General features: G+C 49.2%; 3 protein-coding genes across 4 annotated transcripts in view; 1 reads left to right on the top strand and 2 right to left on the bottom strand.

Moving 5' to 3' along the window:
- The first annotated feature begins 9,405 nt into the window (after positions 1–9,405).
- SEC31B (SEC31 homolog B, COPII coat complex component) lies at positions 9,406–41,263 on the top strand. Of its 2 annotated transcripts, XM_014956341.1 has the most exons (26): positions 9,406–9,505; positions 11,039–11,162; positions 11,965–12,160; positions 12,489–12,584; positions 14,140–14,280; positions 14,759–14,901; positions 15,230–15,329; positions 17,868–18,029; positions 19,860–20,012; positions 20,847–21,077; positions 22,910–22,984; positions 23,587–23,670; positions 24,451–24,562; positions 25,316–25,494; positions 26,140–26,266; positions 27,515–27,660; positions 28,877–29,050; positions 29,636–29,824; positions 30,266–30,479; positions 31,099–31,425; positions 32,471–32,509; positions 35,353–35,408; positions 36,608–36,754; positions 37,167–37,283; positions 38,580–38,651; positions 39,388–41,263. In XM_014956341.1, exons 1-26 carry the CDS (start codon positions 9,427–9,429, stop codon positions 39,565–39,567), a joined length of 3,663 nt encoding a protein of 1,220 aa, XP_014811827.1. In that variant the 5' UTR covers positions 9,406–9,426; the 3' UTR covers positions 39,568–41,263. The 2 variants fall into 2 exon arrangements, with proteins under 2 accessions (XP_014811827.1, XP_014811828.1); XM_014956342.1 differs by lacking the exon at positions 32,471–32,509 and having other exon boundaries at positions 39,388–39,649.
- Positions 41,264–46,263: 5,000 nt separating this feature from the next.
- Positions 46,264–63,088, bottom strand: WNT8B (wingless-type MMTV integration site family member 8B). Its single transcript, XM_014956163.1, has 7 exons — positions 62,997–63,088; positions 61,858–61,956; positions 54,858–54,891; positions 53,411–53,549; positions 49,695–49,820; positions 47,426–47,568; positions 46,264–46,899 (listed from the first exon to the last, which is right to left on the bottom strand). Exons 1-7 carry the CDS (start codon positions 63,086–63,088, stop codon positions 46,339–46,341), a joined length of 1,194 nt encoding a protein of 397 aa, XP_014811649.1. The 3' UTR covers positions 46,264–46,338.
- Positions 63,089–91,809: 28,721 nt separating this feature from the next.
- The window catches only part of SCD (stearoyl-CoA desaturase (delta-9-desaturase)), a 22,191-nt gene continuing 1,500 nt past the window's right edge, over positions 91,810–112,500 (bottom strand). Inside the window, exons 2-6 of the mRNA XM_014956355.1 lie at positions 109,476–109,764; positions 101,118–101,248; positions 97,212–97,417; positions 95,283–95,515; positions 91,810–94,079 (exon numbers count right to left, since the gene is read on the bottom strand). Coding sequence (XP_014811841.1) covers positions 93,880–94,079; positions 95,283–95,515; positions 97,212–97,417; positions 101,118–101,248; positions 109,476–109,764 — 1,059 coding nt within the window. The 3' untranslated portion in view covers positions 91,810–93,879. The remainder of the gene's footprint in view (positions 94,080–95,282; positions 95,516–97,211; positions 97,418–101,117; positions 101,249–109,475; positions 109,765–112,500) is intronic.

Here is a 112,500-nt window from a genome sequence, read left to right on the forward strand (position 1 = left end):
CCGCCTCCTCCTCCTCTTCTTCTCTCCTTCCCCGGGCCGTGACGCCCCTCCGCCCCGCTACCGGAGGGGCAGGGGCTTGGGAGACGCCCCCCGGGGCCGGCCCAGCCCAACCCCGAAGGTTGGCCGGGCCCCCTCCTTCTTGAGGCGGGCCGGGTCCCCCCCCCGCTTCCTGAGGCAGGCCGGCCCCGGTGTGGCAGTGCCAGCTCCGGCCACAGCTCCCGTGGCTCTGTCCCTGCCCCTCTGCCCCGGAGCCCGCTTCCCCTTGGCCTGAGGGATTGGGGGGGCGGCTTCTGGGCAGCGGCCGGGGGCGGGGGGAGCCGGGCCGATTGACCTGGGTCTCCTGGGGGGTGGCCCAGAGCCTGTTTGGTGACACTTGGTGGCCGAGGTCGGTGCTTTCTTGGGCCTCCTGGGGGGTGGCCCAGAGCCTGTTTGGTGACACTTGGTGGCCGAGGTCGGTGCTTTCTTCCTAGAGCTTCCCTCTTGGTTTTTTGGCTCCATGAGGAGACATTCGGACCCCACCTGGACACCTTCCTGTGGGACCTGCTCTGGGTGACCCTGCTCTGGCAGGGGGTTGGAGTAGATGATCTCCAAGAGGTCCCTTCCGACCTCATATCATTCCGTGTCCCTCCCCTCCCTGCTCCCGTCTGCTCCGTGGCACTTTGGGGTGGCTTTTGGAAGCGCTGGGAGCCCAAAAAGTTTCTTTATATGCTGGGGGGGTGGAGGGGGAGCTTCCAGGGAGGAATGTGCTGAGCCCTGCCCTGCCACCGGCCCCGCCTTGCCCAACACCGAGGATTAGCCCAGATTAGCGTCTCCCTGCCTTCTGTAATCGGGGTTTATCATAAGCATTTAGGAGAACAGCCTGGCTATAGGCTCTTTTTTTGGGGGGGGCTGCAAAAGGAGAGTGTCAGAGGGATGTGAAGGGAAGGGGCAGTACAGAAATTTTTCGTTGGATGCCGGGATGTGGAGGCTGCAGGACAACTTTTGGTTTAACCATTGTTTCAAGGCTGAGAGGCTTTTTTTTTTGAGTTCTTAGGGTGGCTGCTTGTCACATGGGTGACCTTGGACAAGTCTTTTCTGTTCTGCCCAAGTTTCACAGAATGATACGGAGTTGGAAGGAACCTCTGGACATCATCTAGTCCAAACCCCCTGCCAGAGCAGGTCCAACCTAGAGCAGGTTGCACAGGAACGTGTCCAGGCAGGGTTTGGAATGTCTCCAGAGAAGGAGACCTTTCACCTTTGGCAATTGGCAACTGGCTGTGCCGTGCTGGGAGTCCAGGAACTCTTCAAAGAGGAATGGTTGGGAGAGGAGGAGGATTGGGAAAGTCAGGAGGAGGGGATTTCTGATTGACAGTGTTTGGGTGGCGCAAGAGAGAGAGTGAAGGCCTGACTAGAGCGATACCGGGGATCATTATCCTTATCAACAACAACCACAGTTCTTCTAGGATGTACTCTAAAGCCAGGAGTATTTCAAGTTTGCATATTTGAGTGAGGAATTTGTGCCTCTGCCAGCATTATTTGCCTGGTCCTTCAGGATTTGAGAAACATACGTGGTTTTTTTTCTTATTTTACCCCGTTCAGCTGGGTGCTCTCCAGTTCCCAGTGGTGGGGAGCGCTCTGACCTGCTGGGTTTTGCTCTTGTGGGTGGTTGTTGCCTTTTAAGGACACTTTGCAGGAAACCATGGCCAGGGGGAGGTGGTGGAGAAACACTGCTTCTGTCCTGGGGCTCCTGTGGGGGCTGAGGCTCGTTAATACGTTAGATCTATAATCGGATGTCTATAGGAGAAGGAGGAGGAATTGTCATGATTAATTAATTAGAGGTCCTGAGAAAAGCATGAGCTTTCTGAGAAGTCTTAGATGCTATTTTGGGAGATGACAGCAGGTGGCAATATCTCCCTAAAAATTCTCATGTGGAAGAGTCTGATGCTTGTGATTTTTATTTTTTTTTTTTCTCAGGCAGCCACAAGAGGTAGCTAAAGAAGGATTTTTCCTGCTTTAAGGATCGTGTGTCCCGTCCTGGATACAGACAAGCACAGTGTATAGAAAGACCGCTTTTTTAAAATAGGGTGGGGTTTTTTGCCTTCCAAACTCTGAGCCCACTGGAGGAGATGCTGGAGCTGGGGTGATAGGAGGTGCTTAAGAGATGGTGGGATCTTGGCTTCTTACCCATTTCTTTTGGGCCTTCCCAAATCTGGTGGCATTGCTGCTGCTTTGCCTTGAGTACCAGGGACACGATGTACCTGTTCTACACCTATGAGCCACCACTTCTACAGGGGTTTTTATTGATACTGAGCTACTCTAAATGGTGCCTTTTTTGCTTTCCTATGTCTGGGTGAGTCATCACGGGCAAGACACTTTAACTTCACATTCTGTCCTGACTTAAGCTTGTGAAAAGAGACCAGTAACGCTGACTTTCTGATGCAAAATGCTCTTTGGGCAAGAAAAGCTGGACGATTGATCAATATTGTTCTGCACATATATTTTTTTTTTGTGGCTTGTCTTTGTTAGCGTGTTAAATCCCAATTGTGCTGTCAGTCCAGCACAGAGGGGTAAGGAGTGGGGGCTTGTACCATTCACCTGGCCAGGTCTCTGATGGTTGTGCTCTTCACTGCTCCCTTACCAGCTCATTTATTAGAGGAAAAAGGTCTCTTGGCCATTGTCTAATCGTGTTTGCAGGGGACTTGTCCTCTCAGAAGCCAAGAAGCAGCAAGTTCTGCTTGTACAGCCCCCTCCCATAACTGATGGGTTGTAACTGGAGGAGGAAGGGGCAAGAAAGGGACTGGTAAGGGACATACCAGCTCTTCTGCTTCTACACATCAGTGGTGCTTTGTACAGTAGGCTGTTGCTGGCAGGTTCATCTGGCTTCTCTTAGGGGCATTTTCATTGAAGGGAGGACACCTGGATGGTGTTCCCACACTAGTAGGTGAGACAGATGAGTAGGCAGTGGAACTTCTTGGCAGAAAGAAAGTGATGGAGCCCTAATGGGTACTCTGCAAAGCACGAGCTGGAAGACACCAGACTAAGCTTTAGAGGACTGTTATGGTGATGAGGAGGAGATGACCTTCCCACCTCTTTATCTCCTGCATGAGGAAATAGTTGTGCTTGTCTTATTGAACAAGAGTTCTGGGCCTCGGCTAAGTTGGGGTAAGGTTAATGTGAGAATAGCAATAGGCGTTTTGGGAGATGTTACTGCAGACTAAAGCTAAAAAGCATTAAAGAAATTCTAATCAAACAGCATATCCTGATAGCGTGTGGGGGAGAGAGAGGACATCCTCATCTTCTGCCTGATGGTGGAGAAGAAACCCTAAAAAGAGAGTGGAGTCATCAGTCAGGAAGTCTAAGCCAAAGAAGCAATTCTGACCAGATTTCCTTTCCTGTGGGCTTGAGAAGGCCATAGCTTCATATAAGCCACAAAATGATGTAAAGTTTTTTCAAAACTGGGTGGATTTTTTTTGGGTTTTTTTGGGTGGTTTGGCCATCTGACCCTTGTAGCCTTGCATCTGAAGAGAAGGCCACGTGAGGACTCTGGTGTAACCATCAGCCCGGTTAACACAAACAGTGTACTCTAAAGCCAGGAGTATTTCAAGTTTGCATATTTGAGTGAGGAATTTGTGCCTCTGCCAGCATTATTTGCCTGGTCCTTCAGGATTTGAGAAACATACGTGGTTTTTTTTCTTATTTTACCCCGTTCAGCTGGGTGCTCTCCAGTTCCCAGTGGTGGGGAGCGCTCTGACCTGCTGGGTTTTGCTCTTGTGGGTGGTTGTTGCCTTTTAAGGACACTTTGCAGGAAACCATGGCCAGGGGGAGGTGGTGGAGAAACACTGCTTCTGTCCTGGGGCTCCTGTGGGGGCTGAGGCTCGTTAATACGTTAGATCTATAATCGGATGTCTATAGGAGAAGGAGGAGGAATTGTCATGATTAATTAATTAGAGGTCCTGAGAAAAGCATGAGCTTTCTGAGAAGTCTTAGATGCTATTTTGGGAGATGACAGCAGGTGGCAATATCTCCCTAAAAATTCTCATGTGGAAGAGTCTGATGCTTGTGATTTTTATTTTTTTTTTTCTCAGGCAGCCACAAGAGGTAGCTAAAGAAGGATTTTTCCTGCTTTAAGGATCGTGTGTCCCGTCCTGGATACAGACAAGCACAGTGTATAGAAAGACCGCTTTTTTAAAATTAAGACTCTAATTAGGGTGGGGTTTTTTGCCTTCCAAACTCTGAGCCCACTGGAGGAGATGCTGGAGCTGGGGTGATAGGAGGTGCTTAAGAGATGGTGGGATCTTGGCTTCTTACCCATTTCTTTTGGGCCTTCCCAAATCTGGTGGCATTGCTGCTGCTTTGCCTTGAGTACCAGGGACACGATGTACCTGTTCTACACCTATGAGCCACCACTTCTACAGGGGTTTTTATTGATACTGAGCTACTCTAAATGGTGCCTTTTTTGCTTTCCTATGTCTGGGTGAGTCATCACGGGCAAGACACTTTAACTTCACATTCTGTCCTGACTTAAGCTTGTGAAAAGAGACCAGTAACGCTGACTTTCTGATGCAAAATGCTCTTTGGGCAAGAAAAGCTGGACGATTGATCAATATTGTTCTGCACATATATTTTTTTTTTGTGGCTTGTCTTTGTTAGCGTGTTAAATCCCAATTGTGCTGTCAGTCCAGCACAGAGGGGTAAGGAGTGGGGGCTTGTACCATTCACCTGGCCAGGTCTCTGATGGTTGTGCTTTTCACTGCTCCCTTACCAGTTAATTTATTAGAGGAAGAAGGTCTCTTGGCCATTGTCTAATCGTGTTTGCAGGAGAATTGTCCTCTCAGAAGCCAAGAAGCAGCAAGTTCTGCGTGTACAGCCCCCTCCCATAACTGATGGGTTGTAACTGGAGGAGGAAGGGGCAAGAAAGGGACTGGTAAGGGACATACCAGCTCTCCTGCACATCACTGGTGCTTTGTACAGTAGGCTGTTGCTGGCAGGTTCATCTGGCTTCTCTTAGGGGCATTTTCATTGAAGTTGCAGGGGACTTGTCCTCTCAGAAGCCAAGAAGCAGCAAGTTCTGCGTGTACAGCCCCCTCCCATAACTGATGGGTTGTAACTGGAGGAGGAAGGGGCAAGAAAGGGACTGGTAAGGGACATACCAGCTCTTCTGCTTCTACACATCAGTGGTGCTTTGTACAGTAGGCTGTTGCTGGCAGGTTCATCTGGCTTCTCTTAGGGGCATTTTCATTGAAGGGAGGACACCTGGATGGTGTTCCCACACTAGTAGGTGAGACAGATGAGTAGGCAGTGGAACTTCTTGGCAGAAAGAAAGTGATGGAGCCCTAATGGGTACTCTGCAAAGCACGAGCTGGAAGACACCAGACTAAGCTTTAGAGAGCTGTTATGGTGATGAGGAGGAGATGACCTTCCCACCTCTTTATCTCCTGCATGAGGAAATAGTTGTGCTTGTCTTATTGAACAAGAGTTCTGGGCCTCGGCTAAGTTGGGGTAAGGTTAATGTGAGAATAGCAATAGGCGTTTTGGGAGATGTTACTGCAGACTAAAGCTAAAAAGCATTAAAGAAATTCTAATCAAACAGCATATCCTGATAGCGTGTGGGGGAGAGAGAGGACATCCTCATCTTCTGCCTGATGGTGGAGAAGAAACCCTAAAAAGAGAGTGGAGTCATCAGTCAGGAAGTCTAAGCCAAAGAAGCAATTCTGACCAGATTTCCTTTCCTGTGGGCTTGAGAAGGCCATAGCTTCATATAAGCCACAAAATGATGTAAAGTTTTTTCAAAACTGGGTGGATTTTTTTGGGGTTTTTTTGGGTGGTTTGGCCATCTGACCCTTGTAGCCTTGCATCTGAAGAGAAGGCCACGTGAGGACTCTGGTGTAACCATCAGCCCGGTTAACACAAACAGTGTCGGGGAACAGGAGAAGTTTAATCACAGCGAGCAGGTGCATCACAACAAGATACAGAGTGTTTTGCTTTATTTTGTGTTTATTTTAATTTTATTTTACTTTACTTTATTCAGCATGGTATCACCTGCGTGCATGGTTAGCAGTTCTGTTTAGCTAAAGCTAAAAGCTGAGCTTGAAAGGTTTAGGAGCTGCTCGTGAGAGTGGCCCTGCTGGCCCGTGGACGATGTGTCCACACGTTATTTATATTATTGAGACTTCTGGAAGGGCCTGGGCAGGGTCTGGGATGGAGAACTGCTGAGTGCTTTCTCCTCAGCAAGAACGGGATCCTGCACGCCACAGTAATTTGTATTTATATTCAATTTGGCAACCTCCTGGCCGCCTGCTGTTGTTTGACTTCCAATTATCCTGCTACGTTATTGCCCAAGTCATCTCTCTCCAGTGACACGGGGAAGTTGTGTTCCCGTTTTGCAGGTGTCAATTGATCTATCCAGAGTAAATAAAAAGAACTGTGGTCGGAGCTGAGATTGAATCCCCATAGTTACTTCTGGATCGCTTCTCCTCGCCTTCTGCTGTTCACAAACTCAAGCAGAAATCCAGATGTAATTTTTTCCTTTTGCTTCTCGGCATAACGAGAACAAAGTACATTAACTGAATTGGCGTCTGATAGCACTGCACTTTGTTTTTCTGTTGCCACGTCGCTTTTCTGCTTGGAATTTAGCCTGCCCTGAGATTCCTTCCGCTCCCTTTTTGCCTATGTATATACCCACATCAGCGTGTTCAGAGAAAGCAACTGGTGCTTTGCAAATACATATTTTTTTTTTTAAAAAATTAATTTCTGCAGCTGATTTAAACCAGCCTGGACTGAAGACTTGCGTATGTTGTTTCATTTAGATCCCCTTCTTTTTACTGAAGCTCTCCTGTAGTAGGAGTATATGAAAAAGAGAGCTATATATGAAAGAAAATCTGGGATCAGACAGCTGGGATTGTTTAGGTTTTTATTTTCGTGAATTCTAAAATGCCCTAATTCATTCCGGTGAAACTGCGTTCACGGTCTCAGGGAGAAACAAGTAACTTCTCTCTGTTGAGAACAATTTGTTTGTGTGGTACCTTTGTAAGGGGCATATTTTATTACTGGTGTGATTATTTTCATGTTGACTTTATCCCGCTGTTCTAACCACCGTGTGAAATCTCTTCTAGAGCCTAGAAAATGAAGCTAAAGGAAATTGAGCGAACGGCTGTCCAGGCATGGAGTCCAGCAAACAACCACCCCATTTATCTAGCAACAGGTAAAAATTCTTGACAATTTGTGAAAATTAAAGGATGAATCACAGAGGGATTTGATGTAGAGTTGTATTGCCTTTATCTTTCAACAATTCCCACCTTAATAATCTCTGGGAAATTTACAAACAATACACCGAAAATATTACAGCCCTAATTGTGTTTTAAAGTGACCTGTAGAGGATTATTTGTTTGCCCAGCTTTGACACCTTAAAGGCTGGTGATTTTTTTCAAAGGGTGAATACATGGCTTTTTTAATTCTAATTTCTAATTAAGTCTGTATGAAATCTAACACCTGCCTGCTGTTAAAATTAAAACCAAATAAGGTTACTTATTTGGTATGTCTGGGGAAAAAAAGTTCATTCTAATCATGTTCATTTAAGCTTACTTTAGCTGTGTTGGTCTTCAGACATTATCATGTGGTTTGACAATCAAAGAGTAGAAATCTCTTCTCCCTAAATCATTCAATTTTCGATATTTCTGTAAAACCTTAAGTTTGTGTTTTGTTGATATTATTCATTATTCGCTATGGCTATAAAAATTCTGTTTCCCGAAGCACAACTCTTCACGGAGTTGGCGGTGGGTGAGTTTAGTGTCTGTGTAGAACCAGGAGCTTGGGTTGTCTTCCCAACATGAGACCAGCTCAGATCCATCTCCTGCCCGGGCTGTGCAGCGCTGCCATGTTGTTTCGTTGGGTGTGTTTTTTTCAGGGTTGAGTGCCAAAAGAAAGTGACAAAAGTTCAGCTGTTGCCTTAAAAGCGACATTACCATTTTTGGGGGTAGATGGTCTACTTTGTATTGTAGCATAGAATCATAGAATTGTTTGGGTTGGAAGGGAACGTAAAGATCATCCAGTTCCACCCCCTGCCCTGGGCAGGGACACCTCCCACCAGACCATAGAATGGTTTGGGTTGGAAGGGACCTTAAAGATCATCCAGTTCCAACCCCCTGCCCTGGGCAGGGACACCTCCCACCAGACCAGGTAGCTCCAAGCCCCACCCAGCCTGGCCTTGAACCCCTCCAGGGATGGGGCAGCCACAGCTTCTCTGGGCAACCTGTTCCAGTGTCTCACCACCCTCACAGGAAAGAATTTCTTCCTGATATTTAGTCTAAATCTCCCCTTTTTCAGTTAAAACCAATGGCCCTCATCCTATTGCTCAACTCCCTGATCAAGAGTCCCTCCCCATCTCTCCTGCAGCCCCTTTAGGGACTGGAAGGGGCTCTAAAGTCTCCCTGGAGCCTTTTCTTCTCCAGGCTGAACACCCCCAACTCTCTCAGCCTGTCCTCACAGAGGTGCTCCAGCCCTCTGAGCATCATTTCATCGTTTTTCAGGTGATAATGCCCCATTACCGTTTTCCAGGTGATTCCTAGAAAAATTCCCCACAGAAATTTGACTGTCCACTGTAAGTAAAGGACGTCCCATGCTCCCCAGTTTTTCTGGTCAGTGCTGCTGTTTCCAGGTGGTTGATCAATGATTGAAGAGAGGCATCTCTATATCCTCAAATCCCTTAGTTAAGCTACTAACGGAATCGTGTGGTTAGCGTTCCCTCGAGGTGGATGGAAACGATGGAAAAATGGCTTTTCATATCTTTGCAGCCTCATGAAGTCGCCTTCTGCTGTTCACAAACTCAAGCAGAAATCCAGATGTAATTTTTTCCTTTTGCTTCTCGGAGGAACAAGAACAAAGTACATTAACTGAATTGGCGTCTGATAGCACTGCACTTTGTTTTTCTGTTGCCACGTCGCTTTTCTGCTTGGAATTTAGCCTGCCCTGAGATTCCTTCCGCTCCCTTTTTGCCTATGTATATACCCACATCAGCGTGTTCAGAGAAAGCAACTGGTGCTTTGCAAATACATATTTTTTTTTTTTAAAAATTAATTTCTGCAGCTGATTTAAACCAGCCTGGACTGAAGACTTGCGTATGTTGTTTCATTTAGATCCCCTTCTTTTTACTGAAGCTCTCCTGTAGTAGGAGTATATGAAAAAGAGAGCTATATATGAAAGAAAATCTGGGATCAGACAGCTGGGATTGTTTAGGTTTTTATTTTCGTGAATTCTAAAATGCCCTAATTCATTCCAGTGAAACTGCGTTCACGGTCTCAGGGAGAAACAAGTAACTTCTCTCTGTTGAGAACAATTTGTTTGTGTGGTACCTTTGTAAGGGGCATATTTTATTACTGGTGTGATTATTTTCATGTTGACTTTATCCCGCTGTTCTAACCACCGTGTGAAATCTCTTCTAGAGCCTAGAAAATGAAGCTAAAGGAAATTGAGCGAACGGCTGTCCAGGCATGGAGTCCAGCAAACAACCACCCCATTTATCTAGCAACAGGTAAAAATTCTTGACAATTTGTGAAAATTAAAGGATGAATCACAGAGGGATTTGATGTAGAGTTGTATTGCCTTTATCTTTCAACAATTCCCACCTTAATAATCTCTGGGAAATTTACAAACAATACACCGAAAATATTACAGCCCTAATTGTGTTTTAAAGTGACCTGTAGAGGATTATTTGTTTGCCCAGCTTTGACACCTTAAAGGCTGGTGATTTTTTTCAAAGGGTGAATACATGGCTTTTTTAATTCTAATTTCTAATTAAGTCTGTATGAAATCTAACACCTGCCTGCTGTTAAAATTAAAACCAAATAAGGTTACTTATTTGGTATGTCTGGGGAAAAAAAGTTCATTCTAATCATGTTCATTTAAGCTTACTTTAGCTGTGTTGGTCTTCAGACATTATCATGTGGTTTGACAATCAAAGAGTAGAAATCTCTTCTCCCTAAATCATTCAATTTTCGATATTTCTGTAAAACCTTAAGTTTGTGTTTTGTTGATATTATTCACTATGGCTATAAAAATTCTATTTCCCGAAGCACAACTCTTCACGGAGTTGGCGGTGGGTGAGTTTAGTGTCTGTGTAGAACCAGGAGCTTGGGTTGTCTTCCCAACATGAGACCAGCTCAGATCCATCTCCTGCCCGGGTTGTGCAGCGCTGCCATGTTGTTTCGTTGGGTGTGTTTTTTTCAGGGTTGAGTGCCAAAAGAAAGTGACAAAAGTTCAGCTGTTGCCTTAAAAGCGACATTACCATTTTTGGGGGTAGATGGTCTACTTTGTATTTCTCCAATTAGGACAGATTTTTTTGATTGGACCAAAGGTCTTGGCTTCGGTCTGCTTTAGAGCAGAAACTGCATAGTTTCATAATTTTTACTGCTTTTTAGGAGTCTCTCGGGCACTTTCCATGTCATAGGCAGTTACAAAGCACCTCTGTGGTAACTGGGTGACCATTTGCTTGGCATTGTCCCATTAGGCAATGTTAAATCTATATTTAGCTTTTATTCTCTGAGCTAGGGAGAAGGAAGGAAGCCACCCCTGTGTGATTGGTAGCTCTCTGTGGGTTGTTGGAGAGTGTTTGGTTGGCTAAGGTTGGAGAACTTTTGCTGTAGACCAGGTTTAGGAGGTTTGATCAAGACACAGGGTCATGGTTGAGGAGCAGCGTACAGAAGTTTGGGATCATACTTGTAGCAGGTTTTCATGATGCAACTGCATTTGTAATTTAGATAAGGACTTAATATCACAAGCTTGGGTGGCTTGGAAGAGAGTATATGAATTATATTTATCCCAAGAAATGAAAAGTATTTGTGCAACAGTGACTGGTGCCCAGAATTTCTTGAAGAAGTTCTATTTTCAGAGTCTGTGTCATAATTGTTGGTTCCTCTTTCTGAGTTATCCAAACACCTCCTCTCTTTGAACAGTCACAACCAAGGTTGCATTGCTGATGAAGAACAGGTTTCCAGTTCCTTGCTCTTCTTGTATCCTGTGCTCTTGAAAAAAACACCCACTTGTTTTGCCCTTGTACTTCTGCTAGGAACATCTGCCCAGCAGCTGGATGCATCCTTCAGTACAAATGCCACCTTGGAGATATTCGAGGTTGACTTTAGGGATCCCTCCCTGGACATGAAGCAGAAGGGAACACTTCCTGCCTCAAACAGGTACTGGAGGCTTTTACTGACATATCCATTGGTGGAACTCTCAAGGGTGTTTCTGGTACAAGAAGGGAGAGGAGGAGATCATGTTCTTGGGATAAAAAGTGATCTTTTGGATCAAGTGACCTCTGTCTTCAAGAACTGAATGTTTTTTGTTGGCAAAAATCAACGTTGGATGTAAAAGTATAGCAGCTGGACCATTGGAGAGGTCTGAAAGAACTTACGTGGTGGCCAGTGAGGAGAGTCATTCTGCATCATGTAAATTTTCTGGGGCTAGTGATTTGTAATGAAGAGACTAGAGGCAGAGTGAAACTTGTCTTCCAGCTTTCTAAGACAAGGTGATTTCTTAGGCTCATCAGTGCGAGTGACATTTACACCCAGTGTAAAACCCAGCCTTGATTTCTAACTAGCAGTTTTTACAGTGGATAAAGGTATTTTTCAGATAATAGCTCTAGAAAAGAATACATGTAGTTCTATAATCTAATTTTATGTATAGTGTAGGTTAGAGGAGTTCACCTACCAAATCCCATATGAAGTCCTAAACATTTTAAGGAGGGGGGGAAGAAGAAAAGACCAACTAGCTCTTCCTTTGTGAGTTCCCTGTAAAAGTCTTTGGAAGGAAACTAATTTACTTTTTGCCAGGTAAAAGCCACAGATACCTTCAAAGGGAAATATTTATTTAAGGTGCAGACCGATGATTGTGTTTGATAGATCAGAACGTGGATGAGGTTTTTAGTAATAGAGAGGTTGTCTTGACTTCCACCAAATACTGTGGCCTACGCCAGCTTTATTTTCTTCTTTTTTCTAGGTTTCATAAGCTGATCTGGGGTAACTTTGGAAACGGGTCCCCGGAGTCCTCCGGGGTGATTGTTGGTGGAGGAGATAACGGTGTGCTGACAATGTACAGCGTGCACCGGATCTTGACTTCGAAAAGTGAGCCCGTAATTGGGCAAACAGAGAAGCACTCAGGTCCTGTTCGAGCTCTTGACTTCAACCCTTTCCAGGTATGCGACGTTAAGAAGTGAAAGTTAACCCTCATATTCCAAAAAATATAGTTTTCCTTCCCGTATAGAGATTTATAAACTGAAGGGTCAGTTTTGAACCTGAAAGAGACGTGGTAGTTGTGACGTAAGAGTGGTTGGGGACTCACATTTGGGTTCTGTTCACAGCTTTGCCACTGAATTCCCTTGTGACCTTATCTTTCTGCTTACCAGTGGCAGCTCTCATCTGACTTCAGAAGCTTTTGTGGTGTTTTTTTACTTACATTTATTTTGAAGAAATCTGTCCTTTTTCCCTGTGAAACCCACCTGAGCTTTTCTTTTTTTTCTACAGAGTAACCTCTTGGCTTCTGGAGCCAACGATTCTGAAATTTTCATCTGGGACTTGAATAACTTCAGTGTGCCTATGACTCCAGGGGCTAAATCACAGGTAAAAGAGTTTTCCTCTGGGTAACACCCTTGCAGTTTTGTATCCCAGTAGGCAAAAAGGTGTGAGTGTGCGGAATCATCCTGGTCTAGTCAGTCTGTGAAGGTGAGGGGAATGATCTTGATGTCCACCAGGAGAAAGATGAATCAGAACTTACTGATCATCTTCCTGTTGCGGAGGTGGAAAGAGTGTTATAAGGGCAGGGAAGGTGGGCTGGCAAGCCCTGGAAGGATGCACTTTGTCGTGGATGGGTAAGCTCTTTGTGGATTTGAATCAAGTAACTGACCAGTTTATCTTGTGATCCAGCTGGGGCATGTGTCGTGGATTACAAAGGCTTATTGGACCTTCTCTGAGGAATGACTTTACTTCAGGCTTCAGCTGAAGCTTTTTGTATCTCACGAAAGTAATATCCCTAGCAGAGCCAATGAACCATTTAATGCATCTTGGCTATTACTCATGGATAATGTTTCCTGGGTTTGAAGAGCAAGAAGCATCTGATATTGATAATGTTATTCAGGGCGATCAACTCCTAAAAGTGAAAAAATCATAGTAAACTTGCCTAAAAGCAGGCCAAGTTTTTCCTCCAATAAGCCTGCCATTTGTCTTCTTGCCTATCTCCTGCATTGCAGTAGATACTGTAACGGCAATTAGCCTTGAAAGCTTCATCATCTTCCATCCCACTGCACTCCTGAGATCTTGCACAAGGTCATCTTTCCATTTAAGTTCATCCCAGAAGTCAGGGTAGAAGCCTTGATGTTCTCTCAGCTGCAGTTCGCTCTGCGCTGATTTAGGGCACATTTGGCCAATGCAGAATCCAATACCTGCTCCCAAAATGCAAATGTGCTTTGTGTAGCATAGAATCATAGAATTGTTTGGGTTGGAAGGGAACGTAAAGATCATCAAGTTCCAACCCCCTGCTCTAAGGAGGGACACCTCCCACCAGACCAGGTTGCTCAAAGCCCCATCCAGCCTGGCCTTGAACCCCTCCAGGGATGGGGCAGCCACAGCTTCTCTGGGCAACCTGTTCCAGTGTCTCACCACCCTCACAGGAAAGAATTTCTTCCTGATATTTAGTCTAAATCTCCCCTTTTTCAGTTAAAACCAATGGCCCTCATCCTATTGCTCAACTCCCTGATCAAGAGTCCCTCCCCATCTCTCCTGCAGCCCCTTTAGGGACTGGAAGGGGCTCTAAAGTCTCCCTGGAGCCTTTTCTTCTCCAGGCTGAACACCCCCAACTCTCTCAGCCTGTCCTCACAGAGGTGCTCCAGCCCTCTGAGCATCATTTCATCGTTTTTCAGGTGATAATGCCCCATTACCGTTTTCCAGGTGATTCCTAGAAAAATTCCCCACAGAAATTTGACTGTCCACTGTAAGTAAAGGACGTCCCATGCTCCCCAGTTTTTCTGGTCAGTGCTGCTGTTTCCAGGTGGTTGATCAATGATTGAAGAGAGGCATCTCTATATCCTCAAATCCCTTAGTTAAGCTACTAACGGAATTGTGTGGTTAGTGTTCCCTCAAGGTGGGAATGATGGAAAAGTGGCTTTTCATATCTTTGCAGCCTCATGAAGACATCAGTGCAGTCTCCTGGAATCGCCAGGTGCAGCACATCCTCTCCTCCGCTCACCCCAGCGGCAAGGCTGTGGTTTGGGACCTCAGGAAGAACGAGCCCATCATCAAAGTCAGCGACCACAGCAACAGAGTGAGTGGAGAGGAAAGACTCTGGGATTAGCTCACAACATGGGACTGCAAAGAAATGGCACAGGCTCTTGGGATCAAGCTTTAGTTTATTATGGGAGCTGGTTGGGTTCGTTCTCTTGGAGCTGTAGCATCAAAACACCTCTCTCTCTTTTCCCCTAAGGAAATGGAGGCTTGTTCCTAAAAGTAGGACACCCTTGCATTCAGTTTCTAAGTTCACAGCTCATCTATGAGAATCCTCCTGCATTTTAATCCCAGCTGTCTTCCTGCATCAACTTTGAACTAGTCCTTTGACTGTATGGTTAGTGGGTTTTTTTGCTGTGTAGGGGAAGGTAGAAATTCTTGCTTCCCACAGCAAAACATTGCCAGGCTTGCTTTATGTCAAAAATTCCAGGCGAGTTAAGCCCAGAATGCTGTGGAGCTGGGCCATTTGTGCTGTTGCCAGCTTGCTTTGCTGAATTTTTGGCTATTTTTGTCCTTAGATGCATTGCTCAGGAATGGCCTGGCATCCAGAAGTTGCAACCCAGCTAGTCCTTTCCTCCGAGGATGACCGCTTGCCAGTGATCCAAATATGGGACTTACGTTTCGCTACCTCTCCTTTGAGCCAGCTGGAAGGGCACACGAGGTGAGGGCCTGCTCCTTGTGTTGCCTTTTCAAACATCTTTAAAAGCTCCACATCTGGGAAACTAGACTTATCAAAAAAAAATCATAGTTCTCCTAGGCCTGTTTTTTTTCAAGCATCTCCATCTTTAAAAGCTCCACATCTGGGAGACTGGACTTAACAAATAAAAAAAATCATAGTTCTCCTAGGCCTGTTTTGTTTCACAGATGAATCTGGTTGAGGGTAGAGATGAGAACTAGCATTTCTGAGCTTAAGCAGCATTTCTACTGCTTTCTTGGTGACAGGGTATAAAATATGACTGATCTTTTTGGGTTTTTTCTATCTATTTTAGGGGAGTTCTTTCTGTCTCCTGGTGCCAGGCTGACCCTGAACTGCTGTTGAGTAGCGCCAAAGACAACCGGATCTTGTGTTGGAACCCAAGTATGGGGGAGGTACATAATCACAGCTATAAGTACACATGCTCTGCTTTATAGAGAGTTTTGTGCCTACGTTTGTGTCCCTTCTCTGTATCCTCGGGGAGTGCCAATGTGATTTCCTCCAGCATGTTTTCTGCACTCCTCCTTTCTAGAGTCAATGAGAGTGTTGTCTATAACCAGACCATAAACAACAGAGACAGGCAGAGATTTTTTTCTCTGATATATCCATGTCCAGAGATCGTAGAGGGAAGAAAGCTTTAATTAAAAGTTTCAGCTAATTATGATTACTCTTGCTATGTTCACACATTTAGTGTTCTCAGTGCCCATTTGTTTCTTCTTCCTTCTCCTGGGGTAGGAAATTTTTAGGCACGAAGCTTGACAGAAAATGAGGAGCATTTGTTAGGGTCATTAAGAGGGGAATGATGTAATTAAATATGTGTGTAAACTTTATTCATAGTACAGTGGTTTCACGTGTGTGTGCTTATCTAGTCATGTATCTCAAAATTCCCATCTTTGATATATTTTGGTATCACCTGAATTAAAATAGGACTGTACAGAACCAATTTTTCTACACACCTACTTGTTCAATGCTGAATTTCTGGATAAAACTGAATTTTGAACTTTGAACAACTTTAATGCAGCTGACCTTGATGATAGCATGGGGAAAAGTACTCTAACGATACTGAACAAAGTCCAGCTGGGAGCCCCAGCCTGGATTCATTTCATGGGACAATTTCACTTGCCTGACCAACTTTGCCTTGGAAATGTGGGAAAAAAAAATTAATCTATTTTCATAAAATGCATGAAATGCTGCTATTGTGGTTTCATGGGATTTGATGCTCGCTCTGTACAGATGCCTAGTGGTTAGAAGAGAATTAGGCTTTGAAACATTCCTGAAGTCTTAATTTTTACTAAGGTCTTTTCACTGCATTTTAGCAGCAAAAAAAATTAAACAGTTTTAATGCAGCTGGCTCATCTTTGTGCATGATGCTGTAGATTTGCAGAGTCTTTTTTTCATGATAAAAAAATTGGGAAGGTTTTCAATAGTAAGGACAGTGCAGTTATACAGAATGGCTGATCTGGTGAGTTTGGGCTTTTTTTTCACATGATACACAAATGGGGAATGTTTTCAATAGTAAGGACAGTGCAATTATACAGAATGGCTGATCTGGTGAGTTTGGGGCAAGGCTTGGTTTCTTTGGTTTTGGGGGATATTTGAGGTTTTTTTGGTCATTTGTGTTGCCTTTTTTGGTTTTTTGTTTGTGTGTGTGTTTTGTTTTGTGTTTTTTTAATGTAGCAATGAATTTTTTAGTATAAATAAATGCAAGGCTTTATACCTGGGAGCAGAAAACGCCGATTGTGTTCCCCCAGAGGAGGAAGCTGTGATTCTCTGTGCTTTGTGCCTGTCAGGCAGAAAGGAAATCTCTCCCTTTTACAAACTGGAGGCTCAAAGTCAAGGTTGTGTTAGTGAGTTGCCCAACATCAGGCAGGAAGCCTGTGACTGGGCCATGAACTGAACTTTGGATTTCTGAGTGCTGGACCAGAAGCTTGTTGGCTGCAATATCCTTCATAGTTCATCTGCAGCAATTACAGGCCTCTTTTGTTGTTCTGCTTTTTCCTGTAGGCTTTTATTTTCCTTGTGAAATTTGTTATTCCAGACTATCCTTTCTGCTTACATGTTCTTGCTCATGACACCTTGCCTTTTGGTTTTCTGGTGTTGTTTTGTGGTGTGTCTCCCCCTTGGTTAACTGCAGGTGTGACAGCACTTGTTACTTTTGCATTTTGGTAAAAAAACAGAATACTGTAGTATAAAAGCTTTCTGCTGTTTGGGCTCAATGTGCAATAGCAGAGGGCTTCTACCCTCCTGCTCCACTCTGGTGAGACCCCACCTGGAGCACTGCGTCCAGTCTTTTTGGAGTCCTTAGCACAGGAAGGACATGGACCTGTTGGAATGGGTCCAGCAGAGGGCCAAGATGCTCAGAGGGCTGGAGCCCCTCTGCTGTGAGGACAGGCTGAGAGATTTGGGGTTGTTCAGCCTCAAGAAGAAAAGGCTCCAGGGAGACCTTAGAGCCCCTTCCAGTCCCTAAAGGGGCTCCAGGAGAGATGGGGAGGGACTCTTGATCAGGGAGTGGAGCCATAGGATGAGGGGGAATGGTTTTCAACTGGAAGAGGGGAGATATAGATGAGATATGAGGAAGAAATTCATTCCTGTGAGATACTGGAACGGCTTGGCCAAAGATGCTATGGCTGCCCCATCCCTGGAGGTGTTCAGGGCCAGACTGGATGGGGCTTTGAGCAACCTGGTCTGGTGGGAGGTGTCCCTGCCCAGGGCAGGGGTGTTGGAACTGGATGATCTTGAAGGTCCCTTCCAACCCAAACCATTCTATGATTATATAACTCACTTGCAATGTGTCCTTCAAGAAGCAAAACTAAGAGACTTGTGTAGAACGGTGATAGGTAAATAAAGTGTGACACACTTGCTGTGGGCAAGTAATTTGGGGAGAGTGGGGAACTCTTCATGTCCTGCTTCTGCTTTCTCTCTTTCTGTGATAGGTGGTTTACGAGTTGCCCATCCGGAGCCAGTGGTGCTTTGATGTCCAGTGGTGTCCAAGGAATCCTTCAGTCTTCTCTGCTGCCACTTTTGATGGGTGGATCAACGTTTATTCTGTGATGGGGGGGAACTTAGAAGCTCAGCAGAAGACACAGGCTGACAAGGTAAAGTCCTGGGAACATGTTACAGCTCGACAGGTTGGCAATTGCTCACCTGACTTCTGAGACCATTAGAATACATGTGTAACAGGGTGATTTTTAAGTGTTGCAGTCTGTCCCACCCCCAAGGATGTTCAGCTGGATGGTGTGGGACCCAGAAGCTACCTGTGTGGGGACTTAATAGCCACCAAGTCCCAGAGGGACTATGTTGCCCCTTGATAAAGGTGTTATTTCAATATTTCTTGTTAAAATTCATTAAAATGTGTAAAAAGAACCAAGATCAAGTGCAGTTTTGGAGATACATATATTTTAGTACTACTAGACTACCAATAAAGCAGCACACCTGTTAGAGCACCAAGCTTGTCTGGTCATTAAGTTAAAATTAAATACATTGATATTGATTAATGCAACATGTTATTCTTCATTAGTTCAGAAAAGAATTTTAAAATGGTGCTTATAAGCCACTATTAGTGATTTTCCTCACTTGACTATAACTTGGTGCATGTTTATGTTTTGATACTGAAACCCATTACTTGGCTGATGAATAGAGGGGCAAACTCTGAACAGATTAAATGGCAGTAGTGTCTAAAATTCTAATTTTAATCTGGTGTCTAGTCTTTTCATTCCCTTCCTCTCTCCAAGCTTTACAATAAAGGTTTTAAGAGAATACATACGAGCTGGCTTAAGTGTTATTTATATAGTCATTTATAACTGACCGAGTTCAGTTTCGTAGGATTTGCAAAAGAAGAAAATAACTTTATTGAGCAACAGCTGTAGGAGATTAAGGATTTATTTAACCCAGGGAGAATTTTCTTTATGTCCATTCTTAGTGTGCACGTGCCGCACTTCCACTCTTCAAAACTGGAGAATGGTGGGGTAGAGTGATTCCTCGATAAATAGAACAGCAAGTAAGAACAAAAATAGGAGGAGATAATTACAGTGATGGAGGCGGGGAGTTCATGACCAAAAGAACTCTTTTCTGTGGATTCCACAGACAGAAACTCTGTTGAAGACCTGGTGGTTGATGTTACCTGTATCCTGGTAGCATGTGTTTATTTTTTGAAGGTTTAGGGTGATGGATCTGTTTTCTCCCAGGAAAGGCTGGAAAAACAAAAGATGTAGTTCTTTCCTGTGATTTTTTGTTTGGCAACTTTAGCTTGATGAGCCTCGTGTTGCTTCTTTTCAGGTATGCTGTGTTTTGGAGCTCTGCCCTATGATCCAGTCAAACTTGAACAGGGTTATCTCTAAGCAAACAACACATCTATGCCAACGATGTTAAAAATTAAGAATGCTTATGAACAGCACTGTGTGTGTGTGCCCTCACTGGCTTCCTAAATGTCAGAAATCCAGATCAGAGGCCCCTTTTGACACACTCTCGTCTAAGCAAGAAAGTCTGGAGAGATTATTTCACCAGCCTCCTCTAAGCTATAAAAACTCAAGACAGTCCTTAAAACTGACCCCTTTGAAAGACCCCAGCGACAGAAGGGGAGTCAGCATTCCTCTGTGAGCACAACAAGGAATAAGTTGTACAACTTTCCACCATATGTTGTCACTGTCTTGCATAAAACGAGTTGTTTTGTAACTCTTGTGTTTATGAGCTGGGTGCTAGGCCAGGCAGTGTTTGTTGGGGAGTTTGCATCTTGCTAAGGGAAAATTACTTGAAAAAAAACTCTCAAGGTGAAGCTTTCTTGAGAAATAATTTCTGGAACTGTTTGGAAATGCCGTTTGTCTCACATAGAGGCTTGGTGGTGTTCCAGGAAGAGGTGCTGTCATAGCCTTTTTCTTCATCAGCAGGAAAAGTAACTAATTCAGAAAGCAATTTCCATCTGATTCTAGATCTCTTCCTCCTTCAACAACCTGGATCCCTTTGGCACCGGGCAGATCCTTCCTCCCCTGCAGGTGCCAGAACAAGTAGCTCAGACCACCTTGATTCCACCATTGAAGAGGCCACCCAAGTGGATTCGCAGACCTGTGGGGGTTTCCTTTGCAGTAAGTGAACGGAGCTTCTTTAATTTAAAATGTGATAGATGTGGTGTCTTGTGACACAGTCCTTGTCTTTGACTAGAGAAACCTTTTAATCTTCCTGTTGGTAGTTTTTTTTAAATGCCTGTTTAAGGTGCAGTGTGGTGTCCCATGGAGCAAAGCTCTTTTGCTTAACGTTCATATATATTTCCAACAATGGAGATCCTGTAACAGAGAATGGGAGGTTATAAGTATGAAGCTCTTTTCCTTAACGTTCATATATATTTCCAACAAGAGAGAGTCCTGTAACAGAGAATGGGAGGTTATAAGTAAGAATTAACAAAGCTAAGGAAGACTCATAAATGCATGTCACACAAAAGGGTGTGTCATGCATTCCCTTTCTCCGCTGTCTCTCCTTCCTATCCAGGTATTTAATTTTCTTCACCTCCTTGCTCCTAAATCGAAAGGCTGAACTGTTCTTTTAGCCTGTGGCTTGACTTGTTATCTGTCTGTCCAGTGCCTGCCATTCACAGGATAGTTTTTATCACTGCAGCCTGCCTCTCTGTGTCTGAAAAGAACAGAGAGTTCCAAATGGTGCTTTTTCCTCTGTTCCTGTCTGGCATTTGCAATCGGCGAGGCCTGATAACTGTGACACTTATGTGCTATCAGCCTTCAGCTGAAGGACTTGTGACGTGGACTCCCTTGGTGTCCCTACCACCCATACACATTAAACAGTGTAGGTTCCTTGTGACCACACCTGGAGCTTGAGTCCACCTTGCTGAATGAAGAGCAAAGTGAGTTGCTGTTACTTTGGTTGACAAGAATGCTCACTGTCTTAATGTCTCCCTCTCTCTTTCTCAGTTTGGAGGAAAACTCATTTCCTTTGGACTTACCAAAGCTCCTGGACAGCAAATGCAGCAGGCTTACCCACACCAGGTCTTCATCAGTCAAGTCACCACTGAAACTGAATTCCTGCTCCGATCCAGAGAACTGCAGATGGCCTTGCAGTCAGGGAACCTCCTCGATTACTGCCAGGGCAAGATCCAGACAGCCAAGTTGCCATTTGATGAGAACCTTTGGAACTTTTTGAAGGTAGGATGTCTGTGGTGAAACACAGAGGTCAGTTCTTTTATGGTCCTGGGATGGAATGTGTGCATTATGGTCCTCTCTAGCCCTTCATATTCCTGTTCTTTAAGATATAAAATGGAATGGAATAGGCTAGTTAGTTATTTGTCTAAAGAAAAGGTTTTGCAGTTGAGGTCTTGGAGGTTGCCTCATTTTTCAGTAGGAATGGCCTTTTTCGTGGACTCATTTGGACTTCCTAGCAAGGAATTTCTCATCTCAACCCACAGCGAAGTTACCTGTGGCGCTTTACTGTTATTATTTCTCAAAACAAAGTCCAAGTGCATAATGAGATTCCCCAGTAAAGTGGTGGCATGAGGACTGACTGTAGCCCTACAGGGGAAGATGGTTTCATTCACAATTTGGTAGTATGAAGGAGTTCAGTAATGAGGAGTGGCCACCTTTCTGGAGGGGCAGGCTTAGCCTTGGTGGTGTTTTACGGATACTGACAGGCAGACTCTGTGTGGGGCAAAATATTTGGGATCTTGTTTGTATTTTCAGACAGTCCAGTGACAGGACAAAGGGCAACAGGCACAAACTTTGAATATAGGAAGTTCCGCCTAAACATGAGGAGGAACTTCTTTCCTGTGAGGGTGGCAGAGCCCTGGAAGAGGCTGCCCAGAGAGGTGGTGGAGTCTCCTCTGGAGACGTTCCAAACCCACCTGGACACGTTCCTGTGCAACCTGCTCTGGGTGACCCTGCTCTGGCAGGGGGTTGGAGTGGATGATCTCCAGAGGTTCCTTCCAACCCCATATCATTCTGTGATTGGATTTGCATGGGGAATCATCTCTTTTGAACAGGATGGCCAGGTCTTGTCTAGGTGGTGACAGGTCTCCATTGGATTTGCACGGGGAGTCATCTCTCTTGAACAGGATGGCCATGTCTTGTCTAGGTGGTGACAGGTCTCCATTTCAAGAGTCATTGTAGCAGTGTCTTCAGCTGCGTTGGATGAGATATGCCAAACTGTCCTTCTAGTGAATTTTCATAATCCAGCTGGCCCATGGTCCTGTGAGACCACTCCAGCACATACAAGTTCTGTTACTATTGATTGTCTTGAACTACAAAATAAGTTCCTGTACAAAAGACTGTCCTGCACAACCACTTCTGCATCTGCAAGAGCAGTTTCTAGTGACTGTTTACAAGTATCTTATCCACGTACAGTTTGATCAGTTCTGTCGTAAGAACAGCCTGGGACTTCCTGAGACAGATCCTCCTCGCAGAATGTTAATCATGATTAAAGCATACAAATAACACCTGTCAGTTAGGCGGTGTGGAAATCTCTGGGACTGTCTGAAATCTCCACCCAGGGAGCTTCTGCAACAATTAGTTAACTAATTTTTGCGAAGCCAGCTAGGAGTTCAAGGCAGACACCTCGTCTCCGTTTTGTCCGGACTCAAATCAGTTCATCTCTCTATGCAGAGATTAATTTGGCAATTCGTGGACCATCCAGGAGATTAATGACTGAGTACACCAAGTATGTGTACAGTCATAGCCCTGATATGCAGTTGTACCTCAGTTGTAACTATGTGACAAACTTAAATTTCACCCTTTTATCGTGACTTTTATCACAACTTAAATTCCATAGATTTTCCCAGTCGTCACTAGGTGGACTTGTCATAGTTGAGATTTAAATTCCTTCGATTTTCCCACAGTCGTCACTAGGTGGACTTGTCATAGTTGAGCTCCTTATCTATAAACTGAGTCTAAACTAAGCTTTGCAGAAGCAGCCAACCCTTGGCAGGATGTAGATGTCTAGGATTTTACATGTTTTCATGTCTTTTTCAATATCCTTTGGGACTCAGGTGAATCTGGAGCAGGAGTCCAGGACTAAACTCCTCAAGCTGCTGGGCTACAATAAGGAGGATCTGCAAAAGAAGGTAAGGGGTCTTTCCAGTAGAGAAAAACCTTTACAAGGTTTTTGAGACTAAAGCTCCTGCAGGAGAGTTCTAGGCTCCCTGCTGGAAATGAGTGAGTGATCTCACAGCACACAAAATACCAAACTATGACATTTCAGCGAAGAGGCACCTTGAGTATCCCCCATTAAAAAGCAAATGTGGGCATTTTTTAAGGGTATAACTGTAGCTGTACTGCATGAAACCCAAAAGGAGCCCAGTTATCTTGTTTTGAGGTGTTGGTGCTCTGGGAAGCATATAACAACAGTGCAATTGTGAGAGCTTCTCCCTGGCATCCAGCTCTCTGCATCTCAGGGGATTCCTCAGCCAGAAAGAAGGTGACAGATGAAGACAGTCTGGCCATAGCAGTGATGGAGCTGCAGGGGAGGAAACTCTTGCAGCAGCATGGACAATCCTCTGAGAAGGATAACTAACCTCTGACAGGCAGCCAGCCAGGAATAGGGAGAGGTGTGGAACTTTTCCAAACAGGTGAAAGAGCTGGGGGAATTGTGTCCGGGGTTTGCCAGTCACTTGGTGGCTTGTAACTTTGAGAGGGGCTTCGCTCTGAATGTCTGTTACTTTCCTAGATTGCCTCGTGTCTGAGTAATGGGATCCCAGATAAACAGCCCCTTCCTGAGGGAGATGAGACAAACGCTGCGCAGCCGGATCAGGTATGTCCCGGACATCCTGCCAATCTGGGAGAGCAGGGAAGGAACGGGAAGGTTTCATTCAGACCCTCACAGGGTCAGACCAAACGGTCCCTTCTGGCTTTAAAACAAATCAGGGAGTGATGAAGAGGGAGTCCTGGCTGTTAACACTGCGAGGAGGCTTTGCTTCACCAGCGCTGATTTCTTCAGCGGTACAATTAGCCTCACCCCAGCTTAACTTCATGCTCCAGTTCTGGATTTCCTCTCTGAAGCTTCTGCTGTGGTATTTCTTTTGCATTTCTTTCCCTTTCACTTCTATCCTTTGAAACGTGTTCTCATGGAATTTGGGGATGTCCCTCTTCGGATGCCTCCCAAGGCCTGATTCACCACATGCTGTAAATTTTGCTCTTCTAAGGTATCTAAAACTGCTACGCTCAAATCAATAATCTTCTTCACAAACCTTAAACACTCGCTGAGATATTCTAGGGATAGCAGTTGTGTCCTGCATTTCAGTAGAGCACCGAGCATGGCTGTGATCCCACCTCTTAATTCCAGATATCACTTGTTGGGCTTGTCTCTGTTCCATCCATAATTATTCAGCTTTGCTCAAGAGCTGGCAGTTGAGTTGATGAACACTGGCCACCAACACTGTTGACGTTGCATGGTGGATTTCCAAGTTGAAATCAGATTTGTATAAGCAACCTGATGGAGAGGAGCCCCATCCCACCCTCTAGTCCATTAAACCATTTTGGGCAGGATCTGTGTGTTCAATGAATTAATTGACTTCTTGCACTCTTTGCACAGCTTTTGGTAAATTCCAGTGATGATGATGTAGCTGCTGTTTCCTCCTCTTCAGCCTTTTTCGACAACCTCGTCCCACAGAATATGAGCACGTTGGAGATTCCTGTCACAGAAGGTATGTTGCATGAAATATGTTTCTGCGCTCTTAGGAAAAGGAGAGAGGAGGGAAAACCAGAAAATCGGAGAGATCAAGGAGAATCTGGTCCACTTCAGCAGATGGATACTTCTAAAAGACATGACCTATCCCAGTGTCATGTGGCATCTCTCAGCATCATGCAAAGAAATACTCTTTGCAGATAAGAGACCCGTTAAAAATATAAACACATCTTCTAGATGATGGAAGACTTCATGTCAAGTCAGAGGATTTTTTTTAAAGTGCAAAACCTGATTTGACTTTCTAAATCTTCTTTTAGCTGGGCTTCCCTGTTTTTTTACTGCTTAGTTTTTAAAACGAGCAACCTGAGCGCACCTGGGTGATGCCCCTGTGGGTTGACTCTGCTTCTCACCCCTGTAGATACGGACGGACTCATCAGCCAGAGAGACCAAGGAGAATCTGGTGCACTCCAGCAGATGGATACTTCTAAAAGACATGACCTATCCCAGTGTCACGTGGCATCTCTCGGCATCATGCAAAGAAATACTCTTTGCAGATAAGAGACCCGTTAAAAATATAAACACATCTTCTAGATGATGGAAGACTTCATGTCAAGCCAGAGGAGTTTTTTTAAAGTGCAAAACCTGATTTGACTTTCTAAATCTTCTTTTAGCTGGGCTTCCTTGTTTTTTTACTGCCTAGTTTTTAAAGTGAGCGGCTTCAGCGCACCTGGGTGATGTCCCTGTGGGTTGACTCTGCTTCTTACCCCTGTAGATACGGACGGACTCATCAGCCAAGCCCTGCTTTTGGGGAATTTTGAGAGTGCTGTGGAGCTGTGCATGCGGGCAGAGCGCTTTGCTGATGCCATCATCTTGGCTATAGCTGGTGGGGAGAACCTCCTGAAGGAGACCCAGAAGCGCTACTTTGCCAAGCGTAAGACCAAGCTCTCCCTGGTAAGTGACAGTTTTGTGCACCCTCTGAGCAGGGGAAGGTGTGTGATATCTTGGCAGGTGTTTGAATGTGTGTGGAAATACTTTGGCAGAAAGTAGAATGTTAGCAGAGTCTGTGCATCTCCTCTTGGCTAGACATTTACTCTCATTTCTTGGTATTTTTATGACAACTTCATGTTGCCCATCTAGCACGCCTGTGTTTTCTGTTCCTGTCTTTTAATCTTCTGCTTCAGCTCCCGATGCTTGTAACCTTTGACATGTATTACCCTTTCACAGCTCTGCTCAGAAGGTCCTACTTTATTAATAAACAAATGAGGTAGCGTAACAGGGGTCGGGGTATCAACACTATATTCCCACTATAATAGCTGCTCTGTAACAGGGTGTGTGTTAGATCTTTAGTCTTGCCTAGTGTGCCTGTTTCCATATTCTTTTAAGTGCTTTGTTGGGCTTTTTTACTTTCTTTAGCAGAACTTAGTTCCAATTACTGTTAATATTGGGGTGCTGAGATTAAGGGACCTCAATGTACAGTGAGGTCATTGCTGCAGAGGGGGAAGTGTGCCTTGAAAGTGAGCTCTCCCTCTGGGTGCCCTTAAACATTCAGCTTATCTTTGTCCTCAGTGACCAACAGGCCTTCTCCTTCCTTTACAGCTGCTTTCCTCCATCGTGCAGCAGAACTGGCAAGACATCGTTTGCACGTGTGATCTACAGAGCTGGAAGGAGGCACTGGCCATCTTGTTAACATACTCCAAGCACGAGGACTACACTCAACTCTGTGGTATGCAGCCTACTACGTTCTGATACGTATGATTTGGGGGTAGATTTAGACTAGATATAAGGAAGAAAGTTTTCATAATGAGGGTGGTGAAACACTGGAACAGGTTACCCAGAGAGGTGGTAGATGCCCCATCCCTGGAAACATTCAAGGTCAGGTTGGATGGGGCTCTCAGCAACCTGATCTAGTTGAAGATATTCCTGCAGATATTTCTAGGTGACTTCTAAAGGTCCCTTCCAATTCAAACTGTTCTGTGATTGATCCAGTTTCCCTCAGGGGAGGGCAAGGGGATATTTATTGTTTTATTCTGGGGAGAAAGGAATTTCCTTGGCAGTAAAAGGTCAGGTGGCTTCACTCCATCTGAAAGAGTTTTACCATTCTGGCACATTCCCCTCCCTGTTAAGCTCAGAAACGGGGGTTAATGAATGTTTGATGGGTTCAGTGGTTTCCTCAGTCCTGTTAATAGTCCAGCATGATTGTTATGAGAGTCAGAGTTAGCCAACGATCTAGTGACTGAACCTGCTGAAGTTACTCACGTTCCTTAGCTGGGAACTAGTTCCTGGCTGATGGGAGCAGCTCTGTGCTGTTGGAGAAATGCCAGCATTTTAAACAAGTAAAGTGACACAACTTGAAATGCCAGAAAACATGACATCTTTTACAGAGCACGTTGTAAGGGTGGAAAGTGGCAGTGGTGATAGTGAGACAGCTCCAGCTCACCTTTATCTCCAAGCATTTGCTAAACATTGACAACTACCAGATTAATAACTGTTCCTGATTCTGGACACTGCTGTTGCCTGGAGATTCCCACACCTCTTTGGGAAAAAAAAAAAGTGTTGGATTTTTTAATCTGCCATTTTTAAGAGTTTTTCTTTTTTGTAGGTCTGGGCAGATATAAAAAAAAAAAGGCAGGTATATATAAAAATTACTTCTTTTTTCAACCAAGTTGGCTTTGGGATTCCTCAATGATGCCCATTTCTCTGTGTTACCCAAAAATTAGGTGCAGATCCAAAGCTGTCACATAAAAAAATTAGCAGGTATATATAAAAATTCCTTCTTTTTTCAACCAAGTTGGCTTTGAAATTCCTTAATGATGCCCATTTCTTTGTGTTTTCCAAAAATTAGGTGCAGATCCAAAGCTGTCAACACCTTTTCACGCCAAGTTGGAGTAGGATTGCTAAGAGATGAGCACTGGGGTTAATGAGCTCCTCAAAAGCAGTGTGTTAAGTGTTGGCTGTATTTCTTTCCCTCTAGACATGCTGGGTGCCCGCCTGGAGTCGGAGGGAGATGCAGCCCTGTCTGATGATGCCTGCCTCTGCTATATCTCATCGGGCAACGTGGAGAGGCTGGTGGAGTGCTGGGTGAAGAACCACGAGACCTCATCACCCCTTGCCCTGCAGGTACAGATGCTATAATGTTGGTTTTTAACTTCTCTTTAGCCCAGATCTGTTTGCTTTAGCCCATCAAACACGGTATCTGGCTTCCAGCAGACAGTGGAGACCTGTTTGTAGTCACCAACCTGTCTCTTTTTAGCATAGATGAGGGGCTAAGGGAGACTTGCACCCTTAAATGTTAAGGGTTTGTGTGTTTAGAGAGTACTTACTACATTGCACAGCAATGGACAGGAGTTACAGCCTACCTGCTTGTCCTTGTATACTTATGTCATCTCTGAGCTTCATTTTAGTCCCAGAAGTTCAGCCTCTACCTGTTTTCTTACTGGGAGTTGCCTGGGAGTAGATTTGCTGCTGTGCTTCTCATGTCTAACTGTAATCTGGCTGTACCTTCTAGAGTAAGAACCTTCAGAACAGCCTCTGGCAAAATAAAATAAAGTCTATACTATTCCCCCTGCAAGGAGAATGATTCCACACGGGAAATCATAGCTTGCAGATGAATCAGGGCTTCTAAGTCAGTTTTGTTACCTGCCTGTTTCACTCAAACCAGTCCAGGCTGAGTCACTAAAGCCTGTTGATTTCTCCAGTTGCTAGAATGAACCAGACAGGTCTTCCACTTGGATATCTGCAGATAATGCCATCTGCTAAAGAGTTCCCTGGTTTTGTAGCCCCACTAGTGAGTAACAGCAGCAAAGAAGCATCTTCAGCATTCCTGGTTATGTTTGAAACTGGCTTCCTCCCAGATATCAGCCAATGATGCATAAACCATTCTACAGATATAAGCGTTGCTTTGATTTCTAGGAGTTGAAGGAGCTTTGAGTAACTAAAATCCTGGTCTGTTTCTCAGCAGTAGTAGTTTTTCCCTAGTGAATTTCTCCTGGTATAATTTTCATCCTTTCTCTTCCAAGCTGAAAGCTTAGAACTCCCAGAGTTAGTAACTTCCTAGTAAAAAGATCACAGTTGATTGGAAAGTCCTTGTGGCTTCTGATTTTCTTTTTTTTCCCTTACTGTAAAAGTAGCAGCATCAGGGTTTGCTTCCTGGTTTTTCTCCACAAAATGCAGCTGAGGAAATGGTGACCAGTGGTAGGATCTGGCCTAGAGTGGAGTAACTTCTGTTTGTGCTGGACCCATTATCAGACCTTGTGGTGTCTCAGGGTGAGACGGACCAGGAAAGCAATTCAGATTCTGAAAGGTCTAATTTCTTCCCTCCTCCTGGTTTATTCAGGACCTCATAGAGAAGGTGATGGTGCTGAGCAGGTCCATCGAGATGCTCCGAGGCACAGCAGGACCGGCACCGGGCCCTGTCTTGGCAGAACGAATCACCCAATATGCCAGTCTCCTGGCATCACAGGGATGCTTGGCAGCTGCCATGAATTACCTGCCCAGCAGCTCCAAAGAGGTGAGTGGGAAATGGGTTGTTGTGGGAAAGAGTAAAAATGGGGAAAAAATGATACTTTGTACGAGAGAGTGCTTGGGTTTTCACGTGCATCAGGACTTAAGGTTTCACCTTAATTATGATAACTTGAGAGCAGAGGTCTGGGTGGTTTTTTTTCTAGGACACAGCTTTTATCTTAGTTTAGTTTTTCTTTGTATTGCCTTTGATTCAGGGAAAAGGAAGGGAGCTGTAGAACTGTAAAACAGTTCCTGGAGAACAACAGTGGGAAGCAGCTCTCTGGGGGGAAGCTGCTTCTATTTCTAAAACTACCTGGTAGAGGAAAGGAATGGGGAGGTCACCTTGTAGTTTAAAACAATCTAGTGCCCAAATGTGGTCAGAGGCTGGGGAGGGAAAAATCTAAAGATTTGGGGAAGGATCAGTGCAACTTCATCGGCCTGGGAATGTGGCAGGTGACATCCCAGATTGTCACTAACTGTTGGTTTTTTCCTGGTGGCTGTTGGGGAAATGATTAGTTTTAGATGTTGATGCTCAGTTTACCTTCCATTCGAGGCTCTCAAGGCACATCTCCTAAAGCCTAGTTTGTTTCAGCTCCTGATTGAACAGCTTCGAGACCGTCTTTTCCATGCTCAAGGAGAAAATGTGGGTGACCAGCAGCCACCCCCTTTTCCCTACACTCGTGTCAACGTAGGTGGTGTTAAACACGCAACTCCAGCAGCCAAGGGTGGTTCCACCCCTGAAGGAGCAGCCCACAAAACAGGACCCAGACACCCAGAGAAGGTAGGTCTTATGCTCAGGTGTTCATGGCTTGGGGAGAGGGAGGAAGGTTGCTGGGTTGTGGAAGGCATATGAAGTAACGTGAGATGATGCAGGTTGCAGGCATTGAGGAACCCTCAGTGATGTCCTTCACTGGAGCCAACGCAACCTCTGTGATAATCCAAAAGTAGGTTGTCTGGCATCTTTTCACAAGGAGTCACTGGCTCCTGAGGACTAATCCTTGTGAGAGCTGGAGAATATCCTGAAGAGTGTGGTGCCCAGCTTGTTGGGCAGGTGATGTGGTGGGAAAGGCCTTTAACCTGATCCACCCAGGGCACTGAGAGCTGCAGCATCTTCTCTTGCCTGAGAAGTGACAGGGGTAGAAACAGTCTCTGCCTGTATGTGCATGGACATGACTGTGTCGGCCATTTGCAATTTTTTTGTTGTTTTTTTTTTTAATTGCAGCCCAACTATCAGACATCATTCACCCCTTCAGCACCTTCTCAGCCTTCAGTGCCTTCCCTCTTCCCACCTCAGCCAGTGCCAGCGGTGTCCATGGCTCCTCACCACGTTACCCCTCCCCAGGCCAGCACGGGTCCACAAACAAGCATCTATTCCAGAGGGCCACCATACCCACCCTACAACCTGGGCTTGGTTCCAGCAACCATCTCAGCGCCAGGTGAGCATTGTCTGATGGTCATATCTGTTCTCCAGGTTTTCTTAGGCTAAAGCCTTCAGCGTGGATGGCTGCTCTACTTTCTTCCTCACAGGCCTGTTGTACTTGCAAAGAGCAACTCAGCTGCCTGAAGGACTTCTCAGTTCTTCTGGCACGTCTAGTTCTAGCAACTCTTGCTGTGCATCCACTGACATTAAGATTATATAGGGGTAGAGAAGCCACAGCTAACTTTGTGGCAGAGTTTGACTCATGTAGCCTGGGTTACAGAATCACAGAATGATATGGGGTTGGAAGGGACCTCTGGAGATCATCTAGTCCAACCCCCTGCCAGAGCAGGGTCATCCAGAGCAGGTTGCACAGGAATGTGTCCAGGTGGGTTTGGAATGTGTCCAGAGAAGGAGACTCCACCACCTCTCTGGGCAGCCTCTTCCAGGGCTCTGCCACCCTCAAAGGAAGGAAGATCCTCCTCATGTTCAGATGAAACTTCTTATGCTATGGAGGATACGCCTGGCGTGGATATTCTAGGGTATGGATTGGAGAAGGGCATAGATATGAAGGAGAGCATCAGGAGTAGTTTGCACAGAAACAAGTGATGCAGATGTGCTCTCTTTCTCATTTGTAGCCATGCCACAGCCTCAGCCGTTTGGACCAGCGGGAGTCAGACCTGTTGGTCCTGCTCCCTTCCCCAGCCAACCTTCTCTGCCAGGACAGTCCATGCCCATGACATCTCCTGCTATTCCACCACCCGGACCTGCCCTCTTCGCTCCAGCCTCAGTCCCATCATCTCAGCTTCCTGCAGCTTGTCCTCTCCCTGTGGCAAGCCAGTCTCCTCTAGGTTTCTCATCAGCACCTTTTAACTCTCCCATGAACATGGGTTACCCTCAAGGAGGTCCTGGAGCTCCATCTACTAAGCCCCTGCCAGCAGTGAGCATTCCTCCTCCTCCCACAGGTAAGTACTGCTTGTGTGGCTTGTGTCTCCAGGACACTCCTGGATGGACATGGACCTGCTGAGGTCTGGTTTGTCCCCATAAAGGCTGAATGTGGTGCTGAGGAACATTGTGCTGAGCCTTGCTGTAGTGGTGAAACACAGCAACGATGACAGTTTTGTTCAGCCTGTCCAGCTGCTCTGTCCCCCAGGTTGTGGTTATAAGGTGCTGCGTCTCTTCAGCTCCCCAGTGCACCCTGAGAAGTCACCCACTCCAGAAGCATCTGCTCTGGATCATCTGGTGGTGGTTCCCAGGGGATGCCTGGGGGAATCCTTGCTGATCTCGCCCCTGCTTAGTGTGACTTAGACAAGAAATGCATTTGAAATGCTGGGCGAGCGGGATCCTGCTTCTCTGTCCATGAGATACCCCTTGCTTAGCCTCAGGATAAAATTCCTCTGTCTGCTCTGCTCTAGTTCTCCCCCTCTTTTCCTGTTGGCATGAAGTCCCTGCCAGGGGATCACTCCTGGATTCCCTGTGTGCAGTGATCCGGACCTGGAACCTTTCTCCTCTGGGTCTGTAGCTTGAATCCAGCCCAGCTTGAGAGTACTGTGAAGTCCTTAATAGCGTGATGAAGAAAAAGAGTGGTGTTGGACCCAGTTCCCAATGGATGGGCATTCCCTCTTTCTGTTTCCCACAACATCACCACATCTGGAACTTTTTAATTCTTTATTTGTCGTCTCAGTGGACGGGTTTAGCCAGGCTGTGGAGATCCCTAACAACAAGGCTGACAATCCTTAGATATATATTTTTTTTTGAGCAGAAGCTTCTCCAAGCGTATTCTGAGGGTGAAGGAACTGAGGCTTTGAGGTTTTGTCTCCACCTGGAATCCTTTGCTGAGCTGTGTTTAACCAAGGATAGCAAATCCCACTGTGTGAAGCCTGTGGGGACTAAACATACAGGCTCTAAGATAAGGCTGGACAAATTCCTTCTGAAAAGCTTTGAGGGACATTACTCACTGTGTAAAAGCTGTTGGTGATGATGACTCTCCCAACTTGCCTTGATTTTCAGGTTTCTTCCCTTGGCTAGATCCCCACGTGGATCATGCAGGTAGTACCCAGAGAAGCCTCCAGACCTGTGGGGCAGGCAATGTTTGCTGCTTCCAGTGAAATGTGGGGCAATGTTGCTGCTTCCAGTGAAATGGGGGGTGTGTGTGTGCACGTTTTGCTATGTGTGCATGTGTGCATGATCATCGCTCTCTGTTGTTTCCTTGCATGCCTGGGGGAGCTTTACAGCTGGGGTAGGGGACGTAATTGTTCTGAGGGGTTGTTGAAAGTAAAATGACAGCACTGTACTCTTACTGATGAGTTTTTTTGGTACAGAAAGCAGGGCCTCCAGCTTTTTCCTTCACTACTTTCTTCCAGTCCTGGAGGAATTAGAGCATTCTCAGTCTCTGTGTCCCTTCAGGCAGCTGCTGGGCCAACAGGGACAGGGAAGCAGCGCCTTTTCCTTTCTTGGCTCTCTAGGCAAGAAACAGGCTGGTGGTTGAAATTCATCTCTTGTTTTCTCCCTGTTACACCCCCAGCCTTAAGCACGGCTTTACTCGTGCTTTTGCTTTCCCCAGGTGGTTTGGAAGAGGTGGGTCTCAGCATGGGCAGTGGTGAAGTAGAGCTTCCCAAGGAGACTTTGGGGAACTGAGAAGCCCTTTTGGCTTCAGTCAGAGGGCAAGGTTTGGCTTTGAATCCCAGTCCATCTGCTGGGGAAAACTCGGACTGTGGAGCTTTTCTGACTGATGCTTTGTACTGATTTCTCCCCTTGGGGTTCACTGATGATGGAGTGAAGGCTACATTGTCAGTGGGGTGAGGCTTGATGTCTTGGTTGGCCATCTCTGCACGGTGACTGCTACTTGCACCAAAGCCCATCTCCCCAGGCACAAAATATTATCTAGAGTCTCACCTTTATTTCGAAAATCTGAGTACTTGGGAGCCACTTACACCACCAAGCAAACCTTGCTGTGTGGAGTGGGACTTTGAAAAGCGGGTTGTCCCTTCAGCAGAGACACGAAAGATCCCGATGTTTCCCTGTTAAAAGAAAGATCCCTTGGAAGTTCCCTTCTCCTGGCAGCATTTACTCCCAATTTTAACAGCAGCATAAGGCATGCCCAGGTCAGCGGTGCAAACTGGCTTCCTGGAGAGGGCTTTCTTGCCTGCTATTATTGTTCTGGTTTTGCTGGGTGCTTTTCTTTAGCCTGGAAAGGGACTGTATAAGATCACTCAGTTTGACTGGCCAAACTTGCTCGTTTTGGAAATTCCCCAATGTGATCCGAACAGTGCCATGAGCACATTTTCACTAGAGCAATGAAGAGAGATCTCCACTTGTAGAAGTCCCACGCCCCCGGGGAGTGTCAGGGGCAGGGTGAAGGACAGAAACCTGTCCTGATCTCCTTTCTGCTTGGGATAATCCCTGGCTCCAGCCTGTGACTGTCTTAGTTTTTTTCTAGGACAGGCATTGCTGGAGACTGCTGTCGTGGGGTGGTGAGAAATTCTCTTTCACGAGTAGCATAGGAAAAAAAAAAAAAAAAAAATTCCAAGTTTCATCCCAGCAAAATGCAGCAGGGTCCTCTTGTCTCCTGTCTGGTGATGAAGTGCCTGCCTTACATTCTGGCTGTTTCCTGCGAGGATTCCAAGTGCCACTGGGTTGGGAAAGTGCCAGGCACTGCTAGGCCACGGGCTCGGGGGGGGCCAGCGGAGTTCTAGGGCACAGAATCCCCAAGCTAGAAAGAAGTGCCAACTTAATTAAACTGCTGATCCAAACTCATCAGAGAGCGAGTCTCGAAATCATGGGAAAAGGGAGGGCGAAAAGAGGCTGCCAGAATTTTAATAATAAAGGTAATTAAAGTAATGAAGCACCTTTTGCATCTTTCCCCTGTGATTTTTAAAGCTCGGTTCAGGATCAGTGGCTCATTAAGTGTGTCACTGAGCTCCAGCAATTCTGATATTGCCCCTTAGAATTATGCCACTTTCTCACAGATTATTCCTGTCTCACGGGCGTGAGGTTATTAACACCGGGGTGACAAAAACAGCCCAGTCTGAAGATGCAGGTATCCCTACAGGACAGCAGCAGACAAGGTTGTTGGAATTTGACCTTTGCAGAATGAAGTGTGGCCGCAAGTCTTTTGATGTCACGTTGCCTGATGGATTTTTAATTACCTGGGGTGAGGTTAGAGGCCAGGTGCCACAGAAGTGCCTACTGAGACACTCCTGTGCTCCCAAGGTATTTACTAGTTAAGTCTATTCCCTTCTAGTTGGGAAGCCAGTGAGTTTTGCTAAGCTCTGGTTCTGAACGTGATTTTAGAAGGGGAAAACTTCAACCAACCCCTAAATTTCTCTCCACTTTATCACAGCAGCCTGCATTGCTGTGGTTGCCACCATGAGGCACTCCAGTGAGCACTGATAAGAAACCATTTCTCACCCATAACAGAGCCTTCACTGTGTACACCAGCACCAAATTCTCTGTTTGGGGAGCCCCAGGAGCTCCCTGAACCCTTCTGTGCACACACACAAGCAGGTCCCAACCCAGGTTCATGCCTGACACTGATTTCTGCAGCCTCTGCAGGATGTGAAAAGATTCAGGTAGTTGCGAAAAAGCTTTCTGTGTGGGAGTGGGTGTGCGAAAGCTCCATCTGATCAGACATCACCTCCTGAAGCCTGTGCATGTACTGGGATGCTAAGAATGTAATTAAGAAACAGAAAGGGAAGCAAGAGCAGTTCTCGGCCCCTTGAGCCGGGCCTGAAATTCCTTGGTTGAAATGGTCCCCATCTGCAACGATGAGGGAATTGGAGCCACGGGCCATTTTGTTGAGGGAAGTTCCAAACCGTGCACGCAGCCATGAATTGTTGCTGTGGCCACCTTCCCAGTGTCTGACATCTGTGTCTTGTTCTCTCTCCTGACAGCTCAGGAATCCTGGACAGATCCCTCTGGTGTAAGAGGAGGCCCTCAAAAGAAAAAGGTAAGCTTTCAGCCGCGGCGTGTGGCGGTTGGTTTTTAGTCAGGGAGCTCCATGCAACGGTTGTGTTCTTATGAATGCTCCCCGTCACACTCAGCAGGTCTGGGTCTGTCTCCTTGGGCATTCCGTGTCTAACTAGGGCTGGAGTCTTCAGTCATCTTGGCCCTTTGCCATCCAGGCTCGCGTGCCGTTCTCCAGGGTGGCCATCATCTGACGTGTTTATCATCTCCAGTGCTGCATCCCCTGGTGCCGCTTCCCAGGCTGACTGCAGCTCCCTCCTTGCTAGAAATAGGGATTTCATTTTATCCCCTTGCCCACACGGGTGGGGTTTTTTTATTTTTTTTGTTGTTTTTTTGTGATAGTCTGGGGAGATCCTGCTCATCCACACCTGACAGTTGAGGGCAGCATTTCCCCTCACCAGATGCTTGTCAGAAGGCTGATAAGGCATTTCTGCTGAAAGAAAGGCGTAGCTGTGAGCTGCTTGCCATGCACTGGTTGCACTGGAGGACCTGTGAGCTGAGCATTTTTGCAACAAATGCTCTCAGTACCCCATTTCTATCACCGCTGCCCCCCGGCAGGTGTGATGAGAAGCTCCTTTGGCACCATTCCCACCCCCCCTGCTCCTCTTCTTTTAGCTTGGAACAGACTTCTCGCCCTTTTTTTTTTCTGGCAGCGTAGCTGGGAACCTGCTTCAGGCTGTGCTCACTACAACAGGATTAGCCTCTTGTTAAAGCCATCTCCTTTTGATCTAGCCCCGTCGGAGCGAATCTATCCTGACTCTCTGGCTTAGCAGGGGCACGGTGAAGTGTTTGCAAGAGGATTCTCCCCCCATGTCGTGGGATTTTCCCCAACACTTGCTCTGTTGGACACTTTACTGCTGCTAATCTCTACATTCAGGACTCGTGCCGTCGCAGAGCCGAGGCGGCTTTCTGAGGACCGCTGCTTTCAGGGGCAACGGATCTGTTTGATTGAACAATTCCTGAGGAGTTTTCTTGCTGTCTCTTTGACTGTTCATCTGGGATGCAAAAGGAAGGGCCCCATGTGGGTCAGGGGGCTGAAAGAACAAGGATGTGTTACACAGCATCTTGAGAACTGGGTGCTGTGCAATTTAGAAAGGAAGGGGAATCTGACTTTCTTTCCTTAGACTTGGTTTGCTTGATTATTTATTTACTTTTTTTCCTTTTCTTTCTTTTTGCTGACAGCTGCCTGATAAATTTACTCCTCCAGCCCCCATCACGGCTCCAGTAATGAGCCTGCCTGCTGAGACCCAGGGGATCCATCCTCAACTGTCCCGGGTGCAGGAATCTGGCCAGTCACCCCCAGGAGCACCCAAGGAAGGCAGCCTGCAGGTACCCGGAGAAAATGGGGCGTTCCACAGCCACCACCTCCTTCTCAAGTAGAAAAACAGCTAAACTTTTGAGATTCTCATTACTTGGCAGCTGCAGGGCTTGTGTTGCTCCCTAGCCCTTATAAGACATCTCTGCTTGAGTGTTAGAGGAGTTGCCAGGGTGGAAAATGATACCTGGGTACAGATGGGAGAGAGGGAGGGGGGCTGTCAGCCTGCTGGGAGTTCACAGAGGCCTGAAGCTCTACCAAGGTGTGAAGGTGATAATCTAACTCCGTGCTTCCAGGTGTTCTCTGGGTTTGCCAAGGGGTGAAATTATTTCCGTTCATAGTCGCAGGAGGGAAATCAACCTGCTCCAGCCTTTCATGCCCCTGTTACGTTCATTCAGCTGCTTCTCTCTCTTCTTCTTCTTTCAGTATCAGCAGCTACCTGTGGAGAAGGTTGAGAGGAAGGAGGTGCCCCCTGAGCACCAGGCTCTGAAGACCACGTTTGAAGGGTTGGTGCAACGCTGCTCTGCTGTGGCCACTGATCCAGTAAGTCCTCCCTTCTCTGATCTTTGGCTTTTTTGCCCTCGTAGATGTTTGACTGGTGCCTCCTCCTTTTGGTTGGGTAAAAGAGAGAAAGAGTCTTGTCCCTATAACCAGGTTAATCTCCATCTGCCTCCTTCCCTTAGGCTTGTCCATCTCTTGGGAACTGAGATGCATTCTCTAGCATTTATCCACTGCTTCATTTCATCTCTGGAGCAGTGATTCTTTCCTCCTGGCTCTTTTCTCTGAGGAAAGTAGAAGATAGACCCAACTAATTCAGCTTCCTTTTTCACTGGCTTGATCTGTAGATAGTTCCTGCAGAGCTGGTGTTACAGTATCCTCAGAGCTCAGAGGGGAAGGCTGAAATATCCTGGCTGGAAGAGAAAACCAGACGATCTTTGTGTCCAAGTGACTGTAATTCCTCCACTCCAGGCCCTGGAAAGCTGTTGCCATACATGTCACGTTGCCTGAGTGTATCAGGCCAGACTGTCTGGAAGCAGAAAAGCAGTGTTTGCAGCATCATGTTAGGTTTTTAAGTCTTCCAGGAGCTTGGGGGCACCATGAAGCCTTCCAGAATACCTCTGCTTAGTGGGTGCTGGGATGAGCACTGAGCCCAAACTGCTGTCCCAGAGTCAGACAGCTTGTGTGTAGCAGCAGCTCCCACCAGAGCTTCTATACTCAGGCCTTCTCCTTGCTGATTGCCTACAGTGGGAAGGACATTCCCTCTTTTCCTCAAGGAGACCGGGAAGTTTCCTGGACCAGAATATTTCTGCTTAGTGGGTTCTGGGATGAGCACTGAGCCCAAACTGCTGTCCCAGAGTCAGACAACTTGTGTGTAGCAGCAGCTCCCACCAGAGCTTCTGTACTCGGGCCTTCTCCTTGCTGATTGCCTAGAGTGGGAAGGATATTCCCTCTTTTCCTCAAGGAAACCAGGAAGAAGCTGTTGCTTGGGTCAGGCAGGGTGAAGCTGTCTGAATGTGGATGTTTTTCAAGCTTTGGAGGTAGTACTCTGTGCTGTGGGCTTCAAGCACTGGCAGAAGGGAGGAACACTTTCCCAGGAGATGGGAAAAGGGGGCAAAGCCAGCTTTTTGTCTTGGGGAGAGAGCATATATGTAATGTTCATGTCTATATGAGGGCACGGCGGGCTGGTGGCACAGTCCCTGCCTGGCAGAGGCTGAGATGCAGCTGAATTGTAAGATGCTGTGGGAAGAAGAGAGGAGGGACTGTGAGCAAGAGCAATGTGGGTCTGGGAGAGGTGGCTTGGAAGCTGTGGCAGAGCTAGCCCTACCTGTTTCACTCCAGAAAACCCGACGGAAGCTGGAGGACGCGCTGCAGCGGCTGGAGTGTCTGTATGAGAAGCTCCGGGAGCAGGCGGTAAGTCGATGGCCACCGTTCTCTGTGGGCCAGCTGGGTTCCTGATCCCACCTTTGCACTGGGTTGTGGGCCTTGATCCCAGTGTTACCAACACCTATCCTCTTGAGAAAGCTAGGGGAGGGCCAGACTTCATAACCTACCTTGAATCCAGCCAGCCTTATCTCATCTTCCTTCATCTTGGCCAAGACATAGCGTAAGGAAAATCTGGGAAGGTGCTTTGGGGGGGTCATTTTGCCCCCAGAAATTATATTCCAGAGTGGAATGGACAATTGGGGGTAGTTTTTAAGTGTGAACTTAGTGTAACCTCTGGCTTGGAAGCCTCTGAAACTGCCAATGCCAATTGCTGGAGGGGTAGCTATCAAGGGAAGAATCCTTTTAACACACACCCTTCTCCTGAGTATCCCTATTAGGTCTGAACAGAGACAGGATTCTGTGCTAGATGGACCTTTGACCTCCTCAGATACATCAGATATTCAATTAAGGCTGAAATGTCATTACTTGGCATCTGCATTCACTATAATCCAGGCTGGGTATTAGATTAATGTTTGTTGTGGCCTGGGAAATGGAAGGAAGAAGCAGGGTGTCCTTCCTGCTGGTGCTTGACTGTGTAGGTGCAGTTTGGTGAGGATGAGGTGGAGAAGAGGAGGTAGAGAAGAGGAGGGAAGGGTTTGGAGGGAAGTGAGGGGCTGTGTTACAGTTCTGAGCACTCTGACTCATTTCTGCTCCCTCCCCACAGCTCTCTCCAACCATCCTCATGGGTCTCCATGAAATTGCCCGCTGCATCGAGGCTAGGAACTACCAGCAGGGTCTCCTGGTTCACACCCAGGTGGTGAGCAGCAGCAGTTTCAGCGAGGTCTCTGGTTTCATGCCCATCCTGAAGGTCCTCATGACCATTGCTGGCAAGCTGAATGTGTAAAGCGTGGAGCAGCTGGAAGGGTGCACAGCGAGAACCGGTGGACTCCCTCACCCCTTGTTGTGCAGCAGGTTGTGGACTCTCCTTCTGACTCTGGAGAAGTAAGTCCGTGCCAGTGCCTGGAACTGTGCTGGCCCCATCCGCTCTCCAGACAGCCAACTGGGGCCTGGGACTCCTTGGAGACTGTTCTTACTCTCTCTTCATTTTTTTCACTAGTCTGAGGCTGCTTCCCAGCCTGGGGATCTCAATTTCGGGCTGTCCAGGTTGCACAGAATCCTCCCTCTTTCTTGTTTCCCTGGCACAAAGGGGAAACTCCTCCCTGCCTAGGCTGCCGTTGCTTGTTTGGCTTTTTATTTTTAGGAGACAAACAGGGCTGTGGCACCTGCAGTGCCACCAGGCAGAAGAGCCTCAGGCTCTGTTCCCTGCTGCAGTGTGAACTGCCTGAGTGATGGCTGGGCTCCCTGGGGACCCAACGCTGGGGTGTCCCCGCTCCCTTGGGGCTGCAGTGAGGATCTCTCCTCTGGTTCTTCCTTTCTCTTCATTCTCAGCCTTGGCTCACCCTCTCACCCCTCTGCACCCTTCTCCTGCTGCAATTAGGGCTAATACCAGCTTGCTCTGGGCTAGCTGGGGTTCTCTCTCTCTTCTTCACCCAAGTCTCCTATTAACTTCTGTCTCCCCTCCCTTCTATCTTTTCCTCCCATAAGCTGCAGGCTTGAGCCCTTTATCTTTCAGGCCCAGGGCTGGATCCAACTTCTATCTCCAGGCATTCCCCCATTCAGGAATGCTCAAAGGTTGGACTGCTCTGTGTGCTCCAGAGCCTGTTGCATCCTGGTTTTGGGCTAAAAGTCACCCTCTCCGGCTCCTGGCCTTTTTCTCTTCCTTTATATTAGTGTAGCTGGCATTTTGCCCACTGATGTTATCTAAAGGCTTCCTCCATCGGGCTTTTTGGGCAGTCACGGGGCTTTAGGAGCAGCAGGGGTTGTTCAGGTCCCATAAAGAGTCCCCTCAAGCTACTCTGACCAGTCCAGGCTGGAGCATGGGGAGACAGCTCATTGCTCCAAGTGTGGTGCAATCATTTTGCCTACAAAGGTACACACAAAGGTGGTTCTCCAAGGCCCCTTGGCACTACGGTGGTAGGAATATGCTGCAGGAGGTGATGCTGCCAGGTCTTGAGGACATGACTGCGCTGAGGTTTTTCATCACTGTGGAACTTCCTCTGGGGTAAAATAGACAAATGAAGCGTGTCTGTCCTGGGGAAGGAAGCCGGGTGGGAAGGCAGGTAGGATTTTAGGGCACATCTCTGTGTGTGTGTGTATCTTTCCCTCTCTTCCTCTGTCCTTGCCTTCCTCTCCCTCTCATCCTCTTCTGTGCTAACTGGGCAGCGTAATGGTTGGGCCCCAGCTGGGAGCCAGGCTTCTTCCCAACATCTGGCTCCAGCCAGCCCCTGCTTCCTCCGCTTTCTGCTTGAGCGACAACGCCGTCGTGGGGCTGTGGCTCAGTGACTTAAACAAATCAGGAGATTTGCTCCGCCAGGAGACTTAGGAGGGGAGAAGAATCCGAGAAAGGAGGGAGAGGACACGTCTCATTCTCTCCTTTCCAGGTCAAAGTGCCTCCTTGTTGCTGCTGTGTTGTTTCTATTGCTGCGGTTTGATGCACTGAGAGATTACAGAACAGTAAAATAAAAGCTGTGTTTTGTGATGCTGCTGGCTTTTTTTTCCATAGGTTTGGCACCTCTGCTGGCTTTTTTTTTCCATAGGTTTGGCACCTCTGGCTCCAGGAGACTTGAAGGGCCGTTGCTGGGAAGGGACAAGGGTTTATTAGAGTTTTGGGGTGTTACTCTCCCATCGCACGTGTTCAGGACCAGCCTTTCTTAGTTCTGCTTCTGGCAGGGGCAAACACTGAGCGGAAGGGAGTCTTGCAGAGCTTTTGCAGCCTGAGCTAGGAGCAGTTGGTGACCAGTCTGCCCTCCCAGCTGTCCCTCATCAGGGAGGTACAAACTGATTTTCAGAGGTCAGCACTGGTGTAATGACCCCAGGTTACCCCAGAGGCATAGATTTGCTTAACGAGTGTATAAGGGAAGTCCTAGTTCTCTGAGATCATTTAACAAGCCTGGTATTTCTTACATTCTGCCTTTCTGGATCCAGTTACAGTACCCTGTGTGGGCTCTCTCTTTCTTTAGATTCTGCCTTTCTGGATCCAGTACCCTGTGTGGGCTCTCTCTTTCTTTAACTCAGGCCACTTGCACGGCTGAGAAATAAGCACGGATTCTCCATGAATTCCTGCTTGTCCCTTTGTCCTGCCATTGCTCAGTTTTCCTTTGGGTTTACCCCAGAGAGCACCATCCCTAAAACTCTTGGAAGGGAAGTTGTGCAGGGGGGGCATGAGGCGAGGTGACCCACTCCAGGGTCTTTGAGAGGCTTGTGGTGGAAGCCCCATCTCTGTGGCCCTGGTGTGGGGAATGTCCTCTCCAGTCCCGCTGGAAGGTGCTCCTCCATTAATAGCACTGTCTCTGCTGGCTGGCAACCATTTCTGCTCCATGGGCAAGCGGCTCCTCGGCGTTTCCTCCTCCCATGTTGGGCACATGCGACCACAGCATCCCTGCACTGGGAGAGAGAAAGCCCTTTCTGTTGGGTGAGAAGGTCTTTGGGGTTGACAAAGAGAGAGCACCATCCCTAAAACTCTTGGAAGGGAAGTTGTGCAGGGGGGGCATGAGGCGAGGTGACCCACTCCAGGGTCTTTGAGAGGCTTGTGGTGGAAGCCCCATCTCTGTGGCCCTGGTGTGGGGAATGTCCTCTCCAGTCCCGCTGGAAGGTGCTCCTCCATTAATAGCACTGTCTCTGCTGGCTGGCAACCATTTCTGCTCCATGGGCAAGCGGCTCCTCGGCGTTTCCTCCTCCCATGTTGGGCACATGCGACCACAGCATCCCTGCACAGGGAGAGAGAAAGCCCTTTCTGTTGGGTGAGAAGGGGGGGGGGGGAGGTAGGAAAAGGATCCCTGGGCCCAGAGAACAGAGCTCTAATCCTGTGGCAGATAACATCATGTCTGCAGGCTGGGGCTTGTGTGTGTGTTTGGGGGAGCTGGAGGGGCAGAGATTGTTAGGCAGTATTTGTTTGTAAAGCCACTTGCTCTGAAGATAATGCTTGCACTAACTTCTATTGAGGGAGCAGTGTGAGTCCCCACAAAGTCCTTTCCCAAAGTGTCTTTGAAGCCAAGAACCCATTGAAAGGAAGAAAGGGCCGGAGAGGGGATTAGTTTGTTCAGCAGCTGTGAATTTCAGTGGGAGGCTGATGAACTCCAAAGTCTTTGTTGAGATGGTTTTTGTAAGGAGCCCTGCTGGAGGGAGAGACCCACACGGGGGCCGCGGCCTTAGACAAGAAGGAATCCGAAGCGGCGGGGAGCTGTAAACGGGCCACAAGGACTTTTCCCAAACACTTTTCGGAAAAAAGGTGTTGTGAAGAGATCCGAGGGGGATTAGCATGTGAAATGACACTTTCCATTGACTCCACAGAGGGGAGGGGAAAAAGGGCCGGCTGGGCTGATTTATTAGCATTTTGTTCCCTTCTCTATTCTGTTCCCCCTCCTCCCCGAGCCCTCTAAAGAGCTCTGGATTGGAAAAGGGAGCCGGGAAGAGGAGGAGGGGGGGAGATATGGGGAAGGGGGGGGGGAACTGCCTGTTTGTGTGTCATCTGGGCGAAGGTGACCACCTGGGAAGCTGAATGTAAATATTTCTCCTCTGAGGAATGCGCCTTCATTAAACCCGAAATGAATACATGGAAGCATCCAATCCCCCCGCACAATGGCAGCCACTGCCTTTCCAGCTCGGGGGGCTCCTTGTGCCGGGGAGGGGGGGGACCCCTCCGGCCCCGACCCGCTGCTGAGGTCAGCACATTTTGCAGCTGCGATGGCGAGGGTTTTTCTCCCAGGAAAAAAAAAAAAAAGAGGAAAAAAAAAAAAAAAGCAGGCGGGGGGGGGGGGGCTTGGGGGCTTGGAAACCCCCCCCCTTTTGTAACTCCCCCCCAGAGAAAAAAAAAAAAAAAAGGAAAAAAATAAAAAAAAAAGCAGGCGGTGGTGGTGGGGCTTGGGGGCTTGTAACGCTCCCCCCTTTTGTAATGCTCCCCCCTTGTTGTCCCCTTCACCAACAGGAGTCACCGTGCTCAGTGGGGCACATCCCACACCCTCCGTGGGGCAATAATGGCAGCAGGGGAGGGATGGGGTAGCACAGCCTGAGGAGGGGGAGGAAATGGGAAAGAGCTTCCACATCTTCTCCTTTCCATCTTCTCCTTTCCTTAGGTTTCTGGCTGGCTGTGGAATGGGGAGCACCAGAGGGGCAAGGGGCTACCAGGGGTCCTCTCTGCCCTGTGGTGGTCCTCATCCAGCCCACGATGGAGCTTTCCTTGCTGGTGGCTCTCACCACCTCTTTGCTTTCCTGCCCAAGGGTGGGTTCCTACCTCAGGGAGATGGAAGAACTGCTGATGGAGGTGCAGGGGAGACCCAGGGCAGGGTCTGCTGGTGGCTCTCGCCACCTCTTTGCTTTCCTGCCCAAGAGTGTGTTCCCACCACAGGGAGATGGAAGAACTGCTGGTGGAGGTGCAGGGGAGACCCAGGGCAGGGTCACTGCAGGAGTAAGCACCTTTGTGCAAACTGCTGATGGTTTGTGTGTGATGTGGAAGTGGTTTAGGTTTCCCTGAGAATGGGCCGATAATGTTTCTTGCCATTTTTGAAGGGCCAGCTTATTGCTTGGCGTGAACACTCGTCCTCTGGGGAGAGCCCAGCTTGCCCTGGGTCCAAATTCCCACCCCAAAGGAGTAGTCCTTGGATTGTGAGGGTATTTAATAACTTAAGGGACACATCCAGTCTTGCTGAGTGTCTTTAATGTATCATCTCTGAGGAAGGCACCTGGGCCCCCATCTTCCCACCCCCTTTCCTGCAGTTGGATGAAAGCTTGAGGAGCCCTCAGGCCCTTTCCCATCCTGGTAGGGACCAAGGTTGTGCTGTGTGGAGGGAACTGCTCAGCTCTTCTGCTCAACGGATGGGCAAGCAGCTGGGTTTTAGTCTCCAGAGATGCAACTACCTCCCATCCATCCACCCACCCAACTGGATGAAAAAAAAACCCCACCCAACCACTTAGACACAACAGCATTTTGCAAGCACTTGGCTACTGATTTATTGCATTGGCTATTGGTTTACAAATCTTGGCTATGAGACGGGTCTAATGGCCAGTAGCTTCGCTCTGCTGGCTTCTCATCTGGCTAAAGGACACTTCAAACATCACAGCCCGGGGCGGGGAGGTCACCGTGGTGGCGCAGTGAACTTCCCCAGGTCCTCCTGGAGCTGATGGCTTCTTCCCCCCCTTCCCCACCCCAACCCCAACTGGGGGAGGTTGGAGGGGACAGGGATGCATCGACCCGACCTTCCCGCTGCTTGCTGAGCCTATAGAATATATACAACAGGCGGGAGAGGAGAAACTGTTTCTGTATACATCACAGTAACTGTGCAATAAATTAAACTTCAAAGTGCTTCACTTTCCTATTTACAACAGCATTAAATAGTAACTGACATTATTTTCTCAGGCTAGGAGGAAGGATTTAGTTAGTTAGCTGTGGGGTAAGAGTGCTTGGCAAGGACACCGGGAGGTGGGTGAATGGGCTGGGCTGGCACCTCCTCTCTGGGAAAGATTTGGGGGGAAAAAGGGACCAGAGAAGCGTGAGGGCATCTTTATAGCATCATTCAATCAAGGGCTCGGGCAGGGATGTTGGGGTGAGAAGGGAGATTGGACCTGGAGGCTTAGAAGATGCGGAGAAAGGGTGTAAAAAGCAAGTGGTGGGACTTCTCTTTTGGGCAGCAGTTTAATGGGCAGGTCGAGCAGGTGGAGAAAGGGTGTAAAAAGCAAGTGGTAGGACTTCTCTTTTGGGCAGAGGTTTAATGGGCAGGTTGAGCAGCAGCTTCAGTCTTGCTGCTGCCATCTCCAATGCAAAGTAAAGCTCTTGGAGGGCTCAGCAAAGCTGTCAAAGGATGGGAAGCAGCACTGCAGGCCTCCTGGCTTGCTGCAGGAAGGAGTTGTGTGCCTTTTCTATTCCCTTAGAGTGTAGGGCTTAATAAAAGGCAATAACAACTTTATTTTAGTGCCTTTTTTTTTTTTTTTTTTTTTTTCCAGAAGCCTCTTCTGTTTTAGGGATTACCGCTCTGAGTTGCCCAGCTCTGGTGGTGCCATCTTAGCTTCCTTGTGCTTTCCCAACTGTTGATCTCACTTTCTCAAAAGCCCAGAGCAGGTGCTTTTTGGGGGGGGGGAACAGACAAGCTGAAAAGTGGAGACCACCTGTGTCTTCAGCTATAAAAACCCATGGTGACTGGATTTCACTGAATTTCACTGAATTTTTAGAGTTGGAAGGGACCATAGAGATCATCTAGTCCAACTCCCCTGCTAAAGCAGGACCACCCAGAGCATGTCAGATCATGCCACTCAGGACTGCATCCAGGATAGAGTGACTCCGAGTGGAAAGGACCAAATCTCAACAGTTGAGGGTCAACACTTGCTTTTCTCAACACTTGAGGGTCTTCCTAGAAGTCATCACCCACTGTGCTAATGGGAAATGCCCTGGGTGGCCAAGGCTGGGGGCTCATACAAGCTCTTTTGCCTTGCCCAAGCCCCACCAAGAGGGTATTGAGAACGAGACAAAACTGAGCCAAAGGGAGACGGTGCCGGGGGTGGACGGGGAAGGGCAGGAGAGGAGAAGGGCAGAGAGAGAGGACCAAAGGGAGGAAGGAGAGGGGAGTTAGAGCTTTCTCTTGAGCTTGCGGTTGGCCCCGCCGCCGCCCCCGCTCCTCTCCCGCTTCTCCTTGCGGACGCAGAAGTACTTGGTGACCCGTTTGCGGCACTGCTCGCACCGCACGGCGCAGCACCAGTGGAACTTGCAGTTGCAGCTGGAGACCATCTCAGCTCTCCTCTCCTCCACGGCCAGCCCACAGTCCCCGCACAGCCGCCGGCAGCTCCGCTTCTCCCACTTGCTGAGGGCCTTGCCCCTCTTCAGGCACTCCCTGCCCTCCGTCCCCAGCAGCCCCAGCGTCTTGTTCTCCAGGCAGTAGTCGGGAGAGTCTTCTAAATGGACCAGCTCCTTCTTGGAGATGGAGCTGAAGGTCTCGGCGATGGCGCCCCGGCTGGCAGCGCTGTTGCCTGCCCCCTGCAGCAAGTCCACCTTCAGGGCTTTGTGGTATCTCTCCTTGAGGTAGGTGCCCACCTCCCGGAACTCGGGCAGCTGCAGCCAGCAGGTCTGGGTGGTGCAGCTCCCCGACACGCCGTGGCACTTGCAAGTCCTCTTCATGGTCCCTTTCACCGCCTACAGGGTGAGGAGAGAAGGAGAAGGGGGTTCAGGAGAAGGTCCTGAGGGGTCATTTCTGTGCTGGAGACACCTGGCTCCAGACCTATGGAAGGGTTATCATCGACCCTCCCTCCATAGGAGTCCTGCCCGGGGGTTGTTGGCTTCTCCATGGTAGCTTCCCTACTCAAACTGGGAGAAAAGAGGACAGCAGGAAGCCATTAACAGAGTAATCTCAGAAGGTTTGCTACCTTAGAACAACCACCACTTATCGGGTCAGTACTGCTGCCATCCTCTTCTCCTCGGCAAGGTAGTAGTTTCTTCTGGACACATTTTAGTAATGGCAGGTTGTGGCTCTCTCCAGCGAATGGCCAGAGCCAAACTGGTCTGTCCATCGGATCAGTACTGGTGCCATCCCCTTCTCCTCGGCAAGGTAGTAGTTTCTTCTGGACACATTTTAGTAATGGCAGGTTGTGGCTCTCTCCAGCGAATGGCCAGAGCCAAACTGGTCTGTGCTGGCAGGTCTGGAGGGGGGAGAGGGGCTCACCTTTCTACCCGCCTCGTTGTTATGCAGGTTCATAGCAGCTCTGGCGTCTTGTCCTGTCTCCAGGGCATCCACAAACTGCTTGGAAATGGCTTCCCCGAAGCCCACGTTGTCGCTGCAGCCTCCCCACAGCCAGCCTTGCCCCCCTGGGGAAGGAGATGAGAGGTGTGCTGTCAGGGAACCAGCCTTGCTTGAGGGTCCAGTGACAAGAAAGGGTCTCAGAAGTGATGGGATGGAACAGAGGTTGTGGGGCAAATCCAGCCTTTCACCCCACGATACTCCCTGATTCCTTCCCCTCGGGCTCACGCCACGTCTACTGAGGCCTGGACAGTAAGTGGCAATGGAGTAGCAGGTCCTGTGTGACAAACCCAGGGATTTCCAGGCTTTCTATAGAGCAGGATTCAGCAGCTGTTAATTATCCTGCACTAGCAGCTGTATACAATCATAGAATCATAGAAAGGTTAGGGTTGGAAGGCACCTCAAAGATAGATAAGGCTTTGGGTCTTTAATCACCTTCCTTCCAACCCTGACTTGAACTGGTTCAGTCTGACTCATGGGGACAGACTCATAGAAGCATAGAATGGTTAGGGTTGGAAGGGACCTCAAAGATAGATAAGGCTTTGGGTCTTTAATCACCTTCCTTCCAACCCTGACTTGAACTGGTTCAGTCTGACTCATGGGGACAGCATCTTGCTAACAAAGAAGACCCCATTTTTGGTACCCCCGGAATCTTGGGATGATGTTTGGTATCTCAGAAGGGTCTGGTTTTCCAATTATCGTGAAGAAACAAAGGACCTGGCACAGGTCCCCGTGAGAGCACACAGCTCTTGCTACCCACGTGGGAGCTCCATAACCGAGCTGGGGCCGACTAGAAACACGTCATGCCGTTTACATCTTTTTCCTCCTAGAGAAAAATGCCAAATTCTGCATGAAGATTTGAAATATGGAACATTCTGACCCCAACACGCCTCGGCGACCCAGCTCGGGAGTTGTGGTTTCATGGCCTTTGTGCCTCTCTCGAAAGACCCGGCCCTTGACTCCCCCCGAGCATCGTGGTCCCTTCTCCCAGGGAAAGGCAGGGGGGTCTCGTGGGAGGTGGGTAATTATGAAGATGATGAAGAGATTTCTCTCCCAAATCAAGAGCTGGGGCTGGAGGGAGAATGGAAACCTTTCACCAACTTGGATTCAGCGCAACGGAATTTAGGATTGAATCAACACTGTTTTGGACAAGCCCAAAAGTTTCCTTTGCCTTCCGTGGTTTTAAGTTCACGATGGAAAATTTTCATGAAAAACAGATACGTTTGGGGGAAAAGAAGCGTAGCGTGACTAACGCGGTCTTCCAGAGAGGATAAAATTTGGTGTGTCATCGCCCAAAATTCTTGCTCTGCTAGAGGTGGGCTGTCCCACGCCTCCGACACCTAAGAAGCAGTGTTTTAAAACTGTTTTAAAACTATTCGCCAACAGTTTTTAAAAATATTAGCTGTTTTAAAAACTATTAGCCAATAAAACAAATTACTGAATAATAAAACTCCAGAGGAGCTGGTCATCAACTGACACGTACCGACTGCCCAGTGTGGCGGGGTGGGGAAAGGCTTTTAGAACATTTTGCTAATTTGAAATTTGACCTTTTTCCTTTCGAAAGAAAAGAGGGGAATGTCAGTGTTTTCTGTGAAAGCTGAGGGGATGCAGCTTGGGTTTCCCCATCCTGGGGTGCTCAGCAGCTGTGGACCTGGGTGCTGCCATGATGGGGAGGGGGTGAAGGCTGGGTGCTGCCACCCTGACAAACGCTGGAGGGGGTCTATGAATGCCCACCCTGCTTTCCCCCCTGGTCATCCTGCTCTGGGGCCACCCTGGTCCTGCAGACCCTGGTCCCCGATGAGCCCTGCTCTGACCAGACCTGCTGTTTCCATGCACGGCATCAGGTCTTCTCCTCTGCCCGTATGATACGGTCATTCCCTCCAGCAGATTAAACAGAGCGGTTCTTGGTTTGAACCGGGGAAACTGCAAACCCTCTCCTACTTCCCTGCTCATTTAGAAAGTAATGGGAAACATCAAGGGCTCAGCCTCAGCTGGTGCAAATTTGAGGTGGCCCCGTTGGCTTCCATGGAGCTCCTTTGGTTTTGAGCCAGGCAAAGCTCTGCTCGGGGCATTATTTCCAGGTGTGGGGATGGGGAGGAGGAGTTGTTTCTGCAGGGCCTCAGTGGAGGTGAGGAGAAGAGCTAGAAGAGCTGTGGCCTGGGGTGTGAGGAGGGGGCCGGCAGCTGGTCCTTACCCAACTGTCCGTTGCGGGAGTCGTCACAGCCACAGTTGTCAAAATCCCCCAGGCTGCAGTTGCGGGTCAGCGTGTACATGACGCCGGCGGAGCTGATGGCGTGGACGAAGGCGGTTTCTCGGTTTGCTGTCAAGTGGGAACACAAGGAGAACAGGCTCACTGAAGGCTTCACGGACACACCAGGGCTAGAAATGACTCCTGCCATGCAGGAGATGGCCTAGGGAGGGATTTGCAATGGGCAGGGGCTTTGTGGGGTGGAGAGGAGGCCCTACGTGTTGGAGTAGCTTGGTTTTGGCTTGAACTGCACAAAGACAGAAGCTCCCAAATTCGATCCAGAGCGACTCGTGCCATTTTCCAAAGGCGTGGATGAGTTTGGCCCTTGGCTGTCCTTCTGGCAGCTCAGCAGTAGGGACACAGCACAGCCAGCCAAGTGTCCCCCACATCTCACTAATACACCCCAGAGGGGAAGGGACCTTCTCCAAGGATCCAAGACCTCCTTCCTCACTGCCCCCTCGAGCCTTACCTTCTGCTGGACACTGCCAGGGCTCAGAGCGCTGACCATACCTACTGACCAGGACTGGCGTGGTGACCATCAGCTGACTCCACTGAGTCTCTGGCTTTTATTTAATGTCAGCAAAGTCTGGATCTGAGCAGATAATCCTGATGGGAACGGTTCAGGGACCTGCTCCCAGTCCCAGAGTGTTACTTTGTGCTGCAATGAACTCCTCAAGGCCCCATTTTGACACCTCTGTCCACCTCTGCCTGGGGCCCTAGTCACTCATCTTCTGCCAGTCCCACCAGAGGCCTGAGGTTGTCCTCCATACCCAGGTCCTGCCTCTACAGGGCAGGCTCAGCCTGGCAAAAGACTCCTGTCCCATGGAAACTGGGGCTCAGCAGGTCTGGAGGTGATGCTGGCATTGCAAGGCTGCCTTGTGTTAAAGCTAGATGCCAGCGTGTGTCTGGGAGCTGGTGGGTGAAGGGGCCTCCTGGAAAGATCCCTCTGGGATATTCCTAGGAGAGGCACATCCCAGGGGATGGGAAAGAAATCGCAGAATCACAGAATGGTTTGGGTTGGAAGGGACCTTCAAGATCATCCAGTTCCAACCCCCCTGCCCTGGGCAGGGACACCTCCCACCAGACCAGGTTGCTCAAAGGCCCATCCAGGGATGGGGCAGCCACAGCTTCTCTGGGCAACCTGTTCCAGTGTCTCACCACCCTCACAGGAAAGAATTTCTTCCTCATATCTAATTTAAATCTCCCTCTTTCAGTTTAAAACGATTCCTCCTTGTAATGGCTCTCCTCCCTGATCAAGAGTCCCTCCCCATCTCTCCTGGAACCCCTTCAGGGACTGGAAGGGGTGCTAAAGTCTCCCTGGAGCCTTTTCTTCTCCAGGTTGAACAACCCCAACTCTCAGCCTGTCTTCACAGCAGAGGTGCTCCAGCCCTCTGAGCATCTTCTTGGCCCTCGAAGGAAAAGGAGGAGCCCAACCCCAGGGCTCTAACCTGGAGTGAGGGGATCCCAGTAGTGTTCCTTACCGCTGCGCAGCCCGCCATGGCTGGAGAGCTGCAGGGCCCTCTCGGGGCAGTTCCAGCGGTCCCAGGCGAACTGGAACTTGCACTCCTCGATGCCGCTCTGGGCCCCGGCCGCCACGCTGCTGGAGTAGATGAGATAGGCCTAGGAGCAGAGCAGCGGGTCAGAGAGTTGGGCAAAACCGAGTCAGGAAGTGTTGGCCAACACGCAGGGACAGCCCCGTGGGTGACAGGCTAGGAATGTCCCCAAGCTATTCCCAGGGTCCAGGAGAGTCACTCAGAAGATCCAGTTTCCATCTCAAAGCCAACATAACCCCATCTACCTCCCGCACAGCGGTGGGGCTGATGCAGGTGTAGCTTTCCTGCCCTGAGCTGCATATGGTGGGCCCTGCTGGATGGGGTCTAGGTGGATGGAGAAGCTCAGGGAGAAAACACAGAATCACAGGATGGTCAAGCTTGGAAGGGACCTTCTGAGATCATCTAGTCCAACCCCCCTGCAAAAGCAGGTAACACCAGGAAGAACATGGCTAGGGCTCCCCAGGAGGATGGTGTTCAACTGAAAATATCCTGCATACCATCTTACAAGCTGTAGAGAGCCGAGGAGGTCTCTCAGGCTTGGCTCTCCTGTGGAGTGGAGCTCACCACCATCACCAGCAAATGCATTTTCTGCTGTGCTGGGTCAGAGCCGGAGCCTCCCAGGGGAAGAAGGCCAAGCTGCTGGCTGTTGGCCACGTTAGGAGATGTGCCAGCCAACCCCTTATCTCTCCGGCGTGAGAGAGGGCAGAGCCTTCTCCTCTGAGACCAGGGAGCTCCAGCCCAGCAGGTGCCCCCTGGCCCTACGTGTTGGAGTAGCTTGGTTTTGGCTTGAACTGCACAAAGACAGAAGCTCCCAAATTCGATCCAGAGCGACTCGTGCCATTTTCCAAAGGCGTGGATGAGTTTGGCCCTTGGCTGGCTGTCCTTGTGGCAGCTCAGCAGTGGGGACACAGCACAGCCAGCCAAGTGTCCCCCACATCTCACTAATACACCCCAGAGGGGAAGGGACCTTCTCCAAGGATCAAAGAGCTCCTTCGTCACAGCCCCCTCGAGCCTTACCTTCTGCTGGACACTGCCAGGGCTCAGAGCGCTGACCATACCTACTGACCAGGACTGGCGTGGTGACCATCAGCTGACTCCACTGAGTCTCTGGCTTTTATTTAATGTCAGCAAAGTCTGGATCTGAGCAGATAATCCTGATGGGAACGGTTCAGAGACCTGCTCCCAGTCCCAGAGTGTTACTTTGTGCTGCAATTAACTCCTCAAGGCCCCATTTTGACAACTCTGTCCACCTCTGCCTGGGGCCCTAGTCACTCATCTTCTGCCAGTCCCACCAGAGGCCTGAGGTTGTCCTCCATACCCAGGTCCTGCCTCTACAGGGCAGGCTCAGCCTGGCAAAAGACTCCTGTCCCATGGAAACTGGGGCTCAGCAGGTCTGGAGGTGATGCTGGCATTGCAAGGCTGCCTTGTGTTAAAGCTAGATGCCAGCGTGTGTCTGGGAGCTGGTGGGTGAAGGGGCCTCCTGGAAAGATCCCTCTGAGACATTGCTAGGAGAGGCACATCCCAGGGGATGGGAAAGAAATTGCAGAGTCATAGAATGGTTTGGGTTGGAAGGGACCTTCAAGATCATCAAGTTCCAACCCCCCTGCCATGGACAGGGACACCTCCCACCAGACCAAGTTGCTCAAAGCCCCATCCAGCCTGGCCTTGAACCCCTCCAGGGATGGGGCAGCCACAGCTTCTCTGGACAACCTGTTCCAGTGTCTCACCACCCTCACAGGTAGGAATTTGTTCCTCATATCTAATCTAAATCTCCCTCTTTCAGTTTAAAACCATTACCCCTCATCTTTCAGTTTAAAACGATTCCTCCTTGTAATGGCTCTCCTCCCTGATCAAGAGTCCCTCCCCATCTCTCCTGGAGCCCCTTTAGGGACTGGAAGGGGCTCTGAGGTCTCCCTGGAGCCTTCTCTTCTCCAGGTTGAACAACCCCACCTCTCAGCCTGTCTTCACAGCAGAGGTGCTCCAGCCCTCTGAGCATCTTCTTGGCCCTCGAAGGAAAAGGAGGCTCTTGGGAAGAGAGGAGGAGCCCAACCCCAGGGCTCTAACCTGGAGGGAGGGGGTCCCAGTAGTGGTATCCAAGGCGTTCCTTACCACTGCGCAGCCCGCCATGGCTGGAGAGCTGCAGGGCCCTCTCGGGGCAGTTCCAGCGGTCCCAGGCGAACTGGAACTTGCACTCCTCGATGCCGCTCTGGGCCCCGGCCGCCACGCTGCTGGAGTAGATGAGATAGGCCTAGGAGCAGAGCAGCAGGTCAGAGAGCTGGGCAAAACCGAGTCAGGATGTGTTGGCCAACACGCAGGGACAGCCCCGTGGGTGACAGGCTAGGATTGTCCCCGAGCTATTCCCAGGGTCCAGGATAGTCACTCAGAAGCTCCAGTTTCCATCTCAAAGCCAACATAACCTCATCTACCTCCTGCACAGTGGTGGGGCTGATGCAGGTGTAGCTTTCCTGCCCTGAGCTGCATATGGTGGGCCCTGCTGGATGGGGTCTAGGTGGATGGAGAAGCTCAGGGGGAAAACACAGAATCACAGGATGGTCAAGCTTGGAAGGGACCTTCTGAGATCATCTAGTCCAACCCCCCTGCAAAAGCAGGTAACACCAGGAAGAACATGGCCTAGGGCTCTCCAGGAGGTTGGTGTTCAACTAAAAATATCCTGCGTATCATCTTACAAGCTGTAGAGAGCCGAGGAGGTCTCTCAGGCTTGGCTCTCCTGTGGAGTGGAGCTCACCACCATCACCAGCAAATGCATTTTCTGCTGTGCTGGGTCAGAGCCGGAGCCTCCCAGGGGAAGAAGGCCAAGCTGCTGGCTGTTGGCCACGTTAGGAGATGTGCCAGCCAACCCCTTATCTCTCCGGCGTGAGAGAGGGCAGAGCCTTCTCCTCTGAGACCAGGGAGCTCCAGCCCAGCAGGTGCCCCCTCCTTCACCGCAGCCCCGGGGGGGGCAGGCAGTGCTTTGGGGCAAGGTTGCTCCACCATAGCATTGAGGGCTGTAGCAAGAGCTAGGTGGGCTTGGAGGCATTCCTGGGGAAGAAAAGTCGGGTGAATTTTACAACTGGTCCTGGCTAGGAACTAAAAGCCTATGAAAGAGGGGTGCAAGGAGGAAGGAGGGGTGTCAGAAATACTGAACAAGGTCCTGGCAATACCAGTTGTGCTTCTTGGGTATGTTCTGCAGGGCCTACAGAAAGTACCTTTCCAGCTCAATGAATGTTGGTCCTGATGCTAATCATCTGATCATCAGGAAGGAACAGATGACAGCACCTTAGCTGTGCAAGTGGACAAATCTCCAACATCTGGCCCCAACCAGCTTTAAAAGACCCCAGGCCAGTTTTGCCCAGGGCTGAAACAGCCCAAGGAGCTGCAGCTCGTAGCAAGTTTTTCCTGACCCTCCTCTGCCTCGTTGGATGAACCCTGGGGGTGAGGGGAGCTCTTGGCCAAAGCTGGATGGAGAGGAGTGGGAAGGAGGAGCCCCCCCACCCCTCCCCTTCCCTCCCTGGGTTTTAGTGGAATCAGGGACAGAGATCAAAGGGATTTCTCTTACCTTGGGGCCCGTCATCAGGAAATTATTCACTGACCTGGAAGACAGAGACAGTGTCAGCAGGGAGGGGGTGACGGCGGAGGGGCCTGGGGAATGCCAGGCATCCCAGGGCTCTCCTCTCACCCCCCGCAGCCTGCCTGGCTCCTGGCTGCAGGCACCTTTGGTCTCCCCCCCCTCTCCATCTCATCTCCCTGCCTTCTCCTTCCCCCCCACCACCCTGCTCCCCCAAACAGGCTGTACCTGGGGGGCTCCAACCCCCTCACCGCTCCCTCCTTTTTGCTTTTCCCTGCACGGCTGCCCTTCATTTTTGTAGCTCTTTTTTGTACCTCTCATTTGTGTAGCTCTTTCCTCTTCCCCCAACTTTGCTTTTTTTTTTGCTGCCCAGCTTAAACCAGGGTAGAATTTCCCCAGACCCAGGAGCTGGACCATGTGCCAGCATCACCCCCCCACCACGGGGACCACGCCGAGGGAAGGAGGTCACATCACTGCTCCTTCACAGGGGGTGTCCTGAGAGCATCACCCCGGACCACAGTCCCTTCTTCTCCCGTGGTGCCAGCTCTGGCTGCCCACCCTCCCCTCTTGGTGACAGTAAGGTGATGGCTGAGCACAAACACGCTCGTCCTCCCTATCCTGGTGGGCACTGCCTGGGGAGGAGTGGGGACATTTAAACTTTCTACAGTTTTCCAAGTGAAATATGAAAAAAACCCATAACGAGCTGTTTCCAAAGGTGCCCTCTTGCAGGTATTCCTGTGAAATGCCTAATTCTGCTGCTCTTCATGGAGAAATGTTGTACTGAAAACACCCAGGGTCTGGTTTTAGTAATCTGAAATTGCAGGCTCCTTAAACCTTCTGCTCTGGGGGTCTCCCGATCCCCATCTCCGTTCTGTAGGTCAGTAATTCCTACTTCTAGCACAGAAGGGGAAAAACTTAAAACACGGGCAAATGACAGGACCTCTACTGTTTGTTTATTTTTGAATGTAAGATTTTCACAGCCAGTTTCACACTCTTCTGGCCCCTGGTTTTTCCTTGCCTGTGGCTTTCCATGGCGTTAACCCATTCCTCCCACCTCCAGGTGGAAAATGCCCAGGGTCTGGTTTTAGTAATGTGAAATTGCAGGCTCCTCAAACCTTCTGCTCTGGGAGTCTCCTGATCCCCATCTCTGTTCCGTAGGTCAGTAATTCCTACTTCTGGCACAGAAGGGGAAAAACTTAAAAAACATGGGCAAATGAAAGGACCTCTACTGTTTGTTTATTTTTGAATGTAAGATTTTCACAGCCAGTTTCACACTCTTCTGGCCCCTGGTTTTTCCTTGCCTGTGGCTTTCCATGGCGTTAACCCATTCCTCCCACCTCCAGGTGGAAAAAAACGAAATAGCAAACTCTGGGAATGTGCAGGGAGGGGGCTGCTGAAGCAGAACCAAGGATTTTAGGAGGTCTCTAAAGGATCACCAAAGAAGCCCTCAACCTAATTGCTCCCTGGCCCAAGACCACCATTAGGAATTTGGAGGATGGCTGGGTGAATCCAGCTTAGCTGTGCCACGGCTTTAAAAAGACCCAAGAGCCAACCCAAACTATCCCTAGCCAGAAATGAAGCAAGAGGAGGGAGGTTTCTCCTACAAACACCTCATTCCAGTCTCTCAAGGTTTTGCAAAAATAACCTTCATCACTATTTCTGGTGCGTCTCAGGGATATCTTTCCTGCTGGGACCCCGGGACCCCAGAGAGATGGGTGAGAGCTGTTATCCCAAGGGAAGAACATTGAGGCCAGAGAGGTGGAAGGACTGGGTTGAGACCTTGCAGCGAGTGAGTGATTTGGGAAAAAGCCAGAGAGAAACTGGGCTCTTCAGCTTCTTCTCGAGACACTGTTCTGCTTCAAATGCTAGATGCCTCCCAGTGGAGGATGCCTCTCCTTTTTAGTTACCCCTTGCAGAGCCTTAACCCTCGCTCTCTCCCTCTCTCCACCCTGCAGCTGGGGCCATCAGGCATTCAGGGATGCTTTCTGCATTTCTAGCTCCTCTACACTCCCTGAAAATCCCAGTAACGGGGTGGACCTTCACTGGAGGTGGGGGGGGGAAAGGTGCAGGTTATGGTATGATTTTTCCTCCCCGTGTGTTTCCAAGCCATGCTGACTGGAGCCAGAGATGTCCCTGGTTATGGAGAGACACAAATTCAGCTACAAATTCATCACGGGGGCATTCCTGGGTGGGCTCAAGCATGGCCAAAAGCAGGCTTTGCCATCCCAAACTGGGGGACAAAGTGTGGCCCTGCCATGGACACTGGGGCAGACAGGGTATAGCCTGGTGGAAACCTCCGAACACCTGGACTTTGCTATTACTCATGGTTTAGGAAGAATTGAGAGAACTATTTGGCAAAGTTTCGCTCTGTCAAGTCTAACTTTTCTCTTTTTTTTTGGTGGAAATGTGTCCATATTGATGAATCTTGTGCTGGGAAAGATTTTCCTGGGTTAAAACTGGAAGGAAAGGGCTGTGGCAGGACATTGAGAGAGCAGGAGATCCCTTCCCTTTGTTCCAGCCCTGGGATTCCAACTCGGCTGCGCTCCAGCCCCCATGGGTACTTTAGCACGAAGTCGACGGCTGGTTTTTGGTGGTTTTTTGGTGGTTTTTTTTGGTTTTTTTTTCTTTGCAGAGGAATTTTCCTTTGGGAGCTGCTTCTGCATTGTACAGCTAATTAAATATTTCCTGGGACTTGGAGAGACGGCATCTGTAGCCGGGTGATTAGAGCATCGGGTGACCTGAATCACACAGGGCCATGAACCTGGGGCTATTCAGCCTGTGTAAGCTCCGTGGGTCTCCCCGTCCCAACCCAACTGGGTAGCGGCACGAACAAGTCATTTTTCCATCTGGTTTCCCATTTTCCCTGGTTTCTTTTCCTTTGCCTTGACCTGAAACGCTTTGCTTTGGGGACCACACTGGGGCTGGCGTCGGTGTGAATCCGAGCCCCTGGCAGCAGCCGTGAGAAAATGGGTAAAACACCCCTGTTTAGGAAAAATCTAGAGAATTTGCAAGCCCTCGCTTATCTTGCTTTTTTTTTTTTTTCCCCTTTTCTTATTGTTGCTTCCCACCTGGGTGGGAAAAGCCAAATTTGCCCTGCGCAAGAAGGGTTTGCCTCAAACCCTCACTGAGGGGTTGCAGGGGCAGCTTAAGGAGGAGGAGAGTAATCCCCAAACTCAGGGTTTTACAACCAAAACAGCCTGTGGGCATCACTGCATTGAAGCAGAGGATTCTGCTCCTCCCGGGATAAACCTCAAAGTTCAGAAAAAGGCCGAGTTCAGGATATGCCAACTCACCCTCTGCAGCTGAGCAAATGGTACAGTAGCAATTTCCCAGCGGGATATTCTAAATATTTTTATTAAGTCGGAGAGGCAGGAGGCATTTTCCCTCAGCGGGCACACTGCTGGGCAGGTTTGGAGGACTTAGACAAGGAAAGGAGTCATTGAGATGGGTCCACTTGACTCCCCCTCTCCCCCCCTCATTTAACTCTTACAGCCACGAGTGGATTCAGGAGAAGGGGAGATGGGACGATTTGATTATTGGGCTGCTGCCGTGTGGCTGGGATTTTTCTTATTTAAGCTCCAAGGGAAAGAAAGATAATAATGGAGACAAACTCTCTGCCTTCTGTCTTTGCCCATATGATCTAGCTAAGAAGAAAAAAAAAAATCTCTCTATTTTGAATACAGTTTCCAGCAAGGACAGAGGGTAATTCAGCCGCTTGTTCCTCGGATGTAGTGACAAAGCTGCTCCAGTCATCTCTGTGCTGCGAAGAGGAATCACTGTGAAAACGAATCTCTCTTTGTTTTTGTCTCTGTAGTGTGACTTTTTATGAATTTATTTATTTTTACTGGTTTTCCATATTACTGTAAATCCCTAAACTATCCAGCTGCATCCAGGATGGGTGTAAAGCAGCCCAATTCCCACGACTTCGGTGTCACCCACCAGCATTTAAAACTTTTTGAAATCACACCCAGGAAAGGAAACCCTTGAAATTATTTCTCTTCTCCAACAAAGCTGACAGGGTTTTCTAGCTACCTAAACCTCTTGCCCTCCACCTTCAAACTCCGGGAGAGGGTAACACGGACCGAAGCAGAGCAGAGAGGGATCTGTTGAGGTTCCCCCAGCCCCATCCCCAGCCCGTGGAGGGTCCAGGGCAGGACACGCTGCTCCCTCCCTGCGACTCTGTGCAACCAGGTAAAAAGCAAATCAAGGGTTTCTCATTGCATCCGATATTAGGAAATTCTCTCAAAGCTAATGACTATCTACAGCAGGAGTTCTCTACCCTGGCTTTATTGAATCCAAACCCAAATAACCCTGCCAAGCACCTGTCCCATTGTATTTTACAGGTATCAAATACTAATAAACCTCTGATAATTTCTGTTCAGTTACAACGATAACAAATAACAGCACCCCGCTCCTCAGTTCAATACGCCCCAAAAGCTTTATCAAATCCCCCATTAAAGTATTTGTTTGATACCTTCTCACCCACTCAAGCTACGGGGCTGCTGGTTCAGATCTCTGGATAAATGAGAAAACTATATTTACATCTTTCCTATCGTTATTGTAAATACAGAAAATGGGTACAAACGCACTTTGGATCTGAATTCGTTTTCAAGTACAAACTCCCCCAACTTTTTAGAAAACCAGTGACATTGGAAAGGAAAGGCAATCTCACAGCTGAAGTGTAAAAGAAAACATTGAGAAACAAGCTGCTGCATTAGTGATTTTTACATTATTCCCACAGGATAAGAGACAGGGAGGAGACGGGGAGGCAACTTGTTAACATTTGGAGCTTAGCTTTTTTTTTTTCTTCTTCTATTTTGCTACATTTATTTGTTTTTTAAGTCCTGAGTGCAACCCTGACATTTTGCTTATCTGGAAACACACTGACCATTCAACCTCGCTGACACGGCAGAATCTAATCCACACTCAGAGAAGGGAAGTGGCCACATATATATATATTTAAAAAAAATTATTGTTGATCTATATTGCCCCCCACTCCCAATTCTCACGATTAAATCACAGAACGGAAGAATCTTGTTGTGTTTTAAGCTGTTGGATCAGATAAAGAGCATCAAAAACTGCAAGCAGAATTTTTGCCCTATTCCCACACATTTTGCTTTTTTCTCTCCTCAAGAGTTAAGGGACAGGGTCTGTAGTGCGATTGTTTTGCAGAAAGTTTGCAATTTTCCTTTCTCTCAGGAAATTATGACCTATGAGTAATACACAGAGAGAAGCAGGGCTGTCTCCATCTCTAAACTTTTCTCTTAGATAAAAACTTCTAAAAGGCAGACAGGGGGATTTAGACATCTGACTTCCATTGAAAACGCCTGGGATTTCTGTACTTAACTCTAATTTGTGTCCTGAAATTTCTCCCCTTTCAAGTGTTTCTTTAGAATATTGATTTCTTTTTCCTTATCTTTTAATGTTTTCTAAACCTGTGTATATTGAGGAAAGTGAGAGACATACACAGGAAGAGCAGAAAAAGAAAAATAAAATCAGCATGAGCTCTTCCCTAACTTCTCTACATAAGATAAATATCCCCCATGTTCCAGAAGGGAGATTTACCTTGAGTTTGCTACTGTATAATATTTAGACATATACAAGTTGTTGTACATTCTTTTAATGAAGATAATAGAAAAATCTCTGTAAGAACAAGAATTTCACTCCCAGCCTAAGAGGACTGAGTTCCCAATTACCCCTGAGTTTCTCTTTCTGGGATTTTGGGTTTCTCCATCCCTGGTAATAACCCCAGAGATCTGCTGTGGGGGAGGCAGGGGATTTTAGTCATTGAACAGGAAAAGACTTTCCTCGCTGTTAGAGATAAGTCTCTGTATAATATTTAGACATAAACAAGTTGTTGTACATTCTTTTAATGAAGATAATAGAAAAATCTCTGTAAGAACAAGAATTTCACTCCCAGCCTAAGAGGACTGAGTTCCCAATTACCCCTGAGTTTCTCTTTCTGGGATTTTGGGTTTCTCCATCCCTGGTAATAACCCCAGAGATCTGCTGTGGGGGAGGCAGGGGATTTTAGTCATTGAACAGGAAAAGACTTTCCTCGCTGTTAGAGATAAGTCTGTAACCCACTGAGCAGATTCCCCGGGGCATTACAGGAATGGAGAATAAAATTGGGGTTTTCAGTAAAAATCACGTAGGAAAAAATGCCTACGGAGCCAGGTCATTTGAGTCCATCTCCGTTTGAGTGTGGGATAGACACACTCTGCAAGGAATGATGCGGGATTTGATGCAAGTGTAATCTCTTTCTGCTCACCCTTATACAACATTTCTGGAAATCAACCTAAAACCACCCTTAGGACAGAGCAAAAAGGTCCCTCCAAGAGATGACAGCACTGGGGGGACTGGTCTGACGGGACCGAGGTGGTTGGGAACCAACCGAGCCGTAGCAATCTCCGTACCAAAAGCATCTCCCCAGGAAATCCTAATACCTGGATTTCGGACGTGTAATCCTGACCCTGCACCCGCCTGGGAGTGCGGGGGCTCCGGCTGCTCATCCGGAGCGAGTGATGCTCCTGTGGATCTAACTCACCCCTGCTGGCTCTGAGCTCTTAATCAGGGACTGTCCTCTTCGGGGAGCACGGGAGAAGCCTCACTTGATTTGATTAAGATGAGAGACAAGCGGAATGTGAGCCTTTGGGAAAGAAACAGCAAGCCCTGGCTCTGCCATTGGGTTATCTTCCCAGTTGGAAATGAGGGGTTAGATCTTTCACTCTCCTCTCCTCTGTTTTTACCCCAGCTCAGGATTTGGCCCACAGAGTTACTGCTGGGGGAAGAAGGGGAATTTCTCTGCTCGGATCTAACCTCTCTTGCCAATAAGTGTGTTGGGACTTAGTTAAATGTCTGGTCCCATTAAAGACCAGAACTAAGCTAAGTGGAAAAGAAGGGACATTTAGGAAGGTGAAGAGGAATTTCCTTAGGGTGTCCGGGAAGAGCACCTGCCTGGGACACAGACTGAGGTGCTCTTGATACTCACCAGGCACAGCAGGATTGGAAGAAGGGAGTGAGGAAGAAGATGCCCAGATAAGGGTCCATGTGAAATATAAAATCCAAATAAAGAGAGAGAAAGGATATCCTAAAAAAAAAAAAAAAACAAACCACCTTGGGTACCACCACCACCAGCGAAAAGAAATAAAATAAAAAAAAAGAAAAAGAAAAGAAACCCAACAAAATTAGGGAAGGGATGGAGTTATTTTCCACCCGGCGCTCCTGGTGTGATGAAGAGGTGTATGCCCCCTGAATCCCAACTTCTGCAAAGGGTAACCAATCCCAAAGTAAGAGCTAAAGGGGGTTGGTGAAATGGAGCCGCAGAACTTCCTAAGAAGAGATTATCTACTTAATTAAAGATTTTTTTTTTCCCCTAAGTCCTTCAGCCAATCAGGACTCAAGTGCCAGAGAGAGATTGAACTGATGAAAAGAACACCCCAGGTTCCTCGAAGACAAATGCACCACGAAAGGGATAAGAGGGAGGGAAAAGGGGAAAACAAAAAAAAAAAAAAAAAAAAAAAAAAAAAAAAAAAAAAAAAAAAAAAAAAGAAAAAGAGAGAGAGGGATAAAGAAAGAGACAGCAAATCCCTTAAAGTAATCACTAGGTTCAATCTCCACCAGCACTGCCCTGCCTCTCCATCCCCCGCCAAGGCAACTGGAAGGGCTGCTTTTGGTGTGCCCTCACCTTCTCCTGCCTTTGGAGACACCTCTGGGGCTGGGGTGCGCTGGGTGCCCCGGGATGGGGGGCTTGGGTTTGGGCCACCAGACCCTGCTTCTTGGTGGCCAAGGCAGCATGGTCTGGGGATAAGGCTGGGAACCAGATTTGTGAACATCACCTCTGCCTCAGACCCCCCCAGGAGTTTAAGGGGAACTGAGGCCAGTTCCTACCTCCATCTGCTCCTCCTTCATCATGGTGACCTGCTCTTTCCTCCCACCTCCTCTTTGCCACACACCACCCTCACCCCAGGAGAAAGGCCTCTGACTAAACTTTCCCTTTCCCCCTTAATTTTTTGGCTTTTGAGGTTTCCTACGAAGCCCAGAGGAGGGTGTCTTTGATTTGGGAGATCAGTGGTCTCTCAATGAGGGTTTATCCCAGAGCTGCTGGAGCTACTTAGAAGTGCATCCAGCCTGCGCCTCCTGGGCATGCGGGACATCCCAGTTTCTGTCACACCACCCACCACAGCCACTTTGATCAGTCCCAGGACAACAGGACCAGCCATGCTGCCCTGTCCCAGAGCCATAGGAGCATCTTCTCCTCACTGCACAGCTCATTTTCATGCTGCTGTGGACATAATCAGCTAAAACACAGGCTGAGACCCATCCAACTCATTTCATCGAGGGTCCAGCTGCCAGGCAGAAGAGCTCGACCAGGGCAAGACCCTGTGACTGGGCCATCAGGAGGCTGAGCTTCTCTCAGGGCTACCTCAGGTGGATGAAATGTCCTTTTTGTGTCATGGAACCTCGAGGAGGGAAACCTGCCCAGCAGAGATTTGCTCTCAGGGGGACTTTGGCCATGCCAAGATGGACTCTGGCCGGGCAAAACTTCATGGTTGCCCCATGCCATGCCCTCCCAGCTGGCAGGGGTGGCCAGGTGGCTTGCAATCATCGAGGTGAGGAGAAAATGCAGCCACCATCAAGGGAACCCAGGGCCCAGCTGTGCCTCCCAGCTGCATCCCATTACAGCAAGGCTGAGGGCATTTGCACTAATTAAAACCCCAGCTCCTGGAGCCGTGAGCATTTTAAAAACTGAGGTCTTAAAAACTGAGAAAAAAAAGTTTGAAGATTTATCTAGTAGAAGATAAACCCCAGGAACTTGAAGGTGAGGGAAATAAGCCTTTATTTATTTTAATTATTCATTATATTGAAATAGAATTTCGATGCTGTGACGTTTAGCACAATGTAATGGTTTTGGGGGCTGAATTCAAATACTGGGGGTGGCTGTGTCCCCCACCCCTGCCAGAAGAGGCTGTCCTGGGGGAGATGAGGGGCTGCTGGGGGCTCAGCCCTTGTTGGGGGGCACTGGTGGGACGTAGGGGATGCTGCCACCCTGTACTTGGCTTTCATTTCCCATGGTAGAAAGAATAATAATAATAATAATAATTTCCAGTTGTTTCTTGTAAGTTTCCAAACGTCTGTTTCAGGACTCTTGGACTCGAATTGTCTCATTCCTCAGGCCCAGCAGCGACAGCGTTTTTCATGGTAGAAAGAATAATAATAATAATCATTTCCAGTTGTTTCTTGTAAGTTTCCAAACGTCTGTTTCAGGACTCTTGGACTCGAATTGTCTCATTCCTCAGGCCCAGCAGCGACAGCGTTTTGAAATCACACAACTCTTCAGGCACGTCTTGACCAACTGGGAAGGAAGGACACCACTGGGTGTTTGCCGGGGTGAGCTATTTTTGTTTATTCTGAGACAAATTAAGTAAGGGGATTGCAAAAAAAAAAAAAAAAAAAAGGGCAAAAATACAATTGTAGGCGGATCCAAAATAAAGAGGAGGAATTTAATCTTTTATTATTAGCTGTCACAAGAGGCAGCCAGGCCTTCCTCCAAGCTTGCAGAAGCACCACCAGCACCAGGGCATTTTGGAGCCAGCAGCCTCCCCAGTCAACTTCTAATTTCAATTAAATGCAACAGTCGCTTTCCTGGAAGCAGGCGTGTTTTCCAAGCCAAAGGGGCTGGAGGCGAAGCCTGCAACAAAACTGTCCCAAACATGTTTCAAAGCACTTAATTACAGCTCTCAAAGGCTGTTTAATAGGCTCTATGAGGTACTCGCTGAAGAAATGGGATGCAAAATTGCTTTATAATGCCCTTCAAATTTTGTTATTGTTACCGACAAAAGCTCTGTAAATTTTCTAAAATGAGCCCAGAGAGCATTAAAATACAATATTTTTTTTATGGCCAGAAGGACTGGTAAATTATCCCATATGACATGTTGGCCAATACAGCTCTCTCCTGACCTTTGCATTGAGTGCTGTAATGTGTGTTTGACTATTTGCTCATCTCCCAGAACAGCAGACAGGGTCTAAGGACAACAGAAAAGTGGGAACCTACCACCATCTGAGGTAATTTGTTTAAAAAAAACCCAACCCAAAAAAAAAGAAATAAAAAAACCCAAAACAAAACCCCAAAACCAAACCAAAACCCATGAATATAAGATGCTGAGGTTTAATTTCCAGAGTACAGAGAAGATCTGATCTGTCCTTAAAGGGCTTTGTACAAGTAATCCCAGAAAGAGTAAAAGATAAAGCCCCTAATGCTTTTGCTGTCTTTCACCCTGGTGCCAATGCAACTGATGGATGTGAAAAATGAGGTTAAGAAGTGGGTGTAAAAATTCCAAGTCTGGCTCCCAGATATCTCCAAAGTTTCTTGGTGTCAATGCAAAATGCTCAAAGGACAGGTTTTTTTTTTTAAAAGCCATTAAAAAGGTTAAGAAGAAATTTAAAGTCTCTTATTTTAAAAGATACACAAAAGGTATAAGATCAAAATAAAAAGAAATTAATCTTGTCTAGGAAATACATAGAATTCAACCCTTAAAGAGCTGAAAAGGTCTCAGGAAATAGATTTCAGCTGACCTGGCTGCAGCTTTGCCTTTTGCACCAGCTGCGTAGTATTTAATGCCTGTTAAAACATCCCCCAGCACCCCAAAACAGTGTAAGTGTTGCTTGCAATCCCGCACAGAGAACATGCCCTGTGTTATTCCGCTCCTCCAGTCAAGTGGTTCCAAAAACAGAGCCAGACAAAAGCCGGGGAAATCTAATAGCTTTTATTAGACCAACTGATAGGCATTGGGAAAAGCAAACAGGTTTTTTGAGCACTTTGGCTTGGAAAAGGCAGGAAAGGTGCTGGTGTGCCCAGAAGCCTGTCTGTTTATTTTTATTTTTATTTTTTTTAGCTATAAAGCTCTGTGAATGTGCCATTAGAGATGATGTTGACACAGGGGGGCATGCAAAGCGCCGGGTGACCTCTTTGCTGTTGCCTCTGTGTTCCCTTGCGCTGCTCTGGGCACGGGTGATGTTGGTGGAGCAGCCTCCTGTGAGGTCTGAGGTGCTTGAGAAGTGGGGAACGTACCCTCATGTTGGCAGGTTCTCCTCATGGTTCATGCGGGGACACTTGGGGAAATCCTTGCCACCAGACAGATGCATCCAGTCCACCCAGTGAAAACTATTTCACATCAGAAGGGGCAGAAATGTCACAATGGCTGTGGAGGATTGGTTCAAGGTGTAGACATGTATGTAAAGGGTGGGTTGAAGGTCGATGGAGCCAGACTCTTCAGTGGTTCAGTGACAGGACGAGGGGCAACAGGCACAAGCTGGAACATGGGAAGTTCAATTAAAATAAGAGGAAAAACTTCTTTGCGGTGAGGGTGCCAGAGACCTGGAACAGGTTGACCAGGGAGGGTGTAGAGTCCCCTTCTCTGGAGACCTTCAAGACCCACCTGGATGCCATCCCAAGGCAAAACTGAGGCCCGGAGGTGGGCAGCAGTCTGGGGGTAGATCCAGCCCCCTGTGCTCTAGGCTGGCCACAGCCCCCATCTGACCAGCCTGATGTTCAAGGCAGCCAGTGTCAAGGGAAAGGCAAAGGTCTTCAGGGAAACATCCTCTTTATGGTACGTAGAAGTTGCCTGTGCCCTGGAGCAAGTGAGCTTAGAGCACTTCAAAAGCTCTGGTTCATCCTTAGCCTGGGCTACGATAATTCCTTTATCACACATTCTTAATTGCAGAACTACAGGATATTGCCTTGGAATGGTCTTGACTTGCCATGTCAGCGACTTGCCCAGGCTCATGTTGTGTTGGCCAAAAGAGCGTTTCTTTTGAGAGGCCAGAAAACAAGTACTGGTCCAGGAGCATCCTTTTCCAGGGGGCTGGGAGAGGGAAGGGGACAAGTGTTGAGAGCTGGGGTATCTGGTGATGAAAATCAAAGGAAAGTGAGGAGTTGGTGTGGCATCAAAGGAGAAGCAGGAGAAAAGGGACCGTGAGGGTGGGAGGGGAATCGTGTACAGCATTCCAGGAAGGTGTAATTAGGATGAGCAGGACTGAGCGAGTCAAAGCACATTCCTGGGTGGCTGGTGAGGAGGTGAGATAACCCTGGAGGTGAGAGGGACCATGCTGAGCTCCCCAGGTCTAGCAACATACCCTGGCCGCTTCCCAGCCACACCTCGCTCTTGTCCCCAAGCACCTTGAAGGAACTACAGGCTCCCATGAGGAGTGGTGGCAGATACAGTGGTCCCCAGCATGGCCCTTTATGGACCAGGAGCCCAGGCCACATGCCACTGCTCATCCTGGGCATGGCCACCATCCTTCAGAGAGCCTTTCTTGGGCCACCACAGACAAGCTGAGGGGAGTAAATGTCACAGGCATCGACACGGGTGGCTCTGCAAAAGGAGAGTGTCTTCAGCGTCCATTAGGGCTTTGCCTCTCAAGGGGGAAACGTGCTTGGCCCCTGCATGTGAAGATTTGAGGCATGGGGGGGAAAAAAAGAAAAGGAAATAAAAAAAAAAAAAAAAAAGGGAGGGAGTGGAAAAAAGGAAAAAGTCAGGCAGAGATTTCCTTCTGTACTGACCAGAAGGATTAGTAGCTGGAGGAGGAAAGGGCTATGGGTCTGAGAGGTGCGCGGAGCTCAGTGGAGCAGAGGATGAGGCAGCTAAAGCAGGAGGAGGGCTCAGCATCACAGTGTGAATACTTGCTGGTTTGGGTTTTTGGCAGACCTGAGGAACCCAAGAAAAACCTGCGTGGGAGCTGCTTAAATGGTTCTGCTCTTGCACCAAAGACAGACTTTTTGTTTCCCTTTCAGGGTCTGTGTTCCCCTCGATATTATTATCAGGAATATTTGGAAAGAAAACCGCATTTGAAACTGAAGAAAATCAAGCCCTTTTATTAAGAAAACTGCCCCGTGACACGCTTTGATCTTTTTTTAGCTGAAACTGCCTGCGAGCTCTGCAGGAGCTGTAAATAGCTCCAGCCCATTTACAACTGGAAATCCTTCACCCGAGTGGTTGTTTTTTTTGCTGGGCTCTAGGGTAGAGAGAGGGATTGGTTTGGAATCCCTTTTGTAACGAGGACGGGAGGAGGTTTAGCTGAGGGTTTTCTGAGATCCTGTGATCTTTTTTTCATCCCTAATTTGCCAGGCAGTGTGCTGGCCGTGCAGCAGCATAGGCAGCTCCAAATTACCCTGTAATTTATCCCTCCAGTGAGCCCTCTCGCTGTTCCACAGCCGGCAGATGGTGCTCCTGGCTCAAGGCTCAGAGCTGAAGAGCATCCTTGGACCACAGGAGTGCAGGGAAAACGCTCCTCTGCCATGTCCAGCACAGGCAACAGGCTCTGCAGGGTACCTGGGCTTAAAAAAAAATATCTCCTCTCCTTCTCCAGACCAAGCACCTTTAGACTTGATCATGAGTAGTTCAGCGTTCACAGCAATGGTGCAGGGCTGCTGGTGGCCATGCCCACAGGTGGAAGGCCAGCAGCACCCTGATGTGAGCTCTCTGCTATAAAATCATAGAATGGTTTGGGTTGGAAGGGACCCTAAATATCATCCAGTACCGCCCTCCCTGCCCTGGGTAGGGACACCTCCCACCAGACCAGGTTGCTCCAAGCCCCATCCAGCCTGGTCTTGAACCCCTCCAGGCATGGGGCAGCCACAGCTTCTCTGGGCAGTCTGAGCAAGTGTCTTGTCATCCTTACAGGAAGGAATTTCCTCCTAAGATCTCATCTAAATCTCCCTTCTTTCAGTTTAAAACTGCTACCCTTTGCTCTATTGCTCCTCTCCCTGATCAAGAGTCCCTCCCCATCTCTCCTGGAGCCCCTTTAGGGACTAGAAAGGACTCTAAGTTCTCCCTGGAGTCTTCTCTTCTCCAGGCTGAAGAGCCTCAACTCCCTCAGCCTGTCCTTCCAGCAGAGGTGCTCCAGCCCTCTGATCATCTTTGTGGACTCCTTCCAACAGGTCCATGTCCTTCCTGTGCTGAGGACCCCAGAGCTGGACACAGTGCTCCAGGTGGGGTCTCCCCAAAGTGGAGCAGAGGGGTAGAATCCCCCCCTCACCCTGCTGGCCACGCTGCTTTTGGTGCAGCCCAGGATGGGGTTGGCTTTCTGAGCTGCCAGGACATATTGCCAGCTCATGTTGAGTTTCTCTTCCCCCAACACCCCCAAATCCTTCTCCTCAGGGCTGCTCTCAATCTATTCTCCGCCCAACCTGTATTTGTGCTTGGGATTGCCGTAACCCAGGTGCAGGACCTTGCATTTGGGCTGGTTGAACTTCATGAGGTTTGCATGGGCCCACCAGAAAACAGAACAGCACAGTGCAGCCAACACTTTTGTGCTGCAGAACATCTTCCCATGGCCCAGCTGCTGTGGCAGCCGATGAGTCTTCTGCCAACACCCAGCCTTAGCTTGGGAAGGATCGGGTGCTCATCAGCCCTCAGCAGGGAGATGGATGTAAAGCCATCAGCCATGTGCACAGAAGATCTGGATCCACGCTTTTTCGCTGCCGTGCCCACTAACATGTCCAAGGATAAACCCCAAGCTCAGGGACCTGCAAATCTGGCTCCGTTCTTTGCCCCAAAACAGCGGTAAAAACTGGGCTGGCACAAGTCCAGCGAGGTCCTTCCTCTTTGCCTACGGATGACTAACACGACTAACCCTCGGCATTTACCCGGAGTGAGTCAGGCCTGCAAAAATCATGAGACCGGCTTGAAAATAATACACAGTGGGAGCTATTTGTGTCCCAGCCTTTAAGGTACTCTTGGGGCTTGTTTCCTCTGGAATCGGCGGGGCTGGGAACATGCTGTTCTCTCGCATGAAAGGCAAAGCTGCGAGCCCGGGGCTGCGGGCGACGGGGCCTTCTGACGAGCGCCAAACATCAGGAGGCTTTGCCATAAATCACAGGAGGTGGCGAGGCTTGGGAAGGCACGTAGCACCTCTCTGTGTTGCCCAAAAAGCTCGCTGAGCCTGGGTCCTGGCTGTTTGCCTGAGAGATCTCACGCGTTCGGTGTTGGTACATTAAAAATACCAGATTTTTTATGCTCTGTCCTTGGCCAACAACTTCTCTTGGCCTTCAGTGAGTTACTTGTTGCTACTCTTCAGCTTGGGAGTGGCTGCTTTTTGGTAGCAAGCATCAATCAGATCAGCCCACGGCATGCTCTGGCCCCCAGTGGAGCTGTAAGGAAAGCTGAATCATTTCCCAATAAAACCCAGGGCTCGGGATCTGGCTGCAGCTCCAACGTTCCCCAGTGTCGTCTGCACTGGCTGGGACCGTCTCTTCTGCCAAAACAGTCAGTCATTCCCAATAAACGGTGATGATGAGGAGCCTGGAGGCTGAATCAGACAGCCAAGATGAAGAAACATCTTCAACGTGGTCAGGGTAAGCTGGCAGCACAAAATCTCTCACCAGTCTTTTGCAAAGGCCATCACTAGCAGAGCCAGAATCCAGTTTCCTGACAAAATCTTAAGCATGAGGCACTTTTTTTAGTTTTCCTTGCAGGCTAAGAGCATGGTCTGTGGCCTGATCAAGATTTTTTGCTGAACCTTAAAAAATAGAGACCCAGAGAGGGAAGGAAAGAAGCTCCATCACTGCAGCATCTCAGGACATGGTCTCCTGCAACTTCTCAGGACACTTAAAAAGCGTCAGCTGTTGACTGATAGTGATTTGCCCAGACTCAGACAGTGGGACAGTTTATTGTATGATACATCTGAGCCGAAAACACACTAGAGCATGGCCTGCTACAGGGGAGGAAGAGGGGGGTGAGGGTACCCCTATGAGATGTCAAGGCTGAGAAGGAAGGTACATAACCAAAGGAGATGCAAGAACATCCCGGCTTCTGGCTCAGGTCGCTGTGGGGCAGAGAACCCAGTGCACTGGGATGGCACCCCATCAGGAGCAGATGAGGATCCTGTGTAATGTCAGCTCTTCCTGATCTCCAGGGTTTGTATGGTGACCTGCTTCTGGTCTCAGGATGAAAATCAACAGCAATGTTTGCAGTGGTTTTGCATTAACACATGCAAAGTAGGAATGAGCCCCGTGTCTAGAGGACAAAGTGCTCACTGCCACACCAAGAGAGAAGAAGACAAAAAAAAAAAAAAACCAACTGCCACCACATTAGAAGAAGCTAATGTTCATTTTAATCCATCGCTGGGCGGTACCTTCTGGAATGATGTGCTTTAGGTAGTTTTGCCCTCCAAGAAAGACGTGCCAACTCCCAGGCTTTCTGCTGTCAGGTTCCATCACGGTGCCTCTTTGGAGACAGAGTCCCACCCTCCCTCACCTCGGTTTTCAGAAATACGACAACGTGAATCAGACCTCGTGCCATCGGGGTGAGCAAAGAGGGATACGTAACACACGACAGCACCGAGGGCACCGTGTTTTTCCCTGCTTTTCCCTGCAGCTCCCTCTCAGGCTCGGGGATGGTGATGCTGCCTCGGCTCTTACTTCAGCCAACAATCCACACTGTGCTCTCTGGGAAAGGCTTTTTTTTTTTTTTTTCCTTTTTTTCCTTTTTAGGAGCACCACAGGGTGTGCTGATAGATGATGGTGTATGACAGGAGTCATTCTCACAGCCCCGGTCTGCCTGCTGTTGCTACAGCCCGAGCCTTGCATGCAGCTGCTGGAACAGCCCTTTATCCCGCCCGTGGTTTGTAACCAGAGGAAGAACACAATGTCCTCGGGAATTAAGTGTGGCTTGTTTCTGGGAGGCTTTTTATGAGTATTTATGACTATATCAGTCATTGGTAGGTGGTGATGCCAAGAGAAGATAGCAAATGGGGGTCAGGACACGGGGGTTTCTAATTCCAGCTCAGCCTTTGACTATGGATTAATTATTCCTCTGTCATGTGCCTCAGTTTCCCTCCCCATTCAAGTGTCCACTTAGACTGTAAGCTTTTGGAGGCAGTGGGTATCTCCCAGCATGGGTTTGTACAACACGATGGAGACCTTGATCTTGATGGCAGCCATCACTCATTATCTTAATAGAATCATCAAAGTCTTTATCTGAATTAATTTGCCTGAACAATCCTTTGGCCATATTGGCTCCAGATCACATGTGTGATAAGAGGTGACAGGGAAAAGTGTGTGTGTGTGTACACAAAACCACCATCTGGGTTTGGAGCGACTGGAGGTGTAACCTGTGGGCTGTGAGTGGAGGTGAAGACTGCCCTCCAAGTGGCAGCACTGCACTTCAGACGTGATACGTAGCCTGCTAGAAGCTTTCTTCTGCGTGGGAAAAAGAAGTCGACTCCTGCTCTTCGATCCCAGAGTGTGATTTTGGGTGGTTCTCTGCAGAGAGCAACTCCTCAGAGAGCAGGGCTAATAGCACGTTACCACCAGAGGATGAGCTGGCACCTTCATTGAAAAGGGATGCCCTTGACAAGTCTGAAGAGGGAGCAAACCCCAAAGGTTTGAGGAGGCTGGACCCTCCTTTCCCTTTTCTATTTTTAACCACCCACTGGAAACACCATGGGAAGTAGGGCATATCAGTTCATAAGGGAAACTCCCTTTGGACTAAAAGAAGACAGACAAAAGACATTTTAAACAGGATTTTTTGTCCTTTTTTTCCATAAATAATGTGAGGACCAACAGTCATTAAGAGTGAGCTTCCCATCTTGCATGGCAGAAGAGCAGACCCCACTGTGCACCTCACCTCCAACGGTAAGTCATCCAGCTTTGCTGGCTGCAAGGAGCAGATGTGTGGGCAGTCTGGACCACAGAGAGCCTGTTTCGTTGATGTTCTACCTCTCTTCACCAAGAGGACATCAGTCACCCAGAAGACCTGGTGGTGTTTTCTACTGGGCTTCCTCGGGCCACTCTAGTGTCTCCTTGTGTCTCCTCTGCCCCAGCTTAGCAGACCCTCATCACTGCCATGCATGGTCTTTCTGGCAACACAAGGCATCTTGAAGCAACAGGGAACCTCTGTTCCCTGCCTGCCAGCCCGTTTCTAATCCCAGCCTTGCTATTTTTATCCCGTTAGGATTTCTTCACTCCTTTAATAAATATATAATGTGGCACTCTATCAAATGTCTGGCCAGAGGCGGTTTGCAATCGTTTCTGGCCACACCAGCCCAGAAAACAACTGACTAATCAAATGGCATCTTGTTTGCTGAGCCCAACAGCAAATGCTCTTCTCCAACAGCGAAGCCTCCTCTCAGAGGAAGGATCTGGATACCAGGATTCTTGTCAGCATTTCCACCAGATGGAGGTCTCTCCTCCTTCTCTCCCAAAGCAACGGCATGAATGATGTAGAAGAGGAAAGTTCAGCAGCGTCCTACCAAGGCCACCATCTTCCCCGCGCTTCATGTTGCAAGGAAGGTTGTAGGACCTTCAATAAAGTCACCCTGTCCCCTGAGATTTCTGCCCTCAGTGTCTCAACAAATGGGAACAGTGTATGAATTTTTGAATTCACCTGCCGTGTCCTCTCATAACATCAGCCCTGCTGTGGCCTTCATGGGCTTCATGCAGAGCTGACTCTTCTGTTTGGACCCACAGCAGACATCACTGGGACTTCACCTGAGCTGAGTCAAAGCAACACACGTTCAACATGTTGCTTGTAGCATCTGCTAGATGGTAATTTGGAGCTGTTATCCCTCTCCACTTGCTGGATAAAAGCCAGAATTCCCAAGGAACTAGTGATTACTAGCAAATTTCCAAGAGCAAAACTCAGAAACATCTAAGGAAAAAAAAAACAATCATAAAACCCTCTTGAATCCTTATTTCCAGAAAAAATAGCACCCCTACCCTCTAAAAACTGGGCACTTTGCGGTATTTTTGACAGGATTTCAAACATCACCTTCTCCGTGTGTAAACCTTGGGCTGGTCGTTCTCTCTGCAAGCCTAAGAGGTGGATCATTCCCTTACGCTCACCCAAATAACCTTAACACATTTATTTCAGACATAGTTAGAGGTTGTTTGGAGGGTGAGAGTACGTAGGATGTGGCTCATGGTCTGTGCTAGGGAAATGACGGGCTGCAGCGAAACTCTTAGTGCAGTTTTAGAGCGTAAGCTTCAGAAATTCTGGCTGTGGTTTAGGCAGTTGTTTAAGGCCAGTAAAGCAGCTGCTAGAGAAAAGGGGAAGCCGATGTATTTGGAAATTACCTATTACAGCTGGTACCGTCTAGGGGAAGGGGAGCAAAGCAACGCATGGTCTGCTCTCAGGAGAGAAAACATGTTTTGTTGAGTGGAGAGTTATCTTTTTGCAGTTCTGCCTTGTTTCCATGTTTCTTCTGGGGTTGGGCATGCTCTGGGTGGTGTCACAGAGAAGCTTTTAGGCTCTGGTATCATCAGGAACCTGAAGCAATCATGATGCTCCATGGCTTGTGTTTCTAGAAGTCTAGAGTCCCCTGTTCTTGGTGAAACCAGGGCCTTTGTGTCCCTGGCCTTGTGTGCAATTAAGGCTTCTGAAATTCTCTCTTCTGATGATGATGTGGCAGTCTGATCTCCTGTGTGGCATTTCTCTGTTTGTTGCTGGGATATCATTAGGGTCTGGAAGCTTATGAATTAGTTCTGGGGACACAGCGCCTTTGTGCCCTCTCCCAGGGGCATGGAAGCTCTTTGTTTCTCAGGTCTCTGAACAACTTAGTAGTTGACCTGCAGGCTCTTCCGTCTGCCAGAGGGGCCAAACCAGGACTATTTCTCAGCTGATGGCCTCACAGATGGTGGGGTGGAGGGACAGAGCTCAGGAAGTGTCATCTGAGGAGCTGGAGGCTGAGGCCACCCTTCGATGAGGTCTGTTCCTGAGCTGCTATCTTGGTTGGGTGATTTTGGCCCCTAGTGAGCATTTGTGTGCCCATTAAGTCATTTCACTTAAGTAACCCCTTGCTCCTCCCACATCGGAGACCGCGGGGTGCGCATCAGTCAGCCGGTTTCCTCGTTGCCCTGGCATCAGTCCTATCACCCATGAAGTTTACTGTTCTCGGGTTTCCGTGGTCAGCCAAAGATGCAGCAACTCTCTGGTGCTTGCAGACAAACAGAAAATCTGGCACTTTTCTCCGTGTGACCATGTCCCTGCGGTGGTTGGCAGGATGTCCTGTCTGAGGGAAAATTACAGATGTTTGATCTTCAAACGGCGTCCATAGGGAATGTTACTGGATCTGAACAGCTATCATATCTCCTCTGACCTCTGAAGAGCAGATATCTTAGCTGAAAGGTTTCCAGTGGCTATATTTCGCTGCTGTTTCATCACTAAGCAAATAAACCTTTATATTACTTAACTATGTCCAATTTTTAAAAGCCTTTTGTCCTGAAATTGCCTTTTTTTTTTTTTTAACTCCACCTGCAAAAAGATCTTAGGCAAAAATGAATGACCAAATAGGTAGGCCTTGGGATGGTTCAGAACAAATTGATTTGCCAAGCCTCAGGCCATCTAGGATGGGTTCAATTAATCCTTTAATGGGTGAAGGAGTATCACGTAAGCTGCGGGAGTGTGTTGCACAAGGCTCAGCGAGGTGGGGACCATTCCTTCTCCTGAAGAAGGACCAAGAGGGCATGGCCGAGATTGCTCAGCCGGTCAGTGGCAGAGTGGGAATGAGCATCCAAACTTCTTGAGCCCCAGTCCAGTTCATGTTTCATGCATCAGATGGGAAAAAAAAAAACAAAACAACCACCAAAAGACCACAGTTTTATCCCCATGAGAATGAGGGAGGGAAAGGGGAATCAAGAATTTCTACCCCGTTGGTGGAGGAGCTGGTATGTTCACCTTGTTGCATATAGGTCCAGACCGGAGACACTTCTCTGAGCGGATGTCACTGGGGTTTAACTTGAGTAGGTGTTCTGCTTAATTACTTCATACAGGTTCCCTCGCCCACTCCATCTGCACTTTAATTAATTTAACTACCAAAGTGATGGGATTTAATCTTAAGGTTCTTGCTGGCTCCTCTCTAGCAAGTCTGGTGATACAACCCCGGAGAACTCTCACTTGATACCCCTGTGGCTTTCTAAATGCCACCCTGCCAGGCAAAGGTGGCATCTGCTCGAGTTGCTGGCAGCAGTGGTTTGGAAGCTTTAGAGGGCACTGGAGCCATGACATCCACTATCCAGGGGGAAGTGGAGGGAAAAGCACGTTCCTTTCTGAAGTAGGAAGGCTTCTGCTTGATGCGTGGGGATTTGACAGTGTTTTGGCACCGGCAGAGAGGACTGGAAAGCAGTTCCTTCAGCTTTATATACAGCTGCTGGCACCCCACAGGCTTTCCTTGAAGTCTGAGGTGGAGGTGCAAGTATCAAAGCTAAGCAAAGTTTTCGGGATTGTCTCAGCAGGATTGACATCACCTGTGTTTCATACAGATTAAAGAGATAAGAGGGGGAAAAAAGGAAAGCAAGCTTTGGGAACTTTGAGTGAGTAAAAATTCATGACTAATATCATTAAAAGCAGAGCTGAGCCAACTCACTTTCCCCCTGTTCTTCGATCACACCCAATCTGCCTCCTTTTGCGTGGGCATTAAATGAATCTAAGAATCTAGGCAATGTGTGGGCTTGGGAAGTCCCATGGACTGAGGGACCTTCTTTTGCCCTGGGAGCGAGGTGCTGGGCACAAAAGCGAAGGGCTTCATTGTCTACCCGAGCTGGCAGGTAACAGGCAGGCACATTCGCTGATGATACCAAACTGGGAGGACTGGATGACACTCCAGAGGGCTGTGCGGCCATCGAGAGTGACCTGGACAGGCTGGAGGGCTGGGCAGAGAAGAACCTAATGAGGTTCAACAAGGTCAGGTGTAGGGTCCTGCACCTGTGGAGGAAGAACCCCAGGCACCAATACAGGTTAGGGGTGGATCTGCTAGAAAGCACTTCTGAGAAGAAGGATCTGGGGGTCCTCATGGATAGCAAATTATCCATGAGCCAGCAATGTGCCCTTGTTGCCAAGAGGCCAATGGAATCCTGGGCTGTGTAGGGATGAGTGTGGCCAGTAGGTTGAGGGAGGCTGTTCTCCCCCTCTGCTCTGCACTGGTGAGGCCACAGCTGGAATATTGTGTCCAGTTCTGGGCTCCCCAGTTCAAGAGAGACAGGGAACTGCTGGAGAGAGTCCAGCGTAGGGCAACAAAGATGATGGAGAGGTTGAAGCATCTCCCTTATGAGGAAAAGCTGAGAGAGCTGGGAGTCTTTAGCCTGGAGAAGAGAAGGCTGAGGGGAGACCTTATTAATGCTGACAAGTATCTAAAGGGTGGGTTGAAGGAGGATAGAGCTGGACTCTTTTCTGTGGTTCCCCGTGACAGGACAAGGGGCAACGGGCACAAGCTGGAACATGGGAAGTTCCATTCAAATCTGAGGAAGAACTTCTTTGGGGTGAGGGTGGCAGAGCCCTGGAAGAGGCTGCCCAGGGAGGGTGTGGAGTCCCCTTCTCTGGAGATCTTCAAGCCCCACCTGGATGCTCCTGAGTGATGTGCTCTGGGCAACCCTGCTTTGGCAGGGGAGTTGGACTGGATGATCTCTAGAAGGTCCCTTCCAACTCCAACAATTCCGTGATTCTGTGACAATGGTGTGGTGGTGGGGGAAAAACCCCCCACTGGAAAAAAACCACTGCTCCGTGTCTTGATAAATCATGGTGTTGCTGAGACGAGTGTGCTGGGACGGAAGGAGTTACTGGAGACAGGAGGAAATACGCTCACCAAGCAGAAAGTTTTGCTTGAGCGGCGTTTCGGCTGGGCGTGTGGTAGCAGGGCGCTCGGGGAGGTCGGGTGAGCGGGTGAAAACTCAGGCCTGGAGGCTGGGACGCCACCAGAAGAATCTGGAAGGAAGTTCCACCTGTCAAAGCCTTTGCTTCTTCAGTTTAATAATCTCCATCGTGTCCTGGGCAGACAGTTTCTGATGGCGCCAAGAGGCTGCGTTTGATTCTCAGCTTTGCCATGGATGTTTTGGGGCTACCTCTTGGGTTATAAACTCTTTCTAGGGTAGGAGCTGCTTTTATGGGGAAGGTCTGGTTCAAGCCTTTCAGCACTCAAGTGGAAGACGCCTTGCAGAAGATGAGGCTGTTGGTAGTTATTAAAACTAAAGGTCCAGATATAATCTGACCGTTCCTCTATAGGCCTCTGAGCATCTGCTGCTGGCTGTGGTTAGTCAGAGGGTACTTCTGGTCTGACTCAATGAGGCTAGTTTTGTTGCAATAGTTATTCAAATAACCTCACGTTCTTTTTATAGATGGAGAAATCTGTCTGTTCCTTAAGAGGAAGTACAGAGCTGGCAGCCCTGGAGAGATAGGAATGCAGGTTACCTGGAGGCAGGTTGAGGGGGAGGCTTACGAGATAAAATGTGGTAGGTCTCGTGTTTTTGTGGCGGGGTGACTTGCAACACATGTTGTTGTTCCACATTAGAAGTGCCGAGTCTGCGTAATTTCTCTGGACACCAGTGGAAGCTGTGAGGCATCACCTGTGGAGATGCTTTGGAAAAATAGCAGACTCAAGGGACAACCCGTCTCTGTAGAGTGACAGAGTTGTGTCTGCCAGTTCATGGTCCTCAGCCATGCATTGAAGCGTGGAGAGAAGGCAACATGAGAGTGGTGGGACCTTCTCCCTTTGAACACATCTCGCCCTTGCGAACGCTCATGTGGTTCTTTGTCAAGTCCCTCCGCAGGGCTGGATTTGGATGAATTTCCTATGGGATATTTCAGGAGGAGGAACATATTTCCCACAGCCACCAATTCCCTCCAGCAGGCAGTGGCAAGGATTTCACTGGGATTTCAACAAACCATTTCATAGCCAGTGGCTTGTTTGGTCAAAGAAGCTGTGCTAACACTGTCTGGCCCAGCTGGGTGTACAGGTCCCACCATGAAGAGGCCACACTGTCCTTAGCATCCTTCTCCCAAACAGGTGGTGTAAATTCCTTTCTCCTTGATAGGGGATCGTGTTGGGGGGAAAACACAGATTGCAACCGCTATTTCTTAAAACATCTTCTATTCATTAGCTGCTGTTGTTAATAGAATGGAGGTGTTGTTAGTAATAGCAGGTAACTATTCACACAACACACCGCTCATTCAGGTTCACTTATTCGCTGGAGCAACCTTCAGGAGGCCAACCCCAACGCGTAGGCTCAGAAGCAGAAGGTCATCCTGACGCACCGGTGGCTTCTAGGTAGGCCTTTAGAGATTCCTTCAGCAGGCACTTTGTTTCCCCAGCTGTATACATAACTCCGTAGCCTTCATCTGGGTATAAGCAGCCACCGCCCTCCTGGGTGTGATCCAAGTTATACAACCTGTTGGAGATGCTAATGTGTGCTGGCAGCCTCCTGCAGCATGAGACTCTGGTGGCCTAAGTTCATCGGTTCTTGCCCATTCATCAGGATTACTTGTCTCCAAAGCTTATCAGTCCTTGGGAAACTTTCACATAATAATATCCTCTTAACACTTATCTTTCCTGTCTGTGGCCTGTGATGTTTTCTGGTAGCTATTTCTCCATCCGAATCTATAGAAACATGTAGAACTTAAACACACAAACTTATACAAAGGGGGCTTTTGTGATACCAGGAGGCAGTGTTTTAGTGGGGTGGTGGAAGATGTATGTCCCTGGCAGAGTACATGGTGTTGAGGCATGAGGTGAGCTTAAATGGGGAATGAGCTGGCTCAGTAGGTAGATGGATCAGTTCTTGGGCACAGCGACACCATCACTTTTACATGGACGGAGCCGACATTTATCTGCTCTAACTGGTCTCAGAGCCTGTATGTGACACCTCCTGACTTGAAGAAAAGGCTCCTTGACACAGCTCTCCTTTGTGTTTTGCAGATTGTGGGAAGATGTATGTCCCTGGCAAAGTACATGATATTGAGGCATGAGGTGGGCTCAAATTCATGGGGAATGAGCTGGCTCAGTAGATAGATGGATCAGTTCTTGGGCACAACGACACCATCACCTTTACATGGATGGAGCTGACATTTATCTGCTCTAACTGGTCTCAGAGCCTGTATGTGACACCTCCTGACTTGAAGAAAAGGCTCCTTGACACAGCTCTCCTTTGTGTTTTGCAGATTTTTTGAGGTCCCCCCCATCATTTACCATTCCCTGAATCGCTCCATCCATGGGGATGTAATTCCTTTTCCATTTTAAAGCCTGTGCTTGGACCTGTGACCAGCCCTATGACCAATCTTCCTGTCTTCCTTTGTGACCAAAACTCTTCAGTTATACCCCTTAGAGATACAAGTTCAGGTAGAGCAGTTCTGATTCCTGATTTTTAATAGTGTCTGTGAACTTTTGTCCTGTGCCAGCGTTTCTGTCTTCAGGTGACTCCTTCTAACACTTGATGGATTTCAATCTAGACATGCAGAGGTTTTTCCTGGTGGTCCAGCTGTCTCATATGTGGAGCAATGACCTTCTCCTGCCCAGCTTGACTGGTGGTGAAGAACAGAGTTCTTCACAGACTCAAGAAGGGTTAAGAGGAGCCCTGTAGCTGCGTGGCACCCAGCAGCCAGCAAATTACATCTCTGCTGTATGTGGGAACGTAGCAGAGCAGGATGGCCCAAGTTTTCACACCAGGAGAGAGCTCTCTGGGATCTTAGCCATATGGCAATGCTCTGCTGGTTGCTTGTGAACAGGTTTGCTTGGGGCTTTCCTATATGTGTGGTTAATGAGATAGTCTGCTCCCTTGGCAGGTCTTAATTAGTCTGGTTCCTTTGTGAGCAGCACTGGCTCAGTCTGGCAGCTTCACCAATGGTCTTGGTTGGCTGGTTTCACCCAGATGAGTCTTGGTCTCCTGCTGCTGAAGGAGGAAACACCTTTGCTGGTGTCTCCAAAGAAGTCAGGGCTGTAGTTGCTGCGTGGCTGGCAAGCCTGAATTTAATGCCAGCCAGCGAGCCTGGAGAAAGGAGTGTTCATCATCTCGGGTGCCCACAGTGGAGGAAAAGGGTGAGTGCTCTGAAACTCTTCCTAATTCCAGCCCTGCCTTTTCCCCTTCACAGAGTCTGATCCTCCAAGGGGGTCCTGTCTTGAGCAGCCAAAGTGGCTGGGAATGAGGGTTGGGTAAAGGGAGAGTGTAATAGAGAAGTCTGGGGGCTCCTGATCACCATTACATGGGCTGTTGCCTGCTGCAAGGTCCCTCAGGTGTTCCATATCTTAGGAACCAGGAGCCAGCTGGATTTTGGTGTGATGAGCAGTCAGCAGGGAGAGAGGACCTAGTTAGTCTGATGGATGCTCTGACCCACATCAGGGTCAGCTGCGGGGGAGCCAGGAGGCACAGGGGGGATCTGACTGGTGTAAGGGAGAGAACAGGAGGAGCTGGCTTTTTAGAAGGAGAAACACTCTGGTGGAACAACTTCATTTTTTGGTGGGCAAAACTCAGAGGGTTGTGATGCCCGTGCTTGACAGCTACCCGTGTAGCTCCTGCCTGTGACGGTAGAGGTGAAGTCTGTCGGTGTGCAGGTTAGCACACGTTGCTGGCGTTTTCTCTCAGGTTTCAAAAGCTTTCAGAAGTCCCACACAGAAATAGAAAAGAAAAACAGGTGGTGGTTTGCGGTTTTTGCGATAGAAGTTATAAACCAGCAGGGAAGTATGGACAGGCTGAGCTGACATGTCAGTAAAGAACAGTCAGTCACTGGCCGTGGGCTCCAGCGCCGAGTGAAACGCTGCAGGATGTTTGGCAAAGCCAAATTTCCTCCCCAGCTTGTCACCGAGCTGTCACTTGGGAAACCAGGGGCACGTGAAGCCCTTGCTGACAGCCCGTGCTCTGCGTGGACTTTGCTGGGGGTTTTGCAGTGCCAAACGCCATCTCTTTGATTATTTATGTCACTGCCATCGACACCCTGCCAGCCGTGGTGACCGTGCCGGTTTTTTATCTCTCCTGCCCTTAACTGGAATTAGCTCCCACCCCCATTTCCCTGCTGGCTCAGTCAAACCAGCTGAGTTATTTGTCACCCTCCGGTCCCCCGTTTCTCGGAGACGGCACTCTCAGCCCTGTCTCGCAGTAAGAACAATTTTGTGCCAGTGTCCCCATCTCCCCCAAAAGGAAGAGCTGCCTGACCCTGTCCTCTCAGCCATGGAAAAGCTATTTCCAAATAGAGGAGGAAGGAGGCACTTGTTCAGCAGTCATAAATCTGAGCTTTTCTTGGGAGGCACTTTATCTATGGCGGCTGATGTAGAGCATTTCAGTATTTTTCACTGAGGATGGGGGGAATTCTCTCTAAGGGGCGGATTTTCTTTAAGCTAACTCACTTTCCAAGTGAGCACTGCACTCTTTTATTGCTGCACTGGGGCCCCCTCATGACCAGGAATGGATTCTTTTCTCCCCGGTAGCCTTTCACAGAAGGGAGGTGAGTGCCTTTAATAGGCTAATGCGCTCTGAAGCGGGGTTTGCACCAAAGATGCTGTGCCTGATCCCAGCCTGACCTTATAAATATTTACTATTTGATATGTCTGGAGCAGTCCTATGCATTTAAACATGGCAGGATTCAGCAAGCACATTTTTAACTGTGTGATATAAGATGATAGGGGGCTGGAGCACGTCTGCTATGAGAACAGGCTGAGAGACTTGGGGGTGTTCAGCCTGGAGAAGAGAAGGCTCCAGGGAGACCTTAGAGCCCCTTCCAGTCCCTAAAGGGGCTCCAGGAGAGATGGAGAGGGACTCTTGATCAGGAAGGGGAGCAATAGGACAAGGGATAATGGTTTTAAACTGGAAGAGGGGAGATTTAGATGAGATCTTAGGAAGAAATTCTTTACTGTGAGGGTGGTGAGACCCTTGAAGAGGTTGCCCAGAGAAGCTGTGGCTGCCCCATCCCTGGAGGGGTTCAAGGCCAGGCTGGATGGGGCTTGGAGCAACCTGGTCTGGTGGGAGGTGTCCCTGCCCAGGGATGATCTTGAAGGTCCCTTCCAACCCAAACCATTCTATGATTCTATGACCTTCATTGTGCAATTAAAAGGCAAAGAGATTGTTCTTGGTGTTCTCCTGTACCCCAGCTCGGCGACGGCGCTGCTGGGCAGGGGATGGAGAAAGGTTTCTCCAGCAGAAGGGAAATGTGTTACAGCACAACGTGGTGCCGGGGTGAATGAAAGTAGCTCAGCAGGGCAGGGAAAATTCAGCTGAGCCGGTTACTGACAAAGACGTGTCAGGCAATTAGTGATCCTCGCAGTATGTCCTGTACCTGCTCAGGTGGAAGAAGGAGCTGACAGTAAACACGCTGCAAAGGAATGAAATGCGTCCAGTTCCCACGGCAGAGGCATTTATTACCAGGCTGTGCTGTTCTGGTGGCTCAGGACATCCAGCTGAGGATGCAGGAGGCACAGGACAAACCAGGGAGAGCTGGGCCTCAACCCATCAATCATTCAAAAGCATTAAGTATTTAAATGCGCAGTTAGGACTGCACCTCCTGGGAGAGGGTGCTTTAGTTCCAAGGGCTTCATCATCTCCCATTGCACAAGCGTTGGGTTCTAGCGAGGGTTTCTGCAGCAGCAAAGGACAGGATAATGTTCTGCTGTGGTTTTCCTCAAAGGCCGAGGGATGACCCGGGGACCTGCTTTGTGAACCTCTCTGAAACGGGAACGGCTGAAGTCTAAAGGCAGCAGATAAGCCAGAAGGTTTCTACCACAGCCCCAACCCCGCTCTGGCTTCCCTACACTAGATGTGGGAGGTGACGTCTCTCCTCCACAGAGCAGGGCAGAAAACCTAGGAAGGAGGAAAGCAGCATCTGCGCCAGTTCCTGGAGGATTAGGAGACCTGCCCAGTACCATGTAAGAAGCCAACAGCAGAATGGGAACCAAAGAAATGCATTAGTCTTGACTCAGGCTCCAGGCTGGTCCAGCCCAAGGGCTGTAAGACTACATCATCCTTCTGGCCAGCTGAATTCCACTGATGGGACCTCTTGCCAGCAGAAAATGTGGTCATCACAACTGAAACACTGCCTGAAACCAGAAATATCATCTTAGAGGAGGGAAAAAACAAAAAGGAAACAAATGTTCTGGCCATTTTGAAATGTTTTGGTTTGAGCACTTTCAAAATGAAATACTTCTAGCTTTGGCTTGGAAAGGGCTTTTCGGCCACATTTGTGTGCAATGATGCTGACAATGGAAAGAGTCAAAATAAAAAAGAAAGGAAGGAAAGCACTGTTGAGGCTGAAAGAGAGAACCAGACAAGACAGCTGGAAGATCCTGGGTTTTCTGTCTGCCTTCAGATAAATTGGAACAGACTGGGAAATTTTTCCTTCAATTTTTCACCTTTCAGGTTTGTTCTGACCCCAAATGATAGTAGCGAAACGGGTAATGTCCGTGAAACAAAAATTTCCATTTTTGATGCTCCTCTAATACAACCCCTGGTGCTCTGGCCGCCCATGACTCAGCTTAATTGGAACTGGAGAGACGAGAGACAAAGAAAAAAATCTCATAAACACAGAAAATAAATCCCACACGGATATTAAAACAAAGCTAGTGCATTGTTAGTAGCGGTTCTAAAGAGCCTTGATATTTCCTGAAAACTCCCATGTGTCTGCAATATCTTCCACAACATCAATCCCAGCATGTTATGTGGTCATTAGTCCGAAGAACATACTCACTCGTTTATGAGTTTGAGATGGGCTCGTTAGTCAGGAGTGGCAAACTGAGTTATGAGCTTCATTCCCAAAGATTCAATATTTATCGTGCGCCATCAAACATCTTGATAATTTGATGGCTGGACTTCTCAGAGGCTTGGGAGTATTAAAAACAAAGCCTGGGGAGGGTGGGGGAAGTGAACTGGAAGGAATGACATGGGTGGGATCCTGGGGCTGGGATTCCAGCCCTCTGTGTCCCCACACCATGACAGGGGGCATCATGAAAACAGAATTTAGAGCAGGGTAACTACTGGCAACTGTTCCTCATCCTGATATACTTGCTGGACAATGGTGTGAAGCCTTCCAGAGGTGGTCCATCCTGCCCCATGTCATATTTTCTCCATCAGTGGCAACCAGAGAGGTTGTCCAGGAGGAGCCTGCAAGCCTAGGGGCTCTTTGAGGTCTTCTCCACCCAGACCTGTGTCCAGAAACCTTTTGTGCTTGTGTCTGTTAGAGGGCACACCTCTGCTTTTACCATCTGGTTATGGACCTTGTTTATCCCTAAACCCTTTGTCAACCTGTTGATGCTGTCTGCCACCACAACATCCTACGGCAACAATTTCCAGAAGTTTATCACCTCCTGTGTAGAAAAACAAAAGTCCTCTTATCTGTCAAGCGCATCTAAAATTTTCCAGCTTCAAGCTTCCAGTAATTCTTGGGGCATTTGGAACCTCCTTAGCTCCAAAGAAGGAAGCTGAGTCACGGGCCAAAGCCACCGAGATGCCTCAGATGCCACATTTGTTCCTCTGAGGACTCAGAGCCTGCGCTTTCGTGGGTCACTGCCGGAGAGTTGAGGGCTCTCCTCATTAAAACCCAGGTGTGGGACTCATTGCACCAAACCCATCATCTAAAAGACGGGCACCCAGCAACTCATCCAGGTTACCCATGTGTAGAAGTTACGGGTGCACCACCAGGGGATGATTCACCCTTTTCTAAAACAGGTACCTGGGAATTGCTGCCGTGAGTCACTGCGGGAGCCGCCTCCCCGTCTCTCCCTCCGCTCTAGAGGATGCTTATTTAACCAGAGTGGATTTCATACAGAACTTTAAAATTGCTGAAGTCAGTTGAGACCTGCCCCCACCGTTTTTAAAAGAGATACCTACACTCCCTAAGTCATCGGGGAAGAATTTGGGCTGAGGGGGAGGAGTGGGAGGGTGAGAGCAGGGTGAGCCTGATGCTTCCTCACCTGCTCGAGGTGGGAAAACATCCCGACCTCCGTCACAGCTGCAGCCTTTCAGGGCTTTTAAACTAATTAGCTTGGGTTTCTAATGATGCACTTCTCGGTGGTCACCCAAGAAGGATGCATCTAAGCGTAGTTTCTTTGGGATTCAAGGTGAGGCCAAATCTATTTTAGGTGATAAAATGGCAGTCAAAGGCGTGATGTTTGGATCACCACAATTTAATTAAGGCAGCTCAAAAAGAGAAGGAAGAACTGCAATATTATGACCGTGTAAGTCTCCTCCTGTTTCTGAGTGTTAAAAACCGCATGGCAGGTGTCACCAGAGTTGGGTGATTAGCGTAGAAACCACTAATTTTATATATCTGTGTCAACGTGACAGAATGTGAAGTTGGTGTTACTCTCTGTAAATGTATTTACAATCATTTGGTCAAAATGACCACTTTGCTTAGTCAGCTCATGAAGTGACTGAAGGTCACTGGCATTTTGAACAGGGACAGGCATTTCTTCTGTTTGAGGGTGTTTTGTAAAAAGCTATTTTAGGAGAACTGGGGGGGGGGTAAAAAAAAAAAAAAGAAAACAACAAAACAAAAAACCCACAATGAAAGCCCATAGAGGTCAGAAGGCAGCAATGGACAGAGAAGCTACAAGCGTCTCACACACTGAACAAGCCAATAAAACTGCCCTGTTGCAGGTCAATGTATCTGAAAAGGTCTAGCTTTGGCAATAAAATTCACAGGTACCTTTAAAAACAAGCCAATGTGTTTGTTACGAAGCCAAATTGGCATGTAACAGCTGTCGTCACTGCATTCTCCATTATGAAATACTGTTTGTTCTGCAAAGTGCTGTATCCTCCTATGCACTTTAGAAAGAAATAAAAAAGGCGTAGTTTCCAGGTTTGCTTTTTTAGTTAAGAATTCCAAGTAAGGGAGGATTTGGCCGTTTTTTGTGTCGTGTCAGCTTTCAGGATAGTTACAAAATGACCCGATTCATAACACAACTAACGTTTGTGGGTACGAAAATCCTTTTTCAAGCCTCTTTCCCAAATCTAAGCATCCTGCTTTCATGACCAATGCTTGTGTTCACAGATGTATCCGAGTGTGACTCTCTGCATATCGGATGATCATTTTTTTAATTTTTTTTTTTCTCTGCTTTCTTTTCAAAGCCAAAAAACGGAGCCCGTTTTCAAAGGGGAGTGGAGGAGCCCAGATTTCCCACAAATCCCAGATGTCCCACGACTCCAGCTTTAATAAGAGAGGTACTAAGGCAGGCGATGGAGCTGGATACGAGGATGGGGGGGGGGATGCTCAACACCGGGGGCCACCCCCCGGCACAGGGCTGATCCCTCGGGAATGGGATGCGCCGCTTCCTTGCCCCCCCTCTTTTCCCTTGGCAGCCCCTCGGGGGGCAGATACGTCGGGGTGGGCAAGGTGTGTGTGTGGGGGGGTGACTTCAGTCGGGGTTTTTTTCCCGGGATGCCCCCCCCCCCCCCCATCCAGGCGGGGGCCGGGCCCGGGGGGGGGGGGGCCGGGGGCCGTGGGGTGACCGGTAATAACCTTTGGGGGAAACTCAGCCTACTTCTTTTTTTTTTTTTTTTTTTAATTAATTATTTATTTTTTTTTTATTCCCTTTCTCTTTTGTGCACCGTCAGCCGGTTGCGGCTCTGCCCTGGCGAGCTGCCCAGCCGATGGCTGCGGGGGAGGGAAAAGCTTTTTGGGGGTGGGGGGGGAGTTTGTGGCAAGTCCCCACTCGCCCCCGGCAACCAAAGCGGGGGGATCGCCAAGCATCGCCCCCCCCCCCCCAACACCCCCCCCCCCCCCCCCTGGCCAGAGCTGCTTCTGAGCCTGAGCAGATTGGGGTTATGGGGTTTGGCCCCCCATTATGTGACCCAGCATGGTGGGGAGGGGGGATTGTGAGCACCCAGCCATCTTGGGGTACGTGCCACCATGCTGTGGGCTATGGTGGCCACGTGGCATAGTGCTGGCCCACCTTGGCCACCAGGAGAGGGTGGCTGCTGGCTCTCCCCAGATGAGAGGTCCCTCTGGGGCAGGGTTGAGGCTACTTAGCCGGGCATTAGGCAAATGCCACCCACTCTACCCATCTGGCGTGCAGGGCCATCTCCTCCACGTGCTCTCCTGGGACTTTGTCCCCCTCAGCCTCCCCCCTGTTCCCCTGGAGGTCCCCATAGCCTTCCTGGGCTTCTGGCCCCTCTTTGGAGGGTCAGTAGCTGGTTTCTCGGTGCAGAGCTGGCTCCCAGTCCTGCTGCTGGGTGGTGGGACCACTGCCCTCCCTGGGGGCACCATCCCTGGTTCCTCTTGAGGGTCCTGGGCTGGGTGCACTGGGCTCCTCGAAGCCGTGGTCACTGCATCCCTGCTCTGGGGAGGGGGATTGCAGCTGGAACCTGGTCCCCACCCATCCAAAGACCACACTGGCATCTCCTGCGTGTTGTCTCCTAGAGCCAGAAGATGCAGCAAACCCTCCACCTGGATGCTGACAGCCAGCAGCTTCGGCTCCAGCCCTCCCTCGGCTGGATCTGAACAAGCAGGCACTTGTTTTCCTGTCCTCTCCAACCCAGCAGAGCCTGCTGGCGTGTTAACCCTTCCCTGCCCTCCCCTTCCCCGCAGGGTGGGGAGATCCCCAGCGAAGAGAAGTTGGGGTGCACTGGAATTGCCACCCAAGTTCACCGATTACACAGGAAATGGGGGGATAATGAACCCAGAAACGGGAATCACGCGTGAAACACGAGGCAACGAGCTCCAAATGCTGAGCTGGCGCCGCTGAAGGGCTCGATAGCACTTGGAGAACATATTTTGGGCAGGGGATTTAATAACAGCCTTTAACGAAGAGGGAGAGGCCCGAGAGATCTGAGTTGCACTCTCATAAAATTCAGGCAGAGGGATCATTAACTTTATTTTTAGGCTCGGCTGAATAATCAGGAGGTTGGGAGACGTGGCCTTCTCCGTTCCACTCGTTTTAGGAGCGGCCGCGCTGGCAGAGCTGGGATCCAAAACGCACCGGATTATCGGCAGCAAACACCACCTCTGTCACCTCCAGGGACCCTACTTGTGCCACCAGAGCGTTCTCACAGCTCAAGGGCAGCCACACATCCCATTGCCATGCACCTCCAAGGTGGAAGAAGCCCAGACCTTCCTCCCCCATCACCCTCCTCTCCTTCAATGCCCCGGTTCGCAGCGCCCAGGCTCTGGTTTCCCACCCGGAGGGCTTTTCGCACAGCTGAAGACCCAAGGATGAAAGGAGATGGCTGTTCAAGGAGATGGAACTAGATGATCTTTAAGGTTGCTTCCACCACAGCTGAAGACCCAAGGATGGAAGGAGATGGCTGTTCAAGGAGGTGGAACTAGATGATTTTTAAGGTCGCTTCCAACCCAAACCATTCTATGATTCTATGGCTGTGGCAGGGAAGGCCAAGTTGCTGCATCAACAAGGCCACCCCCATGGAGCAGGCCGGTGCCACGCAGAGATGGGCCTGTGCCACTGCAGCGTTTCCACAGCTCAAGGGCAGCCACACACCTCATTGCCCGGGCTGGCTGTGCATCTCCAAGGTGGAAGAAGCCCATCACCCTCCTCTCCCTCGATGCCCAGCGGGCTGGTTGTGCACCTCCAAGGTGGAAGAACCCCAGACCTTCCTCCCCCATCACCCTCCTCTCCTTCAATGCCCAGGCTCTGGCTTTCCCACCCAGAGGGCTTTTCCCACAGCTGGAAACCCAAGCGTGGGCCAATTTTGCCGAGGAATTCAGGCTGCTGGCTGCAAGGGGATGGCTGTGCCAAGGAAAGGGGGCTGGTTGGGCCACCCCCAGGGTGGCCAAGTTGCTGCGAACAAGGACCATCCCCACGGAGCAAGCTGGTGCCACGCAGAGATGGGTTTTTCACCGCTCAGAGGAGAGGGGAAGCCAACCACGTGAACATCAAATTAAAGCCAGATTTGGCACGCAGCGGAGGGGGGGATTTCCCCCCTTTTTTTTTTCTTTTTTTTCCACTTCCCGAGAGCTGAGACCTCATCCCTCTCTCTCGGCTCTGGCTTTCCCACCCAGAGGGCTTTTCCCACAGCTGGAAACCCAAGCGTGGGCCAATTTTGCCGAGGAATTCAGGCTGCTGGCTGCAAGGGGATGGCTGTGCCAAGGAAAGGGGGCTGGTTGGGCCACCCCCAGGGTGGCCAAGTTGCTGCGAACAAGGACCATCCCCACGGAGCAAGCTGGTGCCACGCAGAGATGGGTTTTTCACCGCTCAGAGGAGAGGGGAAGCCAACCACGTGAACATCAAATTAAAGCCAGATTTGGCACGCAGCGGAGGGGGGGATTTCCCCCCTTTTTTTTTTCTTTTTTTTCCACTTCCCGAGAGCTGAGACCTCATCCCTCTCTCAGGAGGAGAAAAAAATAAAATTCCCCCCTCTCGGCTGGGGGGGAAGGAACCCGCCTGACGCGGCGGCGGTGGCCGGGGAGACGGGGCTGCCGGTATTACGTGTTATGCTGCATGTCATATCCCGCAGCCACAGGGCTCTGGCGAGAGGCCCCGGCTGGAATTAACCTGCAGTAACCCCACGGAGCAAGGGCAGCCTTGCCGGGGTGTGCCGCCCCGGCTGCCATGGAGTATGAAAGCCATTATAATCCGCTCATTCATGCCGCTTAAAGAGCCAGTTTTTCTTTTTTTCTTAATTTTTTTTTTTTTCTTATTTTTTTCCTCCCTTTCCTCGGTTCTGGAAGGGAAAGAGGGTTTGGGAAGGGGAGCACATAGCGTTCTCCATCCCCACGGAGCGTGGCGTGCCGTACCGTACCCAGCCCGTTGTGTATCTTCAATCCGACAAGGTTTTTAAAGTAACATTTTTATTATGAACAAATAAAATTTCAGATCAGCATAACCAGATGTCTGTTTCCATATTAGTAGAAATTATTTCAAAAAAGGTTGTTTTGTTGGTTGTTGTTGGTTTTTTTTTTTTCCAGTACACAAAACAGAGATACTACTATGCAGAAATCCCTAAGCTGTGAAAAATTCGTATCCTACTCACATTTCAACAGTGACAGAGCTCAGACAATGTGCAGATTCAACTTTTCCAACCCTTCCCCTCTCCAACAACCCAACGCTCGGAACGTCTGCCCTTCAGCCATACCAGCGGGGCTGGGAAAACGGTCTTTGGAAAACAAAACCAGTCCATGCTTCTGCCAGCAGCGGTGTGTGTCTGCCTCCCCCTCCTCAGCCAGCCTCAGCACACACCCCCCCCCGTCACAGATGGGGAAACTGAGGCACGGAGAGTTGCGTTTTGTTGGTTTGTTTTTTGTTTTTTTTTTTTTTTTAAAAGTGACTTTTTGTCCCAAATCACGCAGCGAGCGAGTAGCGAAGCTGGGAACGGGTCCCAGGAGAACAAGGTCCCACTGCTGCCTCCTCTGCTTCCACCCTCCCACAGACTCCTTTAAGCTAGACATACAGACAACGCGTCCAGGATACAAACATGCCACCAAAAATATATATATATATATATTTATAGGTAGGTGTGTGTATATATATATATATTTAATCTCAAACAAAGTTCTACTTAAAGTGTTGTATCGGTTTCTTAGTCTAACAAAAATTCTAACTCAAATACATTCAAAAATCACCTGCACCCACAGTTCAATGTAGGCAATTAAATAATTAAGAAACCCCTCGAATGTTCGTAAGTCAGCAAAAAGGAAAAAAAAAAAAAAGAAGAAAAAAAAGTACGGCAAATAGCTGTCGATACTCCTATGTATATTAAAGAAAGATTTAAGGCACCCAGAGATATTTGCCAATCTACCTTTAAAGTGACTGGGCAAACACCAGGACTGTTTGGTTACTGCTCCTCAGCTTCCACCGCAATTCCAGATTCTGGACCCAAAAATCAGCACTTGAAATTTGAAAGGAACCCTTGCTGTCAAACCCTGCTTTTCTCCTCTGAGAGGGTGTGAAATACTGCAGTGTGTCACGGCACCCTTCCCTACCCTCGGGTATGTCACACCACACGTCTTAAGGGCACCAGGAGCAAGGAAATCATTCTCCTCGCCTTGTCCCCCTTTGTCTCCTGTCCTGGAGCAATACGGATCTCCTGCCACCAGCAAATGAAAGGTTCCCCGCTCCGTTCCTCCCTGTGGTACCTCTTGGATGGAGACCCCGTGGCTCCCGATGGCTCAAAACCCCAAGGGGTCCCCATTGCTGAGCAAGAACAAGGCCACAGTGGTGGCAGGAAGGGGGAAAGGAGAGGAGGAGGACTTCTTTTTTGTCTGAGTAACGAGCATGCTCTTGGTGAGGAGAACATCTCAGATCTCCTGGCGAGTCCCACAGTGGCAGGAGAAAGCAAAGCTCCCGTGAAAGCTTGCCGGGGGCTGCTGCGTGGCAGAGCCCAGGCGAGGAAGTTGGGGTCCACTCCATCTCTGCCCTCCCCGGCCCCTGCCCCACGATGGGGTGGGGGGCACGCTGCAAACCCCCCCCCCCCCCCCCCTCACCAACTCCAACAACATCACCTCGCTCTGGCCAACCTCTTGTGCTTTCTTCCAGCTCCCGATTTGATGCATTTAAGCAACGAAAACAACACTATTGCTACAACTAATAGTAATAATAATAATAATAAAAAAATTAATAATAACGGGGAGAGTTAAGGGGGGGGGATAAAAAGCACGTTCAGCCCAGTGAGGGGCTCGAGGTCACGACGCCCGGAACCTAACCCCAACTCTTGGCAACTTGCAGGAAACAACACCCACAAGGACTTTATCTTTTTTTTTTTTTTCCTCTTTTTTTTTCTTCCCCGACCCCCTGCTCCCCAGCCCACCCTCCGGCTGCGTGCCCACATTGGCTTGGTGACATAAGTGACCTTTCTGCAGGACCAGCCACCCTTGCCGGTGACGGAGCGAGGTGGCCCCAGATGGCTCACCAAGGAGCAAGCCAAGGGACTAACCAGGAGCTGCTTTTGCCTCCCCTCTTCCCACTCCCTCAAGAGGAGCCAGGGAATGGAAAATCACCCCGGGTGGACCCACCTAGGACAGGAAAGCCCAGAGGTGACCCACGCTGGTGGCAGTGTCACCCCTTCTGAGGTCCTGACTCTCCCTCGAGCCCCTCGCGATGCCTGGCCCCATGTGGGTGTTTCTCAGGCACTTGTTAATCAACTGAGTGGAGCCCCTGGAGATGGAGAAACCTGCTCCTGAAGACACCTTCACCCCTCTCTACCCCTGCAGCTGCTCCCAGGGGGCAGAGGCAAGGACACCAGGACATCTCCGGGCCACCCAGTGGGGACCCTGTTTCTCCAGCACGTAAAGCAACTTGAGCTCAGCGGTGGAGGCTTTGGTTTACATCCTTCTCCCCCCTCCCTGCCCTCTATATTTTGGCAAAGTCCCATTTTGCTGGCAAAAAAAAAAAAAATCTCAGCGGTGGTGGCGAACAAAACCACCCCGGGGCTGGTGCCACCCCACGGCACCCCCCCATCTGTCCCCCTCCTCGCTGTGGCTCTCTGGGGGGGTGGCACAGAGCCCCATGGAGCCTTCAGTCCCTGGTGGCACAGCAGGCAGTGCAGGGAAGGTGGCTGTGACACCAGAGGGAGGAGGTAATAAGGCCACCAAGGCTCCCCCCTCCAGTGCCTGCTGCTGCCACCAGTGTCCCCTACCCCACGCCAAGCCACTGGTGGCCCTGGCCAGAGCTCTGAGAGAGTCTGGGGGCTCTCCTCTCCCCACCCAGAGAGGCTGTGCGGTGGGGAGCCGGAGGAGAAGGCTTCCCAAGAGACATCCTGGAAAGAGACAACTCTTTCCAATGGCGAGGGAAGGGGACGGGGCTGCTTTTCCCTGGGGGTTCAGCCACGCCACATCCATCAGCAGCCCTTGAGAAAGGTGGGGAGGGACAGAGGAAGGAATTTTTTTTTGGGGGGGAGCAAGGTGGTGGGGAGAAGGTCACTGACTTTGGCTCAACTCTTCAGCTGGCTGGTACAGGCTTCCCTTAAAACTCCAAAAAAGACCTCCCCCCGGGGCTGCTTCCTACCAGCTCCTCTGCCAGGGAGAGACCGGGACGACGTGAAGCAGGAGATGGGATAAGAGGGGCTGGAGATAAAGAACAGGGAGGAAAAGGAGAGGAGGGAAAGGGGTGGCCTCGTGTTATAAAGGCAGAGTCCTAGATCTTAAATACATCACGTAAAATACAGCGTGGGGAGGCGGCGAGGGGAGGAAAGGGGGGGCGGGGGTTAAAACTCAATTATCATTATCTTAAGCAAACTGGTAGCATTATTCAGTAGTTAGTAAACAGAACATTAAACCTTTGTCCAGCGTGTTCGGAGGGGTCAGGAAGGGAGAAAGGGAGGAGGAAAAAAAAAAAAGGAGGAAGGAGAGGTGTGGATGTGTGTGTGAAGGACAGCAGGAACTCAGCCACTCTTGTGACTCCCATCTCCAGTCCGCATTTTCCGGGCCAGGATGACCTCCTTGGAGACCTTCTTGCGATCGCTGGCCAGCCCCAGGAGGCACATGAGGTCGATGAAGGCTGTGGTTAAGTTGAAGCGCCAGCCGAACTCACTGGTGGAGTAGTCGTAGGGGAAGGTGTGGTGGTAGTTGTGGAAGCCTTCTCCTGCAAAACACCACCGGGGGAGAGGATATTGTAGAGCTCCAGGTGAAGGCCCCTGTACCTTGGCCCAAAGCACCACATTCCTCAAAACAGCCTCTGGATTCAAGCCAGGCTCCTCTCAGCTGAATTTCACCTCTCTACAACCCACCCCATCCCATCTGGGCATGGTCTAGCGTGCCCAGGCTGGCCCAAATGAGGCAACGACAGTCATAGAGGACCTGTGGGCCTTTAGAGGAAAAGAAGCGTGTGGCGAGGAACTGAGACAGGCCCTGGCTCACTGACTGCACCAAAACACCAGGGGAATCCTAACGGCTTCTCCTCTGCCACCTCGAGAAACCTTCTAGTAGTGGTTGAGCCACCAGCCCAACAAGCCAGACCAGTCCATACTCCCACACCACCAGCAGTCCTAATCCAAAGGGCATTTCCAGATGGGAATCATGCAGACAGACTTCTAGTAAGCGATCCACCCCCATCACCCTCTGCTTGGGACAGTGTCAAGCCTGGCTTCAGTGCTCATCCCTTCAATGGCATCATCTGGACTCCTGCTCCTACCCCCTCCCCAGGTCTCTGCAGCTCAAATCCCTCCCTGCTGAAAATCTGGGAGCAGAAAACCCTTTGGTGGTGAGAATGAGTGCAGCCTCAGTGACGTACAAACATGTGAACCAGCTGAGGATCTGGGCTTGGGAGAACAGGTCAGGGCCAACGCTGACCATGGGGTGTACTTTCCTAGGTCCCCAGAATTTCAGGAAAAACACATGAGATGATGGGACTTGCCTCATCCTCCCCCCCCAAAACCCCCAGCTGCCCTGCAAACACGTCCAAAGGCGCATCTGCTGGTGTTCCGAGTTGACAAATCTAAAGAGAGATAAGCAGAGGCTGAGGCACACACTGCTTTTCCAGCCTGGAGAACAGGGCAGAAGGACCTTGGAGCAGGGCAAATAAAATATTGCTATCGAGATAAGGAGGTGCTAAGTGTAGCAGAGTCCTTTCCAGCCTGGAGAGAGGCTGGGGGGGGAGCTGATAACCCCACTGCCCTTGTGTACTCAACTGGCCCGCCTGGGAAACACCCCCAGGTGGCAAAGGCCGGTGGGGAAAGGCACAGGGGGACCTGGGGACACCTGGAATCACAGAAGCAGCTACAGGCCCAAGGGACCATCCCCACTCTACTGTCTACCCCGCAGCAGAAGACAGGGATGCTGAACGTACCTAGGGCCCCCAGGCTGACCAGGGGGTTCTCCCGTGGGTTGATGTTCTGATCGTACGGCCGGTTGCCGAACATGTGGGCAGCACTGTTGACTAGCCAAGTGGCGTTGAGCCCTATGGTGTAGCGCAGGATGGCTGGAATGAAGAAGCTGATGACGATGGATTCATCCCAGTAGTACCAGGGCACCAGAGTGGGCAGCGCGAAGCACAGCAACACCACCGAGGGCTTGTAGTATCTGGAGAGGAAGGGGACCAGGAGGAAAAGGCTCAGTGGGCAGAGGCAGGACATGAAGGCTTGGTTCTGTCCTCCCTTTGGAGGAGTCATACTCAGCTTTACAGGGAAAAAAAAAAAAAATCAAGAAATACCTCACCCCTCAGCACCCCTGCATCTTTTGTCCTGGATGTGCAGAAGCCACACCTGAAGACTCCCAGGTCTTACCACTGGGCAAGAGACTCAAACTCAAGTCCAGCTCTCCCCATCTCAATCTAACACATGCACAAAGCAACGTCCCCACCACCACGTTTGTCCTGGATGTGCAGAAGCCACACCTGAAGACTCCCAGGTCTTACCACTGGGCAAGAGACTCAAACTCAAGTCCAGCTCTCCCCATCTCAATCTAACACATGCACAAAGCAACGTCCCCACCACCACGAGACACCAGCTGCTGCTTTTGGCCTCAAATGCCACTTCCTTCCCAGCTATGTTGGCCCCCACAAAGGCAACTCCATGCTTGCAGAGTCCCACAGAGCACCAACAAGTGTAAGCAAGGGACACCTACTCCATCAAAGAGATGATCATGTGGGGTCTTTCAAACCAGAGGGATGGGAGTAGAGGAAGCTGAACCACTCTGATGACCCACAAGAAAAATCCCAGGCACAAACAGGAGGGAAGCCATAAACCTTGCTTGGTTCGTTCGGGACTGAACTAGGGACCTCCTGAGTGAGGGACCTTCTAGTGACCTCCTGAACTATATGGATTCAGCCCCCATCCCTGGAGCCCTGGTGACAAGCTTGCCTCCTCTGGGGATCAGTCCCAGTGTAGACCCAGACAGCTGAGAGATACCCCATCCCAGAGGCACCAGTTAGTCAAGACTATCCTTCCCAGTTACTGTCTCTCTCATTTCCCCATTTTCACCATGCTGTTTCCAGGAGACTGATGGGAGAAGAGCAGAGGCATGGCCTGGAAGGTGCACCGCAACATCTCCAAGGATGGCCTGGAGGCATCCGTAGACCCAGACAGCTGAGAGATACCCCATCCCAGAGGCACCAGTTAGTCAAGACTATCCTTCCCAGTTACTGTCTCTCTCATTTCCCCATTTTCACCATGCTGTTTCCAGGAGACTGATGGGAGAAGAGCAGAGGCATGGCCTGGAAGGTGCACCGCAACATCTCCAAGGATGGCCTGGAGGCATCCATGGGTGGGCTCTGGGCCAGCCAAAGCAGCAGCTGGGCTGTGGGAAGGCAGGTGTGGAGGTGCTTTGTGGTGGGAAGCTCAGCCCAATGCTGGCAAGATGCTAGAGGGTAGGCGGGCAAGAAAAAGGGGTGTGGAAGGGCAGGAGGTACCACTAGCTCCTAAATACTTCCTACAGGAGAGGCAGCTCATTCCTACAGGAGAGGAGCTCATTTATCACAGAATCATAGAATGGTTCAGGTTGGAAGGGACCTTAAAGATCATTCAGTTCCAACCCCCTCGTCCTACGGCTCCCATCCCTGATCAAGAGTCCCTCCCCACTCTCCTGTAGCCCCTTTAAGTGGGGGTGGAGGGCTATGGTTCATCTCACAGTTCATCCCACAGCAAAACCTCAGGCACATCAAAGATTCACATGATGCCCTCAATCCCCTCACGCTCCATCAAAGGCGCTTGGGGTCTCCATTCCATTTGCAGGGGTCCCTTCTCCATCCCACATGCTTCTGGGCTGGGCCACCACTCACCTCCGCTGGAACATCACCACTTTGTCAGCCTTTATGTCGCTCAGGTCCAGCTTCTGGCCCTTCTCTATGACGTCCGGGTGCTTGCGCACCAGCAGCCAGCCGATGTGGGAGAAGAAGAAGCCCCGCATGGCATTGTGTGGGTCTGCATCTGTCTCAGAGAACTTGTGATGGACGCGGTGGTCCCGGACCCACTCGTAGATGTCATTCTGCAAGGCAAGAGGAGTGGAGACTTAGGGGCAGGGCTGGAGATGTCCCCTTCAAATCAACAAAAGGCCCTAAAACACTCAGACACCTAAATCCCATTGACTTGAACTTGCATCAGGCATTTTATCTTTCATTCGGGTTTGGGGTTTTAAAACAAAGTTTGGGTCTTCTTTGCTCAACCACTTCAATTTTCTTTGAAATCTGCCTCTTTTCTGGGCTGCCTATTTTTATTTATTTATTTTATTTAATTGGCTGACTTGAGGCTGTGGTTTGCACTTCCTCTCCAGCATCACAGGCTCCCACTGGTTGGCCTGTCCCCCCACCCCTGCAATAGCTGGCCCTCACTGGCCACTCTGTAGCCTCCCCCCTCTCACTCTCAGCTTTTGTTGGCCACTCATCCCCATCCCTCCACGGTGCCAGCTGGAATTGATTGACCTGCCCCTTCCCTTCGCCATGACATTTTTTCCATGGGTCAACCTGCCTTGGCTTTTCACAGGATTGCCAAATCAGATCTGTTTAACTTGGGAGCAATTTTTTCTAATCTTTTTTTTTTCCTCCCCCATTGGAAATCAGTCTTAAAACTACGGCCCCTTTTTTTACAAACAGAATAAACACATCATTTCAATGACAGTTTTCAAAAATAGCCCCCCTCCCCTCCAGCCCCATAACTGTTCTGTTTAAGCTGCAAAATCAATACAGTTTGGAAAATGTCAAAGCTTTCATCATCTGTATGAAGAAATGATTGTTTTGGCCAGTGTTAAGAATAGATTTTAATGAGCCTGTGCTCATTCCTTTATACCAAGGTTGTGATGTGCTTAAAGCCATGTATTACACCATTCATTAGAGGAGAGATCCAAGCACGCCCCTATTGCCTGTATTACCCAAGAGGCTCCTTAATCTCCTGAGTACATAGGACTTTTCCTCAAAACACTTTGAAGGTAGGGAAGTGGCATAATCATCCCTATTTCTTGCCTGGAAAGACCGAGTGACTTAACCACACAGGGAGCCTGTAGCAGAGACACAACTCCTCAAGTCCACCTCAAGTGCCATAACCACGTCTCCTTCAGCTGAGATAAAATGATTTGCCCACAGGCCATGGAATAAGTCAACCATAGACACAAGTCCAGCATTCAACTCTCACTTTTTTTTTCCAAATACTTCCAATTTTTTCCAAATTGCTGCTTTCCTCCCAGCCAAATCCCGAGCACCAACTAGTACCACCAACCCTCAGTGATGTCAGTCAGAACTTGGTCACTCAGGATTCCCCCAGAAGAGTGTGGGCCAGGAGCCTTTCCTATCTGGTAAGCAAAGGAACACAACCCGTACCCATACTAAAAAGAGGTGATTCTTTGAGCACCTGCTCTGGTGGGAGGTGTCCCTGCCCAGGGCAGGGAGTTGGAACTGGATGATCTTTAAGGTCCCTTCCAACCCAAACCATTCTGTGACATGTTTCATCTGTGACCCAAAATCTCCTCACAGGTAGAGGAGTTGATAAGGGGCAGAAGTCCCAAATTCTCTGAAATCATGAGTCACAGGTCTCTGAGCAGCCAACAGGCATTTTCTGGAGGACCTCAGATAAGATAATCAAGAGTCTCCTCTGGCCTTAAAAGTCACTGGTCTCATCTTAGAGCTGCTGCCACTAACAGGAAACAGATAAATTGAAAATAAACCTTCTCTTCATCTCATTAAAAGTAACTATTAAAAAAAATAATAATCCACAGGGCATGGTAGTGAATTTTCAGTAAAACTTTGGATTAGTTCCTATTGAAGCTGAAATATCTCTCTGTCTCTCATCTTTGTCTGTCCTATCCCCTACAGGAACAGCTCAGCAAATTCTTTCCCCCTCTGCCCTATAACCCCATGAAAGATGGTCTTTGTAGAGGACTAATACACAGCAACCCATCCCATCCCTGTGCTGAGTGTTGGACCAGGAGGTGGAATTAGCAGCTTGGTCCTTCCTCCTCAAAGATGCTGGTTTGGTACTAACAGACATTAGGAAGATCCATGGTGTTTTACAAAGTTTTTAGATGATTGGGTATTAGGAAAAATTTTTACACTGACAGGGTTATTAAGCATTGGAAGAGGCTGCCCAGGGAAGTGGTGGAGAAAGTCTTTAGATGACTGGATATTAGGAAAAAAATTTTACACTGACAGGGTTATTAAGCATTGGAAGAGGCTGCCCAGGGAAGTGGTGGAGTCACCATCCCTGGAGGTATTTAAAAGATTGGTGGATGTGGTGCTTAGAGATATGGTTCAGTGACGGTTCTTATCAGTGTCAGGTTGATGGTTGGACTAGATGATCTGAGAGATACAACCCAGGCAATTCTGATTCTATGATTCACCCACACCCTGTTCTGATTACGTGTCAATGAAGCGATACCCTCTGTGGCCACACAATGGGAAAAAGAAGATAACGTCTCCAAAATACCTGGTCCACTTGGACTTTCCCCCCCTACCTGAGCTGGAGAATTTTTTAGGGGCACACCACTGATACTTTTCTGCTCACCACCTTCTAGCAGGAAGCGCTGCACCCTGTCACCCTCCCGAGTAGTTCCTACAGATGAGCAAGCTTGGATGAAGTCCCTTCAAGTACAGCTGGAGGAACGGAGTGCCCTCAGAGCTGCCTCACAGCAGCACACCCCAGAGACCACCAGGATTTTCCGGGGCTATGCCTATCTGGGCTTTCACTCTGACATCTTCTAAAGGGCCATCTCTGCTATTTTCTACAGTCCCCAAGGACCTCCCAGTCGCTCTGTTTGCTTTGTGGACTGTGAAGTGCTCTCACTGTGAGTGGTTGGGCAATATCCTGAGGTGCTTATCAGCCGCCTGCAGTCACTTGTGCCACTCTGAATGGGCCCAGCCCTCTCCTCGAAATATCACTGATCTGAGATGACTCTCTGGAAGCCACTGGTGTGACTTACAACAGGGTTATTCTCCTAAGTATCACTCTTCTGAACCAGAGAAGCTTCCCCCTAAACTGCGTAACTTCAACAAGTTCTTGGTCCTTCTGCAGCAGCAAATTCCACGGGCTGTGCAGATGTCCCCCCCCCCCTTCCCCTTATCAGCCCTGCAGCAAGAGGAGGGTGAGGCAACCCAAACACCAGGAGAGCACTTAGCACTTCATCACGTCTTTCATAGGACCTGGAGCAAGCAGAGGGAGACCACACCTCGAGGGAAGGGTACATTCCTGCTTTGGAGAGCTTTCCAACCCCTGATCTTGTCCAACAGTCATAGAATGGTTGGAAGGGATCTCAAAGATCATCCAGTTCCAACCCCCTGCCCTGGGCAGGGACACCTCCCACTACACCAAGTTACTCGAAATCCCATCCAACCTGGCCTTGAACACCTCCAGGGATGGGGCAGCCACAGCTTCTCTGGGCAACCTGGGCCAGTGTCTCACCACCCTCACAGCAAAGAATTTCTTCCTAGTATCTAATCTAAATCTCCCCTCTTTCAGTTTAAAACCATTACCTCTCATCCTCTCCCACCCAGTTGTCTCAGAGTCACCCTCTGATGAGATAAGATGAAGACAATGAGATGGACTCTAGCACTGCTGTGTAAGCTGGAAAGGGCAAGCTGTTTCCGAACAAGAGTTCATAGGACAGAGAAACCTCTCCATCAGCTTGTGCCCCCTGCCTGAGACAGGCATTCCAGAGGAGAACTTCATTCTGAGGACCAGTGGCACACTGAGGAGGTGCTTACCTGGAAGGCCATGGAGTTTGCAATAGTCAGGAAGATCCGCAGGGGCAGCGTGGCTTTGTAGGACCGATGGCTCCAGAGGCGGTGAGATCCAGCTGTTATCCCCAGAGCGCTCACCAGGAAACACAGGACAGCTGGAGAGGAAAAGAAAGAGTTGGGGCAGTTAGAGCAAGTCAGCCTGCAGCAAAGTTTCAGGCAGAGCAACACAAAGGCAAAGGCTTCCCCAAACCTGTACGAGCGAGAGAGGAACGCATGGAGACCACAGACTGGGACAATAAAAACCAATGCGAGAGTACCCAAGCCACCACAGGCTTCCTAAGCAATGTGGGGCAAATCACTTCAGTTCTTCACCTCTGACAAGGGAGGAAGCTCCCCCTCACAAGACTTGTCGCAGAGGCAGACATTGGTGGGCCCAGTTGAGCTTTGAGGCTGCTTCATGAGTTCCCTCTCCACACAGGACATAAAGGGGCAAGGAACTCCTTGTCCCTCTGGCATCTAGTAAAAAAACCCACATCCCTCTCCCTCTGGATCTGCCCTGGTCTCTGTGTTCCCACATATCCTCCTGGGACCTCTGGAATTTAACCTGGGGTTCCAGCATCTTTAGGTCCTAGACCTAAAATGGAGAAAAGATCCCCAAGAGGGTCAGAGCAGCATTACATTAGGAATCTGGGGCTAAGAAGAAAACGGGATCTGAAAATTAACTCCTTCTCTAGGAAGGAAGGGTCAGGAAGTTTGGCAGAAAGACGGAGGGCATTCAACAGTTGGTTTGCCCTCCAAGTTCACACACCGAGAGGGAAGGGAGCACATCTCTGCAGAGATCCATCCTGCGGGAAGAAACACCTTCTTCCCAGTTCCCCTGGGGAAAACTCTTTCCTTGGTATAAATTTTCAGATTTCAGTCAATTGGATGTATCATTAACACAGCTCCTTATCCTCACATGTAAATCTGTGGACAGGAATTGCTGGGATGCTTGACAATACCACTCAGCCCAGCAAAATGGCTCCAATCAAGCTTATCTTTAACCAAGAAAATAGACACTCTGCCAAAAGCTTGCCTGGAATCAGAGATGTGAGGCACGTGCAAGGCATTGTTGCCCTGTTCTTTCATTCAAAATAATCCAGGCTTTATTTCCTATCATCTCCCACTCCTTCTTCCTTCTGTCACCTCCTCTTTGTTTTTCTACATTCCACACTTAATCTCTTTCCCTCTAAAAGCCAGTCCCGGCTGATTTAACATCCTCTTCTGGCCCCTTAAACTTGAGTGAACCCTTCTCGCTCCCATCCTACTGTACAACAGTGACCTTCCCCATCTGCTGATCTGACCGTGACTCCCCACCTTCATCTTCTCCCTTGGCCTCCCCTTCAGTGCAAGCCTGGGACCAGCACATCTGGTCCCTTGGAGAAGACAAGTGGTCACTGATTTATAGGTCATACCTGATTTATAGGGCATGAAAAGGGATGAAAACGCACGCAAACACAGCAGGATCTGACTTTTGGAAGAGGTGATGGAGCAAACCTGTAAGGGTTGGTATGGAGGAGCAGGGCGTTTGGTTCAGGTCTCCTTTGGCCTCCCTGACAGCAAAGCACCTATACCTTAAAGGTCTCACCCAGTCCCGTGGTGTTGACTTGAAAGTTATGAAGCAGCTCATGACCTGAGCAAACCTGGAAGGGTTGGTATGGAGGAGCATGGCGTTTGGTTCAGGTCTCCTTTGGCCTTCCTGACAGCAAAGCACCTATGCTGGACACCTTAAAGGTCTCACCCAGTCCCATGGTGCTGACTTGAAAGTTATGAAGCAGCTCATGACCAGTTCCCTGTTGGTTTTAGACTTTAAGACTCATTTTAGGGCCACGAAGGTGATCAAAGGCCTGGAGCACCTCTCCTATGAAGACAGGCTGAGAGAGTCCGGGGTGTTCAGCCTGGAGAAGAAAAGGCTCCAAGAAGACCTTACAGCTCCTTCCAGTCCCTAAAGGGGCTCCAGGAGGGATGGGAAGAGACTCTTGATCAGGGATTGGAGCCATAGGACGAGGGGTAATGGTTTTAAACTGGAAGAGGGGAGATTTGGTTTAGATCTTAGGAAGGAAGGAAGGAATTCTTTCCTGGGACAATGGAACAGGTTGCCCAGAGAAGCTGTGGATGCCCCATCCCTGGAGGGGTTCAAGGCCGGGCTGGATGGGGCTTTGAGCAACCTGGTCTGGTGGGAGGTGTCCCTGCCCAGGGCAGGGGGGTTGGAACTGGATGATCTTCAAGGTCCCTTCCAACCCAAACCATTCTATGATTTTAAATCAGTCACTATCCCCATAGATTCATACAGAAGAGCAAACCTTGAAAAAAATCAGTCACTATCCCCACAGATTCATACAGAAGAGCAAACCTTGAAAAAGCACCTAAGATATGACTGATTTGCAGAACCTCTCTGGTTCCACACTGAGGTTCAACAACAAAACCCGCTCCTGGATGTCTCAGACGGTGCCTACAAGCAGCAGGAGCATGACTCACCACCATTCTCCCTGAAATATAAGCAGCTACACCCTGCAAACCGCATTTCATAAAACCTCTGGGCAACTTTATGCCCACGGTGCACACCTCAGTAGCTGAGACAGCTTTCCAAGGGCGACAAGCAGTTTATGGCAGAGCTGAGGAGCAGTATCCAGGAGCCTGGATTTAAACTCCAACCCCTAGAGACTCTATGAAAAACACCAGGCAGGGAGTCCATGATAAAGCACAGCAGTTTACAAGGGATGTGTGGGGCAATTTGCAACCCAATTCTCCACAGTGGGACAAGTAGGCATGAATTAATGGCACGCTGGGGACAGAAGTGCAATCTTTCATGATCTTCAAGAAAAGTAAATGCCAGGTCAGGTGAGTACAGGCCCTATTTATAGCCCTGAGTTCAGGCCTCCCTCTCTGGTGAATCCTCACGTGCTGATCAGGAATTTTTTTGGCAAAAAGAAGCCTCCAGGAAGATGTCTCTGGCTGAGGACTGTGGTGTTTAAGCTTTGCAAGAAGGAAGATCTGTATCTCTTTTATACAGGCAATTTCCAGAACTTGCCTGTGGGCATCCCGCTCGGGAAAAGATGACACCAGCAATGAAGACATATCCGTGAGCCCAAGGAATCACAAAAGAGACATGGTGAGGACACCAACAGGCCCAGAAAACGAAAAACCCAGTACTTGCTTTTGGGTAGCCTTGCCTGAAATTTTTGTTAAAAGCCTGAAAGCTTTTGTTAAAAATTAGGAAAAGTACCCACTGCTTTTGGGTTCCCTGGCATAGAACAGTCACAGCCTTCATCCAAAACCCAGGAACCTCAGCAGGGAGCATTGACTTCTCCTGGAGCTGTGTCCCAGGTCACTACAACGGTCACAACTCTCTAATTAAAATCCCCTGTTGCCTTGTCTCTTGCCCATATCCAGAGGCTGTACTTTATCTAAGGAGCAGACTCTTTCTGTGGGAAAGGAGCTGATTTTCAGTCTATGCCTACATAGCACCCAGCCCCACAGAAACCCAAACCCTACCTGGGGACTATTAGCCCCATCAGCCATACCTAAGAGCTGTTGTAGTGACAGGATATAGACGATAAGATTAAAAAGCCTCATGGAAAACAGATTCAGTGGGTTCATCCCTGCAAACAGGCACAGTGACGATCATGGCATAGCCAGGGAATCAGCATCTCACAGGGGAGAAGCTCCTCCAAGACCATCCACTGGGAATGAAATTGGAAAGAGAGTAGAGATGGTAAAATAAAGTTTTCACAGATTGTCACAGCTGTCCCGTGATGCTGCCCCATGATGCTGCCCCAAACTGAAGGACTTAGGGGCTCCGTCAGCTGAGGTTTCCAGGTCATCTTCCCCAACATGCTTTGAAGTACTCAAGTTCCAAAAAACTGGCAACTTACAGGTGATGCTCCCAATGACCCATTCAACTGGAATACGAAGAATTATGGCCATGGGCAGTAACATGCACTCAGTGCTCCAAAAATAAATCCCAAAACATTCCAGATTCAGTCATGTCTATATGACTCAGGAGCCTTTACTCCTTTAGGGCCCAGATTCAGACCTCAAGTTACGATGGGAAGCCAGGAATGTGCTAAAGGCATTGTCACCTGCAGTCAACACCGTGGATGTTTACATGGAGAGGTGTCCTTGCTCCAGCAGGTGTCCTTGGGTTTCTGCTCAGTGCGAAGGAAAACTACAGCTCTGGACTGTTCCCTCCTTGTCTCCCAGTCCTTCTGGCCAGGTGGGTTGTGCTACTCTCAGGAGAAAGATAGTGAGAGCGAGAAAACGTGTAGGCTGCATGAAGAACAGCGTTTGTGAGGAGCAGTAGGAGCTACTGTTGCTAAAACCCAACTTCCCTGTCTGGCAAAAATCAGAATTTCCCCTCCACACTCGGAGAAGCAGGCCACCTGCTAGTTAAGCCTGCTTTCCCCTCCACGCTTGGAGGAGAAGCAGGCCACCTGCTAGTTAAGCCTGGAGAGGACACTAGAGAGGTGTTCTCAGCAGTAGTCTTGATGGGAAAGTAACATAAAACTTCTGTAAGCGTTTTGCAGGACACATCCCTCGGGAGTAGCACTGTCAGAGTTGCCTGAATTATCCAGCAAGATGCTCCTTGATCCAAAGATGATGCAGCAGCAAGAAAAAAACCAAAAACGGTATCAGCCCACGCTTTGGCCACCAGTGGCATAGCAGGGAGCTGGGGGGGCTGTTAGACCACCGCACCAAGAGGAACATCACCGTTTTATAGAGACTGTTGGCCAAGCCAAGAGGGGTTAACACAAATATCATTGAGCTGCTGCACCCCAGGGCCAGGAAGACAACCTGCAAATTGTGTTTCCAAGGAGGCTTGGAGCAGTTAGAGAAGAAGCTGCCAATCACCTTTGCATCCTTGCCCTTCCAGGCTGGGTCTCTATGTCGTTTGGCAAACGCCGTGAAACCTGCCCTGTGATCCCTGAAGAGACTGCGCAAGACTCTTGTCAAGCGCAGCGGAGAAGGCAGTAAATAAATAAAAAGGGAAGCTGGCTAGAAAGCCACAGGTCTTGTGGAGAGCCCTCGTTCTGGGGAGCTCTCACCTGATCAACAACCCCAGCTCGTTCTGGGCAGCTCCGTACCAGAAAGAGATCCGGGGATACAATGCACACAGCGACGCAGAACAGCAAACAATGATGAAGGCAGGGCCCCGGAGAGCTTGAGAGACAAAGAGGAATTAGCACACAGAGAAATGAAAACAAAAGGGGACACAGTCACCAATATAACTGGTTTCAGAGGGACGGGGACATCAAGGAGATGGTGGCCCGGGCGAAGAGGGTATAAGCAGGGGATTTGCTCTTTATAATAAAATATAGAAGGTCGATCAGCTGCCAGGCACTAGAAGCATCACAACGGTGAATGTCTGGGGCCATGTTAATTTTATATGATATGTACACAGCCTAAAGAAGGCACGAGCTGAAAAACAAACAAGGAAACAAGGAAAAACCCCAGCTGTTCCAGATCTACGCTGGGAGAGCTGCTCTGCCATGAGCCCATGGTGTATCGCCAGGAGCAACAGAAGCCTCTGCTGCAATATCCTTGTTGGGGAAACGGGAACCGTAGCCCTCTCCCTGCTACCGGGAGATGCTGGGAAAATAATAGAAAGTCACCAAGACAACAGCCACGGATGTCTTGCGTGCGCTAAAGAAAGGTATGAACCAAGAAAAGGACAGCACAAGAAGGAGCAAGGAGCTCTGCTGACAATCCAGACCTGTGGAGGATCAAAGTACCCCAGCTCCAGTAAGCACTGGAGGAGAACGGACTATAGGGGAAAGCTCTGGCTTGGCTCCAGGGTGCAGGGAAGGGTGGTCCTTCCCCAGAACAAGTGTCAGCTCCACAGGAGCTCTGTGGAGCTACTCCAGCTTTGGTAAGGCAGGACAGATCTTCAGCCAGTCCAGAACAGTGCAGTTCCCTCAAATTCCATGTCCTTCTCCCATTCCCAGAGCATCTGTCACTCCAGAAGCCACCAAGGAATCTTGCAGTGCCTCACAGTGGCAGGGGAGCAACTGCCACTTCACATGGGACTTGACTGAGAAGGGGAGCAGAAGGGATGGTCATGAGGTAAAAGGCAAGGCAGGGTCCCAGGAAATGCCATGGGATGCCATACAGATATCCCAGACAGGCATCTGGTTGCAAAGACACTGCCTCAGAGACCATTTTGGGGTAAGATGGGGCTTAGCAGAAGGCAAAGCAGCATTAACCTTCTGGATCAAGATGCTCAAGGCCGTGTACATTATCTCAGGGCAGCTCAAGGGAGAAGGGTTGGATGGATTTGGAAATCAGGGTGCATCTCAGCAGCTTGAAATGAAACCAGTAAACCCATCTCACCTTTTCCTTCCTCCTCGCCCCAGTGCCCTGAGGGTATCTGGCTGGGGTTGGAGGACCCAGGCTGCCAGCTCAGTGAGGAAGAGAAGCCAGCAGCCCCTGCCCACCCTCCACCTGAGAGCCCAGAGGTGGGACACAGAGCCCTGAAACACTCCTCCAAGGTTGTGCTGAGGCTGCACGTTCTGCCCAGCCCTGCCAACCCTGGGGAAAACACGGCCTGTCAGGTTTTCACAAGGGAAAGGTCCAGCAAAGTCTTCTTTCATAAAAACCCCCATGAAAGGCCATGCTGGTTGCACAGGGAACATGTTGGTGACACTTTTTGCAGAAGCTGTAACCAGCTTCTGACCGAGTCCCGTGGCCTCCAGTGATGCTCATCCCCCAGAATTCTCCCTGTGAGAAGGCTAAGATGGTCCAGGAGGAAAAGAGTCCATCTGGGCATCCAGGGAGCCATCTCTGTCCCAGTCCAGCTGTGATGCTCATTGATCACAACCATTGCAAAGACAGACTTTGAGAGCGTGACAGACTGTCATAGAATCATAGAATGGTCCAGGTTGGAAGGGACCTCAGTGATCATCAAGTTCCAACCCCCCCACCATGGGCAGAGTCACCTCCCACCAGACCAGGTTGCTCAAAGTCCCATCCAGCCTGGCCTTGAACCCCTCCAGGGATGGGGCAGCCACAGCTTCTCTGGGCAACCTGAACAAGTGTCTCACCACCCCTACAGGAAAGAATTCCTTCCTGAGATCTAATCTAAATCTCCCCTCTTCCAGCTTAAAACCATTACCTCTTGTCCTATCGATCCACTCCCTGATCAAGAGTCCCTCCCCATCTCTCCTGTAGCCCCTTTAGGGACTGGAAGGGGCTCTAAGGTCTCCCTGGAGCCTTCTCTTCTCCAGGCTGAACAACCCCAACTCTCTCAGCCTGTCCTCACAGCAGAGGTGCTCTGGTCCTCGGAGCATCTTTGTGGCCTCCTCTGGACTCGTTCCATCACTCCAGGGCCTGTCCACAGCTGGGCTGGCCAGGATGCTGCTCCTGGCCGAGCGCTTTGCCGGAGCACCGCTGAAACCAAAAGCCAGGCCAGCAGGCCTCAAAGGAGACTGCCGCTTTTCCGTTTCGGGATGCTGTGTTCCACGGGAAGGCAAGGGGCTGGATGCAATCTCCCGACCTCCCCACTGTGAGCCGTTTGGCTTCTTGACACCCCCAGGGGTCCACACAAAGGCTGGTGGAAAGCAGGGCTCCCCTGCAGCTTGGGCCCCGGGCCCAGCTGCCTTTCAAGCAGTCAAAGGAGAAGTTTGGTTCCTGCCCAGGGCAAGGTCTGTGAGAAAGGGGAGCTTCGCCTCACTACCTTCTGCTGGGTTGTGTTTTCCACTGGAATTCGCTGCCTGGAGAGCCGCTTATTTATATTTTTTTTTTTTTTGAAAGTTGTCAGGCTTAGTTCCGGGATGATGGGGGCTCATCTGTCCTTTTGTAAGAACGGTAAAAGACCTGAGCTTCAGACTTAACTCTTGACTTTAATCCTCAGCACAACTGTATTTTGTCTCTGCGTGGAGGCGCTGAGGGATTGACCCTCCCTCGTTAAGGGCAGGAATGGTTCTTTGGGCAGCAGCCTCGTGCCAACTAATGCCCCGTACCACCCCAGCCACCCCTTAACGTGTTCTCCTGAGCATCTTCCTTCCTGATGCTCGGAAGTCACAGTTCTCCACCGAACATCTGCCCTGCTTCACCCCAGGAGTGGCTACAACTTCCAAGCCTAATGCCCGTGAATCAAGTCTGTTCTTTTAGCAGCCAAGCAGTCCCCTGCCAAACCCTCCCCTCTCATGCATGACCTTACAAAAGACACTACGAAGCCCTCCCACAGCTTGCCACAAATCTGGCCGAGTCGCTTCTTCTAACAGAAGACCTCCACTCCCTCCTTTCTCTGTGGGCTTGGAGGAAAAAAAAACCAAAACAAAAACATACCACCCAATGGATCTGAGGTTTGCAAATGCCACGAAACAAATGGAGGAACATGCTTACCCCATGCCAAGGTCTGGATCTTCGCAGAAGGTATCAGCGTCAACCCGAAGATGCCCCCTAGATGCAGCAGGCTCATGAGGATGATATTCCTCCAGACGTATCGCATGGGGGGCTTGGGGCCTTCTTTCTCCCGGTAGGTCTCATCAAAGATATCGTCTATCATGCCCCGGTCTCCTGCCAAGTCCTCATGATTGATAAAGTCCTTCTCCATGACGGCATCCCCATTCCTGGTCACCCGGGAGGTGACGGTGCCGACGGTGGTGGTGGTGCTGGAAGCGGAGGAGAACTCCTTGGAGAGGCGGCGATGGACATTTTCAGGAAAGGCAAAAAAGGGAAAACAAAACAAGAAGTCGGTGGTTACCAATGCAGGGAACAGAAACACGGGCTGCAGTTTTCAGAGCAGGCTCCATTCCTTCAGCTGAGCCCTTGGCACCAAGAAGAGCCTGCCCTGGCTCCACCGAGGGGGAGGGAGCCTGATCTTTCTGAGGAGAGGAGGTGAACGAGGGACTGGCAGCAGAAATGACAGAAAAAAGACTTGAAAGCCACTCTTTTTTTACCAACAGTAGCTTTGGTGAGACCATTTGCAGGCTGCAAGGCTTTTAATGTTCCTTCAGTTTTACGAGTGGGCGGTTTTAGGTGGGCTCATGGTCTGGGCTTGTGCATAAGCAGACAACAATAGAGGAAATCTTGTGAATGAACAAAGAGGTGGCAGAGAAATACAGCCCCAAAACAAGGTTTTGTTATAAATCATCGGGCTGCTCCCGATACCCCACCCCTTGGTGTCAGCCCTGCTAGGGATCACTGGAGGAACATCAAGAAGATCCACAGGGGGGTTCCTCCTTTATCTCCCCCTGCTTCAACTTCCAGATCTGGGACGTGGCAAGACCAACATAACTGGAGACCAGCAGAAGGACGAGAAGCCGAGGGATGTGCTTCCAGTTGAGACATCCTATCCCACGGCTGCTGCTAAGCCTCTTATCCCTCTCCCACTTCCCACCCGCGGGCAAACTGAGGCACGGGAAGCCGATCCTCTGAGCCAAGGCCACCGGCGGGCAGAGAGGAAGTTCTAAGCGGGGGAGTTGGCTCGGCCTGGCTCTCTCCTGTAACCCCGACACACCACCTTGCCTCTCCAGACACTTGTTTGCCCTGGCCTGGTGACAGCCCGTCCCATCAGGGCACGCATGACGACAGGAACGGGCAGGACTGACCCTAATGAGACAGGTCACTGAACCCTGAATCACCCGTTTCCATCTCCATCATGACAGCCACGTGCTCGCCGGTGCTCATAGACCTTTTATCTGGCCCAAAGCCCTACTGCCTGACGGGGTTGGACCCCCCCCCACCCCGGGGTTGGGGGGCTGTGCCAAGCACATGGGATGCCAACACATGGGATGCCAAGCCACCCCTCATCTCCTGGGAATCTGCCCGAAGGACACATCCCTGGCAGGAACTGGGGAGCCGGGACCACGGGAGCTCTTTTCCCCATAGAAACCTCTCCCGAATTCAGAGCAGATTCCCACCCATCATTCCTAAAAGACCACCGTCCTGCCATGGCCTAGTTTCCCGAGGGAGGCATTAAAATCAGGCCAGGCAGCTTACGTGGCCACCCCAACTCCTCCCTTTCCCAAGGGGAGAAACTAGAGGGTTACAGGCATACCTTCCTACGGGGAGGAGCCGGCAAAGCTGACAGATTTCCCCTCGCGTTTGGGAAGTAAAACTATCTCTACAGAGATCATTTCGTAAGTTTTTTCCTTCTGGAATCAAAGGTTAGAAAGGAAAAAAAAAAAAACAAAACAACCCAAAAACCCTGGACACGAAGTATCCCACTGCTTTATCTGATCCCAAGCAGCTGCTGGGCTCCAATCCGGCTCCCTCTGCATCCCGGCTTATAGGCTGCCTCTGCCTGCCTCCCTAATTAATATTTTGAGGGTTTGATACACGGCTCCCTCCGCATCCCAGCTTATAGGCTGCCTCTGCCTGCTTCCCTAATTAATATTTTGAGGGTTTGATACACCGAGCCGCTGGAAAATTTAGTGCCCCCCCCCACCAAAAAAATAATAAAAGAGCTGTGAGAAACGTCTTCTAACCTAGCGATTCAGCAAGGAAAAGTTCCTGCCCGTAAGAGCTGTGAGAAATGTCTTCTAACCCAGCGATTCAGCAAGGAAAAGTTCCTGCCCGTTTCAAAGCGTCAGATATTCTCATCTGGCATTTTGGCAGGAAAGCCAGGATTTTCTTCTTCCTTGGCTGGAAGACAAATCTGCCCAAAAAGAACCCAAGGCTTGTCTATGCAGGAAAAATTCCCAACAGAGAGATCTGGTGGTATAATTAGCCGGGGAACGCTCCCCATATGGACATGGCTGCTTCCAGGGTAAGAATGTGGGGCTGGAGTTGCATTTTTTTTCCTCCTCGGCGATAGCTTATGTCACTGTCAAAGTTAAGACGGGGGCAGAGGAGGAGGAGGAGGCAGGGCGCAAAGAAAACAGCAGAGAGGAAGGAAAAAAAACCAACAAAACCAAGCAAAAAACCAACACAAAACCAAAAAAAAAACCACCCTCTTTCTTCTTCCAGAGTCGTAGTAGCCACATGAGGAATTTTACCAGCGGACCTGTGCTGCTGGAATTACACTGATATCATCAAAGCCGTCATTTCTCACATGTAAATTAAATCAAAAGGGCTATAAAGCAGCTGTGAAACACAGCTCCACCGCTACAGGCCCGGGGGAGGGAGGGGGGGAGGGGGGGGAGCAGGCAGCTTTTTAGCTGAAGACCAGGGAAAGGAGGAGGAGAAGAAGACTTTTACCCCCTTATGGCCAAAACGGCTCCTTGGGGAGAAGAAAGTGGGATGGATGTGGGGTGTAGAGCTGAAGAGGGGGAGGAAGCCCCAACTACATCCCTCCCTCATTTCTGAATGACTTTGCAGCTCTCATCTGCAGAACAGATGTGTTCCCCCCCCCTCTCCATCCTCTACACCCCCTTCCCTTTTGCCACCCACCCTACCAGCATCCAACACGCTATAGGTGACCCTG

The sequence above is a fragment of the Calidris pugnax genome, unplaced genomic scaffold (genome assembly GCF_001431845.1).
Source record: "Calidris pugnax isolate Ruff unplaced genomic scaffold, ASM143184v1 scaffold196, whole genome shotgun sequence".
NCBI lineage: Eukaryota > Metazoa > Chordata > Aves > Charadriiformes > Scolopacidae > Calidris > Calidris pugnax.

Bases quoted from the DNA above. Each gene is read 5' to 3' on its own strand.
- SEC31B (XM_014956341.1), top strand. From the start codon at position 9,427: ATGAAGCTAAAGGAAATTGAGCGAACGGCTGTCCAGGCATGGAGTCCA. The intron at 15,330-17,867 runs GTACATAATCAC...TTTCTGTGATAG, and splicing joins GGAACCCAAGTATGGGGGAG to GTGGTTTACGAGTTGCCCAT. The intron at 26,267-27,514 runs GTATGCAGCCTA...CTTTCCCTCTAG, and splicing joins GGACTACACTCAACTCTGTG to ACATGCTGGGTGCCCGCCTG.
- WNT8B (XM_014956163.1), bottom strand. From the start codon at position 63,088: ATGGCTGGTCCTGTTGTCCTGGGACTGATCAAAGTGGCTGTGGTGGGT. The intron at 61,957-62,996 runs GCTGGATGCACT...TTTTTTTTTTAG, and splicing joins CGCATGCCCAGGAGGCGCAG to GATATCCTTTCTCTCTCTTT. The intron at 49,821-53,410 runs GTAAGGAACGCC...CCCACTTGACAG, and splicing joins CCATGGCGGGCTGCGCAGTG to CAAACCGAGAAACCGCCTTC.